Source organism: Lampetra planeri, chromosome 23 (assembly GCF_965212315.1).
Source record: "Lampetra planeri chromosome 23, kcLamPlan1.2.h2, whole genome shotgun sequence".
Taxonomy (NCBI): Eukaryota; Metazoa; Chordata; class Hyperoartia; order Petromyzontiformes; family Petromyzontidae; genus Lampetra; species Lampetra planeri.
The window spans coordinates 8,217,849-8,342,084 of NC_136129.1; the positions used below are offsets into that span (position 1 = coordinate 8,217,849).

The window sequence follows — 124,236 nt, forward strand, 5'->3', positions numbered from 1 at the left end:
CGCATTCACTTCTCTACCGGAACATAAAAAAAAATGTAAGGCATCCCCCATAAGGTTTTTTTTTGTGGGGGGGGGGGGGGGCGGTGGCATTTTAGATATTAGGGTTAGAGTAGTTTAATCAGGGTAGTTTACCTAACTTCATTTTTTCAGATTAATGTCAGAAACAAAAGGTAAAAACGTCTATATCCGGATCCAGCTGCACGTGCATCACAGCCCAGTGGACCACTGCTGGTGCGGGCACCACACTTTGAGAACCACTCACTGCTTTAGGCTCACGGGGGCGAATGAAACGAAACAAATTTGACAATGAACAGGATCAACGATTCTCGACTTGAACAGCAACGCCGAGTTGTGATTAGTTATTAAATTGTGTAGGAGTCGGGGCGAACCACTATATGCCTCGTGAAAAGTTAACTCGTATATACATTTTAAAATTTTAAAATCAATCATCTGTTGTTGCTACCTTAATTCCAATCGCCATATTTCTGGCTCAAACGTGTGTAAAAAGAACAATGTACACGCACACACAGCATCCCCCATGAGCACAAACCTTATGCTATGACAAGCTGTTGGTGAGCACCTATTTTAATCACGTGAGAACACAGCATCACCTACACGCAATTACGTGCGACTCAGTGACACGGCTTGACTTGTGCAGTGGAAAAACTGTGACACGGCTTGGCTTTTGCAGTGGGGAAAATTAACCTGTAGCCTCCCGAGCCGTGCCGGGATGACTTTATACAACAGTGAGTGCCAGTAACACACAGACCTGGCTGTCTTTGCCACTAACGTATACGTTAAGTTTTGGTCAAGTTAACCAAGCTCAGGTGCCCACTGTAACAGGGTGGTCACTGCAGCCGGAACCACAGTGCAGTGTGTTTGCTCAACCAACCAAAGCAATAAACTCCATTTGGGCGGACCAGATTATTGGGTCGAGTGCTGTTCGTCAACAACGATTAAGGCCCGGCACGGCTGTGTCTCCACATTGGTGATGTGTACAAACTGCACCAGGTATTCATTTATGGTTGAATAGAACTAGGTGCAGTGGCGTGGCATCACAGAAGCCTAGGATAGGTTCAAGGTCAAATAGCACTCGCCACTGATATTGAACATGGTTGGCAATGGAACCGGGGTTGCCAAACAAACTCCACCGCCACTCTCCCCATACATACATACACACACTCGTAGGTAAAAAAAAATGAAATTTAAATTAATAATCAAATGAGTTAGACAATCCGGCGGTGGATTATCTGTTTGCTTAAACACGTTAATATGGGGCCGTCCATAAATGACGTCACGCACCTGGTGGGGGGGGGGGGGGTCAGACATGTGCGACGACGGGGGGGAGGTGAAAAATGTGACGTCACATCAAAATGCGCAACTTTAAATAAATATAGACAACACGTTCTGCTTAATTAAATAGACATTTTTTAATACATGTTTTCTCCTACAACATCAGAGTGCAGCACCACATTAAATACACACTACAATGACAATAGTTTAAAGCGATTTGAAGCATGTTTCATTTTGGGGGGGGGGGCAGAGCTTTGTGACGTCATTTGAGGGGGGGGGGGTCTGACTTTTTGTGACGCCGTGTGACGGGGGGGGGAGTCAAAAATCGTCCAAAATCGCGTGACGTCATTTATGGACGGACCCTATTATTAATCCATGATCGTTTATGCGTGGATTAAATATCGGCCGTTCTATAGGATTCGGGGGGGGCGGGGTGCGTCAAGCGAACGTACGCAGGTGGGGGGGGGGGTTCCAGTTTTGACAGATTTTTTGCGTTCGTACTCAATGGATGGCCCCTTACATGAACCGGTGACTTCACAATCAATATCACACGTGGCTCTCACGCGCTCCTCGCTCTGCCAACGTCACGTCCTCTACCTCTTCTGGAAGACGGATTCTTCTAACCTGGTCGATTTGAAAAAAAAATCTAAAATCCCGGAATAATCTTCCGGAAGATAAAACAATGTTTTTTTTTATATTATTGGTTCTTTCGGTAAAGTCAGGTAGAAGGGAAATAATACAAATATTAAAAAAAATCACGACGTTTCGACTGCAACACAAGCAACCATCACCAGGTGTGAAATCCACAGCAAGAAAATGGTCTTGCTGTGAGAATTTTTATTGTTTGTATTTTTAATATTTTATTATTTCCCTTCTACGTGACTTTACCGAAAGAACCAAGAATATGAATCCCTGCAGTCACGAAAGCTTTACATCAAACATCTCTTTTTTATTTGACCAAGTAAGGCACACCGAGCTATATAACTAATTTGTCAGAAGCGATCTGGCCACACATTCTCGCTCAACGAAGTGGCTTATCACGTGGAAATTTAAAGCAGGCAAATAGTCTTAAACACATGTTCATTCTAAATGTGGTGAGGACCCGGAGAAAAATCCACGCGACCACGGGGAGAGAGAGAGAGACACGGATAGGGGTCGAACCCACGACCTCCTGTACACCAGGGGAGATAGTTAACATCTCCTAGCCACCGTGATGATGATGAGAGAGAGACACGCAAACTCCAAATATACAGCAGCAGGCGTCAGCGTTAGGGGTCGAACCCACGACCTCCTGTATACCAGCGAGGTAATTAACATCTCATCATCAACTTCCGAAATAAATAAAAACTTTCAATTAGACGGAAGCATCTTCCGGAAGATTATTCCGTCTTCTAGAAGATTTTCTGGAAGATTATTGTGGAACATGCCTCCGTGTTGTGGAAGATAAATTTGACTTCTGGAAGTTTCTTCGGTCTTTTGGGAGATAACTGTGAAAGATGTGTCCTTCCTCTGGAAGTTTCTTCGTCTTCTGGAAATAATTGCGTAAGTTTATTTCCCCCTTCCAGTGAAGATCCCCCATATCTCCCCTTCTGGAATAATCTTCCGACTTCCGGAAGATTATTTCGTTTCATGGAAGATCTAATCCGTCTTTTCTTGAAGATGTATCCCTCCACTGGAAGATTCTTGCGCAATATCCTTCCGTCTATCTTGGAAGATCCACCACATCTCCCCTTCTGGAATAATATTCGTTTTCCGGAAGATGATTGCGCAATCTTTCCAGTCTAACTTGGATATTCCCCTCATCTCCCCTTTCTGGAATAATCTTCGTCTTCCGGAAGATGATTGCGCAATCCTTCCAGTCTAACTTGGATATTCCCCTCATCTCCCCTTCTGGAATAATCTTCGTCTTCCGGAAGATGATTGCGCAATATCTTTCAGTCTATCTTGGATATTCCCCTCATCTCCCCTTCTGGAATAATCTTCGTCTTCCGGAAGATGATTGCGCAATCTTTCCAGTCTAACTTGGATATTCCCCTCATCTCCCCTTTCTGGAATAATCTTCGTCTTCCGGAAGATGATTGCGCAATCTTTCCAGTCTAATGTGGATATTCCCCTCATCTCTCCTTCTGGAATAATCTTCGTCTTCCGGAAGATGATTGCGCAATCTTTCCAGTCTAACTTGGATATTCCCCTCATCTCCCCTTCTGGAATAATCTTCGTCTTCCGGAAGATGATTGCGCAATATCCTTCCAGTCTAACTTGGATATTCCCCTCATCTCTCCTTCGGGAATATTATTCGTCTTCCGGAAGATGATTGCGCAATATCCTTCCAGTCTAACTTGGATATTCCCATATTCTTAGGTTTTTTCGGTAAAGTCACGTAAGTAAAAACATTAAAAAGTAAAATAAAATAAAAATAAAAATCACGACGTTTCGGAGGCAACACAAGCTTCCGTCTTCAGGTGGTACCGTCACAGCCACGACAGCTGCATCAAGTAAATGAGAGATTGCAGGAGTTACCTGGAATAATCTTCGTCTTCCTCCTCCGGAAGATGAATTCCGTCTTCCGGAAGACGCTTCCGTCTTCCGTGCGGATCGGAAGCTGGAGTATCAACATGGCGGCGGCGGCGGTGGACGACCCGCGGGTGGAGCACGGAGACGCCCTCGAGTTCTGGCTCAGTGAGTTCGCGTCCGCTCCCCTGGCTGCTTCCCACCGTGCCCCTCCAACCCCGACTCTGCCCTGGCTGCCCCCCGCCCCCATCCAACCCCGCCTGACGCCGCCGCTGATGAAGAGGCGCGCGGCGGCGGTGGGTGGAGGGCAGGCGCCATGGGGTGTTGCGTGAAATTGTGGCGTTCCGGGTCGAGTTGAGTGGTGGCGTGTCAGTGTGGTGATGTGGTTGTGTGTCAGTGTGTGTGTGTCAGTGTGTGTGTCAGTGTGTGTGTCAGTGTGCGTGTCAGTGTGGTGATGTGGTTGTGTCAGTGTGTGTGTCAGTGTGTGTGTCGGTGTGTTGATGTGGTTGTGTGTCAGTGTGTGTGTCAGCGTGTCAGTGTGGTGATGTGGTTGTGTGTCAGTGTGTTGATGTGGTTGTGTGTCAGTGTGTGTGTCAGTGTGTTGATGTGGTTGTGTGTCAGTGTGTGTGTCCGTGTGTTGATGTGGTTGTGTGTCATTGTGTGTGGTTGTGTGTCAGTGTGTGTGTCAGTGTGTTGATGTGGTTGTGTGTCAGTGTGTGTGTCAGTGTGGTGATGTGGTTGTGTGTCAGTGTGTGTGTCAGTGTGGTGATGTGGTTGTGTGTCAGTGTGTGTGTCAGTGTGGTGATGTGGTTGTGTGTCAGTGTGTGTGTCAGTGTGTTGATGTGGTTGTGTGTCAGTGTGTTGATGTGGTTGTTTGTCAGTGTGTTGATGTGGTTGTGTGTCAGTGTGTGTGTCAGTGTGGTGATGTGGTTGCGTGTCAGTGTGGTGATGTGGTTGTGTGTCAGTGTGTGTGTGTCAGTGTGGTGATGTGGTTGTGTGTCAGTGTGTGTGTCAGTGTGGTGATGTGGTTGTGTGTCAGTGTGGTGATGTGGTTGTGTGTCAGTGTGTTGATGTGGTTGTGTGTCAGTGTGTGTCAGTGTGGTGATGTGGTTATGTGTCAGTGTGGTGATGTGGTTGTGTGTGTCAGTGTGGTGACGTGGTTGTGTGTCAGTGTGTGTGTCAGTGTGTGTGTCAGTGTGTGTGTCAGTGTGTGTCAGTTTGGTGATGTGGTTGTGTCAGTGTGTGTGTCAGTGTGTTGATGTGGTTGCGTGTCAGTGTGTGTGTCAGTGTGGTGATGTGGTTGTGTGTCAGTGTGTGTGTCAGTGTGGTGATGTGGTTGCGTGTCAGTGTGTGTGTGTCAGTGTGGTGATGTGGTTGTGTGTCAGTGTGGTGATGTGGTTGCGTGTCAGTGTGTGTGTCAGTGTGGTGATGTGGTTGCGTGTCAGTGTGTGTGTGTCAGTGTGGTGATGTGGTTGTGTGTCAGTGTGTGTGTCAGTGTGGTGATGTGGTTGCGTGTCAGTGTGTTGATGTGGTTGTGTGTCAGTGTGTGGATGTGGTTGTGTGTCAGTGTGTGTGTCAGTTTGGTGATGTGGTTGTGCGTCATTGTGGTGATGTGGTTGTGTGTCAGTGTGTGTGTGTCAGTGTGGTGTTGTGGTTGTGTGTCAGTGTGTTGATGTGGTTGTGTGTCAGTGTATTTGCAAGTGTGTCAGTGTGTGTGTCAGTGTATTTGCGAGTGTTTTTGTGTGCGTCTGTGTGTTTGCGTGTCGGTGTATTTGCTAGTGTGTTCGTGTGTGTGGTCGTGTGTTGATGTGTGGTTAAGTTTTTAAGGATGGATGTGTTTCGGTGGTAGTTGTGTGGTAATGTGGTTGTATCTCAGTGTGGTTGTGTAGTTGTTTATTATTCCTCTGGGGTATTAATTTAGGTTTTTCACTGCGGGTGTGTTTCGTTATGTGTGGTTGTTGGTACAGCAGTTGTGGCGTTGTCTTTTGGGGCTTCACGTTGCCGTGTTTGCATATTTTTGATGCTCGTGGTGGTTGTTTTGGTGGTGGTTTTGGTGGTGGTGGTGTGTCCGCGTCATTTTGTATCTTGGTACTGTATTTAAAATTGTTTGCATAACGTTATAGTGATGGTGGTGTGGTTGTGTTTACGTGTGTGTGTGTATTTTAAGTTTGTATTTCATGCGTTAGGATCGTGGCATGCGATGGAGCTCAAGAGAGAGAGAGACACGGTCGGGCCCAGGGCTACAACGTTTCAGAGTGGTTGTGTGTAATCGTTGTGTTTGAGTGGTTATGTTCGAGCTGTTGTGTTTCACGGTGTGGTGATTCTGTTCATAGTGGTTGTGTTTTGTTATTTGTGTTGTGGTTTTTTTGTAGCAGTACTGTATGGGCGCAGTGGTGGGCGAGATGTTTACTACCTCGCCTGGTATACAGGAGGTCGTCGGTTCGATCCCTAACCCTGACGCCTGCTCTATATTTTGAGTTTACATGTCTGTCTCTCATCATCATCATCATCACGGTGGCTAAGAGACGTTAACTACCTCGCCTGGTATATAGGAGTGCGTGGGTTCGCAATCCTGACGCCTACTGTATATTTGGAGTTGCGTGCCTCTCTCCCCGTGTCCTCCGGCTTTTTCCTCCACATTTAGAAACATGCATTTAGAGTATTTAGTTGCTCTCCATTTCCACATGATAAGCCACATGATAAGCCACTTTGTTGAGCTTTCATTTGTGGCCAGATTACTTCTGAAAAAGTGCTATATAGCTCAGTGGGCCTTACCTGGTAAAATAAAAAAGTCTTTTTTTTAGTACGGTCTGAGTGGTTGTAGGTCATGTCGCCTTTGGGAGCGGGGTTGTGTTTGTGAGACTTGGGTTCCGGTCTTGTGTTGGCGTATGTTATGGGTGTTGTGTTCCAATGTGGTCGTGTACCATTGTTGTGTTCCAGGGATTGTGCTTCATGGGGTTATGCGGTTCAAGGTGTTTGCATTTCGTGTTGGCATGTAACGTTTTGAAATTTCAGAGTTGGTGGTAGTGTTTGTGAGTGATGTTGCCCGAACCGTTGAGTGGGTTTCAGAGAGTGATGGGCATTTCCACAAATTCGGCAACGTCTCGGTATCAACTTAAAAAAAATCATATGAGGTGTAATTGCGACAGTAATTATTGGGTTTTTTTTTCAAATCAAATATGGCTTATTTATGCAATGAAGCAATGCTTTGACACGTACACGAAATTAAACGCGCCATCGCCATCCCACCGTGGATGAAAAAGCCAGTTTGTCTGAGCGCGTCCGACACCCATGTATTTCATGAGCATATTGAACCTTTTTAGGTAAGGTGTACAAACGATGGCGATCTGAATCACAGTCCTCTTTGGTTGAAACGCTATACCCAACTAAAAAGTAACTTTGTAGTTGTGCGCACAACGATTTACCCACATCTTTAAGTGTCTAAAATGCATGTCCGAGATCGTGAAACTGCCGCGATGTCTGCAGCGAGTTTGTGATTGATATCTCAAGTTGTCAATATGGCCACGTTCCTTGATGCGGTTCTAGCTTTGGAGCGTGGAGTTTGTGAATGAGGAAGAGAGGCTGTCGAGACAAAAAGAGTACCTTGTAAAGGAGACCTGTTACTTCTTTCTGCTTTCCTCGACATGGACATCTATTTATAACCACCTGCCAAGCATCACTTGGCCACATCATCGCATGGCTGGAGCAGCAATTGGCGATGAGAGGGGTCTTCAAACCACCCCGTGGGCTCGGTTGCATTTGGTGAAATATTGGCAAGAACTTTTACACGGCAACAATACGTTGGCCAAGGACGCAGCAGACTTCACTTGGTAAAGCATGAGCTAGGCCGCATTGATTTTGAAAACCTGTAGACCCGAGTATTGAAGTGTACGATTCTTTTATTAATGTGTCGGTTTTGACGGTCCTGCTGTGTTTTCTGGTTGTACCGTGTGTCGTTCGGCATGATGTCCGCTATTTCTCTCCACGCGATTGAATAGCTACCAGCACGTGGAGGGAAATGTCAGACATCAATCCAAATAACACACGGTACAACCCGGCAACACGTCGCAGATCCACATAAATTGTATATCACTGTAGCAGGTGATCAATGTCAGGATGCCTAGCGGGATTGTTCCTCAAGAACCAGGCTCCTGACCTTGGGGAAAAGCCAATCGCCGGTTCTCAGGAGGCACTTTGTCACCCACAAATTAATCCGCTCTTCGTTCACCCTCGATGCCCAATGCCGTAGTCTTCTTTCGTATGGTTGATGTAGATGCAGAGCAACAACTACAACTTCACATTCAGGTGGTCAAGCCAGATAACCGCGTCTGGGGGCAGCGGCGTGTATCGCTGTGTGTCTCCTTCGTATTTATGGATCGGGCGTTGCGTCGTTATATTCCGGATTGTTCACACAGCTCGGCTCGCCCGTCATGTGGCCACCGTTAACGTGACGTTGTCGTGGCGAGAAGATGGTTGAACCTGCCTGGGGCTCCTGGTATATCGCCCACTCTTGCGAGAGACGCTCGCCGCGTACGAAAGAAGGCGTGAGCGCGCCGTACAGTACCCCTTCGGCAAGCATCGCCCCCGCTTCTGAACCGCTCTGTCCATTTTCCGTCTGAGCCCTGGGCAGGAAGAGTGGTTTGCAGGGGACTTTTTTTCTCTCTCTTTCTCTCTGAAAGGAATGCAGAAACACAGCTGTCCGTCAGTTTTGTTTGCACTCGGTGGAGTTGGAAACGCTGTGTAAAGCACAGCAAGAAAAGGAGGGTTTTTTTTACTTGAAACGACGTTTGAGTTATTTTTAATCAAGGAGCCACAGATTATCGGAAAAATCCTCACGAAACGGAAACTTAAAGCCACCTCCGGATCCATAGACCGCTCACAGATGTTTGCCGGTAACTTTTGTGAACATGAGCTGTCAAGTTCACATGATCTGTCATGAGCACGTCTAATCAATTATACAACCATGGCTGGAAAGGAACTCTCCAACACCCCTTAGCGCGACAACTTCCATGGCAACGGCACTGGACCCTCCGACGTGTGTTCGGGTTGTTACCGCGTGTTGTCCAGCAGGTTGAAGCGAAACGTCGGACATCACGCCAAACAACGCGGAACAACGTGAAGACACTTCGGAGAGCCCTGCAGCACAACTTTAAAAATTTACCAGTAATGGCACCATGCCCTCTTGGCTGGGCCCTGGCAATGAGGTTGCATTGATTTTTTTTGTTTACTCTCATCACTGGAGTGCGACATGTGGCCACACTGAGGGTCGCGTGTGCGTCAGCCTCTTGAAGCCCTTCGCTGTCTTCAGGAATGCGCTAATTAAAGGGTGGGAGAATAGATGGGTCATTCGGAACGTTCTGACAAACATGCACACGAGCTTGCCTGGCACCCACCAAGCAAATGAAACGCCACCATGTGAGATGAACTGTGCAGGGTGGGCGGGAAGCCCCCCAATAATACCCCTGTCTGGTTTCACTTTTCTAGACTCGAAAAGATTGAGGGTGTAGGGACTTCACGGCCACCCTGTGAATGTGAAGCATAGCATGTTCACGATGGCCATATTACGATTCGCTTTCCCTCGCCTCGCGATATAATACATTGTCATTATTTGTGTTGGGGGTCGGGCGTCATCATATCCCTCGCGAAGATGATCCAATACGGAGAAAACTTGAGTGTAAAGTTGTGCTGCTATTCAGAACTATTGGAAACTGGCCAAATCGATCAAAGCGTTTCCCAAAACCTGGAGCCAAAAACCAGCGTTAGAAGGACTTTACTCACAAAACCGGCCCTCCCAGGCAGGGCCGCAATCCGGGCCGCGTTGTTTTTTGTGGCCTAAGGTCATGAGGTACTTCCTGTGCGCATGGCGTGAGCGCTACCGTTACTGTCTCTAATTCATCGCTTCTGGGGGATAATCTTGTGTTGGAAAGTGTCACGTGATACATGGCGCACACATGTTTCGCCTTCCTTGTTTTGTAATTTGGTGTTCTTGTTTGCAGTGCCTCACTCATGTTTGTCTCATTTGCTCACTCCGTCCGTGAGCCGAAGCCGTAACCTTAGCATACCTGTAATAGCTTTAATTATAATCGCTGCGGCGAACACTTTTCTTGAACCTTCATAAAATATATTTTTAAATAGAGAGTATTAAAATGCAGATAAACACAATTGTAAACAGTTTTTAAGTTGATATCAATTACAGTTATTTATATGCTGTAAATGTAGTACCGTATAATTTGTATAGAATTTGTGTACATTGTAAATTAATTATTTCTTGCGCACAGGATTTTATGCGTGTGTTGCGAGTATAAGAACTAATTAATCGACAAGTTGTTACGTGCCTAGTTCAGTTGCTTCAGATGTTGCTATGAAGATGGACGATTGCACGAAACGTGGCCTGTTATATACTTTTCCATTTTAGGCAGTGTTATCAACAAATGTGTTGAGTGTTTTTTTAGTTGACGAAAACGTGTGCTCTGTCTCCCCTTCAGACAAGGCCACCAACCCCCTGAACAAGAAGGAGGAATGGGAGGACATCATGGGATTCTGCAACAAAGTCAACCTGGAGCTGGAAGGGTGAGCCCTCTCTGGTTTCTCGCGCTCTCCGTGCACAGCCAACTGTCCCGGCGATCAGCGAACCGCCCCGTAGTTGCGCCCGCACCAGTTCAACACCAAGACGCAGCCCGTTGACGACGAACAATGCTGGATATTTCCAGCGGGTTTCGTTATCCACTTTCGTACCTGGAATGGCTCCGAAAGCCGCTCTGGCAAAACATTTGTTGCTTTAAATATCAAAATAGTCACTAGATCACTAAGTTTGGCAACACTGCACTCCCCCGGCACCCACTCCGCCTACCCCCCCTCCCACCCCCCCGCGCTCCTTGCATGTTCCACAGGCCTCTGCACGCCACGCGTCTCCTCAGTCACAAGATCCAGTCCCCGCAGGAGTGGGAGGCCATGCAGAGTCTGACGGTGAGCGGCGCAGAGACGATGGGGAGAGACCTGTCCGACGATGAGCAAGCGAACGTACCCGGAGCGTTCACGACAGTCTCCCACTCGAGCTCCTAGGCCAGGGGTCGGCAACCTACGGCTCCGGAGCCGCATGCGGCTCTTTACGGGCTGCTTCTTGACGATATATACGTATGTACAGTATGTACATAGATGCATTGCGGCTCTTGAAATACAGAATTTTGTACCGAATTGGAAAGAAATGGCTCTTCTTGTTATTTTGGTTGCCGACCCCTGTCCTAGGCTCTCATTCAAGCCTTAGGCATAGCCATGAACCTTACAAAATCATAACCGTGAGCCCTACCCTTATCAAAGCTTTAACCTTATTAGTCATTACCAAAATACCAGCCTTATACCTAACCAGAGCCATTACCTCCAGTCAATCCTGAAACCTAACCATAGCCTTAACCCATACTTTGGCCTTAATCCTAATCGGGGTCAATCTTCTAATCTTAGCCTTAAACCAAATTCTAACCATAGGCTGTAACCTTAGTTGTTACCCTAACTCGAGCCCGAACTAGTAACCCAAAACCCAAAGCCTGTCTCTTAACCCTAACCCTTAACCTCTAACCCTCTGTGTATGAGGGCAGGTGCTGGAGGCCTGCATGCGCAACTGTGGCAAGCGTTTCCACGACGAGGTGGGCAAGTACCGCTTCCTTAACGAGCTCATCAAGGTGCTGTCGCCGAAGGTGTGTGCCCCCCCACACGGATAATATTGCGAGGTGCTGGCAGGGGAGGGGGGGGATTTCACAACCCTCTCACCAACGCGTAGTAACTCGGAGTGGACTAGCCGACCAGACTAAGAGAATGGCCGCATGAAATCCATAGACCTGGCGAGAATTCCACAGGTTTGCGGTTCACTCGACGAAAAGACGACGACTAAAATAAAATTTTTAAATGTTGACAACATTCACTGCACTGCGCTGAAGACTTTGCCCTCACCCAGGCGGACTAACGGCGTGATCCTCGATTTGCACTGCACGCAGTACCTGGGCTCTCGCTCGCCGGAGAAGGTGAAGAGCAAGATCGTGGAGCTGATGTACAGCTGGACCGTGGGCATCCCCGACGAGACCAAGATCCAGGACGCGTACCACATGCTCAAGGGCCAGGGTAGACATTGCGCCCCAACCCCCCCCCCCGGACCCCGCCCCCCTATCCCCCCCTCGCCTCCACATTGCCTCCACTCCCCGTGTCGTCTCTGCGTCCTGCTATGTATGCGTGTGTATGTATGTGTCTCGGGGAGCAGTAGTTTAGCGGTTAGCCGGCGACCCGTGTTCGATTCCCGCTCACGGCCAACACCAGAGACAATAATGGGAACCGGTCCTAGGCCTCCCTTCGGCCGATTCAGCCTCAAATGAGTACCTGGTGCGGTGTGTAAACATCGCTGGCCACCCACCCCCTCGTGTACCGTGCTGGCCTTCATAGGTGCTACTCGCTAACAGCACTTTCCCCGACAGTCTGTTAAGGCTACACGGGGGATCTTTGTCTCTGTTTTGTGTGTCTCGTGCAAATACGTCTTGTTGTTTGCGCGTTTGATGGTGAGAGTTTTTTGTCGGCGCTCGAGTCTCCCTCTGTTTCTTTATCTTTGTTGTAAATGTGCATACATGTGGTGGTGTGCCAGAAAAAAATGGTTTGTGCGGTTGGGTTGTCGCTGCATTGTTGAATGATTGGTCTGGTCGAATCGTTGTGGGAGAGCAGGGTGGGTGTGGGTGTCAGGAAAACGAGTGGCTATTATGGCTGGGTGTCAGGGTGAGTGGATATGTGTCCCTTTCAACGGGTATCAGTGAGAGTGACTTCTCGCTTGTGGTTCATTGTAAAATGTTAAAAAGCAAATTCGACGTGCGTATCTATGATGAACTTCTTTCGCACCGTACGTGGCCAACCGTGCTAATCGGAGGTGCGGATATTGATATTTTATAGTGAGTGACCGTGAGCGGTTGTTAGTCAGACACGAAGCCACTCCCTTTGACTTTGCGGGTTGCAGGCATCGTGAAGGCCGACCCCAAGCTGAGCGAGGACAACATCCGCTACATCGTGCCACCCCCTCCACCCCGCCATGACAACACCCTCTTCGAAGACGAGGAGAAATCCAAGGTACTGCTGCCCCCGTTCACCTGACACAGTGAGAACCTCTCCGTCCTCATCGCAACAGTGTCAGTTATTGCATCATATGTCTGTCGTTGCTTAACGCCACCTTAATCATCTTGATCGTACGACAACAGTTTAGCGTCTAAATGCAAGCGCATCTCAAGACACTTACAAACATCGGGGGAACATGGGGAGAGAGAGGAGAGCGAGAGAAAAACCGCAGAACAGACCGGGACGAAGAATCCGTGGCCCAGCACCAACACCGACAATAAGCCCCAGGGACAGCCGGGGCAGCCAGGGATGGGTGGGAGAGGTCAGCGTTGGAGGTAAAGCTAAGCGATGTGAGGGAAAACAGCAACGCATGAGGTGGGGAGAAAAATAAAAAAAGTGCAAATAAAAGAGATGGAGGCAGAGAGGGAGAGGACAGTGTTTGTCATCGTTTTTACCATTGCTGTTGCTTTCGCCGGGTTGCGTCTGTCCCGTCCATGCCGCCGCCGTCGCAGCTGCTTGCGCGGCTGCTGAAGAGCACGCACCCCGAGGACCTGGAGGCGGCCAACCGGCTCATCAAGACCGTCGTGAAGGAGGTGCGGCCAAGGCGGGGCCCCCGCACCGCAGTGCACGGGGCCCACTAAAATAGCCACAGCCACAGTTGGTGCCATACAGTCATGTGGCGTTAATCTTGCATCCATCCGTTGGCTCGCTTCTCAGACACTGTGATGCTTTTCCTAAGTTTGCAGCAGTTAATGCTTTTATTTTTGCTCCAGTAACGTACCTATGCACGGTGGCGTAACTGAAATTGTCTGTGGACGTTCACACAATCTGATCTTTTCACATGTGACATCAGCCTATATCAGCCCGCAGAAAATCAGATATGCATAATAAAGGTTTATTGCGTTGGCGATTTGTCAGCATTGTGAAAAAGTCTTCCGAAGAAAAACATGGTGCGTATAAATCGCCTGAAGCTGGTTGTTATCACCAGCGAAACGTACTCAAATTGTAAATGTTGTGGGTTTACTCTCCAACACACAACCGGCGTGCTGTAACGAATTGGCACGTTTTGTTCACGTGACAAACCCTTACGTGTCGGGTGGTGGTGGGTTAACGGCACGTTAATATTTACGCGATCTAACCCACAAAAAACCTTTATTATGGATAATATTGGTCCCGAAAGCCTACGCGTTAAAATCAGATACTGCGCGATGGCGTGCTGGGTTTAACGTCAACGGGGGTGGCGTGTGTAGGACCAAGCCAAGATGGAGCGTGTGGCCAAGCGTATCAACGCGCTGGAGGAAGTGGAGAAGAGTGTGCGGCAGCTGCGCGAGCTAGTGGCGGAACACCGGCGCGGCGGCGGCAACGCCACCACCTCCGCGGCGGACGGCGCCAGCATCTCGGCGAGTCGTGCTCCGTGACGCGGCTCCCAACGTCGCGGCTCTCCCGACCAGCGCCCACGCTTAAAAGTTCGATGGGGGCCTAAGGGTGTTGTAGTTTTGGCAGCCCGTATTCGTGTATATTCCATGACTTCTCTTTCCCCCACTGCGGTGGCTCCCAACCTCTCTGGACCCACCGTCCACTGTCAGACCTCCAAAATGTTCACGCACCACCATGCACCAATGTCACTTTCAAACACTTTATACTCCTTTTAATGAAGGTGTCTGCAACAATTCCTCGATGCCGCTCCCCGTGGCCTAGCAAGTATTCACATTTTTGAGGGCTCTTCAAAATCTAGAGACCCTGCGTGATTCCAGCCCTGGCTTGCGGTGGGGGCGTCGGCTCCTCGCTGCTCAGACCCCGGCTCCGTGGGTTGACGCAGCGATGGCGGCGTTGTTTCTCGGCGTGCAGGAGGCGTACAGGAGGTGTGAGCGGATGAGGCCCACGCTCTTCAAGCTGGCGAGCGACACGGAGGACAACGAGGATGCTCTCGGTGAGCGGCGCCGCCGCCTCTGACTCGTGTCACCCCGCAAGGGTTTACTCCGGGTCCTCCGGTTTTTCCCCTCCGCATTTAGAATCAACATGTGTTCAAGAGTATTCGGCTGATAATTGGTTTTTTACCCTTCTATCTGGCAACAAAACTGACACCTTTTTACAAGGAGCCATGTTTGCATAGACCGCAATACCTGCAGTCATAATACAAACAAAAGACATAACTCTGATAATGTGCACTGTCCTTGAAGTTGATTGGTCCACACCGAGACAGCTTTCCTTAGAGCCTAGTCTCAGATGGGTTGGACCAGATGACGCCAAAAGGCGCACTTTTGTTTGTATTATGACTGCAGGTATTGCGGTCTATGCAAACATGACTCCTTGTAAAAAGGTGTCAGTTTTGTTGCCAGATAGAAGGGTAAAAAAACAATTATCATATTTTTACTGGCAAATGAGGTTCCCATGGAGTATTTGGCTGCTTTAAATCTCCACGTGAGAAGCCACTTCGTTGAGCTATCATTTGTGGCCAAGTCGCTTCTGAAAAAGAGCTGTGTAGCTCAGTGGGCCTTTCCTGGTAAAATAAAAAAAATAGTTTAGTTTAGGTAGTCCTCGTGTGGCCATAGGCTGTACAGCAAGATGCGTACTTATTTGCTGTGTAGTTTTGCTGTGCGCTGCTTTGTCGTGTGCTGCGTGGTGTGTGCCGCCCACGCTACGTACTGCGTGCTACTCGACAGCGAGGGCAATATTGTAGTTGCTCAGGGGCGGTGGTGACGCAGTCGTGTTGACGTTTGCCGTGGCCCGAGACCTTCTAACTGTGCTGCACGCGTCTCTCCTTCCCGTCCCGGTCCCCCCTCGCCCTCTCCGCTCATCGCAAGCCGACATCCTGCGAGCGAACGACGAGCTCACGAGCGTGATGGAGACGTACAAGTCCGAGGTGGAGAGGCTCTCGACGGTCAATGGCATGTCCAGCCCCACGGCAGCCCCCACCAAGGGTGGGTGCACTCACGCACGCACGCGCATATGCGTGCTTAATACATTATTATTATTAATAATCATGCCCAGCCCTTTTGTAAGTCTGCTGCTGGATCAGGGCTTCATCATTCCGTGCAGGCAGTGAGCGTTGTTTGACATACTTCATCACACTGGTCATAAGTGCAGCTTTGTGAAGGTGGGGTGCATATAGAAGAATAAGAATAATGGGTGTCCTGCGCTGCCCTCTACTGCCCACAGTGCCTAACTTCAACTGTTGTATCCATGGAGGTCACAATTGTAAGCACTCTTGAGGCTCAAACCTGATGAGCATCGTATGCTTACCTCGTTTCCGGCCAGTTGGACAATCGAGACAGAACACAGAAAACACACGATTCGAACCCTTACTGTGACAATCCAGGGAGGTGATTCACTGCGTGCCTATGCACCGCAGAACCAGCGAAAGGGGTTTGACTCCTGCGTTTGCGATTGAGAGGCAGGCTGCAAGAGAGCCCGTACCGATTGCCGTCAACCCCAGCAGGTGCTCGCGAACACCACGTGCCTCTGCTGTACTGTCCAGGCCTGCAAGAGTACATGCATGCGTGTGTGTGTGTGTGTGTCGTGAGTTAGCCGTGAGTTTGTTTCCCAATCACAGCTTACGCCATTGGCGAGTGATATTTGAACCAGTCCCGAGTCTCCCCTCGAACAACCCGGCCTTTAAATGAGTACAGTAAAACCTCGTATATCAAAGCACTCGTATATCAGTTGTGATCACGTGACGCTCGGCAGACAAAGCGTATACACGTGCTACTCGCATTGCGAGACCTCGCTCGTTTATCAAATTAATATTTATTTTAAAAATTTGCTCGTCTTAAAAAACACTCGCAGACCAAGTTACTCGCAATCCAAGGTTTTACTGTACCTGGTTTGGTTTGTAAATACGAGCGCTGGGGAGGCATTGGTGGCCGAGCGTGGTGTTATTCACACCCCGCATTCAATAGCGAATAATTATTTGCTATTGTGTGGGGTGTGAATAATTATTCGCTATTGGCATTCAATAGGTGCCTGCTCACAGCACTTGTCTCAAGTCTGTAAGGTTACACAGGCTCCTCCCCTTCCCCCCCCCCCCTCCTCAGCTATATAATCCCTTGTCACAGCCACCTCTTTGGCATACTTCAGCGATTGTTTTAGCTGTGGTTGTCCACACCTGATGACGGACGCTTGTGTTGCGCCCGAAACGTCGTGATTTAATTTAGTTATTTTTATTATTTTCACCTACATGACTTTACCGAAAGAACCAAAGAGTATGGTTACACAGGGAGTCTGTCTCTGCATGTGTAGGTGGTACCTCATCCCTGATCGAGCTGGCGGGGCTAGAGGTGGCAGCGTCGCCAGCGGCTACTCTCCTGGATGACGAGCTCATGTCCCTGAGTACGCAGATGTGTACCAATGCCATCATCACTGTCATTGCCACCATCACCACCAGCACTGTCACCATAATCATCGCCACAACCGGCACTATCATCACCAGCACCACAAACATTAGTACCACGATCACCACTGTCTATGCCAGCACTAGCACCAGCAGCATCACCAGTACCAATAGCACCACTAGCCCCGCCACCACCAGCAGCACCACCAGCAGCACTCTCAGCGCCAGCACTAGCACCATCACCTCCAGTACCACCACCTCCAGCACCATAATCACAATCAACACCAGCACCACCATCAACACTACTATAAACACCATGACCACCACCACGATCGCCAAATCACGTTGACAGGGTGCGTTTTCGTGTGTGTTCCAGACCTCACAGACGCAACTCAGACCTCCGCCGCACCCACGCCGCTTAACTGGACTTCATTCCAGGTCAGTGTGAGACCCCCGAGAATATGGAGCGATTTAAATCGACGCACGCGCGAGATCAATTGTTGCATCACAAGACCGTGAGAGGGTGGCGGCAGCTTGGGAGGTCTGTATCCATCGGCGGATAGATCACGGCTGATGATGACAATGACGACGACGAGCGCTTTCACGGTGATGTCACTGGAGCGCTGCGACGGCGCTTCAAACGCCGGGCAGCTCGTGACACAGCACGCGCGCGCGCACAACCCCGAAACCATGCGCCGTTTGTTGGGTTGAGAATTCCTTTATTTGGCCGTGATCGATCCGCTTCTGTATACAGCGACCAGTGGTGCGTCCGAGGGACCCCGTGTGTGAAGAAGTGGTGCTGTGCCCCCCTTTGCGCGTGCGGTGGGTGTCGCGCGCGCGAGTGATCCTGCAGTCGCCGACCTCTTCTCCCCCGGTGTCTCACAGTTGGGCTCGGCGCTGATGGACGGCGCCACCCTCTCGGTCACGACGGGGACGCCGGCGGAGGCGGCGCCGGCGGCGCCAGCCCCTGTGGGCGGCCTCCAGGAGCTGGAGCAGATTGGCAAGTCTCTGCTGCAGCAGGCGTTGCCTCCCGGCACGCAGCAGGTCAAGTGGTAATGCCCCAACTATGCGCACCAAAGACAAATTTCCCCCGTATATCCTTTACAGACTGTTGGGGCAAGTGCTGTTAGCGAGTAGCACCTATGAAGGCCGGAACGGCACACGAGGGGGTGGGTGGCCAGCACCACACCCAGCCGCGTTGTGTCTCCCTAGTAGTGACATGTACACATCGCACCAGGTACTCATTAGAGGCTGAATCGACCTAGGGAAGGCCTAGGACCCGTTCAGATAGTCACCGTTGTTGGCCGTGAGCAGGAATCGAACTCGGGTTGTTGGGTTTGTAGCGCAGCGCGCTGTTACACTACCGCTCCCTACACTATGCGCAACACGCATACTCGTGTGTGAAATAGTACAAATATTTATTAGAGCTGGGCTATGCAATGAGTTAAATAATTGATTACTCTACCGATTACGAGTTAGATTTCTGAATCGGGATTACACAAAAATAGTTGGGGGAACAAAAAGTCACATGATCACACGTATGGCACTGGACGGGAGTTGACGGGTAGGGCATGGTGACGTCACCAACATTACAGTCACGTCACGCTGGCTGTGGCCTCCGGGAGGCAAAATGGTCGGAGCTGCTGCCATTTGAAAATGAGACCGTGAGTGATCGACTTAAAAAAAGCAGTCGATTACAATTTGTTTCATCAATTGATGGACCAATCACGTCGCAGCTCTGCAGCTTGTGTTTGTTTCTGCCCTTTCCCTCGCCTCCGCTGCAGGGCATCCACGGCCCCTAAGCAGACGCTACGAGAGCTCCAGCAGAGCAAAATGGAGACGGCGCCTAAAGGGGCGGCACCTGTGACCCCCGTGGGGTCGTCGTCCGTCCCGACTCCCGCCGCCGGCGGCTTGCTTGGTGGGGGTCTCCCCCTAGCGGCGTCCCCGAGTTCCTCCTTCGCTGCCGCCCCATCATCGTCCGTCTCCGCCTCGCTCCTCACCCCCGCGGTCGCCACGCTGCCCACCTCGCTCGCCTCTCACACGGCGTCCAGCCCGGCGAGGCCCGGCGGCCCGGCCGGACAGGCCGACATCTCCCTGACCAATGTGTTCGTGCCGCTCGACTCCATCAAGCCCAGTGAGTGGTGGCAGTGGTGGCGGTGGTGGCAGTGGTGGTGCCGGCTGTCACTCCTCAAGTTCAGCCACCAGTTCTTGTCGAAGTTTTGGTCTACGTCAACCAGTGGAATGTTAGTCAAGTCCTCGTCTGTGGATTTCATTCAGTCTAGCTAACAAATTTTTACTCGCCAGGATTAATGAGGCCAACCAATCGATGAACTCCTTCTTTTAATATTACAATTGATAGTTCATTACCATGTCTTCCTCGTCCTCGGCACACTGCTGCCTCTAATAACGTCACTCAATTATTCTAATCTACTTCATTCAGATTTTTTGTTTCGTCTTTGTGATACGTTCATGCTTCGGTCTTTGGTGGGTAGTCATCGTCGTCATCATCGTTGACTTAAATCAACTTGATCCACTCATTGTCCGAGCTCTGCTCCTGGCATATGACACGGGCCCCAAAGCGGTGGCTTGTGCAAGTGGCTGCGCGTGTTTTGTGTGCCCATCCGTTTGTGCCCGTTCACGTCCGTGTGCGCGTCCCTGTGCGCAGGCAACGCCGCCCCCATCACCGCGTACGACCGCCACGGCCTGCGCGTGCTGCTGCATTTCTCGCGGGGCTGCCCCCCTGGCCGGCCGGACGTGCTGGTCGTGGTACTGTCCGTGATCAGCACGGCGCCCCAGCCCATCTCCGGCCTGCTGTTCCAGGCGGCCGTCCCCAAGGTGTGCCCACGTCGGTACTCCGCTTTGCGCCCCCTTTCACGGCAGCGTCTCGATTTTTATTTTATTTCAGCCAAATCGCCCTGAATATGCTCCCCCGATCTCCTGAGATCTTGGAGGGCAAAGTGGAGTTCAGCCTTGGTTACTGCTTGGATGAGAGACAGCCTGGGAATATCAGGTGTGAACTACCTGTGAGGTGGACTAGATGGCAGTAGAGCAGAGGCTTGAGAATTACCACCCCCTTATACGTGCGGTAGGTTTACTCCAGGTACTGTGGTTTCCTTAAACAATCATTATTGTGACTCGGTTAAGCTTTCCTCAGTTAACGACATTATTACATCTCAGTGATGGGATTATTCTTCTCAGCAATTGTTCCCAGGCTGTGCACAGAACGAAGCATTTTATTTTTGAGACCTCGATACCGCTCATTTTGCTCTGCTGGAGCTCTCGATGAATGAACTCATCTGATTCTGAGGGCACCACGGTGGCAAGATGTTAACTACCTCGCCTGTGGGTTCGATTCCGACCCCAACGCCTGTCTATTTGTAGTTTGCATGTCCCCTTTGTGGTCGCGTGGATTTTCTCATTTAGAAACATGTATTTAGAACATTTGGCTGCTATACATTTCCACATAAGCCACTTTGATGAGCTATCATTTGTGGCGAGGCTGCTTCTGAAAAAAGAGATATGTAGCTCAGTGGGCCTTAGCTGGTAAAATAAATAAAATCAGTTCATAGTTAAGCTTCAGTCGCTTCTCTGAGCAGATCTGCTGAAACGTATGCATGCGTGCCTGCGTGCGTGTGCGTGCGTGCGTGTGTGCGTGCAGAATATGCGCGTGAAGCTGCAACCAGCATCCGGCACGGAGCTCCCAGGGTTCAACCCCCTGCAGCCACCGGCGGCCGTTACCCAGGTCATGCTGCTCGCAAACCCCAACAAGGTAGTAGCCGCCCTGCCACAGCCCGCGGGACACCCTTCCTTCACCCTCGTAGCTCCTCTCTCGCCCTTGCACCTCTAACTCCGGTGCCTCCGCTTTGATCCCGCATCCCAGGAGAAGGTGCGCCTGCGTTTCCGGTTGGCGTTCACGCTCGGCGAGGAGGTGTTCAGCGAAGTCGGAGAGGTGGTGGACTTCCCGCCGGCGGAGAGCTGGAGCAGCCTGTAGGGCCCCCCCCTCCCCGACTCGTTGCGTTCTACCACGCCATTCGTGGCGGCGGCGGCGGCGGCGGCTCAACCCGTCCGCCCAGAGGCGTCGCAGCGCCCCTTGTCAAGTCCGCCCGCTCGAGAGGGCCGTGCAGGATCCACCAAACGACTTTAAACAACAATGGGGCATCGCTGTTTCCTGCCTGGGAGACGCCGGTCTCTTGTAGCCCCACTGCACGGGGCGGTGGGGAAGGTAGTTCACACCGGTAGTTCACGCCTGCCGCTCGGCAGCAATTTCGCCGAACGGCGCAAGCCTCGGTGCTTGCCGTGCTGTTCCCTGTATGTGCGTGCTTTGCAGTGAGTGTTAGCGTTCCTTCTCTGCAGCGGAAGCTGCTGCTGTTCGTGGCATTGGCTGCCACGCGCGTCGGCGAAACGCGGCAAATAACGCGAGGTTTATTTTTTTTTGTTTCTTCGTAAACGGCAATATGTAAGGAGTGAGCAGCCAGCCCCGTTCCTTCCGATGGGGCCCCTCTGGCCGGGCTGCGAGGATGTTGGCGACACGCCGGGGTTCAGAGGCACCAGGGGGGCGAAACCGGGACTCTCCCAAAACTCTGAACACGTAGAAACCACAGGATTATTTACACAAGACTCGGTATCTCTTTACAAGTCGCTCGCCCAATGGGCACCATTGGCCATGATGGATCGTGACCCTGCCTTCGTTCCCTCTTCCCCACCCGGCTGCACGCCTCGCACCTCTGCCCCTATTGCACATTAAGAGGTGGAGAAGGCAATTGCTGTTGTGAGGAGGGAGATGTTGGGGAGATGTTGGGGAGCGTGGGTTCGGGGCTGGTGGAGGGTGATGTCTGTACAGAGTCGCTGCCCTCCGTGCTCGGTCGCTTCCACTCGTGCAGCCTCCTGGGAGTTTGTGCGGGGGGGGGGGGTGGTGGTGGGTTGGTGGGGGGGGGGGTTTCGTGGCGATTAAGTCAGACGGCTGAGGTAATCTGCACGCCGTTGGCTGCACTACCATTGGCTGCACTACCATTGGGCTGACATTGTTTCGAGTGTCCACCAGTAGACAGCAGCGGACGCCTGCAGGCCCGAGGATAGCCGTGCGCTGCACACGATCGCTCGACAAAATGTGTCCCTCCTTTTCTGTAATAAACAAGAGGAAATTTTGTGCGGACCGTTGGCTTGTAAATGTACCGTTGTTACCTTTGGCCCTTTGTGCATGCACAGATATGCGCACACATGGCAATGTATATACACGCGCGCGCACACACACTGGGGATGCCGGGAGGGTGCAGAGTGGGTTTTATTAGACCACGGTTCTTTGAAGGGCCTCCCGATGGAATCGCGCACGGGATCTTTCTTACACACTGTATATCTCTCTTATTTTCTCAAAATCTGTAAATTGCCTTTTGAATTCCAAATTAAATTCCACTGCTGAAATGGTGCACGGTCGTGTGGCTGATCGATTAATGTTTCTAACGTTCATTACGATAACCCCCCGCTTTTTCCACTGCAGAAACCGTGCTTTGATTGGAGATGGCTGAATGGCCTACCCGGCTGCACTTGCCACAGCCTAATTTTCCTGCTCGGTCACCTCGCCCGCGCTCGCTTAATCGCGATTGGTCCACGTGAGCTGGAGTATGCGTCTCTTGGCTGTCGGGTCGACCCAGTCCGAAATTCGCGCTCCGAAGTGGGCGATATCGCTGTTATGGCTGCGTCACAGCGAGTTCTTGCAGTGCTCGGGATTGGCGGCCATGATTCTGGCGTTGAAGGACGTGTAGATCCAGGCGAGGGAGGGTATGGCCACGAGCACCAGGCCGAGGCCAGCCCGCAGCGTCGCTCCGTGTGGCCTGCACGCTCACGCGGTCACCCGCCACGGGCTGTCAAGACACGTGCCATTGTTCCCGACCACCACAATCTTCTTTTCAACAGTGCAGACTGTCCCACACATTGCCTGCAGAAGGCAGCACATCAAGTCGGATGCTGACCTATCTGCGAGGAGTTGCTCTGTCCTTTTCCTGGCTACTCTGGCTCTTGTACCTCCTCCGTCACTCAAAAAGGGCACTTGGCCAAACGACCAAAGCAGCAGGAACCTCCGAAATGAGTCGCGAGACTCCGCAAAGCTTCTGTCAAGTGTACGCGGCTCGGCATGGCGTCGCTGACTTCTCAACCGATGCCCCTTTTCCTGTGACCCTGCATAAGTTCCTGCAAGGTCAAGGGGTCAGTGGAGGTCGTCCAGTCAACATGTTTGTTTTTCCATCCAAACATCAGGAGCTGATGAACCCTCGCGATAAGCGTGTTTTAACGAGAAATTTTCACGGTGGACATGCGGAGCGATGTCTCGGCTGTAACACCCCCCGCTTACCCCTCCTACGCTCATGCTATGTGATCCTTACTCATGGGAGTTGCGGCAGAGAATCATCCAGAAGACGACGAGGAGGAGCCCTCCGATCTCCCTAGGACAACAAAACCACGAAGGATCAGAGATCGTGGTGACGGGTCACGAGAAATCGTAGGGGTCATTGCGAGGGAGCATAGCAGTGCATGGCAGGAATCGTAAGAATTCATAGTTATACTGTAGTATTGAGGGATCGACAATTCTAGTCCAGGACTGGCGGGATCGTAGCGATAAAACATAGCGAGGGATCACGGGGATTGTGGTGTTAGATCGTGTCACGGGATTGAGGAATCATTGTAAACGTAACGAGAGTGTAAGGATGATGGCAGTGGATGGTCATGTGAGATTACGGGGATCATAGCAATATATAACATTGAATCATGTTGATGGACCACGGCAAGGAATCGTGAGGAATCAGTGAGGGGGCGGGGGTCATGGCGCAGGGAATTGGTGAGCGATAATTCGCGAGCAAACAATTCCATTTGAACGATCCGAGGATTCGGGCCGGCACCCACCTGCCCTCCTCCGCCTCCAGCACGTGCATGCGCTTGCCAGACCTGTGCGCCACGGCGGCGAGGAGGCACGCTCCGAAGAGGCACGCGGCCACGTGCATGTGCACGACGCTCTTCCACACGTGGTTGCCTTGGGTGAGAGGCGGCGGGGAGGGAGAGGGCCACGTGCTTTTAGGGTTGCCACGGTGGCGAGACGTTGACCGCCTCGCATTGTGTTTACGGGAAAGGAGGTTCGTGGGTTCAATCCCGACCCTGACGCCTGTTGTATATTTGGAGTTGTCGTTTCAAGGCAGATTAAGGGAAGCGATCACTGGGGGGGCTTAATTGCGAAGGCATTCCTCTTGTTTTAAATTGCACTGATCCACCGAGATTACCTGCAGCTGAAGGTGACACCGCCACCACAAGGCTGAGGGCAGCTGGGAATAGATACGCTACCTGCAAAGACATCCACGCATACACAGTTACTTGGCACATATCCCATTCACTATTATATATGTCGTTTAAAAATGCAAATCCTGTTGCTTGATAACTTCACTTGCAATTGCATTTTGACATATGTCCGTATTTGGACTGTAGTCACCCTGTGTGTTTAACGTTTCTGTAGCTCACTTTGTCATCTGTGCCCTGGTAAGTCTGGAGGCAAATCTGCCCGAGCCGATTTGCGCTGCAGAGAATTGATTATTTAACGTTGATTTCACGCAATAAAGTAATCAATTATTCGATTACTTTATTGCAGTGCTTGATTTTACATGCTTTTATTTTTTTAGTGACCGATGTCATTCACAAATGAGACCCATGCTGATTTATTTTTGAGTTTTCGCCTGGTTCAACAGAAATATATTGAAACTTGCTTGCTAACAGGACAAACACTACGGCATTTATAGTTTGGTGGAATGCATTTAGGGTGTGGCGCTGACTCGAGCAAAGAACGCAGCCGGTCGGGATCGAGGTACGAAGGGCCGGAGTCTGCGGATCTCAACCACCTTGAACGGGGTGGTATGGATGAATTAACTGGTGAACATACATACTCACGTAGGCAAAAAAATGAAATAAAAATTAATAAAAATAAAATAATAAAAATCACGACGTTTCGGAGGCAACACAAGTCTCCGTCATCAGGTGGGACCGTCACAGCCAGATTTGCTGTATCATTTTTTTACCTACGTGACTTTACCGAAAAAACTAAGAGTATGAATCCTTGCAGTCACGAAAGCTTCAAATCTAGAATTAACTGGTGAACACTTGGTGGTGCAAGCCCATGCAAGGCTTTAAAGAAAAAACAACGAGCAAGAAGGAGGCTCTTAAAACCGCCTGTACTCGTTTCAAGACCGGAAGCCAGTGTGTAGTGAATGATAAGAGAGCCGGAGAAATGTGGTCACGTAATGGGATTCGTGTGAGCACACTTGACTGACGCATTCTCAACTAATTTGAGGTCCACCAAAGACCTTATTCGATTGATTCCATCCAATCGGGGTCTATCGCCACCGTGAAACTAACCACACGTTGCAAGATTGAATCCATTTCCGTGCTAAATTATAATCATGAGACCCAAGTACTCGGCCGTGGAATGAACCACACGCGTGGCGGATTACAATGTCAGTTGTCATGTGGACGCGACTTTAAATAAGTAATATTTAAAACAACTTTTTTTTTTAACACACGCTTTTATGAAATTTACTAGTGATGGCAGAACTCCACGACTCCAGGAAGTGGCCCCGAAACTTGCCATTACGTAAAGGACCGTGGCCAATTACAGACCAAACCTCAGTTGACCGTGGACAATTAGAGTTTAAGTTTTGGGAACGGTTTTCATTTTAATAAGTTAACTTTGTTAAGTTTTGCTCTCCTCTTCATTGGAACCCAGTGGTTATTCGGCACAATCGATTAGCACGGTTGGCTACGTACGGTGCGAAAGAAATCCACCCCTACATGCAGTGACATTACAGCGGCATTCCTAATCTCTTGATCAAGATACTTTTCCTTTGAATCCGGTCATTGATGATGATTCAAGAGATCAAGAAAAAATAATAATTATCATATCATAGTCACGCGCAGCATTACAGCACACTGCATATGTGAATTGATTAGAAGGTGTGTGTTAAATTGTACGTTACCGTCCACAGGCTCGCATCTGGGTCGTTTTTCTTGCAAGCCACAGACACGCAACACCAGGGGGGGGGGGGGGGGGGGGACAAGAGAGCGTGTGAGACAACGAGTTCGACTCCCGGTCACGGCGAACTTCCACTGCTCCTGGACCAGCGCGGTGATGTCTGATTAAACCACCACCATCACAACTGAGAGTTTTGGATGCCTTCATCCAGCAGTGGATTGATCGTGGCTTGTTAATGATTATGATGATGGTGATGACAAGGGTTAAATGCAAAGCCGTAATTTTAATATATATTTGGGGGACACACATCCCCCCCAATATTCAAATATGCCCAAAATGTCCCCCCCCCAATATATTGCTATAAAATCGATTTCTGTTTATATGATTGTGGTTATGGTTGTACTTTATTATCCCTAATCTCTGGCATTACATACAATGAAACAAGAAAAGGTAAAAAAATAAAAAACAGAGCAATGTAATACAATACACTATTAGACATTATTGTAAGAAATAAATAAAAAGTCCATCCTATATGTTAGTGATTTTTTAAATATTTTAGGCAGGAAATTCGTTTTAAAATTTATATTTTTTCTGGGGGGGGACCCCCAGACCCCCTGGAAGATTTGGTCCCCCCCAATATTGCCCCGACCAATCGGCATAATTCATCTTTTTTTTTTACAAAAACTAAAGAAAACTACGACACTGGCTTCCGGGGATGCTGGAGCGCGCGCGTCGTTTTGTTGTTGTTATACAACAACAACAACAAAGATACGCAAACATCAGCAAAGCGACGTGTGGGTGGGTAGCATCAGCGGCAATGCTACGGCGATATTTCACACCTGCCCACCCCCCAGCTCACCTGCACGTACGCCGCGAGCCCGAAGAAGCTCGCCATGCCCAGGCAGCAGCCCCGCCACACGTGCTGCCTCCAGCCGCCGACGAGACCGCGACTCGAGCCGACATCGCCGCGAGGTCGGAGTTCTCCGGCTGCTGCCGGCTGCGACGTGGCCATGGGGTACTACGGTGGGGGGGGGTACGGTGGTGGGGGGGGGGGTACGGTGGTGGGGGGGGGGTACGGTGGGGGGGGGTCCCTGGCAGAGCTGGGAGCCTCTAGGGGCACAAGGAGAGGAGGGGGTCCGGGCAGAGCTGGGAGGTCAGGGAGTTGCAACTGGGACGACACGAGACTTGGGGCACCCCCCAGTGAGACCTGGAAGTCAACTGATGCTGCTTGGTCTTGCTGCTATTGCTGCTATTGCCCCCCTGTGCTTCGTCTTGCTGCTATTGCCCCCCTGTTCTTCGTATTGCTGCTGCTGCTATTGCTGCTATTGCCCCCCTGTTCTTCGTATTGCTGCTATTGCCCCCCTGTGCTTCGTCTTGCTGCTATTGCCCCCCTGTGCTTCGTCTTGCTGCTATTGCCCCCCTGTTCTTCGTATTGCTGCTGCTATTGCTGCTATTGCTGCTACTGCTGCTATTGCTGCTATTGCCCCCCTGTTCGTCTTGCTGGTCTTGTTGTTGCTGCTGCTATTGCTGCTATTGCCCCCCTGTTCTTCGTCTGGCTGGTCTTGTTGTTGCTGCTGCTGTTTTCGCCGCTGCTTTTTATTGCCGCCTGCGTTTGCTGAAGTTGTGGTTTTTTGATGTTTTCGTGTCGGGAGTGTTTTTTTTTATAGCGGCAATTATAGCTGATGTTCTTCCTGTTTCTTACCCTCGACTGTTCTGTTGCTGTATGTTTTCGCCGCTGCTGTTGATTCTGCCGCTGAGGCTGTTTCTGCTGCTTTTGTCGTATCAACTGCGGTTGTTTCTGCTACTGGTGTATCTGCTGCTGTGGTGGTGGTTTCTGCTGTTGCTGATGATATGTCTGCTGCTGATGTATCTGCTGCTGATGTATCCACTGCTGCTGCTGTATCCACTGTTGCTGCTGCTGCTGTATCCACTGTTGCCGATGATGACGATGATGCCACTGCTGCTGCTGCTGATGACGCCGCTGCTACCTGCCCGCGTCACGTGGGGCTTGATCAAAGTCACCGCCTCTTGGCACCGCGTGCGCCCAAGTGGACATCAGTGGCACCGTCCTGACTTGCACCGGCCTCCAAAGTCACCCACATCCTTGAGTAGTTGCCGAACATTTGTTTTATTTGATGTTTACACACAACAGCAAACCGACGCAAGATCCCAAGGGGCCGTTCATAAATGACGTCACGCGATTTTTGACGATTTTTGACCCCCCCCCCCCGTCGTCGTCACACGGCGTCACAAAAAGTCAGACTCCCCTCAAATGACGTCACAAAGCTCTGCCCCCCCCCCCCAAAACAAAACATGCTTCAAATCGCTTTAAAGTTTAAACTATGCTCATTGTAGTGCGTATTTAATGTGGCGCTGCACTCTGATGTTGTAGGAGAAAACATTAATTAAAAAGTATATTTAATTAAGTAGAACGTGTTGTCTATATTTATTCAAAGTTCCGCATTTTGATGTGACGTCACATTTCTCACCCCCCCCCCTCCTCGTCACATATCGTCACAAATGTCTGACCCCCCCCCTCCCCCCTCTAGGTGCGTGACGTCATTTATGGACGCCCCCTAGGCAATCAGAACCGATGCCGGGAACTGTCCACTCTCTTTTCAGCGTTGCAACATTCACGGGGCCTGTCCCGCGAAGGATGTCGTCTTTTGTTTTTCCCACCGTGGGGGAGATGGAGCGATGAAATAAGCTCGAAGTGCGCAAACTGCTCGCGCGATTGTTCCTTACATCGCGGGAGAGCGGTGGTGGTCGCCCTGGGGGGGGGGGGAGGCAATCTTTCATCCATCCAGCAGTGGATCTAACACGGCTGTTGTCGCCGCCGCCAACGACGGCGATGATGATGATGATGACGCATCGACAACGAAATCGTCGCTATGAAAATCCGCAGAGTCGCTCAAATTCGGTGACAAAAGCGCAGAGTTTTGAGATCCGGCATGTGCAATGAGGCCACGTGGCGGCGCTCCATGTCCATCAATCATCATCAGCGCCTTCGTAATCATCATCAGCAGCTTCATCGAGTAGCATTGCCATCCATCAGTAAAAGGCAGCATCGTCATTATAGGGTGGGTTGGATTCACAGTAGCAGGGCGCTAACCACTGCGCCACCGCTCCACGTTAGGGGCCGTCCATAAATGACGTCACGCACCTAAGGGGGGGGGGGTCAGACATTTGTGACGATGTGTGACGAGTGGGGGGGGGGTGAGAAATGTGACGTCACATCAAAATGCGCAACTTTAAATAAATATAGACAACACGTTCTACTTCATTAAACAGACTTCTTAATAAATGTTTTCTCCTACAACATCAGAGTGCAGCGCCACATTAAATACGCACTACAATGGCAATAGTTTGAAGCGATTTGAAGCATGTTTTATTTTGGGGGGGGGGGCAGAGCTCTGTGACGTCATATTTGAGGAGGGGGGGCGGTCTGACCACCCCCAAACGCCATGCCCACCGCGCCTGGTCAAGTGCGATGTACACGCGCGGTGATGGTGGTGATCACTTTCTTTAGAACTGCTGCTCGTTGTTGTTGTTGTTGTGTTTAGTTTGTTGTCCTTCCCCCCACGCACCCCCATTAGCACCGTTGGCTACGTACGGTGGTGCGAAATAAGTTCAACATAAAATAGATACAGCAATACAGCAACAAGCGATATTCCTAATCTCTGATCTCGATATTCCTTTTCAGACGGCTATTGGTGATGATTCACAAATAAAATAAACTGTTAATCCTAATATCACAAACAGTCACATACAGTACACAGTACACTGGATATGGCAAATTGTCAATTAATGTACACACGTGTGATGAAGATGTAGACACATGATGATGGTGATATTCATATTCTTAGATTTTTTCGGTAAAGTCACGTAGGTAAAAAATTAAAATTAATAAAAGTAAAATAAAAATAAAATAAAAATCACGACGTTTCGGATGATGGTGATGATGATGTGAACACATGATGCTATCTATGGGACCGTTTGATGATGATATACACATGATGATATACACATGATGATGTTGGTGATGACGATGGTGGTGATATTGATGTGAACACATGATAACATCTGAGACCCTTTGATGATGCTATACATACATGATGATGTTGTTGTTGATGTGAACACATGATGTCTATGGGACCCTTTTATCATGACCATCATGTACACACATGATGACGTTGGTGATGATGTGAACACACATTATAATATCAATGAGACCCTTTGATGATAAAATACATACATGATGATGTGAACACACATGATATCTATGGGACTCTTTGATGATGATGATGATGTTGGTGGTAATGATAATGTCTATGGGACCCATTCATGATGATGATGATATACACACATGATGATGATGTTGGTGGTAACGATAATGTCTAAGGAACCTTTTGACTTTAAACTTTCGTGACTGCAGGAATTCATATTCGTAGATAGAAAAATAAAAAAAATTAAGTGAATAAAAATAATTTTAAAAACCCACTGGTTTTTAATTACGTGACTTTACCGAAAGAACTAAAGAATGTATATGGTACCCTTGAATAATGATGATGATATACACACATGATGATGATGGTGGTAACGATGATGTTGTCTATGTGACTCTTTAACGATGATGTTGATGCAGTCAGGAAGAGATTGAATGGCACGACGCATCGATCCAGATTCGTTTCGCCGGCACTATGACGTCACCCCGCACGCGCGTCACGGTGCGCCGCGCAACCCGGAGTGGATCTCCCCCCACCTACCACCACTCTCGATTTCGGATCCGGATTTCGCGTAACTCGCGGCCGACGAGAAGACCTGGAAGCGCTCGCCGGACTCGCAGAACTCGGCCTGCGCGAGCTGTCGCTGAACTCGACGAACGTCGCTCGACACGAGTTGTCGACCGGTTCGAACGATACAGCAGCGACGTATTAAACAAAAAAGTTTAACTCCGCTCCGGCATCCAGCGGCATTTGGCTTTCGAGACTCCGCTGCGGGGTTTCTTCCCCCCCCTCCTCTCACCACCGCACCGCACCAGCTCCCTATCCAGACAGCGAAGTCATCATCGCTTCTGCATCAGCAGCAGTCGCGACAGCAGCAGCAACAGCAGCGGCCGCGGAGGGAAGGAGGAGATCTGAGTCGAGACCCAAGCTGACGGGCTCTTCCAGCAGCAGCGGCGGCGGCGGCGGCAGCGACAGCCCTTGACAGAGAAGCGGTAAGCGAGGGAGAGGCGGCGAGACTTGGAAGGGAACTTGGGCCGCGTTCTTCGCTGTCCGCCGGGGCCGCCTCCAACCAGAAGGGAACTCAACGCCATCTCGTCCCCTCGCCTCGTTCACTTCGTCGATCCGCAAAACTTCCAATCTCCTTCGCCGCGCCCTTCTAGCCCATCTTGTCCTCCCAACGTCACCGCCTTGAGTTTATCGTCTTCGCTATCTGCTCGTATAACCTCCCACCAGCAGCAGCAACAACAACAACAACTTCCCATTTCACCATCTCAATATCAACAATCTCGTCCACCTCATCCGTGGTCTCCATCCTCCATCTCTAACCACGCGTTTCACCTCCCAACGAAACCGCCCAACGTCGTTATCCATCCCACCGCTCTCCTCTCCGACTCTGCTCAAGCTTTTCCAAACACCCCCCGCCTCTTCCTCGACTTTGTAAATCGTCTCCAACCACATCAACACCACCCCCAACCTCCTTTTGCTTGCTCCCATCATCATCATCATCACCTGCAACCACCACTCATCACCTTCCTCCATCATCATCACCTGCAACCGCCATCTACGTTCATCATCATCACCTGAAACCACCACCCATCACCTTCCTCCATCATCATCACCTGCAACCACCATCATCATCACCTGAAACCACCACCCATCACCTTCCTCCTCCATCATCATCATCATTACCTGAAACCACCACCCATCACCTTCCTCCGCCATCATTTACAACCACCATCCACCATCATCATCACCTGAAACCACCACCCATCACCTTCCTCCATCATCATCACCTGCAACCACCATCATCATCACCTGAAACCACCACCCATCACCTTCCTCCTCCATCATCATCATCATCACCTGCAACCACCATCATCATCACCTTCCTCCACCATCATCATCTGCAACCACCACCCACCATCTCTTCCTTCCTCCACCTCCATCACCATCAACCTCCACCATCTCGCACCATCTCCAACCTCGTGGCCGCGTCTCGTCGATGGCCGTGTCTGACCCGGGCGTGGCCATGTCAGACCAAGGTCCCGCACGGCTCCTGCTGGGCCTCAAGACGTCTCCGCTCAGCCCGGCACGGGGCCTCGCCTGGGGCGTGGGAGACGCGCGGCCCGCGGGTCCACGCGGCCCCGCCGACAACAACAACCACGAGGAGAACAACAACAACTGCGGCGACAACAACAGCACGGACGACCACCACCACAACAACAACAACAAGGGCAACAGCCACGTGGAAGAGGAGGAGGAGGACGAGGAGGACGACGAAGACAAGGAGGTTGATATGGCCACCACTGCGGCCACCACCGCAACCACCACCACCACCACGAGCAGCAGCAGCAGCAGCGGCAGGAGGATCAGGATGCGGGTCGGCTCCGGCGACGATACGGGACCTCTGCTGGCTACCATCGAGGGCAAAGACGTGGAGTACGAAGTGAGACAAAAGCGGCTGTGGGTGGGGAGGACCTCGAGCAGCGGCGACGAGGGGGGTGCCCACGTCACGGTGGGTCGCTCCAGCTTCGTGTCGCGCAGGCACCTCGAGATGGCCTTCGTGCACCCCCACTTCTTCCTGCGCTGCCTGGGCAAGAACGGCGTCTTCGTCGACGGCGTCTTCCAGCGGCGTGGAGCGGCGCCCCTGCAGCTGCCCGCTTCGTGAGTGACCGACGCTGCCTCCTCCGTCTCGCTTGGCCGGTCCACCTTGACCCCTTGCCTGACAGCCCTCCCTGACAGCCCTCCCTGACCCCCTCCCTGACCCCTTCCCAGACCCCTCCCTGACCTCCCTGACCCCCTCCATGATCCCTCTCTGACCCCCCTCCCTGACCCCTCCCTGACCCCCTCCCTGACCCCTCCCGCACCTTGTCCCCCCCCCCTCTTAATTAACCCGCCTTGACCCGTCCCGGCCCTGCCATAAACTCTTGCTGGGTGGTTGCGATTGTTATTGTTGTTGTTGGTGGTGGTATGTGCAATTGAAGGAGCGACGCTCACTACCACGAGCAGAGCGCCCGGGCGGTTAAAACACAACAAAGTTGGTACATGGCAGTCGGTGAACCCATAACCACCTGGGTCTGTTCCGAGCCTCTCACACTTTCACGTGGCACACAGTGCACCTAGCCTGGCACGAGGGTACGTCGCCGGCACTTCGTCGCCCAATGTGCGTCTGTTGTCGGCGTGTTTGTGTGTGGTGCGTGGGTTATTTTTATTATCGTTTATTTTTATTATCGTTCATCATGATCAATTTCACCTCTTCCATCGCCGTGGTCTTGGGTGTGAGTGGCATGGACTGGTGTAAAGAGCACGATGTGATTTGGTATGAAGGACATTGAACTACACTACTGTATATCAAGGGCATGGACTTATTTTAACGGCAGGATCTGCGTGAGGGTCATGATTTTTCTCTTTAGGGGTATGGCTTGGTAAGAAGGGGGCATGTGGTCTGCTAAGAATTGTGCACGGTCTTTCTGTACGGGCATGACTTTGATGTCATAGGCATCGTTTGCCCATGAGGGGCATGGTGTTATTTTTGTGAGGGCATGGTTTGGTTGGCCATGATGATTGTCATCGTGGGATTTTTTTGGGTTCATGGTGGACACACAGGTGTCCTTGCTGTACCAATACCACTGAAGTGACAGTGCACCTGGCTATGGTCAGGCACCAACCAGGTGTGTGAGCGAGTGTTCCGGGGGGGTGTACCCGGGGCACCTTAGGCTGCGTGACATCGTCGTGTTGTCAAATCTCGTCTCATCAGAGCTGTTCAGCGCCCCGTGCCTTATCTCTCACCAAGAACCTGGGGCCACTTGGCACCCAAATCGCTCTTCGGGGTTTAAGATATACTCGCGCTGGCTTCTCGTTGTGCCAAATTGTTCCTCGAGTACAGGGATAACTTATCCGGGTTTGCATTGGAGACACAGCCAATGATTTTCTTTAAAAAAATTAAGACCATAATTTGATTTTTTGTGAAGCGCTTAATATTTATGTATGGTGTGTGGAAAATGTTTCACGTGTACATCGCTTTGTGACATTTCAATGAAAGGCCCGATATAAAAAAAACCTTTATTGTCATAAATGACAAATTAATTTAATCCCGTTTGAAATGTTATTACAGTTTTACAATTATCCGGCCTGATTACACTGGTCAACACACTTTTTCTGGCATAAGGTATTCCAACGGTTTTAAGGTAATTTTGGGTGATGATTCCAAATCTGGCATTAGTTTTTGTCTATCACATCAGGTTTTTGAGATATCAAATATTGCATTTTCAATAAAAACTGCAGAAGAAAAATATTAAATAAATGTGGATATCTACATAAAATGATATTATAAAGACACTATCCTAAAAACACAGCACCATATTTTAACACTAAAGCAGTCACTGACTCGCAACAACTTGCATTCATAAGTGACAGAGTTAATTTCGGGTAAAATCAATGAAAATGGGGTATGCCGATAGCATAAAAATGATATGTGATAGAGCAAATCTGAGATCAGATTTGGAATCAGCACCCTCAAATTAGTCTAAAACAGCTGCAAAAGTCCAGGCCAGAATTTTTTTTTGGTTGACCAGTGTTATCATCGGGGGGGGCGGGGGGGGGGAAGACATCATCGCCTTGAGTCACTAGAGTACATATATTGGCAGCAGACGTGGCCATCCAGTGACAGATCAGACCAGATCACGTTTGGGTTCGGGTCACATTTGGGTTTTGGGTTCAGGTCAGGTTGCATCAGCTCGGCTGGGTAGCTGTTTGGTGCATCAGTTTCTCCCGTCGAATTCCACCACCCTGCGAGGCCCCAACGACCTCTTTCGAGGTTCAGTTGCTGCATCGGTTGAGGGGTGGGTGGGAGGGGGGGTCGGTGGTTGGGGTCAGAGTTGTTGCGATAGGGAACTGCCTGACCATGACACGGCTCACACCGGGCCCAGTTGCAGGTACACGCAAAACTGAGGCCACTCCACGTGCCCCACTGTTTATCGGATGCCCGTCCCCCAGCCTGGCGCAGTTGGCAGATGTGCGCGGCGTGTTTTATTCATTGCTTTTGTTTATTTTATTAATTAAAGTATTGTTGTTGAAACGGGCGATGTGGCACACGTCTGTGATCTAGCGCTTTATAGGCAGGTGGTTGATGGATCCCACGGATTAGGTGAATTCACAAATACACTGGGCTGCAAGGTAGCGAATAGATGACAGAACAGCAAGTGGCTTCATGAACCCATCTGTGCTTGCCTTTCGAGTGCACTCTCCTGATACGCCTGGTGAGTTTTCTCCAGGTACTCCTAGTTTCGTCTCATAGGCTAAAAACACAAACATTTCAATGGAATTGGTCAAATATCCCAATGGAGTCTCTAGATTTTTCAGACTCAGTCTGGCTATGCCGAGTAACTAAGTAGAAAAAGTAGATACCGTGAGCGTAGCGCTCGATCTTGAGCAGCGAATCGACGCATCGCGACTGGCCTGTAGATTTTTGTTTTACTTTTTGGGCTCAAATATACCTTGTGGAGGCATTCATCCAAATGTGGATTGATTGATCTTGGCCAATGACAAGTGCAGGTATCTGAGGTCAGACCCAGACTCGGTTACAATTTCCTTTGTGTCATTCATAAAGAATTAGAATTAACGATTACCATATACTTGCAATTGTGATTCCTACTCACGATGTTGTTATTGTTCTATTTATAAATGTAGGTGCCCCGGTGGTGAGATGTTAACTACCTCACCTGGTATACAGCATGTCGTGGGATCGATCCTGACTCTGACGTCTGTATATTTGGAGTTTGCATGTTCTCCCCGTGGTCCTGTGGATTTTTCTCCGGGTCCTCCAGTTTTCCCTCCACATTTAGAAACATGCGCTTAGAGTATTTGGCGGCTATAAATTTGCGCATGATAAGCCACTTCATTGGGCCATCATTTGTGGCCAGGCCACTTCTGAAAAAGAGCTATACAGCCCAGTGGGGATTACCTGGTAAAATAAAAATTAGTTGAGTAATATTTGGCCCTACGTGTGCCTTGGGGTGTATGGTAATTTCCTGGACCAGACTTCACCCTTATGTATCCTTCATGAACAGCAGGGGTGGGGGGGGGGTCAATGTGACTTGTCGTTTTGACATCAAGCGCAGATAAATAATGTGGCTGCAGGTGAAAATGATCGTATCGGAAATAACGCGAGTGGATAATTAACATCGATAAATATTTCAGTGTCTGGCCGACATTCAGCAGGCAGAGTCTAATCCCTCTGTAATGCAATATAAGTGAGATGATTTAGGCGGTAATTCTGCGCAAACCGATTTACTTTTCAGATCTGGGATGCAATTATTTATAGGCAGGATTATTTGGCGAAGCGATAGCACACGGCAGCGTCGTTGCGAGGAGTTTAGTGTCCCTCACGCTGACATTGCCCTCTCGCCCGTGCGCACGTACCGAACATTGCTGCCTCTCCTGGTGGGTGGAATAAGTCTTTACTTGACGCCATAGGAATGTGGAATGTACACAACTGTCAGGTTAAACAGCACGATGGCCAGCGCATGGGAGCAACCCCTGATTTTCCTAGTTGCGCACATGCTTCTCCCGTGATGCTGTGCCGGGTTTGCAAATATGGGAGCCGTTGTTTCAACCTCCCGATGATACGATGGTCAAAACAATTAATCCGTTTCTTAAATCCCCCCCCCCCAACTGCCTCAGTCCATCCAGCAGAACAAAATAATTGAGTACTCCCATCTCTAACAAGACATCATCTGGCCGGCGTGAAAGAGTAGGCCAAAAAATACCTTCTAGAGCAGGTGTCGGCAACCAAAATAATGAGCCATTTTTTTGGAATTCAGTAAAAAAAAAACTCTCAGTATTTCAAGAGCATCAGTGCACCTGGTGAATACGGGACGACGGTTCCTTGATAAACAACGCCACGAAGCGGTCCTTGAAGAGCCGCGTGCGGCTCTAGAGCCTCGGGTTTGCTGTCCCCTGCTCCAGAGGGTGTCTGTAGAGCCGCCTCCAGTGGGGGGGGGAGGCCCTCTGGCAGTGGTGTGCGCAAGTAATTGCATGGCTGCTCCTTCACATCTTTTGACCTCTCTTGCAGGCGTCTTGCTTTGCTTTCGCAGAAAGGCCGCCGAGCGTCGTCTCGGCCCGACTGAAATGTGAGCCCTAGAATCGCTGAGCAGAACCAGAATATGTATTTATACTGGAGGAATCCGTCCGATGAGCTATAAAAGCTGTTTTTCTGTGAACAGCGGTCACTGTACACCTCTCACACCTCGGCTTGAGCATGGAAATGGTTCATGTTGTGTTATTTATTTATTTATTTATTTTTAGCAGCCACTGTGCCCCGCTTTCAAAACGGAGAAACTCGAAAGTCAAAGCCAATATTTGTTTAAGTGACCAAACTGGTGGTGCCCTCGAGGCTCGGGACATTTCTGCGTGCAGGGGGAAGAGCGGCACATGGGAGGTGGGCGTGGAATCTATTTCTTTCTTTGTTTTTTTTCTTTCTTCAGCCATTCCTCCCACCGGTCAGAGATGGTTTGGCCCGGGTCAAACCGCACCCGTTTTGGAACATCGCGGTGACGTGGCCGAGCGAGCGGTTAGCGCGTTCGCCATTTGTTGCCGAGGTTCCGCGGTTCCAAGCGCAGCGGCGGCCCTGGTTAATACCACGGGTGTATCGAAACATAAACTACGCACCGTCCGCTTTACAGCGGACGTTGAAAATCCCGAGACTTTGTTCGAAAATAGAGCCGGCCAATGTGTGCCAGCGTCACGGTCCGAGTTTGCCAATTTTGAAATTCACAAATTATTTCGTTAGGTAAAAACCACCACATAGTAGCAGCATCACGCCCAACTGGCAGGCCACGCCCAACTGGCAGGCCACACTCACCTGCGAAACCGAGTCCCCCGTTGTGATAGCCTCGCACTTTAAGAATATCGTGAATACCAAATTTACCACAAACATTTTTTACGAAAGAAAATAATCAGACCATTTGCCTTCTTCGATATCTGCCCCTCCACATACAAAAAAATAAGTATTTGTATTCACCCCATGGCCCACACATGCGTCTGGGAGTGATGTTTTTTCTTTCTCGGTAGCATTGGTTTAATACAAGAAAACAAATTCTCGACCAGTTTCGACATTCATTGTTTTCATCGGTAGAGTCAGGCTCTCTTGAAGCGTTGGTGGAGAACTGCCAGATATACTTATACTTTTGTTTCCACAACGTTGCTAATTATTGTATCGTGTTAGAAACTGTCATTCATTATTTTCACCTGGGACGTGCCACCATGAGCAGCAACCTGAGGGCATTTCGAGGAAGGTCTCATTCAAATGGCCTTCTAATTCCGCCCATCCTCGCCACCACCCTACGGCCACTGTCAACGCTTCTTGGTGCGGCTTGCTCCGAACGTCAAAACTCAAGTGAATCGCAACCCTTTCACGACTTGGCAGCGTGAAAACAACAGTTGGGGGCGGCAGCAAGCAAGCAGAGCCAGGGAATGTTGTAAATAAATAAATGGCCATGACAACTGCGTTCCAAATATAGCAGAGGTAACGTCTGCAGTGTTTACGTTACTTTAGCTGCAGGGCCACTCTGGCTTAAACATTCCGTGTCGGTTCGTTGAAGGCCCACCAGAGTAATTATTTACCGGGCAAATATTTAAGTTTTAAGGCAGTGGCTACAAAAACAATGTGTGTGTGTGGGGGGTTTTACATTTTGTACGCTTTTTCGTTTTGCGTCTCTCTGTCTCTCTTCCTCTCTTTGTCACAGTAACCGTTTGCAAATTCGGCCGTGTCATTGTTCTAGGTGTAGAGTTTATGCCACTTAGGACATCGAAAAAAATCCCAGCCTCGCCAGCTTACGGTTTAATATCGCATGTTCGTCGTGTTTTATTGGTTACGTGGAGATAACGCAACTTCAGATACCACGACTTGGGGTTTCATTGCATGTTTTTTTGTCGTTTCCTCCCAGAAATGTGCCCGGTTCCGTAATCGCGGCCAAAAATCTCGAAGAAAGGCAAAACAAAACTGTTCGGACTTCATTTCAGAAATGCCAAACAAAACCCCCGACACTGCTACACTCACTGCACGCGGGGGGGGGGGGTGAAATCACTCTGAGCGAGCGCGAGGCGCGGAATGCGGCTGCTACTACAGGCAAGAGCTTAGCTGCGTGTTTTTTGAGGACCTGACCCCCTTACCCCACCCCCCACACCCCCCCCCCCCCCGAAGCAAAAAGGACATCAACGCTCCCGCTGTCTCTCCCCGTCGGCCCCCGAAAAACGCGGCGGTGACGGCGGGCGGAGGTGGTGGTGGGTGGTGGTGGGTGGAGGTGGTGGTGGGTGGTGTGGGTGGTGGTGGGTGGAGGTGGTGGGTGGTGGTGGGTGGTGGTGGGTAGAGGTGGTGGTGGTGGGTGGAGGTGGTGGTGGGTAGTGGTGGTGGGTGGTGGTGGTGGGTGGAGGTGGTGGGTGGTGGGTGGAGGTGGTGGTGGTGGGTGGAGGTGGTGGGGGTGGTGGTGGTGGGTGGAGGTGGTGGTAGGGTGGTGGGTGGAGGTGGTGGTGGGTGGAGGTGGTGGTGGTAGGGTGGTGTGGGTGGAGGTGGTGGTGGTGGTGGTAGGGTGGTGGGTGGAGGTGGTGGTGGTAGGGTGGTGGTAGGGTGGTGGGTGGAGGTGGTGGGTGGAGGTGGTGGTCAGTGGAGGTGGTGGTGTTGGTGGGTGGAGGTGGTGGTGGGTGGAGGTGATGGTGTTGGTAGGTGGAGGTGGTGGTGGTGTTGGTGGGTGGAGGTGGTGGTGTTGGTGGGTGGAGGTGGGTGGTGGGTGGTGGGTGGTGGTGTTGGTGGGTGGTGGAGGTGGTGTTGGTGGGTGGTGGAGGTGGTGTTGGTGGGTGGTGGTGGTGGTGTTGGTGGGTGGTGGATGGTGTTGGTGGGTGGTGGTGGGTGGAGGTGGTGGGTAGAGGTGGTGGTGTTGGTGGGTGGAGGTGGTGGGGGGCGCTCCACGAACCGTCGTGAACCCCGTTCCTGTTCCTACCCAACAGCCGTACAGTGTCGTCGTCCCCCCACTCCCCCCCATACACACAAAAGTCACGCTATCGTGTACAGTGTTTATAATTGTGCAACGCTCTCTGCCCCTGTGTAAACAAACGCCCCGGCGGTCCGGGGTATACCGTCGGCAAGCCGTCAGCCCGCCGGCCCAAGCGGGGCAAGTGGGGCTTGCCAGCGTCGCAAACGGCTTTCTCAAAGAGTTTGAGGGCTTTAGGTGACGGATGGATACTGGAGAGAGAAGAGAGAGAGAGACACGTGGTCAGACCGCGTGCCGTCCCATCACAAACCGGAATATCAAATCTGTCATCGTCGGCATGTCCCCATAGGGAGACCCGTGCGCGCCCATCCATCCTATTAATGTCTAGAGAGTTCCATCACATATTGGGCAGTCAATCTATCGCCTTGAGACATTGCGAGAGGCATCCGATAAGTGCAAATTCTCACGTTTCTTTTGTTATTTTTAAAGACCACGTCAGAGACCGGTCTCTCGGTCTTATTTGCTGCAAAATAAATAAGCGGACAATATATCTACTTCCCATGCAACGCAACGCCCCTTTTGGGAGTGCATGACTTCAGCATTAGTTTGTGTGTTCAACACACAAACTAATGGAGCTGCAACTCACCTTCAGTAGCACACTGGACGGCGAAAGAGATAATAAAAAATAAGAACCATAACGCGAGACTAAATACCAAAACTACTCCTTTTTTTTACAGCGATTCTTGTCACGGTGAAGTTACAAATGAACGCCGCATTCGCGACGGCAGCACTGGTGTTGGTGCTGCTATTATCATTGCAGGGTGACCGCATAACGCATGTGGCGGTGTCGCGTTGCTGTTGCCTGGTGCTTGTGATGATTCGTGCAAAACAACACCTAGCCCTGACCCTCGGCAAAGCCTGCAAATAATGAAGAACAAGTAATAAATAAATAAACGCAGTCCTTTTTTTTATTCACCCAGCAAGGCTTCGCCCGATAAGACTAATAATACACGCCGAAGGTGCACGTGACAACACGAATAAGTTTCAAGAAGCGCTCGGCCTCCGTGCGTTCTGCAGACAAAATAAACCATCAGCCGCTCCTGCAGAAAAGTGTATCGTGTGGTCACTTTGTCCGAGGCCACCATCGGAATACATTTGACGGGCAGCAGTGATGCGGAGATTGACAGCCGCACACCGACTTCCTCCTTATTAGGACTCGTCGTACAAGTTGAGGCCATCGCACGAATGTTATTCCGGGTTGACCGACACAGATGACTGGCAGATGCACCACCTGTGCATCCCACTATTACCACAGTGTCATTACACGCGCGCGCGCACACAATTTTATTTACAACCGGCTGCAAAGGATACTTTATTGTACTATCTTGCCGTTTTATTATTTTTGTTCACCGTCATAAAACATTAACAACAAATTACTTCTTGGGCTTAGTGAGCACGTGTCTGCCGACTCGTGCGGTGGGAAGGTGCTGCGGGAGTGGCACGGATGTGAGCGCGCAGCGGTGTTCGTGTCGAGCGGGGGACCCTCCGAGTATTTGCAAGTAATCGATTGCCTTTTATCAGTTTGATTACGCGATTATTGGAATAACAGCAAAATGCTCGTTCACGAAAAAAAGCATCACCGCTTGTTACCACGTGGCGTGCTGAACGGGACGTAATGGGCGGGGCTTGGTGATGTCATAGTCGGCAGGCGTCGCACTGGGGCGTGGCTTGCAGGGGGTTTCCCACCTTCAGGTGGCAAGGGTTTGTGGCCCCCCGAGTCATCGGGGACAAAAAAAAAAGTTAATAGTTTACAATTTGATGGTGTTGATTAACCGACGTTCACCATAAACACATCGCCGCAGCTCGAGTGGCGTGTGTTAGGGGCTTGGTTATGCAGTCACAGGCGCTGTTTATGTTATCACTGCGAAACCGAGCGATAATATTAGGCCGCGTCTCACCGCCACATGGAGAGGAGTGGACGCTTGTGCTCGCGCACTGATAATTATAGCATCGCACGTCTGTGTGGGAGTCTTCCACACAGCCACCACGCACACAGACAGACACGCCCCCCCCCCTGTCTCGAACACACTCGGATACACACGTGGACACGCACACCAACAACCTTAAACACACTGACACATGCATAAAGCAACACGCTCACAGTCATACATATACACAAGACAAAGATCCCCTCTATAGCCTTAGCAGAATGTTGGGGCAAGTGCTGTCAATGAGGCACCCATGAAGGCTGATACGGCACATGAGGGGATGGGTGGCGAGCACCAACACACCCGGCCGCCTTTGTCTCCCCACTGCTGATGTTTACAAACCTCACTAGGTACTTATTTAAGACCGAGTCCGACCTAGAGGAGGCCTGGGATCGGTTCGGATATTTGTCACCGATCTTTGGCCGTGAGCAGGAATCAAACTCGGGTCACCGGGTTCGTACAGTAGTGCACTAACTACTGCCCTACCACTCGCCACAAATACAATGACACACGCAGGCGCATACTGAAAATCATCATCGTACAGAGACATAACAACAACAAAAACCCCCATTCGCCACTAAGTGGCGGTGACGTCACCACGACGCTTGTGCCAGGCTATGTGCACCTTGAGGCCACGTGAAGTGTCGAACGCCCGCTGGCAGGAGGTCACGGGGCAGACCCAGCAGGTGCCACGGGCCGACTGACTGAGACGACTGGCTGATGTGCCACCTGTGCCCCCTACTGTGCCAACTTGTTGTGCTTTAGCCACCCGGCGCTCTGCTGCCCAGTAGCGTCCTTCACGAGCCTCCTCCACAGGTCGATCTTGACACTGGTGGTACAAGTCATTGGCAAGTCCACGCAGCTCCACATCCTCCTGTACCACATCACTCCATCTCCTCTCTAGCCCATGCCGCGCCCATTTCACCCCCTCGATCCAGCCGAACAAAAACTGTTTCGGCATGCGGTGGCTGGGCATGCGGACAACATGGCCCAGCCAATGCAGTCTTGACTCCTGGAGGAGCTCACCGATGGGACTTTGTCCAGATCTTTCAAGGATTTGTGAACTCCTCACACAATCCAGCCTGGTTATACCCAGGATGGATCGTAGGCAGGCCAGCCTAAATGTTTCTAACCGGCAAAGATGTTCCATTAGGGGGGTCCACGTTTCCCAAGTGTAGAGAAGGGAGAGAATGACCGTGGCCAAGAAGATCTGAAGCTTCGTGCGGAGCGACAGACAGGTAGCTTCCACGCAGCGTTACGCTACCGATGGAAAGATAATGCCGCTCGACTGATTCTGAGTGAGACCTCTGCTGTTAAACCGGAGCCGGTCATGAGCACACTGCCCAGGTATGGGAAACTCTCCACTCTCTCCACAACTGCCCTATCACCAATTTGGGAGTTGTGGGGGTGGAGTGTCCGATGGTAGAAAATACCCAGGCAGGTGCTTCGTTTTGGTGGGGCTGATGGTAAGGCCCCACCTCTTAGTGGCAAGCTCCAGGTCTAGCAGCAGCGCCTCCAATTCCTCCTCTGAGTGAGCAGAAATTACCAGATCATCGGCATACATAACATGGTTGAGCAATAGGGAGCCATCCCTTGACCACATTGTATCTGTACCAGATGGAAATTCCTCCGGTACAGCTATTGAAGGCTTCACGAACTACGTGGTCGAAATAGATTATAAATAATGTGGGAGCCAGAGGACATCCCTGTCGCACCCCAAGGTGTACAGGGAATGGCTCGGACTCCCGGCCGCATAGTTTTACCCGGGCCCGCTCACCATTATGAAGGTCCTTAATGATCGTGAGCAGAGGGTTAGGGACTCCAAAAACACGAAGAACTACACAGAGCCCAGGCCTATTGATGGTATCATCTGCCTTGCCCAGGTCAATAAAGCAGTAATGTAGGTCTTGTTGGAATTCCCTACACCTCTGCTGTAGCAGACGGACAGAAAACATGGCATCTGTGCAGGACCGCCCTTTCCTGAAACCGCCTTGGGGCTCCGCAAGCCTCTCCTCAGCGTGCCTAGCAAGGCGATGTTGAATAATCCTTGCCGGGACAGAGACATAAACACACTGACACACACACCAGCAATCTTCGACACACAGACCCTCACGATAAAACCACGTACACAGCACGCGGGCAATCGCTCGTGTAGACATGCAGCGACGGGCTCGGACTTAACGCTGGCAATACTTACCCACACATGGCGATGCAAACACACGGACGGACAATATAGTGTGCAATGACACACTCGGATATTCGCACGAGCAAACATCCCCACTCGCGAGCGACTCGGCACACACTTCATATTTTTGTTCACGTCCATCATACAAGCTGACAAACGCGACCGTTAACCGACCTGACGGTTAGATTCGCACACGGTCACACACGCTGCCACACGAACACTTGCGCGCTCACGCACGAACATTCACACACCATTGCATCAAAAGACAAAGATCGCCCGCATAGCCTTCCAACAGACGGTTGGAGCTTGTGCTGTTGGCGATCAGCACTCGCATGGAACCCGAGGAGGAGGAGGTGGTGGTGGTGATGGGTGGCCAGAACCACGCCCCGGCCGTCTCTTTAATATTTGTGTAACTCGCACATTGACGCACACGAACAGACTCGCACCTTTCACACATTGACACAAAAGACAAGTACAAAGATTCCACCCCCCCACCACCACCTCGTATAGCCTTAACAGACCTTTGCGGCAAGAGCTGTCAGCAAGCACCTATGAAGGCTGGCACGGCACACGAGGAAACACGCCCGAACCACCTTTGCCCCACCCCCCCTAGCCGCGATGTTTACACGCCGTACCAGGCATTAATTTGCGGCTGAGTCGACCTAGGGGAGGCCCAGTTAAAATATTCGTCATTGGCCACGAGCGCGAATCGAACTCGGGTCGCGGGGGTTCGTAACGCAGAGCGCTATAACTGCTGCACTGCCGCTCCCCACGTGCTCACGCACACGCCGACTGCACGACCACGTGACGACCCGGCACACGTGCACACGCCGCACCACTCGATCGCACTCCGAGCGCGTCACGTTGCCACGCCACGCACTCTGCCCCCCCCCCCCCCCAAATATGGTGCCGGGCGAGCACCAGCGGGTGACTGCATCAGCATCCCCTGGTCCTTGTCGCATCGCAAAGACAAATGTCCCCCGTATGGCCTTTAACAGACTTTAGGGGGCAAGTGCTGTTAGCGAGCACCTATGAAGGCCGGCACGGCATACGAGGGGGTGGGTGGCCAGCACCAGGCCCGACCCTCTTTGTCTCTGCAGCGTTGATGTTTACACAACGCACCAGGTACTCATTTGAGGCGGAGTCGACCTAGGTGAGGCCCAGAACCGGTTCATATAATTGTCACCAGTGATGATGTAGCCTTAGACTGTTTGGGGCAAGTGCTGTTAGCGAGCACCACCACACTATCACACACAGGCAAAGATCCCCCGTGTAGCCTTAACAGACTGTTTGGGGCAAGCGCTGTTAGCGAGCACCACCACACTATCACACACAGACAAAGATCCCCCGTGTAGCCTTAACAGGCTGTTTGGGGCAAGTTCTGTTAGCGAGCACCACCACACTATCACACACAGACAAAGATCCCCCGTGTAGCCTTAACAGGCTGTTTGGGGCAAGTTCTGTTAGCGAGCACCAACACACTATCACACACAGACAAAGATCCCCCGTGTAGCCTTAACAGACTGTTTGGGGCAAGTGCTGTTAGCGAGCACCACCACACTATCACACACAGACAAAGATCCCCCGTGTAGCCTTAACAGACTGTTTGGGGCAAGCGCTGTTAGCAAGCACCACCACACTATCACACACAGACAAAGATCCCCCGTGTAGCCTTAACAGGCTGTTTGGGGCAAGTTCTGTTAGCGAGCACCACCACACTATCACACACAGACAAAGATCCCCCGTGTAGCCTTAACAGGCTGTTTGGGGCAAGTTCTGTTAGCGAGCACCACCACACTATCACACACAGACAAAGATCCCCCGTGTAGCCTTAACAGGCTGTTTGGGGCAAGTTCTGTTAGCGAGCACCACCACACTATCACACACAGACAAAGATCCCCCGTGTAGCCTTAACAGACTGTTTGGGGCAAGCGCTGTTAGCGAGCACCACCACACTATCACACACAGACAAAGATCCCCCGTGTAGCCTTAACAGGCTGTTTGGGGCAAGTGCTGTTAGCGAGCACCACCACACTATCACACACAGACAAAGATCCCCCGTGTAGCCTTAACAGACTGTTTGGGGCAAGCGCTGTTAGCGAGCACCACCACACTATCACAGTCAGGCAAAGATCTCCCGTGTAGCCTTAACAGACTGTTTGGGGCAAGTGCTGTTAGCGAGCACCACCACACTATCACACACAGACAAAGATCCCCCGTGTAGCCTTAACAGACGGTTTGGGGCAAGTGCTGTTAGCGAGCACCACCACACTATCACACACAGACAAAGATCCCCCGTGTAGCCTTAACAGACTGTTTGGGGCAAGTGCTGTTAGCGAGCACCACCACACTATCACACACAGACAAAGATCCCCCGTGTAGCCTTAACAGACTGTTTGGGGCAAGTGCTGTTAGCGAGCACCACCACACTATCACACACAGACAAAGATCCCCCGTGTAGCCTTAACAGACTGTTTGGGGCAAGTGCTGTTAGCGAGCACCACCACACTATCACACACAGACAAAGATCCCCCGTGTAGCCTTAACAGACTGTTTGGGGCAAGCACTGTTTGCGAGCACCACCACACTATCACACACAGACAAAGATCCCCCGTGTAGCCTTAACAGACTGATTTGGGGCAAGTGCTGTTAGCGAGCACTATCACACACAGATAAAGATCCCTCGTGTAGCCTTAACAGACTGTTTGGGGCAAGTGCTGTTAGCGAGAACGCTATCACACAAAGACACACAAGCCTTGCCTCCAGAGAAGTGTGCGGAGTGCAGAGTGTTCACCTCAAACCCCCCCCCCACTGACCGCTTTGCACTGTCAAGGTGAAGCGCCGTTGATGATTGTCACGAATTCATCAACAGGAGCTGTTGTCGGGCCTCGTAGCCAGGGTCAGCGAAACTCGAGGAAGCGTTTTGCTGTCGAGCATAGCAAAAGTATAACGTGGGGACCTTTCTTTTTTGGCCAGTATCAAAGTATGAAAAAAAAATGAGAATAGGTTTTACCCTTTCTGGCAATAAAACGGGAGTTGTGTTAAGATGTTCTAACGCCGAATAGAAACCCTTTGCAAGGAATCAAGTGGCTGCATTTAACCACACGCAGTGCTTTGCGGTGGACATGCAAGCAAAAACATGCACGATTCCTTGCGAAAGGTATCTGGTGTTTGAACATCTTCACACAACTCCTGTTTTATTGGCAGAAAGGATAAACACATTATGTTTTATTATTTCGTCGTGGGGGGGGGGGTTGTTTTGGTCCTTCGCAAAGCATTTCCTCGACCATTTTCTTTTTTTGCCAAAACGAAAGACGGGGGTGGTGGTGGTGGCAAGGTGGTGGTGGCAAGGTGGTGGTAGTGGTGGTGGTGGCAAGGTGGTGGTAGTGGTGGTGGCGGCAAGGTGGTGGTGGTGGCAAGGTGGTGGTAGTGGCGGTGGTGTCAAGGTGGTGGTGGTGTCAAGGTGGTGGTGGCGGCAAGGTGGTGGTGGCGGCAAGGTGGTGGTGGTGGCAAGGTGGTGGTGGTGGCAAGGTGGTGGTAGTGGTGGTGGTGGCAAGGTGGCGGTGGTGTCAAGGTGGTGGTGGCGTCAAGGTGGTGGTGGCGGCAAGGTGGTGGTGGCGGCAAGGTGGTGGTGGTGGCAAGGTGGTGGTGGCGGCAAGGTGGTGGTGGTGGCAAGGTGGTGGTAGTGGTGGTGGTGGCAAGGTGGCGGTGGCGTCAAGGTGGCGGTGGCGTCAAGGTGGTGGTGGCGTCAAGGTGGTGGTGGCGTCAAGGTGGTGGTGGCGTCAAGGTGGTGGTGGCGGCAAGGTGGTGGTGGCGGCAAGGTGGTGGTGGTGGCGGCAAGGTGGTGGCAAGGTGGGGGTGGTGGTGGCAAGGTGGTGGTGGTGGCAAGGTGGTGGTGGTGGTGGCAAGGTGGTGGTGGTGGTGGCAAGGTGGTGGTAGTGGTGGCAACGTGGTGGTGGTGGCAAGGTGGTGGTAGTGGTGGTGGCAAGGTGGTGGTGATGGCAAGGTGGTGGTGGCGGTGGTGGCTAAGTGGTGGTGGTGTATTTATTTTGTAAAAAAAAAATTCTACCCACGTGACTTTACCCAAAGAACCAAAGAGTATGGATCCCTGCAGCCACGCAAACTTCAAACCAAGGTGGTGGCAAGGTGGTGGTGGCGGCGGTGGCAAAGTGGTGGTGGTGTATTTATGTTGTTTTAAAACAAAATAAATGAATAAATTCTACCTACGTGACTTTACCCAAAGAACCAAAGAGTATGGATCCCTGCAGTCACGAAAACTTAAAACCAAGGTGGTGGTGGTGGAAATGGGTAGGTTGGGGGGGGGGTAGAACTTGCCAAATATTCCCCGTGACCGATTTGCAAGTCGGACACCAAGAAAGAAAACATCTCGACAGAGACGAATCGGGAGAGGCCTGCGAGCTGCTGCCGTGAGCAAAAGGGGCCTGCCACGAAATTCCCCCCCCCCCCATGCCCCCCCCTTGGCGATTGCATCTGCTGAATGGGCACAAAGGGGACAAACAGATTTAGACAACCCCACTGTGGTTGCTAAATCCGTTAGACACCCTCCCCCCAACATGCCCTTTAATTGTTTGTTTGCTTTTTTTGTGAAACCAACTCAATATCTAACACGATACCCTATCACTAGCCCCACTGCTAACACTGAGATTATCCTTGCACTACACTATCACTGTCGCTCCTGCTAAAACTGAGCTTATCCTAACCCTACCCAATCATTATCCCCACTGCTAACGCTGAGATTATCTTAACAAAGTTCTATTGCTAGCCCTGCTGCTAACACTCAGCTTATCCTAACCCTACCCAATCATTACCCCCACTGCTAACACTGAGATTATCCTAACCTTACCCTATCACTAGCCCCACTGCTAACACTGATATCATAACCCTACCCTATCACTCCCCCGACCTTTCACATGAATCCTGATTGCAAGCCCGGCTGTGAACATTAAACCCACCTCGACGCACGTATTTATTTCATGGACCCTTACACCGGCAGCACTAACACTGTTCTTAACCCCAACCCGGAGGTGGTGCGGGGTTAGGGGACATAACAGAGGACCCCATCCACACAGACCCCCCCACCCACCCACCTCCTTGGTGGCAGCAGACATCGATGCTGCCAAGGGGAGTGATTTTCAGAAACTATTTGTGGAGGAGGTGCCAGTCACGTGGCACCGCCATTTACCGTGCCCCCCTACACAAGACAACGATCCCCCGTTATAGCCTCGACAGACTTTTGGGGCAAGTGCTGTTAGCGAGCGCCTATGAAGGCCGGCACGGCACACGATGGGGTGGGTGGCCAGCACCACGCCCGGCCACCTTTGTGCGCGTGAAGAGAGCGAGTTGCGGGTTGCTGAAGTTGCTACTACCTAGCCAACAGCCATGTAGCCCTAAAACCGCCCCCCCCCCCATTCTCCCATGTCGCCGAAAACGTTGTGAAAGACCCAACGCAGAAGATCCCTGAGTTCAATTTTTCCTCGAAGCTGTAATTGTAAGTAGCGTATTCTCTGGATTATTAAGACAACAACACTTCGTTCCATTTGTTTCGGAGCAAAGGTTAGGGGAGGGGGATGGATCGTCTAATCTGCTACAGTCGTGGGGAATGGTAGTGGAGCTGTTAGCACGCTGCGCTACGAACCTGGTCACCCGGGTTCAATTCCCGCTCATGGGCAATGCCAGTGACGATTGTCTGAACTGGGCCTACCATAGGTCGACTCGGCCTCAAATGAGTACCTGGTGCGGTGTGTAAACATCGCCACTCGAGAGAGAAAGGCGGTCGGGCGTGATGCTGGCCACACCCACCACCTCGTATGCCGTGCCGGCCTTCATAGGTGCTCGCAAACAGCACTTGTTCCAACACTTTGTTCAGGCTATACGGGGGGGGGTCTTTGTGCCTCTCACACGGCAACCACCGACTCGCCCGCCTCCCGCCCCAAACACTGTAGCTTCCGCCCATCCTTACACGATCCGTCGACCCCAGCGTGTTGGCAAGCTACGCAGACTGCAATACAAGTCGCCTTGTGGTTCACGCTTTTTTGTTGTTAACACTTTGCAACTGAGGCTCAACGCGTGGATGCATCCGTCTTGTCTGCCCGTCTGTGCGTCGTCTGTAAGGGGCAGTCCATAAATGACGTCACGCACCTAGGGGGGGGAGGGGTGGTCAGACATTTGTGACGATGTGTGACGAGTGGGGGGGGGGTGAGAAATGTGACGTCACATCAAAATGCGCAACTTTAAATAAATATAGACAACACGTTCTACTTAATTAAATAGACTTTTTAAATAAATATTTTCTCCTACATCAGAGTGCAGCGCCACATTAAATACACTCTACAGTGACAATGGTTTAAAGCGATTTGAAGCATGTTTTATTTGAACATTTTAATATGGTTTTAGGGGGGGGGGGCAGAGCTTTGTGACGTCATATTTGAGGGGGGGTTGCTGACTTTTCGTGACGCCGTGTGACGAGGGGGGGGAGGGGGGGGGTCAAAAATCATCCAAAATCGCGTGACGTCGTTTATGGATGGCTCCTAAGGTGTGGGTGGGGGGGGGGTCATGGTAGCGATGATCCAACGTGAACCCAACTACAATCTAAAGTCGCGTTGCCGTCAAGGATAGAACCCAGTGAAAACTGACAAAATTAATCAAAGGATTTCCCATAAACATCGTGATTTAAAAACCAGGATTAAGGCTTAAAGGGGATAATCCCTGCCGAGCAAGGCAATGACGTCACAGACCATGCGCCTGCCTCTGTTGGATGACATCATGGCGCGTGACGTCATCTCGTCGTTGCGGGGGGGGGGGGTCACGGAACGTCACTTCACGATTGCCACTTTTAAAACGCTTCGGAGGACAAACGCGCACCAGGAACTAATTTGAGGCTGAGTCGACCTAGGGGAGGCCCAGGACCGGTTCAGATAATACAATCGTCCCTCGGTGTGTTGGTGGTGGGGCCCGTGAATGGGAATCGAACTCGGGTCGCCGAATTCGGAGCGTCGCTCGCTCGCCGTTGCGCCACCGCTCCCCACAACGCGCGTGCACACACACACATACATGCTCGTACACACACGCACTCGTACACACACACACGCTCGTACACACACACACGCTAGTACACACATACATGCTCGTACACACGCACACACACGCACTCGTACACACGCACATGCTCGTACACACACGCACACACACACATGCTCGTACACACACACATGCTCGTACGCACACACACACGCGTACACACACACGCACACACACACTCGTACACACGCATACACACACACATGCTCGTACGCACACACACACACGCGCACACACACATGCTCGCACACACACACACACATGCTCGCACACACACACACATGCTCGTACACACACGCACACACACACATGCTCGCACACACACACACATGCTCGTACACACACGCACACACACACATGCTCGCACACACACACACATGCTCGTACACACACGCGCACACACACATGCTCGCACACACACACACATGCTCGTACACACACGCGCACACACACATGCTCGCACACACACACACATGCTCGCACACACACACACATGCTCGTACACACACGCACACACACACATGCTCGCACACACACACACATGCTCCCACACGCACACACACATGCTCCCACACGCACGCACACACATGCTCGTACACACACACATGCTCGTACACGCTCGCACACTCGGCAGCATGAAAACACCCCCCCTTCTCCTCCTCCTCACACCCCGGGGTCTTACAAGTTCACGGCAGGCGGGGTTTCGCAGCTGCACCGGCCCGGTACAAACAAACAGAAACTCGTGACCTTCGTCATCATTAGAGGCTGCGCAAAACACAAAAAACACGCCGAGTGGCTCTTCGGCAGCCCTCGACGACCGGCGTGGTGAAGTATGGTCAAACGAACCGCCGACGCGGTATGGGGGGGGGGGGGGAGGCCTTTGTCAAGCAGTGGATTGAACCTGGCTGCTCGTAATGAACGAGATCAGAATCGGATATCTTTTTATTTGGACTGCAGGAGGAATCCGATGAGCTATGAAGCTCTTTGCATCCCCCCCCCCCCCCCCCACAGTTGTCTGGTCGAGGCAGCGGGGGAGGGTTAGCGAGTCACAACAACAAACAATGCAAAAACACGAATCGAGCGCAAAGCAGACAAAAAGGTGAGAGCCAGTCGCTAACAATGAATACATCACATTTACAAGTACAAGTTGGGGAAGTGCATACATTCCGGTCGATGTGTCAACGCTAAATGCAAACTTGGGCAAGGCAGCACAACAATAACAACAGTCCTAGACCACACCAAGACAACAACAACAGTCCCAGACCACACCAAGACAACAACAACAGTCCCAGACCACAGCAAGACAACAACAACAACAGTCCCAGACCACAGCAAGAGAACAACAACAACAGTCCCAGATCACACCAAGACAACAACAACAACAGTCCCAGACCACACCATGACAACAACAACAGTCCCAGACCACACTACGACAACAACAACAACAGTCCCAGACCACAGCAAGACAACAACATCAACAGTCCCTCAATACAAATTACGCATGGGCATTGAACTATCGATACGTGGCCAACGGTTTGGGCAAGCGCCCCCCCCCCCCTCTCATCAGAGTAAAGAATTGAGGGGTAGAGACATCAGGCTCGGCTTGTGGCTGGAGAAGAATCCATTCGGAAACTCCCGCAGGGCAGGAAGCTACCTAGTCCATGATGGAGAACGAAACCTGTGGACTGGATCTGTTACACAGAACTACAGCTGACAAACCCTTAAAGCGATCGTTTCGTTCATTTCGTCTCGTGACACATCACGTAAGACGGTCACTGCACCGCATGCGTTCAGTATGCGGTTCCACGGCCGTCTGGAACGCTCTTCTGATATTGGAAAGCCACTGCAGCTATGCACTTTTACATTTAAATAGAAAAAACTTTATTTCTTATTATTGTCATTAGTTTGTTGCACCTCCGATTATATCACGGTTGGCCTACTATCTATGCGAAAGAAGTTCAACATGCGTGCATGTATGGCGATCTATTTATTCACAAAATAATCTGATTTTCGTCGTGACGCATCAAGTAAGCCTGACTGCTGACGAGGCACTGAACGTCGACACCGCTGCAGAGCCAATGCTGCTGAGACGATGCACTCCCAGAAGGCCGTGTGGCTGATGGGATGTTTTTTTTTTAAAAGCACCATTCTGCGACTTTTTTTTTACGTGGAGGAACAGATATTGGAAATGTGTGTGGTGTCCGCTGATTCACATTGCTTTATCCACACACTCGCCTTTCGGGCGCTGGACTTTAACATGCAACCCTGCTTCGGAGAAAGCCCCCCCCCCCCCCCCCCGTGTGTTGCTTGTGTGTTGTTTGACTCAAGCCACCAGTTGCTTGTGAGCACAGGTGCGGCGTGCAGAAAAAGGTGCGTGTGTGTTCTCAATGGCTTCTCACCTGGTTCTACCTTGAAGGAGCCGGCTGCGTGGACTTTGACTGGCGTTATAAATTGGGACATTGTGTCATCCGGAGACAAAGTGTTACACTAAGTGAGGTTGTCCACAAGCCATCGGCAGCAGCAGCAGCACCCGTTCATCAACATAATCATCTGCATCAGCAGCATCCATATTACGCCTTCATAATCTTCAGCAGCAGCAGCAGCAATCGTCATCACTACATAGACTGGCAGCAATTAGCTTAATTCAATTGCAAACGAGGAAGGATTGGACTGGACGGGGCTTGTTTACTTTACACCGCTGACGCAAAGTGCCACACAGCGGGACTTTAACGGGGTACCACGTCGCCACTGTGATGTTGCCACTGTTGTTCGTGTTGTTTTCCTCTTGGGCGTTGTTATCACAGCTACCGAGTGATTAGCCCGCCGATGTTTACACGACAACGCAAAGCCAATGTTATGACTAATAAGCCCCCTCGATTGAAACTCTTCACCTCAACCCCTCTCGTTCCGTTATCCTTCACACTATTAATTTCTTGTAATCATTTACCGCCAACGCACACAAAAAAAAACACTGCCGTGCCTGTCAAACATTACCTGTGGTGGCCTCCCTCTCTCTCTGTCAGCCAACTTGACTTGACAACACCACCCCCCCTATTCTTCGCTTTCCGGCAGCCCCATCGCAACGCATCAAGCAGTAGCGAACGGACCAAACTGACCAATCGCACGCCACAGTCCCCGAAGCTCCCTCGGCGATTGGGTCGGTCGATGGAGGTCACTGGCTGACTCCAGAAGTGACTCACCGCGTGATGAATTTTAAATTGGACGCTCGGGTCTGCAAACGCGTAAACAGAAGGAAAACTTTTTCGGCGATGTCAAGGAAGAGGTTGTGGCGGCTAGCGTGGGACTCTGGCGCACGGAATCAGAATATTTATTTAACGTGGAGGAATCCGAGGAACTATAAAGCTCTTTTTCACAGATGTCCAGCAGGGCCTCCTCTTGCGAATGGAGTCACGGGACCTTTAGCGTCCACTCTGAAGGGAATGGCGCGGATTCATTAATGGTAGATTCACCCGCAGTATGAATTTGTCTGCCAACAAAATATGAATTTCAAAAGGATGACATGAGTCAAAGGCATACATCTCTTTTATTCTAATCAATAATAATACATTATTACATTATTATTGGGTGAATGCCTCCCACGCCGTGTCGGTCATGCCGGTTGTTCGTCCATACTTCACTCTGGTTTGCGTGAGTCGGTAAACGGGCACAGCGGGATGTCACTGGTTGCTGACATTAACCTTTGCCCGGAATCAAACTCGGGTAAATGAGTTGGTAGTGCAGAGCGCACTGCCCTGCTGCACCGCTGCCCTCCCCGTGTCTTTCAACATTTCGCGATATTCAGCACTCTGTGTAAACCACAATAACTCCCAAAGAAAGCCAGTCAGCTGAAATTTGGAGGACTTCCTCTCTTCTCTGCGACCGTAAACAAGAACGCCGCTGCAATTGATTTTTCATCAACGGCCCTGCTGCTGCTGCTGCTCACCGTACAAGTCCGGGCAGCAACAACTCTACTCACAGCTGACACGATCGCAGCCTCGAAGTTGACGGAAAACTCTGCGAAACAGGAGTTGCGTCGTTCGGTTATCGAGTGTTTTGGGAGCCAAGCATACGTTACCCTATTTGGCACCATTCAAAGTGTCCTGCTCTAAATATAGCCGCCGCCGCCGCTGCGACAAGTAGGGGAATTGACTTGGACGTTGCTCCCGGATGCTCAAGCGCTCGCACCGGGCACCCCGAATCGGTCTGGGTCGACGTTTGGAAATTCGGACGGGCGGAGGGACATGTGGCACCTCCAGATTATTAGCACGGTCGGCTACGTACGGTGCGAGAGAAGTTTAACATACTTACATCCGTGGCGTGGCCGTCCGGTGAGGGAGCCGAGGGATGGTGGTGGGGGGAGGGGAGGGATGTCCCGTACAATATGGTTCATCCACCCCGCGGTCTTGAGGTAGTGGCGCCCTTGGCGGACTTGACTGCTTACAGCGAGGATTGAAAGCGTTAATGCATCAGCTCTGTCCGTCAGTCTAAATATGATTCTTTATGAACGACATTTCGGTGTTGCCATTGGAGCCAAATTGACCCAATTGTTTCCGAGAACATGTGTAATTCGGAAAATCAGCGCGAAGAAAATAAGCCGTTTGGGGCACGACGATTATGTCACATGCCACGTGGCTGGCCTCCCTTTGCCATGACGTCATTACGTTTGGTGTCAGGTGACATCACGTGTTATGTGCCCTGTCTCTCATCTCGTTGTGCGACTTGAGAGCTCACGTTATTGCCGCATCAAATACTTTTGCCAATAGGAAAGCGCTTCAAAATCCAGATGTACACCTCAATTTTCTCCCTCCGCCAGACAATGCGATGCGATTATGCGGATTTACGGATTTATCGAGGATGCGTCGAGAGTGACGCCGTCTCTGAACGCCGTGAACGGTGGGGGGTCACGCGAGGAGTAGAGATGACGGTGAGGATTGAGGGAGAAGGACAGGTGGGGGGGGGGGCACGGGGCACAGTGTTAGCGGAGACGTATTTAGTGGGCGGTCATGATTCACCACACGGCCTCCTGCCCCCCCCCCCAACCTGCATAACTTGACAATTTGTCATGATTCGGCATCGCGATTCGTTTCGAGAGTCTTATTTAACTTTTTTTTCATCTCGTTTGTGTCATCGCTGACATTCGCTCAGTTTTTAATTCGTTCCGGGCACCGTCTCTGCAGCGGCACCCAGCTGCCCTTGACCATGTCCATGACCCCAGCCACCCTTGACCCCGACAGTGACTGCTGCTGCCACCCTTGACTTTGACAATGACCCCAGCTGCCCTTGACCAAGTCCATGACCCCAGCCACCCTTGACCCCAACGGTGACCCCTGCCACCCTCGCCCGCCACAAGAGGCGCTTCCAGGAGGAATTCTCGCATCAATCGTTTTTCCTTCCGCCGCAGTCGTTCACAGAAAGCACGCGCGCTCAGCGGCCGCTCGCTCCGCGTTCAAATCTGCTGTTGTTATTTAATCACGGGAAAGCACAATTTTTTGCTTAGCTACTCACGACGGTGGCAATAAATAAATAGATGTGCAGCCGCTGACGGAAAGCAATATGTCATTTTAACATCCACTTCTAAAACTGCACGAGTGCCAACTTTAGTATTGCTGTGCCTAAGGCGACGGGGCAGTTTAACCGCTGAAGACATGTGGCCATCTTCCAAACGCGTGTGGTGTCTGTGCACCTTTGTGCGTGCATGGGGGCGTGCGTGTTAGCGCTTGTTCGTCCTCCGTCACTCCGCCCTCGCGTGCTAGTGGACACCTTGCATCATCGCGATTTCTGGGGGGGGGGGGGCGGTAGTGGGGGCGGCTAAATTAATCGGCTGTTGCCGTAGAGTTGATAACACGGTTGTTGCTATAATTGGAGCAGCAGCCCCGCCGAGCTCTCCGCAGCCGTATTCAATGACCCGTCGTGTTTGTCAGCGGCCGGTTACGATTCGCTCGGTCCTCGTGCGCAGTCGGCGACCGTGAATCCCTCCCGGCTCTGTCGCCTGCCGACACGCGGCCCCGTTGCGTTGGCCTGCACAACATCGGTGGGTGCATCGCGCGCGATGACGCCGGCTTGAGCGTGGCGCATCACCTGGCAGGGATAATGGTCGATGAGATTCAACACGGGTTAGTACAGGTGTCGGCAACCGAATTAACGAGAAGAGCCATTTTTTTTTTCGATTTAAAGCTTTCGTGACTGCAGGGATTCATCTTCTTGGTTCTTTCGGTAAAGTCACGTAGAATGGAAATAATAAAATAATGAAAATAAAATATTTTATTATAATATATTATTTGATTATGTTTTATTTTTATTATTTTATTATTTCCATTCTACGTGACTTTACCGAAAGAACCAAGAAGATGAAGCCATTTTTTTTGTTCGAATCCGGTACAAAACTCCGTGCTTCAAGAGCCGCGATGCGTGTGAATGCACGCAGGCGTTACGGCACGAAGCCGCCCGTAAAGAGCTGCGTGCGGCTCTGAAGCCGAGCCGCAGGTTGCCCACGCCTGGGTCAGGAGGTGGCCGGTGGCTCAGAGGTCAGAGGTCGGAGCCGGCACTGCGACTTAAACCCGGTTCTCAAGTGTAGTAGTTGTTGAGATGCCGGTCGATGATTGCTCACCGAAGGGGAAAAAAATCATCCTCGCCACCACGTTGAATTTGGTTCTGTATTGAATGTGGCCAAATGGCAGCCCCCGAAAAAATGTAAATATCGCTTCGACTGCCGTGCGATGAACATTGCTGTCATGAGCAGAGCAGGTTGAATATTGTTGCCCCCTGCTGTCAGTGGACCAGAGATCACTTGAAGGGATCTCGGAGGTAGCCCTGTGATATCCAGTTCCTTTGAACCAGATTCTAAAGCCAAGGGTTGCACTTCTCTGAGAGAGCCGAAATGATTCATCGCTACGTGACGTGAGGCCAACAGCACAATACAATTTCCACTTTGGGATTTGTCATCCACATCGTCATCAGCCATGTTCTCAAGCCACTGCTGGATGAAGGCCTCCCCGCGCCTCCTCCATGTCCCATGATCCTGTCATGCAGTGATGCAACATTGATACGCTCCGTCTCCCCGGTTGACGTCCTCTCGGGCAGGTTCCATTCCTTGGCAGCCACTCCGTCTGTAACCTTGACCATCGGCCGTCTTCCCGAATAGTCACGTCGCATCCTGCCCCAACCCCCCCCCCCCACTTATTTATCTCAGTAGTTTGAATGATGAGTTAGGATTTGTATCGAGTCGAAAGGCAACTGCAGGAGGATGGTCAAGACTGCCGACGGAATGTGTTTCATTTCGATTTAAAGCTTTCGTGACTGCAGGGATTCATCTTCTTGGTTCTTTCGGTAAAGTCACGTAGAATGGATTTTTATTATTTTATTATTTCCATTCTACGTGACTTTACCGAAAGAACCAAGAAGAGGAATGTGTTTCCTTGCAAGGGGAGACTAAGAACTGGGTGAGAATGCAAGGAGACGTACCGCAAACGCTTTGGTTCAGGGGCATAGGGCTTACAGTCAGTCGGTACAGCGCAATATCCTGAACATCCACCCGGTCGTCGAGTGATAACACAGCAACAGGGAAGCCGTCATCAGACCGACACGTGCAAGTTGTTGTTCTTGCATTTATTCATTTTTTCCAAATCAAAGAATGTATACAGTTTCTCTGGAGACAGGCCTACTCTGTGTTCACACAACTGTTTGTTTTTCCACTCTTTATAAATGGGGGGGGTGGGCTGGGTGTAGGGGTGAGAGAGTTTGGTGGCTGGAGGGTGGCAGCACCAGAAAAAGCCTCCATAAAACGCAACAGCAACAGCAGAAGAGAGAGGGGGAAAAAACGTGCTTTACGAGACCGGCAAATATTTTGCCGCTTTCATGCTCGCTTCCTGTTTACGTGTTCAAGGGCGGCGTCCAGGCAGATGAAGGGCAAATGGGTGGCCCCTGAAAGGGCACGAAGGGCCCCACGGAGGCGCGTACGGCGAGCGGTGCGATTGAACGGGGATTTAATCCCGGACGGAGCTCTGGCACGGGGATTTAATCCCGGATGGAGCGCGATGGAACGGGGATTTAATCCCATTACGGAGCGCGATGGAACGGGGATTTAATCCCGGACGGAGCGCGAAGGCACGGGGATTTAATCCAGGATGGAGCGTGATGGACAGGGATTTAATCCCGTAACAGAGCGCGATGGAACGGGTATTTGATCCCGGACGGAGCGCGATGGAACGGGGATTTGATCCCGGACGGAGCGCGATGGAACGGGGATTTAATCCCATTACGGAGCGCGATGGAACGGGGATTTAATCCCGGACGGAGCGCGAAGGCACGGGGATTTAATCCAGGATGGAGCGTGATGGACAGGGATTTAATCCCGTAACAGAGCGCGATGGAACGGGTATTTGATCCCGGACGGAGCGCGATGGAACGGGGATTTAATTTAGACGGAGCGATTGTACAGCCCTCCGACGTTTCGCTGCACGTGCTGGGAGCTTCTTGAGGAACCGAATAGAATCGAGATAAAATACAGGTTGGGGATATTGTCCGAAGCTGCCATCCGTCTCACTCCTGGACGGGAACTCATCTTGTCGCTCCATCTGCACGGTGGTTGGCATCTCGGATGTGTTCCATGCATTGGCTGCCATTCAATCGCTAGTCTTGTCCATGCGCCATCAGCCTGCCCAAGCCCATTTCATTTTCTTGATTGTCAATTGGATGTCTCTGATTTTTTTTGCGTGTATGTTTTTAATTGGATACCAATACTAATTCCCACCATTCGCCACCAAGTGGCGGTGACATCACCACGGCGCCTGTGCCAGGCCAGGTGCACTTTGAGGACGCGTGAAGCGTCGAAGGCTCGCCCGACAGGAAGTTACGGGACAGACCCAGGCGCCATGGGTTGACTGACCGAGATGACTGGCAGATGCACCAGCTGTGCCGGCCCCTACTCCGACAACCTAATTGCATAATCCCCATTTTGACCTACCTCCACCCCTTTTCGGAAGTCCTGTAAGAGGATGGCGAGCGTGTGTGTGAGATGCACTGACGATCAAACATAATTCGAATAAGGTGAAGGTGCAGCCATGATAACGTTCTTATTCACGCCACACTGCGGGGAAAGAAGCGCTTCCTTGTGTAGAGAGCTCTCCCCCCCCCCCGCGCGCGCGGAGCTCCTGTCATGACATTTTTGGTCTCCTCTTACTCGCTAAGCAGCCGTCTCGGAAGAAGTGAGAGGACCCACACTTTACCCCACCGCACGCGACCTGCCGATCGACCATCTGCAGCGTTCCCATTCGTATTGCTGGGTGGACAGAGGTGGTGAGGAGGAGGGGGATTTAAGAAACTTGCCCACTTTTTCAACTGAGGGACGCGGTAACTGCAATGAACCACTTAAACGTCACGATTTTAAAAATATTTTTGAGCCAGTGCTGTTGATTTTCAAGCAATTTTTCTCATCAAGCCCTGAGCCGCAAATGCTGTTATTTAACTTGATCTGGGCTTGAGTTCACCTTGATCTCTACCAGTGTGTTGTGAGTCCTTGCATAGATGCGGGTCCTGTGTTGTGAGTCCACGGATAGATGCGGGTGCTGTGTTGTGAGTCGGTGCATAGATGTGGGATGCCGTGTTGTGAGTTTGATTCCCGACCACGGCTCGCATCGCTGGCGAGTGATTTCCGGGACCCCCCCGTCGTGTCTCGGACGCTAAGCAGGGGTTGAGCCTGGATGGTGCTCGGATGGGTTAGCGCAATGCACAAACAGGTTGTGGGGGGGGCCTGGGTGATGGGTGGCAGGTGCGACAATGCATAAATAAAATGTGTTGTTGTACAGCACTGTACATCTATGGCACCTCGTCTTCACCAACCCGTTCTGACCAGTGCTGCGTGCGGAGGCCTTCGACTATCGTTGGGTGAACGAAGCGCCAAGTCGTGAATTATTCTACGAGAATGATTGTTATCAAAGAACCCGCTGTTGGTCGTCTTTCTTTGCGTAAGCGGCATTGCGGCCCCACCGGTCTGTTCCGAATTGGCGTTGCCCCAAGTGCGTTTGTGTAATCAAGGTGGCGTTCCATGCAGGATGTGTGCTCACAATGTTTTTTTTTTCATTTTGTTGCATAACAGTTGGCATTATGAAGTGTGTGGCTTGTGGTGTACACACGGTACATGCTCCCGGGCACGCGCGCGTGCGCCCACACCCCAACACCCGCCATTCGCCACTAAGTGGCGGTGACGTCACCACGGCGCCTGTGCCAGGCCAGGTGCACTTTGAGGCCACGTGAAGTGTCGAAGGCTCGCAGACTGGAGGTCGCGGGACAGACCCAGGTGCCATGGGTTGACTGACTGAGATAATTGGCACCAGCGTTGCACCCTATTGTGCCAACTTTTACCGCATTTTAGCTCTGCTCGTTGTTCTGAGCGTTGCTCCTTTCCCCTCCATTGTTGTTCGAGGGCAACTGCCTCTAACTGACCAGTAGCTTTCTTCATGAGCCTCCTCCATAGAGGTCGATCTTGACACCGCTGATACCAGTCTTCGGCGCAAGTCCACTCAACTCCACATCTTCCCATAGGGGCCGTCCAGAAATGACGTCACGCACCTGGGGGGGGGGGGGGTCAGACATTTGTGACGATGTGTGACGATGGGGGGGGGGGGGTTGAGAAATGAGACGTCACATAAAAATGCGCAACTTTGAATAAATATAGACAACACGTTCTACTTAATTAAATAGACTTTTTAATAAATATTTTCTCCTACAACATCAGAGTGCAGCGCCACATTAAATACGCACTACAATGACAATAGTTAAAAGCGATTTGAAGCATGTTTTATTTTTTTTTGGGGGGGGGGGGCAGAACTTTGTGACGTCATATTTGAGGGGGGGGGTCAGACTTTTTGTGACGCCGTGTGACGAAGGGGGGGGGGGTCAAAAATCGTTCAAAATCGCGTGACGTCATTTATGGACGGCCCCATACCGCCCGTGTCATGCCCGTTTAGCTCCCCTCTATCTGGCCAAAAACAGACTTGCGCGCACAAACACACTCGCACGCACAGACTGACTCTCACGTCTTGCTTTTTCCAGTTAGCTTGGTGGTTGTTGTGTGTTATGTGCACACAATGCACCACAGTACAAGACAAACATCCCCGTGTAGCCTTAACAGACTTGTTTGGGGCGGCAATTGCTTTTAGTGAGCACCTAATGAAGTCCGGCACGACACACGAGGGTGTGGCAGAGGTCGCAACCGGGTACCCGATACCCGTACCCTACCCGATACCCGGCTACCCGTACCCGGCCGGGTACGGGTACCCGTTTGCGACCCTGGTGCGGCCGGGTACGGGTAAGGAATCAAAACCCGTTTGCGACCTCTGGGGTGTGGGTGGCCAGCACCACGCCCAGCCGCCTCGTGGTGATATTTACACATTGCGCCAGGAAATATTTGAGGCTGAGTCGACCTCGGTGAGGCCCAGGACCAGTTACAATATTCATCACTGGTGTTGGCCGTCAAGCAGGAATCGAACTCGGGTCGCCGCGGTTGTCGTGCAGCGTCATAACCGCTACACTACCACCCACACTGTCACACGCTCACTAACACACACACACTGGCAAAGATCCCCCGTATAACCTTAACAGACTGTTGGGGCAAGTGCTGTTAGCGAGCACCTATGAAGGCCGGCATGGCACACGAGGGGGTGGGTGGCCAACACCACGCCCGGCCGCCTTTGTCTCCCCAGTGGCGATGTTTTTACACACCGTACCAGCTACTCATTTGAGGCTGAGCCCACCTAGGGGAGGCCCAGGACCGGTTCAGATAATCGTCACTGGTGTCGGCCGTGAGCGGGAATCGAACTCGGGTCGCCGGGTTCGTAGCGCAGTGCACCAGCCGCTACACTACTGCCCACACTCTCGCACACACTTGACGCACGCACACTGACACACGTGTTTGCGCACACACACACACGTGTTTGCGCAAACACACACAGATGCACGGGGCAGTGGCGTGCCTTGCCATAACAGCGCGGCAGGCGCCCGCCGCTGTGTTTATACAGCGTTGCGCGTAACCCCGTTTTCCCGATGGGCCGCATCGATCCAGCATGTGCCGCGGAGTCCAATGTCGCTTTTAATTTGGCTCTCGGCGCATTTAATTGCCGCCGTTGCCAGGCGAGCACCCGAGCGGAGGAGGGGGGTGGTGACCCAGGCGCTGCCGTTGAGGGCCTTGCCTCCGTCGTAAAACATGCGGGACATTTAATTTGATTAAATAACAAACAAACAAAAAATTCAAACGAGACATCGCGTTAATGATTTATTCGATATTTTGATTTTTATCCCTCCTTGTTTATTGACATTAGAGCACGGCCTCATGTTATTGTTATGATGACACTTTAATAAAAAAAAATGCCGTGGTGTGTGCTCGGATGGATGTGAGCATGTCCCAGAAATAGCCTTGAGCAGCTGTCAGCTCGATTAAACGGGGCTCTTATCTTGTAGATGCACACCCAAGGCCACGTGTCGCCCCGGCTGTTTGACACTAGTCTACACCTTCACCAGCGAGAGACGGTCAATCTGACGTCGCTGCCGTAGCAAGCTCTCAAAGATGTTACTGCGGGTTGTGACCTTTCAAAGCGATCGCATTGTGACCCCCGCGGTTTAGAGCCGGGCTGTCCCGATTAGTTTACGTAATCCGTCACTCTACCGATCGTTCGTTGAATTTCCCGAATAATCGACGCAAATATCGTTCCGGAAAAATAAAAAGTGTCGCTTCTGTTTCCGCGCGTGCCGCTGGACTGGAGGTGATGGGCGGGGCTTGGTGACGTCATTGGCATCGTCAGCCGAAATCTCGCTGGCCGTGGCTTGTAAGGGGGCTTTTCCCTGCCTTCGGGAGGCGGCGGTCCAAGTAATTATCGACCACTAAACAAAGTAGTCGCTGAGAAGTTTCAGTCGATCGGTTGACTTAATGAATCTCATTCTTAGGTTTTTTTCGGTAAAGTCACGTAGGTAAAAAATTAAAATTAATAAAAGTAAAATAAAATAAAAATCACGACGTTTCGGAGGCAACACAAGCTTCCATCTTCAGGTGGGACCGTCACAGCACGATAGCTTGATTTTTTACCTACGTGACTTTACCGAAAAAACCTAAGAATATGAATCCTTGCAGTCATGAAAGCTTCAAATCTAGAATTAATGAATCTTCCCAGCTTTAGCCTCCACGTGGAAATTGTCCACGGGGCGTGACTCTGACTCGTCGAGCTGCAGGAGTAGTGGCATTCGAAACGTGCGGACGCCGAGCGACCCGTCGCTCGCTCCTGACGCCCGTTTTGTGTGCCCCCCCCCCTACCTGCCCCCCACCCCCTCGCCCGCCACCCCCCCCCCTCCGTCCACCCCCTACCCGCACCGTCTTCCCCCACCGCAGGTGCATCTTGCGTTTCCCGAGCACCAACATCCGGCTGACGTTCACGTCGTTGTGTGGCTCGCCCGAGCCCAGGCTGGAGGCGGGAGGGGGCCAGCAGCCGGACTCTACCGTGAACTCGGCGGACGCCTCGACCACACCGGCCGTGACGGTGGCAGCACCGGTGGGGTCGGCGCCGGCAGTGACGGCGGCAGCGGCGTCACTCGACAGCGGTAGGAGCCGATTAGGGGCGCCGCTGTGGCGAGATGTTAACTTCCTCGCCTGGTGTACAGGAGGTCGTGGGTTCGATCCCGACCCTGACGCCTGCTGCTGTATTTGGAGTTTGCGTGTCTCTCTCTCTCTCCACGTGGTCACGTGGATCTTTCTCTAAGTCCTCTGGTTTTTCTCTCCAAATTTAGAAACGTGTGTTTAGAGTAGTGGGCTACTTGAAATTTCCACGCGATAAGCCACTTGGTTGAGCTATCATTTGTGGCCAGGTCGCTTCTAAAAAAGAGCTGTTAAGCTTACCTGATGAAAAAAATATTTGTTTCGTTTATAGTTTAGTTTTTTTGTTTTTGGAGGCCCTGGGTTTATCCCTTCGTCAGGCAGTTTCCTTTTCACTAATCCTACGAACTAACCGACCAGCCAGCAGGCAGTACAACAGCACTGGCTTAGCCTCTGACACTAAGCACATTGGCCACCCAGACACTAGTCCAAACAAACCAGCCAACCAGACCACAGCCCACGCACTCTAACCCTAACACTTGCCCGAACCATAACTAAATCCACCACCTGTGGCGCTTTACCCCCTCCCTTCACTTTTAGTTCACCTTTGCTTGCTGACGGCTTGCCGGGCTTGAAAGACGCCGGCCAGTCGGCCGGTCAGCCGGGCTCGCGTTGTGGCGCTGAGCTGAGCTGTTGCGTGTCGCCCCCGCAGACCTGAGGGGGGCCCACTCCCCCCCACCCCAGCGGCAGTTCCTCCACCCGATGTCGGCGGCCGCCAGCATCTCCCCGCTCAAGCTGCACATCCCCGACCCGTCGCCGGACTGGGCGAGCCCCATGCCGTCCCCCACGGGCACCATCAGGTGTGTGCCGCCAACGCCACCGCCGCTCGCTCGCTCGCGACACCGACCGCCAACCCCTCGCCCTACCCCCTCCTCATCCCTACAACAAAAATTTAAAAGTATTTATTTAAAATCGCGATTACTGAGCACCGGCCCAGATGAACAAAACGTCAAGCGGACGGTGAGAAACGGCACTGCCGAAGGTGTAAGAGATAGGAGTGTTGTTCCCTTCGTTGCCTCTAAGCCAACTAAGCTGCCGAGTTGGCTGAGAGGCAGCCAGCCCTTGACGGTGGCCTTGACCTAAAAAGGGCTTCTGGCCTTGGCCTCGTCTTGGCTTTTTGTGGCCTTCGGCCTCCACGTCAAGCTTTGGGCCTCGTGAGTCCCGGCCTTCAATCCAAGACCGGTTAGGAGCACGTGTGTCCAACGTCCACGCGGGAATCGCGCTGGTGCACCGTGTAAAACAACAAGGTGTTTAAAAAAAACAAATTCAGTTGCCAATCTCGCCCAATTATTCTTTTTTTGGATAGATTTTTGCTGTGTACAAGAACGGAGGCCCGTAGCAGAACGTTGGGTGACGCAAAACAACCGTACGCGAATGTCCACCAGGCCTATGTCCCCGACGTGTTCTGATTGATGGTTGGCGGACAGTCAATTCGGGGAAGGGGGGGGGGAGAGAATCGCCCAATTATTTTTAAACAAATCTAGACAATGGTATTTATAAGCAGCGTGTGGTGAGATCTTCCTGATTGCGTTAGGCGTTTTGTAGTTTTTTTTTGTGGTTGGATGGGCATAATGTGTCCCATAAATAGCGACAAGCAGCTATGGGCTCCGTGCACATCCAGGCCGCGTGTCCCTGGCTGTGTGACCATGAGCCTAAACCTTCTCCAGCGAGAAACAAATAGTCTGAAGTCACCGTCAGCAGTGCCGCCAATAGCACGCTCCAATGGTGTCGCTGCAGTGTGACCTTTCAATACGGTCGCGCTGCGACACGCCGTTAGAGCTGGGCTGTCCGATCATGCAAGTAATCTATTAATCTACCAGTTATCGGTTTTATTACTCGACTAATTGCATTACACCAAATACGGGCTCCAAAATAAAAGCGTCGTTGGCTGTTCCCACGTGCGCGCAGCTGGGCGGGAGGTGACAGGTGGTGCTTGGTGACCTTGCCGGGGATCAGCCGGGTCAACGCCGGGCGTTGTTTCGTCGGTTTCCCCATTTTGAAATTGCAGTCCGATTCAATCTACCGCAGAGAAGAGGCGTCAATTGCAATCCTCGGTCGATTAATCAACACCAGTGGGGCCCAGGCACGGGGAGGCTATGGCGAGCGGCGGGGTGGGGCGGAATTGGACAGGGGGCTGCGGTTCATTGCTCACGCGAGGGGCCCTTGCCAACCACGCTTACACCGCTTGCGCGAGTGACCACCTGGACCGGATTGCCCACCCACTGGAATCGGAGTTGAACCCGAAGCAGCCGGCTGTTTACGCCCAGCGCGAGCGAGCAACCAACCGAGCGAGCGAGCGAGCAGGGTCCAATAGTCCAGGGGGGGGGGGGGGCTGGCTAACGAGGGAGTGAGCGTTCCAGATAGATGCCTATACAGATGACTCTCCGGCTAGGGCTGTTTTGTTATTAGGCGCTATGGTGGCGAGATGTTAACTCCATCGCCTGGCATACAGGAGGTCGCGGGTTCGATGCCGACCCTGACACCTGCTGTATTATTTGAGTTTGCATGTCTCTCTCTCCCCGTGGTCGCGTGGATTTTGCTCTGGGTCTTCCGGGTTTTCCCTCCACACTTAGAAAAACATGCGTTTGCAGTATTTGGCTGCTATAAATTTCGACGTGATGATAAGCCACTTCGTTGAGCTCTCATTTGCGGCCAGGTCGCTTCTACGTAGCTCAGTGGGCCTTACCTGATAAAATAAAAAAGAGTTTTTTGTATATGTATTTTTGGTATGAGTAGGGTTATCGGCATTCGGTGGAAAGCGCTGATTTACAATTCCCATAAGCTGTGTCGGTCATAGGTGTTGTTTGACCATATTTCACCACAATGGTCAGTGCGGTTTGGTGAAGTACGGAGGGCGAGGCCAGGACCTGTTGGGACATCGCTCGCCGCTCACCAATGACAGCCACATCCGGGAATCAAACTCAGGTCACTTGGTTCACAGCGCATTGCGCCAACCACTGTCCTGCTCTGCTCACTTCTCCATTTTCATTGACAGTCGGGGAAATTCTACTTGATGTGAATCATGCAACTGGCACCGGTTAAAATTGACGGTTGGTAACGTTGACAAAAAGACCCCGCGAACGGTAATAGGCCTAAGGATTCGCCAAACTTCCACTGCCAATTCGATGAAATGTCGCGATCCAGGGTTGAGATTTGCTTTTTTTCAAAGTGTCACTGAATATATCTGCCACTAGTGGCTGCAGGGGCCACGTAAACCAATTGCATCCAGCAACGAGCCTTTCTCACGCAATTTAAATTCGTGTGTCGTGAGCTTTACGGATCGATGATTAATCCGCGCGTCGCCAAGGTGTGAACACTTTTGTCGGATCGTTGGACGCGCGGTGACGGAGTGGCGCCTGCGATTTCGAGATTCGTTATCCCGGTGGTGAAAACGTGGGCAGCCATGGCAAAATATGAACACGGCGGCCAAAATGTCTACCCACCCCCCTCCCATCCCTCTCACCGGCTGTTACAGCAGGCTTTCGTTACCACAGGGGTGCCCGGGGGGGGGGTTGTGATCGCGAGGAAATTGTAAACACGGATTCGGTGACACTGGGAGGGACCGGTGGGGGGGGGGAGTACGCGCAGGCGAGCGAGGGCACGCGCGCGCACAGCCGACATGCGGTGGTCGAGATTTATCGCTGCGCCGTGATGGAGGCCACTGCGAGTCGAGGAGTCGAGCTTGGGAATTTGGCTTTTTTTGTTTTGTTTGGTTTCTTCCGTCGATCGGGGGGGGGGGCAAACCGTGAAACGTAAAAATGTGAAGTATGGCGTTTGGTCGGCCGGAGTCCAGTGCCTGTGTGCGCGCGCGCTCCCCTAACGTTGCCCCTCGGCCGTGTTTGCGAAAGTCGAGGCAGAATGCGGAATGCGCGGGACGGGAGCTCGGGTTGGGCAGTAAAATCTTCACGCACGCGATATTTACAAAACCCGTGGCGGCGGCGCTCCGAGCCCGCCGACCTCCCATGACCCCCCGCCACCCGCCACGAAACAGGCGCTCGTCGGCCAGTGGCGTGAACTCTGAAACAAAATGGTCGTGTGTTTTTCCGATCTTGGACTCCTGCAAAAAAAGGCTCTCGCCTCCATCTGCGAAGCATGCTCTTTCCACATCGTTTTTCTCTCTCTCGCTCGCTCGCTCGCTGGTTCCTCAGTTTGTTGATGTTGGATTCGTTCTCCAAGCACAGGTTTTGTTTTTTTTCCCCCTCCGGGACTGTCGAGTGACAGAAAGACTAAAACAATTTCGTGCAACTTAACAAAGAAAATCTCTGCCCCCCAAACCCCCCCCCCACCCCCCGGCCAGCGGGCTTTGCCACCTAAGAGCGCTCGCCGGAGTGGCGCGCCCCGTCGCCACGAAACACGCCCGTCGGATGTGCGCACCGTGAGCCCGCGCGCACAATGCGAGCCGCTTCCCCCCCCCCTCCTTGGCAGCCGATTATTTGGCAAAACAATTGCAGCTCCGCCGTGTCCACCGACCTCTCCCCGTGCAGCCACGCACGGCGGCGGCGGGGAGGGGGTGATGGAGGGTGGGTGGGGAGGCCTGAGAAGCCAGGCCGCTTTTCTCTCACCGGCCCCACCGGCCGGGACGTTTCCGGGAACCGCTGCGCCCATGGCGCCCGGGGTTGAGGAGGTGCTGCCCCGGGGAGCGTTGGGCACCGCCTCTGCTTTTCCTACCCAACGACGGGAAATTTTCACCGCGCTCCTTCACGCCGCACCAGCATGTAGTACGTTCCGTATTTCCCGCACCTCCGATTTAGCACGGTACGCCATCCTTACAGCGCAAGAAGGCCATCGTGAGGGAGGGCACTGTGCTTCCCAGACAGGGTATAGTCTGCAAGTAGGGGCTGATGTTGCGATGCGATTTAATTCAACCTGAGTAATTTGTAATTGAGTACTTCTTCAAACTGGGAAAATTGGACCATGACAGCTTGTTTGGCGTAGAAAATCATCGCAGGATCTTGTTCATACAACCGGCAGCATTAACCAGAAACCTCTACAATGAACGGCAAAGGCCCTTCCGTTCCGCTACGTAATTTGCGGCTCGCTGGGTTAATGGCCGTTGTGAAAATTCCTAAAACTGTCAGTTTAATTGTGACGTTTAATTTTTTCATTCTCTCTTCAGGATTCTGTTTTGTTGCCAAGCACGTCATCGTTTTGCCTGCAGGGTGTTTTGGCCAGAAAGGGATCGATTGTGGAAAGGGAAATTCCATTTGCACTGCTGTGAGATGCTCTTGTTGTTGACTGCCGAAGTGCACATGCAGTCAATCCACGGCTGGGTGAGGGCCTTGACACGTTGTGCGCATCGATGGGGGTTATTTGACCATACTTCACCACATTTGTCAGTGCAGGGTGTTGAAGTTCAGAGAGGGGGGAGTAGGACCGGTTTAGATATCACTTGCCGCTGTGATGACATCGCTCTTCGGTGTGCAATGGTAAAACGGTGAGCAGTACAACAATTGATTTGGGTGCAACTGCCCTCTGCTGAGAGTGTGGCCCTGCAGCAGTTTACACCGCCTGGTCTACGCGCAGGCGTTTTGGGCTGTGTAGAACAGACGTTGTAGGCACCCATCCTAACGGAGCTGTATATCTCAGCAGGGCCTTACCTGGTAAAATATTTATTTTTTTAGTTTTTAGGAATCGCCGTGGTGCGGTGTCGTGATAAAGCCGCCCTGTGCGTGCTCGGTAACGGACGTCGAAGTTTCGGTGAGCAAAAAAAAAACAACCGTGAAAAGTCAAAAATAAACGCTCGCACGGCCAAATCCGCTGACCAGAGTTAAAGCAGCGGCCGGGGCCATGAGCCGATAACGGTGATTTAATCAGCGGCAGCCAATTGCACAAAAAACGCATTTCAAGTGAAAACTTTTTTTTCCTTTAACTCGCTCGACTTTGAATGACAAGCTGCAGGGAAAGTTTTGCTTGAGGTGTTTATCTGAAAGGGCTTTTTTTTTACACAAACCAGTAGGCAGCAGTGCTCGTAATTTGAATCAAGAGTCATAAGCCGAGTGGACGCAAACCCGTGGAGTTTTTGGTCGAGTCTCAGTGTGTGGGCTTTGTGTAATTATTCTCTTGGTCTAATCCACCAAATCGGCCAAACACTTTGCCCACTGTCAGTTGTTGGGTGTTGATGTCAGCGCTGTACAATTCAATATTATCAGGTCAGCCACTGACTGGCTGGATTACTCTATGGTCGAGTGAGTCGCTTGCAGTCAGGTTGGCTGGGTGGCCTCATCATCCTTCTGGCGGTCGATAAAATGAGCAAAACACTTTGTTGCAAAGTCAACGGTGGTTTGTCCTACGGACGGATAGTCTTTCCCTCCGCCAAAGGACCCCGCCACGCCGGCTCACGCCTGTGAACGCGAGATTAGCACCGGTGCCTCGATGCCCCCTTCTTGAGCAGGAAAGCACCTCCACTATTGACCATGTTTGGTCTTCCTTCGGCGCACCGCCCCCTCTAATAACGTCACCAAATGATCTCGGCCTGCGCTTTCGCCCCAAGACTCAATGGCGTCGCTTCGGCACCGTCGGTAATGAACGCTCCGGCGCTCCGGTAGGCGGCGGCCGCATCCTTCATCACCGTTGCAACGAACGTTCGAAACGCCGTCGACGCGTGTCTCCTTCGCTAATATCGCCGGTACGCAGAGAGGGGCAGGCAAAGTCCTCTCCTCCGGAATAGGCCTTGCTTTACCCGTGGTCTAACGTGCGGGAGTGGGAGGGGGGTGCACACTTCCAACTCTACGCCGCTCCATTCGTTGAGTTTCCATTTTGGTGTTGTGCGTGAATGATTTGCGTGCTTCATAGGCCCTCTTTGCCACTCCACTGCTGGATGAGAAGGCCTCCCCCATGCCGTGTCGGTCGTAGGGCTTGTTTGACCGCACGTCATCAAGCCGGTCGGTGTGCTTCCCAGTGCTCAGCCTGCAGCCTGTTGCACGTCAAACGCACAAAGGTGCTTCTAGGTAACTAATATAAATCATTAAACCTAAGTAAATGTACAAAACCGAAGCGTAGACAAAGTCGCTTGGAGAGATGCATGCATGGAATTGCTTAGAACGAGGAGCACGCAGATTAGAGAACAACACATTGCACCTCCGACGAGCACGGTTCGGCTACGTACGGTGCGAAAGAAGTGTAACGTACATACGCACATCGACAGCAAACAAAAGTAGTAGCTGGGCCCGTAGGGGACACGTTGCTCGACGGGGGTAACGGGCGAGACCGATGACCGAACGGCAGCTAAAGGAGAGAACGCGTCCGAGTGAACGGCCACCGCCGAGAATGGCGCGCCCACGAGATGGGTTCTCAAAACTGTCGACTGAAAACGTATTTTTTTTTATTTTACCGGGTGACGCCCCGCAGAGCTACGTAGCTCTTTTTCAGAAGCGACCCGGCCACAAATGATAGCTCGGTGTAAGATGGCTTATCGCGTGGAAATTTTGAAGCAGCGTAATACCTAAATGCGGAGAGGAAAAACCAGAGGACCTGGAGAGAAATCCACGTGACCACCATGGGAAGAACATGCACACTCCAAATATACAGCAGCAGGCGTCAGGGTCGGGATCGAACCCATGAGTCTCCTGCATACCAGGCGAGGTAGTCAACATCTCGCCACCGCAGCGCCCCCCGCGGTGCTGGGAGGCTTTCATCCAGCAGTGGATAAACCATGGCTGCTGCTGCTGACGACGATGATGATGATGCTGAAACGTCCAACCCGCCAGCGTTGCGCCTCCTTGGCGCGCGGCAAACAACCACTCTCCACCGCCCGCCGCCCCACCGCGTGTGTTTTGGTTCATTTTTTGTTGTTCTCTCTTCCTGCTGCCCGACAATGGAGGTGGAGGGTGACTGCGAGTGAACTCTGCTACCGCCGTAAACACAGATGGTGGGGCGGCGGGGGTGGCGGCAGGGGCGGGCGCCTTTTTTTGATAATTTACAGCGAATGATTTGTAAATAAACACAGAGGCCAGAGCGCGCGATCGCGGGACGTGGAGATGTGGGGGTGGCGTGGGGGGGCAGTGGTGGTGGCGGCGGTTGTGACGCACCGTTTCTCCGTCGAGCAGTCCGGGTTTGGTACGCGTTGAACTGTCCCACCCAGAGCTTTCATTTGAACATTGGCTCCCAATGATTACATTGTATTCTTATTGTTATTATTACACTTTAACACGTAGGTTTTCCGCGACCAATGTTATCCATAATAGAGACTTTTTGGGTTCGATCGCGTAAATAAAAATGTTGTTAAACCCACCACCACCCAACACAGCCAATTAGTAAGGTTTGTCACTTAAACAAGTTGGTTTACTCTCCAACACACAACCGGTGTGCTGGAGTAGTAGCTAATACTGGTAGGAACCTCCTGGTTACACCAGCCCACAGGGGATTATTGTGTCCGTCCGTCCGTCGTGCATCCAAAAATGGGAGGGGTGGGGCTGGGTGGAAAGGGGAGGGTGGGGAGGGGCTGGGTGGAGAGGGGCTGGGTGGGAGGGGTGGGGCTGGGTGGGGAGGGGCTGGTCACCATGTGGTGCCCTTATAAAACTCAACGTTTAACCTACTCACGCCGGCTTGTGCCCGCCCTCACAGTCGGCCATATTTGCGGAATACACCACGCCGCCGTTGACACTGGCCATTGACCGAGCAACCCAACGTTCCTACCAGCTCCCTCCGCAGGAATGTGTTTGGCACGTGTTGTTTACGTGACAAACCTTACTAATTGGCTGTGTCAGGTGGTGGCGGGTTTAACGACACATTTATGTTTACGCGATCTAACCCGTAAAAACCTCTTGGATATTATTACACTTGTTTACCCAGGAAAAATCCTCGCTGAATCTCAAGGCCCTGCCAAAATTGTCAAAGTTAGCGGTGCGATGTTGCTGCTGCTGCTACGTGCGATTCCAATCGGGTAGATTCTCCGGTTTTGCGTACTTAGTGTGCTTGGGGGAAAAATAAATATTTATATAATAGCAAAATATTTACTTATATAATATAAAATATATATTTTTTTCTACGCTGAAGGTTGGTTTAATTATTAGCTTCTCACTCATGACTCGGGAACGCACGTGACCTTTAAATAATAAAAAACACAAGGCGCCAATGTATGTCTTCACCACCCATTCTGGACAGGTAAAATTCAAAATATTGTTTTATAGCCGAGCCTTTGTTTGTTTTGCATTATCTTGGTATTTTTTTTTGTTTTATCCGGGCCACCCCCACCACCTTCTTCTTGCTCTGGATAATTTGCCATCATCGCCTTCATGACTGGCAATGCCAACACCACAATTATTATCTGCCATCGTAATCATCCCATCACCGCCGCCGCCGTCACCGTCATCTGTTGCAAAGGCTCTGGATCTTGAAAGCCTACGGCACGCCTCAATGATGGGGGCCCCTGTTTTATAACAACTAAATAACGTAGTCGGGTTTCGTGGAAACAAAACAGAATTCCAGTTTGCTTCCTTCATGTGGGTTGCGCCGTTCCTGAACCATGCGGTCCGCTGTACAGTACAACTAAATATAAAATCACTGGCTCCGCAAAAATAGTGGGCGCCCGCGTACGCCAGATGTTTAACAGAGACGCACACGCCCCCACGTTTCCTTAAACAACCTCGGGTTTTTTTCTTTTGCACAGGAAGAGCGATCTGAGCGCTCGCCAAGCCCTGCAGATGCCGTCTCTCTCTCCTTTCTCTCCTCGCTCTCCCCTCGCTCTCCCCTCGCTCTCCCCTCGCTCTCCCCTCGCTCTCTCCTTTCTCTCCCCTCGCTCTCTCCTTGCTCTCCTCGCTCTCCCCTCGCTCTCACCCTCGCTCTCCCCTCGCTCTCTCCCCGCTCTCTCCTGGCTCTCTTTTTTTACGATCAGTGGAAACAAGAAGATGATCGGTGTAGTCGGCACTTTGCTTTGTTCATCATTTCGTATTTTTTTTTAATGCTTTGCTTTATATAACCCCCCCCCTCTCTACCCCCTCTCGCTCTCTCCTCCCTCTCCCCGCTCTCTCTCCTCGCTTTCTCCTCGTGCTCTGCTTACACGCTCCTTGCACAGGCTACTCTCTCTCATCCTCTGCACGCCGGCGTGAAGTCACCCACCTCCGTCGCCATACTAATCTTCCTCGTCTTTGGTAATTTCATCATCATTGCTGTCATCCTCTTCATCATTGTCATCATCATCATCATCGCCGTCGTGGTCTCGGCATGGCCGCCGTCATCTCCGTCACAGTTTTATCGTTCCACGTTGAAATGTTGCGCACAGTGGCAGCCGCGTGACTGAGTGAGTGAGCAAGTGATGAGTGACCGCCCATTTGCATGTGGAGAAAGCAGATTGGTAACTAATACTGCAACAGCAGTTTCCCTAATTCTCAAGATGTAAACATTTGATTTAAACTGGAAGCAGTACCCGATGTGATAGAGAAACTCTCTTGGCAACAATGGTGGAAGATTACAGAGGGAATAACGTGGCTAGACTAATCAAACAACGGAATGCTATTGAGAACGAAGAAATGACACCGGTGGTTATTAATTATTCCAAAGACCGGATGCATCACCCTTGCAGATTCACAGTTACAAAGGGCGGCCGAGTTGCTGCTCGTCTGCAGAACCTTGGCGTATGAGCGGTGAATGGAATGAAACCTCTTGAGGTCGGTATCTTGGAAGTGATCAGCAATTAGAGGTCTCGGTGACAAATCCCGGCTAAATTATATTTTTTGGAATAATTCCCAACACTTTGGTCAGGCCACTGCCGGTACGAAGAAGGCCCTCGCTGCCCCGGTGCCGTGTCGCCCGCCAACCGGCACTCGCGGTGTTCGGTGCGGGTTGGCGACGGAAGCGGTAGCCGGGAGGGTGCTCGCCGAACCAGGCCATAGGTCACCCGACACTGGCGTTAGCCGTGGCCGGGAATCGAACCCTCGTCACGAGAATCGTAGCACGCCGAGCAAAGCACTGCGCCCGGGGATGAATCTGTACTAAAAGATCACATTTAATCATCGCCGTGTATTTGCTGCTTCGGTGCCCGGTGCGCGTTTGCGTTGTGCCGTTGTTGTGCCGCGTGCTGCACACCGCACTGAGCCGAACGACGGCATAGTACGGTCCCGAAACAACAACAACAACAACAACGCGTCGGAGTGCTACAAAATCGCATTTCACGCTGTGCACATTCTAAGCAGCGGCCCGCCCAGCTCTGCGGCTGTGCCAGACGACAGAAGCGGTGGCCTGAAATTGCGGCCGGAGGTGAAATGGGGTGAGCCTGCAGTGTGTGGCACGGTGTGCGGGGGAGCGCCCTGGCTTTTGGCGTAATTGAGCCATGGGCGCCGAAATGGACGTTGAAGCCCGAGGAGTGAAGTGGACCCGCTGCGTGACCGCGACCATCGGCACCCCCCACGTCTTAATTGTGAAATTGCGCTCGTAAAGAAGATGATAATGGTGATGGTCGTGAATGTGTCTACGAGTTATGCGTCACGTTTCAGGGCCGTCTAATTGTTTTTTTTCTTTCGGAATGCCGATTAGCCACCCGCAAAAACAACATCCAGCTTTCGTGATATGCATCGGTGGTAATTTGTGGTCGTCGGCATCATCAGCCGTGATTGATCCGCTGCTGGATGAAGGCCTCTGTTATGTTTCCGATTTAACATGGTTGGCTACGTACGGTGCCAAAGAAGTTCTACATGCATACATACATACATAAATGCATCATACATGTTCAGTAGGGCTTGATGACCACGGTGGCAAGAGGCCCTTTGGTAGTCCTATATAGAGGTGTCGGTTCGATTTTTTGTAGTCGATTCTTACGCCCATGGTTCGTGCATCGGATCGTACTCCACATCGCAATCAATTACCGTATTTCTCCGGACTGTACGACGCAGCCCAAACATGTGCCCGGTATTGATAAAATCGTACAAATATGGTTACACACAGACACACACACCCCTACCCGATTTATTATTATCAGACGCATTCCCACCTTTTGCTTTAAAGTACTGGGGCGGCTAAAAGGGGTTTCTTATAATCTGGACAATACGGTAATTATTTTACGATTTATGCAAAGGGTACGCACGCTTGAGGCTGACGCTTCAGCGCTGTGACGTTACGGTACGGGATATTGTCTCTAAGCTGCTGGTCCAGGAGGTAAGGAGTCAAGGGGAGAGTGAGGGTGAGAGGGAAGGAGGCAGTGGGACGAGGCTTTCGGATGAGCTTCTGCGGCTGTCTGGAACACTCTCCCTTCCAATTTTAGGAAGCCTCTGGTGCTTTGCACTTTTATATCTAAATTAAAAAACTAATTTCTTTTGAACTGCTTTTTTGTGTTTAGTTTGTCCCTCCGCCCCCCGCACCTCCGTTTAGCTTGTCGGGCTACGTACGGTGCGAACGAAGTTCAACGTACATACACACATGAGAAGTTCAACATACGTACGTCCTTGGATGCGACTTAAGAAGTCGGCACAGAATAGAAACACGCGGCACTCGTGGCTGAGAAGACGAGAAGAGGAGGCACAGACGAGACAAAAGGGAGACGTTGAAACTCATCGTTTCTTGGGTCGAATCGCGAACTCAGGTTGTGACAGTCCGTCGGATGCGCTGCACCACGTCCGGGCGAGAGTGGGGGAGGGGTGAAATCGTCGCACGCAGCCGAGCGTTCGACCCGTGACCCCGTGACCTCCCCAGTCGCACTGGGGTTACTCGGGTGTCATCGTCTTTGCCTGTCGAGGGTTTCAGTGGTGGGCCCAGAGCCCTCGGGTCGTGACCATGTGGGCTCCCACGAATCAATAAAAAGAAACAGGGGTTTGTCATGGGAAGAAGACCGTCTTGCAGGGCCGGAAGAGCGGGGGGGGGAAAACGTACAGATTCCCCAGTGTGTTCGGCCACCTCGACGGGAGTACGATCCCGGGAAAAAAACCAGGACAAGGTGGCGACGCTCGCAGGGAGAGAGTCGAGTTTGGGTGCCGGCGGCGGTGACCACTGGGAGGTGGCCGAGCGAGGCTGTGGCGAGTTCATTGCCGCCGCGTTGTGAGAAAACGCCGCGGGGCTGGGAGCCGGCACGTGAAGTGGCTCGGCTCGTTTGGTCAGTCGGAAGCCACAAAAGGCAAGGGGGGGAACACGATGTCCAGGGAGAGGAATGAGATCGCATCGGGCACCGCTCGGTCATATACAGTACTGTGTACACATGCGTGCTTTCCGTGTTCCGTGCGTGTCTGCGTGTGTTGAGCGCGCGTGTGGGGAGCGGCGGTGTAGCGGTTAGCGCGCTGCGCTACGAACCCGGTGACCCGGGTTCGATTCCCGCTCGCGGCCAACACCCAGTGACGATTATCTAAACCGGTCCTGGGCCTCCCCTAGGTCGACTCGGCCTCAAATGAGTATCTGGTGTGGTGTGTAAACATCGCCACTGGGGAGACAAAGGCAGCCAGGTGTGGTGCTGGCCACCCACCTCCTCGTGTGCCGTGCCGGCCTTCATAGTTGCTGCTACTCGCCGGCAGCACTTGCCCCAACGGTCCGTTTAAAGGCTATAGAGGGGCACTGGTTAGCACGAACCCAGCTCACGACGAATATATATTCAGTGACGAATATCTGAACCAGTCCGAGGCCTCCCTGAGGCCTCAAATGACTACATAGTGCAGTATGTACACAGCAGCACTGGGGAGACAAAGGCGTCCGGGCGTGATGTTGGCTATCCACCCCCGCGTTGTACCGTATAGGCCTTCATAGGTTCTTGATGGACATTTTACACCACATCTCAAATGTGACGTACCAATGTAACACACGAATGTGGCTAAATGTGTGTATGTGTGCGTTGAACTTCTTTCGCACAGTACGCAGCCAACCGTGCTAATCGGCGGTGCGGTGGCAGGACAAAAATATAAACACAAAAAGCAGTCCTAAAGAAATTAGTTTTCAATCTAGATTATTTAAAAGTGCATAACTCCAGTGGCTTCTTAACATCGGAAGGAAGAGCGTTCCAGACGGCCGATGATTTTCTGGTGATGTACGGCGATTGCCAGTGAGATGCATGTTGATACTGAATTGAATTGATGATGATGGTGGACTGCGATGAATATGAACAATGTATGCCGTAAACACAGAACAACCTGGAACAGGATGTGGGGTTTTCATGTTTTCTGAGAATGCCACATAAGCTGGATTTTCGCGGGCTCTGTGTTGTTTCACTGAAGCTAATCGCACCGTTGGCGAGCAGCCTTCCCGCAAATCGCGATCCGTTATTTGTTCGTGAAAGCGGCCGCGAGCGCGTCACGGCGGCGTTAATAATTCCGTTGATGAAGCGAGAGCGGCGATCGACCGACAGGTCGCGGCGACGAGCCGCCGGCCCGCCCCGGCCGAACGCCGAAGCGTGGCCGGGACGGTTGACGAGGGTGGAGGAACGGGCTCGCCTCGAAATGAGGACGCAGACTCGGGGATCGGTCGGGAACGTTATTCGGGGCGGCCGCGGCGCGACTGGGGGAGAAGGGCAGATGAACGGAGATTTTAATTTACGATTTACATGCGTCCGAAAGGATTTACCCGGCTCGCCCGATGGGCTGCGATGGTAATTATTGATGGCCGAGCGCACTGATGTTTGACCACTTTCATCGAGATGAATGTTATTCCCAGACAGCGTCAACGGAACGGCGAGTCGCGCTCCACCACCGTCGGTTTTATTACGATGGCCGTGATCGTTTTACGGTCACTTGTCACTCGACCGACGGATGAAGCCCCCGTCCCCACGCCGTGTCAAGCCATTGGGGTTGTTTGACCGTACTTCACCACGCTGGTCAGCGCAGGTTCGATGAAGGAGGGGGGGGGTGGGGAAGGGAGCGGTTCGGGCATCGCTCGCCTAGTCGCGGTCCGGTCCAGCTGTGCCACAGGGCAGTGGACCCAGTAAACGCGGGATCGGGTCGGTGTGTCCACGACCGTGGCGTAAAAAAACTAAACTACACGAGTCGGGTGAGACTAAAGATCTGCAGCGGGGATCTGGCAGAGGGAAGGAAGCGATGGTGGCGCCGAACGCGATGGATGAGCTTTTCTTTTTTTTTTGCTTAGAGCTTCAACCTCGCACGAGCCTCCCCGGCCACACCGACGAGGTGCGTCCTAAATGGGCGGGGGGGGGGCGGGGGGGGGGGCGGGGGGGGGGCGGGGGGGGGGGCGGGGGGGGGCGGGGGGGGGGGCGGGGGGGGGGGCCCACACGGTGATGGGTTGTCAGGGGCGGCAGGGGGGGGGGCACAATCGCTTCCGCAGGGACCCAGACCCCTGCCCCTCGCTCCACGGCTTTGCTTCGTTGGTCGTACGCGTCTGTGTTCGCGTCTGGGTCGGTGTCGGTGTTTGCGTTTTACGTTGCGCGTGAGTGTTTACGTTCTGCCGAGTCTGTTTACGCGTCCGTGTTTACGTTTGTGTTTTACACTGGTGTCACTGTTTACGCTTGTGTTATTTTTACGCCAATGTTTACGCTTTGTGTCTGTGTTTACGCTTGTGTTTTTGTTTACATTAATGCTTACATTTGTGTTATCGTTTACATGTTATTGTTTATGTTTTGGCATTTGCGTCCAGTCGTTTTTAGCGGTTGTGTTTATAGTCGCGCTCGCGTTCGCGCCGCCGCTTAAGCGTGCGCGGCTCTTTGTGCTTACTTTCTCGCGTTGTGTCCCCCCTCCCCGCGTGCGCCAGCGCCGCAAACTCGTGCCCGTCGAGCCCCCGCGGCGCCGGCTCCTCGGGCTACCGGCTGGTGCGCGGCTTCGCGCCCGACCTGCAGCTCGTGGCCGAGTACGCGGCGCGCGCCGTCTCGGAGCGCGAGCAGGAGCGCGGCGAGCGCGACGGCGCCCAGGCCGACAGCCCCAAGGTGCGCGCCCGGCACCCGCATCCAGCGCCACTGAGAGCCACCTTGCACGGCCACGTAGCAATACCCGGCACCAACACCCAGCGCCACCTAGAGCCCCCCTGCAGCACCACGTAGCACACACAGCACCACCGAGAGCCACCTTGCACGGCCACGTGGCACACACAGCACCAACACCCAGCGCCACCTAGAGTCACTTTGTGCCACCGTCTGTCTGCATCGTGCCGCCCTGCAGCAAACCTCCACGGCCACGTGTCGCATCCAGTGCCGCCCTGCACACCGATACACCACCTAGTGTCGCCATTCACAACTACAGCCAGTGCCGTCTGGAGTCAACAAGCACGTGCCACCCAGCGCCAACCACTGCCACGCTGCACAGCCATCAAAAACATTTCTCATCGGAGACCTAACCGGACAGCGAGCGACAAGTCACGTGACTCGAAAGAATCCGATCAGAAGTGGCAAAGACTGCCGCAACTCTCTCGCCTCCTCCTTGCTCACTCCGTCGTGTGTAGAAAGATTATAAAAAGAATAAATACATCTGCATTAAAACAATTTAAATAATAAATACATCTGGGGAGCTGTGCGCTAGCGCGTGAGCCTGTCGCTGTGTTTCCGTTAGTGTGCCGCATGTGCGCGCGTTTGCGTGTGGGCGTTCACGCGCTTGCGTGCGTGTGTCCGTGCGTGTGTCCGTGCGTGCCTTTTTGACGTGCGCTTTGACGCACGCTCGCCGGCTGTGTCCGCCGACGCAGGACGGCTCGAAGCCCCCGTACTCGTACGCGCAGCTCATCATCCAGGCCATCACGTCGGCGAGCGACAAGCAGCTCACGCTCAGCGGCATCTACGCGCACATCACCCACAACTACCCCTTCTACCGCATGTCCGACAAGGGCTGGCAGGTGAGGCCGCGACTGCAGCGGAGCGGACCGTTGATTGTTCATGCTCTCTGTCCGTCTGTCTCGTCTCTCGCCATCTGTCTGTCTCTCTCTTTGTCCATCTATCTGTCTATACGTCCGCTCTGTCCACGTGAACACCTGTCCATCTGTCTCTATCTCTCTCTCTCTGTCCGTCCGCACGTCGAACGTTTGTCTTTTGTTTGTTTGTCCCGTCTTTCCGTCCATCCGTTTTGTTCATATATCCATCAATCTGTTAGTCCGTTCCTCCATTTGTCTGTTTGTCCTTCTCTTCGTCCACCCATTGCCCCCAATTGCGTGTACTGGTACGTGTCTGTCCATCCGCTCGCAAGGAGTGCGTGGCTGCTGGATGCTCGCAAGCCCGAGAGAGAGAGAGAGAGCGCCGCAACGTAACGGTGCCTCAGCACACATGTGTGCATGTGCGTGGGTGTGTGTGGGGAGCGGCGGTGTAGCGGTTAGCGCAATGCGCTGCAAACCTGGAGACCCGAGTTCGATTCCCGCTCACGGTCAACACCAGTGACGATTATCTGAACCGGTCCTGGGCCTCACCTGGGTCGACTCGGCCTTAAATGAGTACCTGGTGCGGTGTGTAAACATCGCCACTGGGGAGACAAAGGCGGCCGGGCACGGTGCTGGCCACCCCACCCCCTGTGCCGTTACGGCCTTCATAGGTGCTCGCTAACAGCACTTGCCCCAAGGTTGAACGGGGGATCTTTGTTTTTGTTGTCGCGCGCAGAACTCGATCCGGCACAACCTGTCGCTCAACCGCTACTTCGTGAAGGTGCCGCGCTCGCAGGAGGAGCCAGGCAAGGGCTCGTTCTGGCGCATCGACCCCACGTGCCAGGCGAAGCTCACCGAGCAGGCCTTCAAGAAACGGCGGCAGCGCGGGGCCTCCTGCTTCCGCACGCCCTTTGGCCTCCTCTCCTCACGGTGACCGCCCCCCCCCCACAGCCCCCCCCCCCCCTGCAGCCCCCCCCCCCCACCCCTTCTCTCCCCCCCTACCTTCTCGTCCTCCGTCACCGTGCCTGTCCCTCCAACCATCTATCTTTGCCCCCTACCCACCCATCTTACCCCTCCCCGCATTGTTTTCCCGACCAGCCCCCAAACGCGCATGCGCTGTAATGGTCGTAGCTCTGCGCGAGCGCGCGCGCGCGTGCGTGCGAGCGCGCGCGCGCGCGTGCGTGCGTGCGCACGCGCTATCCGTTGATAGCTCTAGTAGCCGTCGCACGTGTGCTGTAATGTTTGCAGCTGTGTGCTTTGTGTGCGCTATGGGTTGATAACTTGAGCACCTCGCATGCACTGTAATGTTCGCGGGCTGCGTGTCCGCTTTCGGTTGATAACTCTCGCGCCGCAAGCCTGCTGTAATATTTGTAGCTGTGTGCCTGCTCTAGGTTCATAATTCTAGCAACTGCGTATGCGCCGTAATGTTTGTCGCTGTGCGCGCGCTACCGTTTGATAAATCTAGCGCCGCACACGTGTGCTCTAATGGTTGTAGCCGCGTGCGAGCACGCACGCCGTTCTTTTCTGACGCCGTGCGTGTGCCGTGCGCCCCCCGCCCGTTGGCAGGAGCGCGCCCGCGTCGCCCAGCCACTCGGGCCTGCTGTCCCAGCCGCCCAGCGGCCTGCAGACCCCCGAGAGCCTCTCCCGCGAGGGCTCCCCGGCCCCACTCGAGGGGCCGGAGCCCCCCCTCGCTCCGGGGAACCCCAAGCCGCTGCCGGCGCCACGGAACGACGTGCGCTACACGCAGAGCGCGCCAGGTCAGAGTCGGAATCTCGATCGATTATTATTTTTTTCGTCCTGGAGGAATCCGACGAGCCACGAAGCTCCATTTTTCGCGGGTGTCCAGTAGAGGGGGGCGGTGCACGCGGCGAGTGCCGCTTCTTGCACGGACGTCCTTGCGCTCTGGAACGCTCGCCCGATGTGCGTTTGCAATCGTCGCGTTGCGTTCCAATCCGAACGGGGAAAGATGACGGCGCGTGGCGCCTGGCGCGCGTGGTAACATCATCGGGGGGGGGGGGGGGGGTAAAGGCTTGCGCTTGTCAGGATTTGTTGGAATGTTTTGGGCAAGCCTCTGGTTTATTTGGTCAGGTTTGTGTAGGATAAGTCCCTAACAGCAGCACAACTTTATACCAAAGTTTTGTTAATATTGGATTAACTTTACGAGAGATATTGTGAAGGCATTCAAGCTGCATTGGAAAGCCTTCATAGTAATTTAAAATCCCCAGTCAGGCTTGATCTCGAGTGATGGCTGCGGTGACGTTACAACGCAAGTCACACCGCAAGTGATGTGACCCTGACTTCCCCCCCCCCCTCCTCCCCCTCCTCCCCCTCCTCCTCCTCCCTGTGCTCTCCGCTCGTCGCCAGGTTCTCCCGTGTCGAGCCACCCCGTGATTTTCACAGCCCAGCACCCGCTGCCGGGCACCTTCATTCGACCAATCGCGTACAGCATTGCGCAGCCGCTCTCCCACTCCCAGCATGCACTGGGGCTGCCCGCCCACCTGAACCAGGGCAGCGGCCACTCCCAGCACGCGGTGCTGTCGGGCTACTTCGCGGCCGGGCCTGACGGACCATCGCCGTACGGCGGCGGGTACTCCGTGCTGCGGCAAACGCTGGAGGAGAGGAAGGAGGAAGAGGAAGAGGGTGAGTCGAGCGATAGCTGGCGACCGTGTCCATCGAGCTGCATGGCCGTCCGGTTGCCGAAACGAACACGTCATTAGGTCGCACTCATTACACGCGAAAGCGCTCGCCACAAACGAAACCACAATACCTTGCCGATCTCGTCAAGGAGCATAAACCATCATCGCGCAAATTCTGGTCATCCTCGCTCACACGTGTGTCTCTGTGCACGTGTCTGTGCGCGTGTGTGTGTGTGTGCGCGCGCGCGTGTCCTTGCGCGCTCGCCTTCGACATCGCTGCCGCAGAGCTCAGGCCGCTGCGCCCACCCGTGCTGAGCGCCGTGACGTCCGTGATCCAGACGGCGGGGCCCAATCCCCCGTGCGCTCCTCCGCACGGCTCCGTGTGGCTCGGTGCCCCCGGCGCCTCCTCCTCCTACCACCACCAGCAGCAGCAGCAGCACCAGCAGCAGCAGCAGCACCACGCGGAGAACGGCTTTCACAGCGCCACGGCGCTGCAGCCCCAGCGTGAGTCGGCGCGGGGCGCTCGGACGGGGGCCGGTGGGGCGCAGCGAGCCAGGGAGGAGGGCAAGCGGCCTGCCCGGGCCTTACGGCCGGGCCGCGTCGATGGACATATGGGGGAGACCTGGGGGCAGGTTTGGGGAGAGACGCTCTTTGGGATCGTATACCGTGTGTTGAGGAGATACCTCCAGCGAGGGAGAGCCAGCTGACGAGGGGAGGGGGGGCGGGAGGGAGGAAGCATTTAAAGAGGCAATCGGAAGCAAAAGCAAGTGCAGCTTATCTATAGCCATAAGCCCTCATCGCCCTTCAGAATCTGAATATTTATAACTGGAGGAATCTGCTATAAAGTTATTTTTCACGGATGTCCAGTGGGGACGGGTCAGAACGTTACAACAGCAAGTTATACAAAAACAGGATAGGAGTGCAAAGCATGGGAAAGGTAAGCAAATCACTAAAACATGTTTTAATATTGTACTAGGTGAAGCCCACTGAGAGCTATTAGCTTTTCAGGAGCGACCTGGCCATGAATGAAAGCCAACCATATCCCTACCCCTAATCCCAACCATATAATAATTACTTGTGCACACAGGAAAGTCACATGGGGATGCTTGGCCTACGTAAATTGCGTCTTATATCTGTAGCTATGGGAGTAAACTGGAGAACCCAGAGGAAACCCATTCAGAACAAATTCCACACACAAAGTCGCGCCAGAGTCAGGATTCGAACTCAAATGCTTCTTTCAGTAAAGGCACAAGTTCTGCGACTGCACCGCCCTACCTATCCCCAACCCTATCCCAAACGCTAACACGGTCCGTCTCCTGGTTCCCGTACTGCTGATGCAGCCCCACTAGTCCCCCAACGCCGGTTGTTCACCACGGCGCCGCCGCCGCCTCCTCCTCCTCCCCCGTGCGCTTCCCCTCCCAGGAGCCGCCAATCCGCTGCAGCTGCTGGCGACGCAGGCCGGCAAGAGGCTGGTGCACGACGGAGACGGCGGGCAGGATGCCGGCGAGCCCGACGCCAAGCGCCACTACCCTGACGCTCAACAGCATCAGCATCAGCAGCAGCAGCAGCACCAGCAGCAGCAGCAGTACGGGGAAGCTGGCGTGGCGCCGGCCAGCCCGCCACTCAGCCCGGCCGCATCTCAGTCACCCGTCGAGGAGGAGTGAAGCGACGCACACGTGCCTTGTCGGAGAGCGCTAGCGGCGTGCCGCGAGCGCCGTCCGCACGATAAGTTTCCGCCGCGTTGTCTCCCGTGCGTGTGGTTTATTTTGCGTTGCCAGATATTTTACTCTTTCCCAGTCGCCCGTCGAATTAGGCTGTTTTAAATTAGCATCCCCAGGAGTATTTGATTTTCAGTATTTATTGCTTTATTTGTCTCTCTTCTGCGGGGGAGAGTTTTTATCGTGTGTGTCGAGAGGCGAACGGAACGGCAGCAAAATAAATTGGTTCAGTGTCGCGTGCCAGGGCCGTGCGCGCCCGCGCGACGTTACAGTGCAGATCGGAGGCCAACGCGCTGAGGTCAGAAGGTCGACGAAAGGGGGGTGTTTAGGTGGCCCCCCGGAAAATGAATTAAGGGATAAAAAGAACCATTTACAATAATAATAAAAACGATAATAATCCAACGAGGCTCACAGTTGAAACGAAAACCTCGTCACGTTTTTTCTTTCCTGTTCTGGGGGGACCAAGCAGCCGACCCACCGACGCTTTCCATCACCGCATGCGTCAGCACGGGCAGAAGGCACCGTTTCGTAACGAAGTGGGGGCGGGGGAAGAGGGGAGAAGCGGTGGCTGCGGTGCACAGCGCTAACAAACTTTGTTTCCCCGAGCGAAGCGGCCGGGAGTTACTCTTCACGTCTTCTTTTGGCTCCGCAACTCCCTAAGCGGCATCTAACTCCACGTCCATCCTGCTGCGGCTGTTGCTGCGACGGACCTCCAGGCCTCGCGATGACCCACCAACGGTCCCTCTCGCCGAGCGGGGTCACCCCCACCGGCCGTGACCCCCCCTGCCCCCCCCCCCCTCACCGTAAGGCATTGAGGAGAAAAAATGTGTAGCCACAACTGTGACCCTTCAGAATCAGAATCTGTATTTATACTGCAGGAGGAATCCGATGAGCTACAAAAAGCTCTTTTTCACGGATGTCCAGCAAGGGACGGGTCAGGACGCACCCCGTAGCAATGTGTGCGTGCGGTGGCGACGGCGGCACGGTAAGGAGGAGAGTGAAGCGTAACACGCGACGTCGCTGGGAAAGAGTCGGATCCGCTATGCTCGCACAATCCCCGTTCGCTCAGCGGGCGGCGAGGTGCGGGGTGGGGTGGTGGTGCCTGGCAAACGTGCGACGGAACACGAGGGAAGTGCCACGGCCGGCGGGATATTGCTGACGTCCTGATTGTCGTTGCGCCTCGTTTAAGTGAATGTATTTAACGGAATGCACAAGGCCGACTGTCGCCATCGTTGTTGTTGTTGTCGTTTGGCGGCGGTTTAGTTTTTTAATTGACACGCGACGTGACCGGCTGGGCAGCCGCCACGTGTTAGAATCACGTACGGCGATGGCTTTTATTTTTTATTTTATTTTTTATTGTGAAATTGCTGCGGAAACTAAGTACACTCAAAGATCCAGGAGGGCTGCTTGAACTCCCTTAAGACGGCTGAGCGGGCGCGTGCGGGGACGCGCAGCTGCGAGCGAGCGCGCGCGTGCCGTTAAAGCGATATGCGCGCGAGTCTGCTTCACATGGCAACTCGGACGACACTACACGGTGGTGGGGGGGGTGTAGAGAGGGATGGAGGAGGGCGGCTCTCGTTGGAGCGACGAATGGGCCCCGCCGCTCGTGCGCCAATGGCTCGCCGAGCTGACCGCCGCTCCGCTCCCGTGGCGCCCAGAGACATTCTATTTTTAGAGAAAATTTTCTACGCGTGTGAACGAAAAAAAACAGGGAAAAAAAACGTTTTTTTTTGTTTCGCGGAGAGAGGGAGGGAGGCAAAGGCGAGCGAGCGTTGCCGCGCGTTCACGGTGGGCGCCGAGCACCAAAGACCCCCCCCTCACATCACACCCCTCCTCCTCACTTCCCCGAACCGCACCCACCCCAGAGGTCACAGGTGCCTCGGTGCTGGATCGCGTTTTAGCTTTAAGAAAACGCTGCTTAACTTCGAGAGCGACCCACACACGGACACACGCGCAGACGGACATCGTAGAGCATTGAAGGACGGATGCACGGACGGGACACTGAGATGGGCAGACGCACGGACAGATACAAGGATGCACTAACGGAGTGACACATGGAGAGAGAGAGAGACGGACGTCAGCGAGACTAATGGCATGCGAAGGGTCCTCATGAAACCCACGACGCCTTAAACGAAAAAGCACGCGCAACATCTGTAGACACTCGTGTGTCGTGTGTGTGTGTGCGTGTTCGCTCGAATGTTGCTTTCTTTGACACGTGGACTTGCATTGCAATATCGAGTTTTTGCTTTGTGATGTGGCTTTGAAGGAAGAAAAAAAACACAAATAGTCACTTAGGAGAGAAGCGTTTCTTGTATTGCGCGTCGCCGCGATCCAGCGACTGTGTGCGTGGTGCTTTTGCAGTACTCGTCGGAGAAGAATCGTTTTTGTCGAATTGATCACCCACTGACAGATCCACTCGGGCGGCCGCGCGAGCGCTTCTTCAGCCTTTCGGAATGCACAAACGGCGCGTCTGTAAACAGACAACCCCCCCCCCCTGTCCAGAAAAACTGACCTGAACTATGATTGTAACAAACTAAACAGCATACTTATTTTCTCTTAAGTCGCTTCCCTTTAATATATATCAAAAAATGCACTTTTTATATATATTTTAGCGATGTGAGACTCGGTACCTCTGTGCAAACTTACGTAAGGGAGAGTGCATTGGCACGCGTGCCCACCAGCTTCCTTCCTCCCTGGTGGCCCCCCCCCCCCCGCTAGCGCCATCATGCACGCCGCCGTGGCACGCGCACCGACCGCAGCGCCACCGTCACCTCCCGGTCGTCGCACGCCCCCCCCCCCCCGTCGTCGCTCACGAGTGGCTCTCCGCAGTGCCCTCTAGCGGAGGCCTTCCGACAGCAGCGGGTGGCGTGAGCGAGCAATTGCTGCGGAGTTTTGCGCCTTTTGTTGACCTCTGGTCCCAAAAGAATGATCGCAGACCGGCACGATTCGGAGGAGCTGACGGACCGCGTGAGTTTATTTTGGTCTCGATTTAAAGCTTTCGTGACTGCAGGGATTCATCTTCTTGGTTCTTTCGGTGAAGTCACGTAGAAAGAAAATAATAAAATAATACAAATAAACATAATAAAATAATTCTCACGACGTTTCGGCCACAACGCAACAACGCAAGCAGTCGTCCTCATTCTTCACCTGAGGACGGCTGCTTGCGTTGTGGCCGAAACGTTGTGAGAATTGTATATTATAATGTTTTATTATTTTTATTTTATTATTTTCCTTCTACGTGACTTTACCGAAAGAACCGAGAAGATTTATTTTGGTTGGCGCGTTCTCGGGTCCAGTGCGACTCGCTCGAGGGCTCCGCTCATTACCGGTTTGATCCCGTAGCCACGTGTCGGTGGGAACCCACAAAGGGGGGGTAGCTGCAACACTCGTCCAACACTTCCGCTGGCTCCGCACCTCCCTTTGACTTGCCACGAGCGCGTCGGAGAGCTGCGGTGAGAGCAGTGGAAAGTCGACCGGAGGGGCCCCGAGAGGTTGTTGGAAAGTTGACCTCCGAACCCCCCCCCCTCCTCCTCCTCCTCCCCGGGGTGAGGCAGTTTCTCTCGCTGTGCTTTATTTACCACTGGAATGTGGCTGTTAAGTTCCTCTCGGAGAACAATGTCACGAACTGAATTTCTAACTTTGTGAGATTTCTCAAGTAGGTTACCGGTGTTATGATAAAAAAATAAATATAAGTTTCTTGAAAAAAAATTAACAGACGTCGGTCTGTTCAATCGCGTAAAGCATTTTTATTCATTGTAATCCAACAACTTATTGGCCTACCAGGCAAACCGAACTGGTTTTGACTATCCTGAGACTCATCAGCAGCGTGTGGTCTGTTCATTAACGTTTCTCCATTGTTAACCGTAACCCTGCTGGTTGTACACCAAAAAAAACCCCCACAAAAATGACAAAAAACGATAAAGTATATATCTCTAATAATAATATGTAGGCGTGTTGATGTGAGGTGTTTGTGTGGATATGTTTGTGTGCATGGGGCAGGTTGACCCGCCAGGACCCATCCGTGCGGACTTTGAGGGGGTGGTTGGGTCACCGATTTCTAGCCGTGGCTGAGATCACAATCACCGATTATTATTTTTTTCTATATAAGGCATCGTTGATCGTCGCCATTTGCTCCATCAGTGCTCTCGTAATTCCGTTCTCTGTTCGCTCTCATTTAGACGTAGGCGTTTTTTTTCTCTCTCTCTCTCGATCATTTCATCATGCAGTCTTCGCAAAAAAAAAGAAGTGTTTGGTCCGTGTTTAGTTTAAACGTTCTCATCGCATTTATCCGAATACTGTAACGCTCCTTTTGGATGTGCTCGAGTTCTATACCTCGCGGTGCCCGGCCTCGGTCAGTCATCTCTTCTCTCGCTTTTGTTTTGCATTCGTTTTTCCATTTCCCAACCTTTCAGTGTTTTTTTTACTTTTCGAACCATTTGCGTAAAGAGTAATTCATAAATGGCGAAAAGAGAGAAAAATCGCGTGGATTTGTTTTTAAATGCTGACGTGTTCGCTCACCCATCACGCCAATGGTTTTAAGTGGAAAAACAATTATGCCTAAAACCAGAAAGAGGTCACAGCTGTAATGAAAGTTATAACAGGACCGTAATACTACAGAAGAAGAATGTCTGCTGGCTTGTCCGACACTTTATTGTCAGGCAGCCGTATGGCCCTGTGGTCTGAAGTGGCAGTGTAGCCGCCCGACGCTTTGTCTCCCCCACCGTAGCGATCTGTGTTTGCAACTTGGTTGCATGCAACTGAATTGCTCACGTGTGGACATCTCTGTTGCCCGTCGCGAGCGGTTGCGCACGACAGGTTGCTCAAAGTCGAGGTGGACTCCGCTTTCAATTGTCAGACTGCTCTGCGATTTGTCGTATTCCAACACGCGACACATTTGTGAACTGTGATTGGTTGTTAGGATCCTGATTTTGTAGGTGGTGAGGGGGGTGGAGCTTAACCATACAAGGCGTGAGGCTATGCTGTAAGGGGCGTGGCCAGTTACTTTAGCCACGCCTTTGCTGCTCAACCATCTGCTGAGATGTGGACAAAGCAGTTGCGAGTTATTAAGTTGCGCAAATTCAACAGTGATTCGGTTGCACAACTGGTCGCTCGGTTGTGGAGCCCGACTTGAGAGAGGCACCGTGGCCATGCCTCGCTGTGGTGGCACAGGGAGAGTGAGGGTGGGATACGGGCACAGAGGACACGTGGAGAGGGGTTGACCCCGAGGTGGCTTCTGGCCGATGTCCCCCGGGTCAGTGCGTGACCTCTGCTGGGGCTGCCCCATAGAGAAATAGAGGAATGCTGTTTGTGTGTCGCGTAAAAATGCCTTACATTTTTGCGTTTCCAACCCCCCCCCCCTCAACATGCTGGAGCGATACGGGTACCGCAGTTATTTTTTAAACGTTGTAATGGGGTCAGCGCAACAACAACAAATAAACACACACACACCCCTCCCATATATATTTTTGTTAATCGAGAGGGCAAACTTTTCCATCATGCGTAAAACGCCGCCAGTCCATTTTAAAGTCACCGCGATGTATTTTTTTAGGGTTCGGTGCCCGAGCCCAAAGTCGCGAGCGGGGATCCCAGATTTAGTGAAACGGGGTAAACCAGAGGGGACTCCCACTGGGCGGCAGAGCGGGGGTCGCCGTTGAATCCCCGCCGAATCCCCGCCGTCCCCATCTGTGCCTGTGAGGCAGGGCCATCCGTATTTATAACCTGACTTTGAGTCACTAATGAAGCGCACGCACACACACACGCGCGCGCGAACACGCACAAAGACAAACATCTCCCGTATTGCCTTAAGACTTTTGGGGCAAGTACTGTTAGCGAGCACCAATGAAGGCCGACATGCACACGCGCGGACACATACCTTTGTGTACCCCAGCACAGACTATGCACACTTGTATACAAGGACAATGACCCCCCCCCCCCCCCCCGTATAGCCTTAAGTGCTGTTTGCGAGCACCAATGAAGGTTAGCATGGCACACGAGGTAGTGGGTGGCCAGCACCATGCCAGACCGCTTTGTCTCCCCAGTGGCGATGTTTTTACACGCCGCACCAGGTTACTAATTTTAAGCTGAGTCGACTTAGTGGGGGGGACCCAGGACCGGTTCAGATCAACGTCACTGGTGTTGGCCGTGAGCCGGGTATCCAACTCGGCTCGTTGGGTTTGTAAACGCAGCACGCGAACCGCTGCCCACGCAAAAACGCGCGCCCGTAAACACAACCGCAGACGTGTGCGCGCGCACATACACACAAGCGCATGCACAGTCGTCGCACGCAAACCCTCGGGGAAGGTTAATTTATTGCTGTCAGACTCTAAGGATGTATGTGCGCCACGTTCACCGGTATGGGTGTGGGTGCCTTATTAGGGATCGGTACGCGCGACACTTTCAAGAGGGTGGGGGGGGGGTCACCGTAACAAGACGAGGGGTTGGCGGGATGCGGCTTGGTCGATACGGGTCCCATTGACCCTCAACAGAATTCCACCTGGAATCCAAAAATTAGTTCCGGGAGAGAGGGACCCCCCCTCCTCTCCCCCCCAGACAGAGACGACGAGAGAACAACTCGGACTACAACCCCACGGCGGGGCGCGTTAGAATCTCGCCCTGCTGCACTGACAAAGCGGGTCAGGGGGCCGTGACCTAACGAGCTACGGTCACGGCCCTAGCCAGGCTCTCCCTCTCTCTCTCGGACGCGTTGCGTGTGGCTATCCCCAAATCCAGATTGAGCCGTGCGGCCCAGTTTCTAGCCCGACCCAACCTCGACTCTACCCTCAGTGCGGAGGATGAGCAGCGCTCCTCACCTCGTCGACAGTGAGCGAGAGGCACGGGGGGGTGGTGGCCACCGCCGCGGCCGCCGCTGCCACCCCCTGCCCTTGCTGAATGTAGTCACTAGCAGCACTCGCGAGGGCGCTCAGGAGGGCTGTGCGTGCGCGTGCGGTGTGCGCGCGCGCGTGCGGTGTGCGCGCGCGCGGCGAATTGAGTGCGAGCGCGCTTGCGTACTTGGCGAGCGCACGCGAATAACATTTTGCGCCTGGTCTCTCTCGGTGTGGGATGCTCTTAAGAAGGAACACGCAAGAGGAGAGCCTTTGGTGTCGATTTCGCAACAACTGTGAGGCTCTGGCGATGGCGAGAAGCGTGGTGTAATCAGCGGGTTTGGCAGCGATGGCCGCCGTGGCCCGTGCTTGCCGGTGCAGTTTCAGACTAACAAGTTTCACGTTTCGCGGCCCAAAAGAACGCGCGCCAACGATTCGCACGTTGCTGGCGTGAGCGGCACGGGCTTTGTGAAGAGCCTGCCCACCACGTGCGGCGGAGCGCGTTTGGTGGTCGCTCAGCGGATCGAACTTACTTGCCTTTGGCGTGTAACATTGTCGTGCTTAATCTAACGCAGACGAAGTGGAGAGGAGACGTGTAGAATTAATTAAGATGATGATGATGACGAGAATCTGCTTGAATAGGTTTTTTTCCCCTTTTCTCTGGCAACAAAAAAACTACTTTTACAAGGAACCATGTCTGCATTAACCACAATACTTGTGGTCAGAATGCAAACAAAAAACACACTCTGATAACATATGCATTGTCCTTGAAACTGATTGGTCCACACCAGAGACAGCTTTCTTTTGAGCCTCGTCTCAAACGGTGTTAGACCAGAGGACGCCAAAAGGCGACAATCTGCTTGTCCGCTGTTATATTTATGAATGTGACCCGCGTGTTGTGAGACATGGTTTTGAGAATGATGGCACTTAACGCAATGGCGGGAGATGTCTGGGCGTCTTGTCCTAGCACGGTTGGCTACGTACGGTGCGAAAGAAGTTCAACATACATACGTATTTAAACGAAACAAGAGTTATCATTTGGACATAGTCCTGACCACCGTTTGGTTCTTCCCGAGTAGCGACTCGCCCAGGAAGTTCATCCCAGGCTGCCCGATTCGAGTTTGAAGTGTCGGTCATTGTCAGTCGTGATCTGTCCACTGCTGGGTGAAGGCACTCCCACAACCCCTCGTCATCCGATTAGCACGGCTGGCTACGTTGCAAAAGAGGTTCAACACACACACACGCACACACGTACACACACACACACGCACACACGTACACACACGCACACACGTACATCCCTCATGGCCGCGCGATGCAGCAATCCGTCCAGCCGCTGCACACGAGCTGATCCCCAACGCTCCGTGTCCGCTTTGCGCGTCCTCTAGGACGCATTTCCCCTCCTTTGGCTGCCACGCCATCGTTCGTCTCGGCCGTCGCGCCTTCCAGCGACATGTGTCCTGCCCCCCAAGCCGATGCGATGTGGCTAACTCTGCGTGCGTCCCTTACTCCATCGTGTCCCTCATTCCGTGTCTCGGCGCGATTGGGGCCGTGTACCTGCATACGCGTTTCTTAGCGCCATGGCCTTCGGTATTTTTTTTTTTGGCTCGGCTTCCCACGCTTTTGCAAAAACCTTTTGATTTTTCGACGTGAACGTCCCACGTTTCCGATCCACGCACATCACGCCAGGCGTAACACCCGTTCAATAACACAGGCCGGTGACTGCGGCCCAGCGGTAGCGCGGAGGTTCACTGGTTCGAATCGAGCAGGCCATCCTGGTTATTACCGTCGGTGGGTGCTAACCGCGGTGATTCGACGCGCCGTCTGTATCGCAGTGGACGTTAAAGACCCCCCCCCCCCCCCCCGCAAGAGTGGGACGTCGTGTGCCGGCGAGTCCACATTTTAACCCAGTGTCGCTTCGTTGCGACACTGGCCTTTAGCGCGGCCCCTGGAACATGCGGCATCCGACCAATACACAACATGTGAAAACACCCCCCATCATCATCATCATTATCGTGCTGTCAGTTGTGTGGTGGCCCTCGCACCGATGTTTCTGATCGGCGAAAGTGCCCACTCTGAACATTAGCTAAGAACACTTTTAACGTATTAAAAAATAACATCGCAGACCACTCGATTTGGATTAAACACGTCAAAATCGTCACCCTCTCGGCACGAGTTCACTCTCACAAACGAGACTCTAAATTTCGATTTAAAGCTTTCTTGACTGCAGGGATTCCATCTTCTTGGTTCTTTCGGTAAAGTCACGTAGAAGGGAAATAATAAAATAATAAAAATAGAACATAATAAAATAATTCTCACGACGTTTCGGCCACAAGACAGCGCTGTCTTCCCGACAGACCTGTTCTGTTCTTCACCTGAGGACGGCTGCTTGCGTTGTGTTTTATTTTTATTATTGTATTATTTCCCTTCTACGTGACTTTACCGAAAGAACCAAGAAGATAAACGAGACTCTCTCTTGAGTACTCCACTTTTTTTATTATTACTATTATTTCAAATTGTATTTCAAAACTACTCCCCGAGCACAAACCGCGTGGAAAGCTTTCCGCGGGATCCAACGCGCGCGACTTCCTCCGACCCTCGTTCTCGTTTCAAGGGAAGCGTCTGGGCGGTGTGGCAGTGGAGGGAGCAGCGCATCGCTTCTGTTGTTGCTGTTCTCGCGTCTTAGACTCCCTCTCCCTTCGCGAGTTGCATCGAATGATTTCGAGAACCTGCGGGGTGGTTAAGTCGGCGTGGCCGCGACGTCCCTCTCGTCATTCGATTATTTAAACGGCACTGTTTTAGACGAAAGTAAAATGCGATATTTTCCGGTGTGTGAATGTGTTCGGCAACGCGAGGTGGTGTGCACTTCCTGCTCGCTTTTTAACAAAATGATGATAACGATGATGACCCTCTTTCACGCACGGTGTTATTGTGTACAAGGGGGTGAGCCCAGAACCCGTTCAGCCTTCATCTGTGTTCGACATCGCGAACGAGGCCGCTTCGGATAGATGCCCAAATTGTTCGGAAGTAAATCGTCAAACGAAACGTCAGGACGATGCGTGCTTTACAGTGCACGCGCTCCGAGTGTTCTAACAACGACAAACTTCAAACGAATAAAAGCAAACGTAGAGGATCGTGGTAAATGGCCATATTTTTGGAGCACCAGTTGTATTTTTAATATGAATTTAAAAAAACTAAAACTGTCTAGCGATGGGTGAATGTAACAGAACTGCAATAAAACAGCATTACGACAACAGCTTTTTGCGTCTCCCGGCTTTGCTTTGTTGTTGTTGTTGTTGTTCTTGCCGCTGATCCTGCTCCTCCTCGTAACGCCAACGTTCCCCAACCTCATCAGAACATCATCTATTTATACCGAGAGGAATCCGATGAGCCACGAAGCTCTTCCCCCCCCCCTCCCCCCCACTACAGACGTCTGGTAAATAATCCACGCGCCTTTCCGTTTTCATTACAAGCACGCGCGCCGATCAGATCGATCTGATGATCTGATGATCGATCGAGCTGCCGGGCATCGATGGAACGGCGCAGCCACGGGCTCCGAGCGATGGGGATGATGGGCGGACGATCCCAACAGCCGTGTCGGATTGGCAGCAGCCGAGCTGTCGCGGTTGTAGGAACGCGTGCGTGCGGATGAGAAGACGTTTGGGGCCGTCCATAAATGACGTCACGCGATTTTGGATTTTTGACCCCCCCCCTCCGCACGCGGCGTCACAAAGTCAGACCCCCCCCTCAAATATGACGTCACAAAGCTCTGCCCCCTCCCACCCCCCAAAACCATATTTCCATTTTTAAAATAAAACATGCTTCAAATGGCTTTAAACTATTGTCATTGTAGTGCGTATTTAATGTGGCGCTGCACTCTGATGTTGTAGGAGAAAACATTTATTAAAAAAGTATTTAATTAAGTAGAACGTGTTGTCTATATTTATTTAAAGTTGCGCATTTTGATGTGACGTCACATTTCTCAAACACCCCCCCCTCGTCACACATCGTCACAAGTCTGACCCCCCCCCCCCCTCTAGGTGCGTGACGTCATTTATGGACGGCCCCTTACGGAAAAATGAAATGCCCCCGCATCCATCCCGTCTGGTGTTGTTGCCAGGTTGTCGATAATAACGTTTGAGAAAAAATTATACATATAAAAGAATGGGTGTTTAACCTTTCTGGCAATAAAACATGTTAAGATGTTAGAACACCAAATAAGAACGCTTTTGCGAGGAAAGGTCCCTTGTTGATAATAAAGTTTACACAAATCTGGTCTCACGCTCTGACGACAACAACAGACAGTGAGTTAATAGAAAGCGTGTAAAAAGATTGTTTAAAAATATATATTGTATGATAGAATATAGTATTGTCATCAGTATGACATGTGTATACCACGTTTGAAGTCGATACCACATTGGGAAGTGGGTTAAAATTTACTTCCAAGAATTGAGGATACGACAACAACAGACAGAGTGAGTTAAATGAAAACGTGTAATAATAATAAAAAAATAACGTCACGTGATCGCAGCGGTCCTTAATAAAATAACCACCGCAGGTCGCTGACCCCACCCTGCGTTGGGATGTCTCTGGATGAAGATAAAGGATTTCCCCTCCCTACCATTGGACACGCCGCAGTAGGACTTTCACGACCAATATTATCCATAACGGAGGGTGTTTTTTGTTGGGTTAGATCGCGTTAAACATTAAACGCGTCTTCTTGGTTCTTTCGGTAAAGTCACGTAGAAGGGAAATAATAAAATAATAACAAGTATAACCCGTAAAAACAAAATTTTTCATTATAAATCCTTTATATGCGTGGCGGCTAGAGTCCTCTCGTCATCTGGCTTGAGATGGCTGCCACCTATGGGTCAGATGATTGCCTGCCACCATTAAGCAATTGGTAATTAAATATAATATTTTTGTTCTAAAAAGTGTAAAATTTTGGAAAAAAATTTCCACGAACATGCATTGTCACGCACAACGAGTGTGTGTGCAAAATGGCAGCTCGATTGGATCACGGGGAGTGGGTTAAAAAACGACCGAAAGATTTGCACGGTCCTAAGCAAGCAAGCAAGTGAACTTAATATAAAGGATTTAAAAATAAAACATAATAAAATAATTCTCACGACGTTTCGGCCACAACGCAAGCAGCCGACAGCTGTCTCCCCGACAGACCTGGTATTCCACCTGAGGACGGCTGCTTGCGTTGTGGCCGAAACGTCGTGAGAATTATTTGATTATGTTTAATTTTTATTATTTTATTATTTCCCTTCTACGTGACTTTACCGAAAGAACCAAGAAGATGAATCCCTGCAGTCACGAAAGCTTTAAATCGAAATTAAACGCGTCGTTAAACCCGCCACTGCCCGGCACAGAATCATTAGTAAGGGGTTCGCCACGTCAACAGAACGTGCCAATTCGTTACTGGTTCAGCACACCGCTGTGTCGGAGAGTAAATCCCACAACGTTTACAATTGGAGTACGACGTTTCGCCGGTACAACCACCATCATCAGGCGGACTGCCAATTCTGGCCATGCAATGTTGTGGGTTTACTCTCCAACACGCGAACGGCGTTGTGCTGACGTGTAAACTAATACATCGGCACATTCTGTTTACGTGACAACCCCTTATGGGCCATCCATAAATGACGTCACGCACCTAGGTGGGGGGGGGGGTCAGACATTTGTGACGAAGGGTGTGGGGGGGTAGAGAAATGTGACGTCACATCAAAATGCGCAACTGTAAATAAATATAGAATTGTTATAACAACACTAATTGTTATAACAACACTCCTACAACATCAGAGTGCAGCGCCACATTAAGTACGCACTACAATGACAATAGTTTAAAGCGATTTGAAGCATGTTTTATTTTTCAAAATGGAAATATGGTTTGGGGGGGGCAGAGCTTTGTGACGTCATATTCGAGGGGGGTCTGACTTTTTGTGACGCCGTGTGACGAGGGGGGGGGTCAAAAATCGTCAAAAATCGCGTGACGTCATTTATGGACGGCCCCTTACTAATGTGGCCGTGTCGGGTGGTGGCGGGTTTAACGACACACATTTACCCGATCTGACCCAAACAGAAGAAAAAAAACACGTTTATTGTGGATAATATTTGGTCGCGAAAGCATGCGTGTTGATCGCATGCATCAGGGGAGCACACACGTGGCACCAGTACCGTATTATCCCAGTAGCACAAGTAGCTACTACATATGTAGCTACGGGCCCCGCACTTTCAAGGGCCCCGCGCTAAATGTTTTCAAGCTATCAATTCCGGTTCAGTGGTTCTGCACTTGCTCTATTACTGTAGTCCTATACCGCCTTCAACTTTTAAGAACGACTGGGTGATTAAGGTTAGCGATTTGTCGTATTATCTGGCTGTATAGCAAAAATACAATTACTTTACTATGCGAGTTTTAAAAAATTGTGTTTTAATATTTATGTGTTTTTTTTTAATTTAGGGCCACTTTATAACATTTGCTACAGGCCCCGCACTAGCTTAATCCGGCACCGTGTTACCCGAGTACACAGTGCCCTCTAGCGGTTATAGGAGAAACGTGAACTTGGATTGAACCACTGAACCCCCCCTCCCACTCTCTCCACCCCCCCTTGTCAATCACCGGCCACGCGAGATGGACTCTTCCACTTTGCGACACCACCGCCGTAAACGCGGTTTCCCATCGCCACGTGCGGCCTCGCGAATCCGTTCACGCGAAGTTTAGCGATGAGCTCGAGTTCGGTTGTTTTAAAACCGAGGAAGAGACAGGGGGGGGGGGGTGGAGGTGGTGATGGAGGGAGGGGGGGAGGAGGGGTGGAGGAAATCCCGGATTCAGTGGTTGGAGCACGGAGCGTTCCGTCCAAAAGTGGTGAGTCTTGTGGCTTCGACCAATTGAGCCGGCTCCGTTATTTGAAAATCTCGAGCAGAAGCGCGCTGGACGTCGCCGCGAGACGGTGGAACGCGAGCGGTGTTTAGGACGCTGATTTAGAGAGAGAGAGAGAGCGAGAGAACACGTGTGTGTGGTGTGTTGTGTTGTGTGCTTAGCACCTTCCAAAGTTCGTGTCGTTAACCCTCCACCACCCGACGACATTGTCACGCTTACCAACCGAGATGTCGTTTCCACGTGGCCGATGTAACGTGTTCGAATTGAGAACAAGTAAAGCTCCAGCTAGCCCCGTGGTTTCATACTTTCCATGCCTGAATGTACACACACACCACCCATACACTTAATTTACACACACGCCACCCATAGATTTAATTTACACACACACCACCCATAGACTTAATTTACACACACACCACCCATAGACTTAATTTACACACACACCACCCATACACTTAATTTACACACACACCACCCATAGATTTAATTTACACACACGCCACCCATAGATTTAATTTACACACACACCACCCATAGACTTAATTTACACACACACCACCCATAGACTTAATTTACACACACACCACCCATAGACTTAATTTACACACACGCCACCCATAGACTTAATTTACACACACGCCACCCATAGATTTAATTTACACACACACCACCCATAGACTTAATTTACACACACACCACCCATAGACTTAATTTACACACACACCACCCATAGACTTAATTTACACACACACCACCCATAGACTTAATTTACACACACGCCACCCATAGACTTAATTTACACACACGCCACCCATATACTTAATTTACACACACGCCACCCATACACTTAATTTACACACATGCCACCCATAGACTTAATTTACACACCGACCAACGTATGACGACTTTTTTTGCCCAAACTGCTTTGAGCTTCGTCGGGTAGCGTACTCGGAATTATATTTTCAAAAACTTAACTCGAAAATCGAGTCCCATGATCCGGTACGGCATTTTATACACCTGAGCCCACGTGACCTCGACTTGTCGTGCGGTCACGTGGCGTGTCCTGTGGGTGTCGCTGTGACGCCACAATTGGCGGCGTCTTCCACGTGGCATCTCGCGTGCGAATGAATTCTTCTGCCGCAGAGGAAAATGTCCAATTCTAATCCAGCAACACTGCAGCCTTAATAGAAAAAAAACTCATTTAGATAATACGTGACGTTTCAGGCAATAACCCTTCTTCATAAGCACATATCGTTAAATGTGCTGTGTGCACCAATGGCACACAGCACATTCATGTGTTGAGTACGATACATTGCTAGTCCACGCAACGTGTTTGTTTTGACTGTGCTACTGACAGTGGTGCACAAGCATGAACAGCAGCACCTTCGTCGATAACACCGCTATCTAATCTAATTCTAATGTGATGTGGATCTATAGAGCGCATTCACGCACGACGCTTACTAAATGGTGACACGTGATGCAGTTGGCATGCTTCGGTAAGGTGTTAAGAAGTGAGGGACAGAGGGGCACTTGGGCGATCACGAAAGGGTCGGGGAGGGGCGAGAAGGAGTGGAGGGGCGATGAGATGGAAGAGGAGGAGAATGGGCGATCGAGAGGGCGACGTTTCGACCAATGGCCCTCATTCACGGCAGAGGTGGATCTCTGCCGGTGAGTTATGCTTGTTGGGGCCGGTGGTGCATCGGTCCAATGGGTCAAACCAGCACTCGGTACCAACAGAGGTGGCAAATGTTTAGTGATACCGGTCCCTCCTGTATATGGCTAAATAAATGTCGATCAAGTGATAAACACACACACACTCATTGAGCGAGGCTATTGCATAACTCAACCCTTTTCGGCGGCTGGTTGCAACTCGAGTGTTGACACCTCAGGTGGTAACCAACGAGTAAAATGTGGCTCATGGACCGTTCCTAATCTTCTAAAGCATCCACCTCTTCAACCCCTGCGTTACCATTGCTCAGCCATTAAAAAAAAACATTTTTTTTACGGTGATTACCGCCGCGTTGGCAGGTTTGGTGCTATTCGCACAGATAACGACAACAACAACACAAAACTCAACCCGTTCGTCAATAACCTTCACATTAAAAGAGGGGGTGGTGGTGGTGGGGGGGGGGGGGAATGGACGTAGGCGACGTTTCGGGCAACGACGCTTCTCGTGCACGGCCACGTCCTGTGCAAGTGGCGGGGTGGTCGTCCTTCAGCACGGGTTGACTTTGGGGACACGGTGACGGATAAACCGCGGTGGGGACTCGTGCCAGGACTCACTCAGTCGAGCACGCGGTCCCGTAGTAGTAGTAGCACCAGGGGGGGGGGCTGTGGGTGGGGATTGACCCCCCCCCGCTTATTAAAGGCTCAGCCCCCCCTGCTAAATTCGTATCGTCACGCCAAGACGTGTTGATACAAAAACCGAGTACGGTACTGGTATACGACTGGCGCTTGTGATGATGATGATGATCCGGTAAACGCTGCCTCACTGCAGATGCGAATGAGGTTCATCGTACGTACGGTTAAGCGATGAGTGTCACACAATCAGCCTTTGCCCGTGGGGGGTGGGGGGATGAGAGCCAGAGGCGCACGCGTGACAGACCCAAGCACATCGTATCGTTTGTTTACAGCTTGTTTGACATTGACCATCGTACCCTCCCAAGAGTTGTTGTTTGCGCTCCCACCCCCCCCCCCAATATTTAAGCTTGTGCTGCTACAAGGCTGTGATCGAGGTGCAATTCCCCGTTTCCTCTCGGGCTCCCACCGTATCGTCTCGCTGGGCTAGAAAACTTAACAACAACGAAAACAAAATTTTTGGGAAGAAACAAAAATCCTTGGGAATTTGTACGGAGAGCGAAAGGCGGAGTCCGAAATCTTTACGTATTTTGGAGGAATCCGATGAGCCTTGAAGCTCTTTTTTTACACGCTTTCATTTAACTCACTCTGTCTGTTGTTGTTGTCGTTGTTGTTGTATCCTCAAATCTTGTAACTCAATTTTAACCCACTTCCCAATGTGGTATCGACTGCAAACTTGGTATACTTATGTCATACCGATGAGAATACTATATTCTATCTTTTTTACATGTTATGTTTCGGCTTGGGTCTAATTGTCCACGGTCAACTGACGTTGGCTGTAATTGGCCACGGCCCTTACGTTATGGCAAGCTTTGGGGTCACTTCCTGGAGTCGTGGAGTTCTGCCATTACTAGTACCTTTCATTAAAGCGTGTTTAATTTTTGTTTAATATTACTTATTTCCACGTATTTCCAGTTGGGTGCGGGTCAGATAATTACAACGGCAAACAACGGGGGGGGGGGGGAGAGAAAATAAGCTCAAAATAAATAGGCGTCAAATAAATAGTGTCTCGAGTGGTCCCTGTTGGGCGAGGCGGGTGCAGTTTTGTGGGTTTTGTCGAGAAATTATTTTGCTTTTTCAGGAGGGCCTTGCTTTTCCATGAGGGCCCTGCAAAGTTTGTCACGTAAAATGGGGTGGGAGGTGGGGGTGGGAGTGCGAGGTGTGACAACAACAGCAGCAGCAATAATAATTCACATGTGTAAGGCGCATTATATCCGTAGATGCCGATGCTGCGTAAGTTTCACCAATTAAGTAAAATTGTGCGGTGCCATTTGACGGCGGCAGCAGCAACGAAACGTGTTTGTGACCGTGGCCAAATTTGGCCCCACGACTCCCGACGCGCAAAAACGGGCCCCTGCCTCGTATCCGAGCGGCGTCACGGATGTCCCATTTAAGGTCAACTCTGAGCCAGAATTGTTGTGCGGTTACCTACGAAAGAAGCGGTAAGGATGGGCGAGAGAGAGAGGGAGAAAGAGAGGTTACAGGACTCCAAGAAGGCAGGGAAGGGGCTACGCTTCTCCCTTGCGACAACGAAGCAACAGCAACACGCGCAAAGGCGCTCCACAGCAGCGCACACGGCGTGGTTCTGCGTCCCGTATCTGCCCCTTCGTGCGTTGAACTTGAGCCCATCATCACGACTGTTGTTGTTGTTGTCGTGAGCTCTTGATGAGAACCAGAAGGGTTGAGGCCAGTCCACCCAGAGCGCGCTTTTTGCCATGGGTGGCACAGTCGGGTTTTTTACAATCGGGTTTAATTATCTTTTTATATTAAACCCGATCATCTGAGATTGAGAGAAATCCGGTTTAATTGGTTCTAATTGCAGAAGCGCACTTCTCAACGATGGGCTTCATCCATTCCAAGCTCAGGAACTCACTGGCGCCCACGATTGTGGAGGAGAAGCTCGTGTTCATCACGACCAACCTGCCCGCCGCATTCTACGACTACCCCGTGCCCGACGGCCCCCCGAGTACGATAGTAGCACCGACGAGGAAGCAGCCTAAGCCTTGGATCAGAGTTTCGTATTCATTAAACCAGGTTTTAATTCCCCGAAATCGGGTTTAATTGTATTAAAGAAAAAACCCGATGCCTGCCGCTGGAAAAATCGGGGTTTTTTCACCCCATGCTTTTTGCTGGAAGAAAATTCCGCTTGAAAGTTCTCATTTTAGTTTTTGTCGTCTTCGTATCTGCAAAGCTGCAGCGACTTAAGAAGGTATCAATGTTTAACTGTTGCTTGTGGAGACGTAGAACAGAGGGGAGGGATCCGCTTGCATTTGTTCGTACAAGTGCAGCACACGCCACAAACTTTTGCTGACCTGTCTCCTACCCCCCCCCGCCACCCCGTCGAGTTTACCAATCAGCAGGCATGGTTAGCGCGCCTTCACCGCGCTCCGCAATGGAAAGCGAGAGGAAGCCCTGGGCAGAACACGTGGCGGCTGCGCTGAGTTATGAGAAGGGGCCCCGCTTGTTGAGGTGACGGAGCGAGGTGGAGGGGCAATGCCGGGTTATGTAACGCAGAGTCGTCGCGGCGGGGAGACGGGGGTCTGCCCGACTCTTTTCTCCTCCGACGCGCTCCTTGATGAATCATGGAAATGAAGCGAGAGTTGAACCCTCCCACCCACAATCTGCCAGCACCCCCCCCCCTCTAAAACTCCCCACAGCACCAAACAATACTCACAACACCAAACAATAATCACAACACCAACAACACTCACAACACCAACAATACTCACAACCCCAACAATACCCACAACACCAACAATATTCACAACATCAACAATACTCACAACATCAACAATAATCACAACACCAACAACACTCACAACACCAAACAATACTCACAACACCAACAATACTCACAACATCAACAATAATCACAACACCAACAACACTCACAACACCAACAATAATCACAACACCAACAATACTCACAACACCAACAATACTCACAACACCAACAATACTCACAACACCAACAACACTCACAACACCAACAATACTCACAACACCAACAACACTCACAACACCAACAATAATCACAACACCAACAACACTCACAACACCAACAATACTCACAACACCAACAATACTCACAACACCAACAATAATCACAACACCAACAACACTCACAACACCAACAATACTCACAACACCAACAACACTCACAACACCAACAATAATCACAACACCAACAACACTCACAACACCAACAATACTCACAACACCAACAACACTCACAACACCAACAATACTCACAACACCAACAATAATCACAACACCAACAACACTCACAACACCAACAATACTCACAACACCAACAACACTCACAACACCAACAATAATCACAACACCAACAACACTCACAACACCAACAATACTCACAACACCAACAATACTCACAACACCAACAACACTCACAACACCAACAATAATCACAACACCAACAATACTCACAACACCAACAATACTCACAACACCAACAATACTCACAACACCAACAATACTCACAACACCAACAACACTCACAACACCAACAATACTCACAACACCAACGACATTCACAACACCAACAACACTCACAACACCAACAATACTCACAACACCAACAATACTCACAACACCAACAACACTCACAACACCAACAACACTCACAACACCAACAATACTCACAACAGCCAAAGCTACCCCTTCCCCACCACCCTACAGCATCCTAGAATACTCAGTGTTCACGATCATATCCACAACACCCACAACCCCCTGCAATACCCACAACCCCCCCCCCCTGCAATACCCACAACTCTCTATTACCCCTCACACCACCACCATCACCTCCCAGAATTGATGAGTGGCGTCATGTGTTTGTGTATGCAAACACAACAACAACAACGACTGTGACTTTCTCCATAACGTCTCGACACAAGCGAGTCTCAAGACGCCCTGCGTCTTCCCGTAAACAGTGGCTCCTCTTGAATTTAAATACGCCAAGCGGTTTATATTTTTTATATAAACTGTACATGTACGTATATCACGGTTGCTGAGCAAAAACTAAAGGCCCACTGAGTTATTTAGCTCTTTTTCAGAAGCAACCTGGCCACAAATGATAGCCCAACGAAGTGGCTAATGTGGCTATTTATAGCAGCCAAATACTCTTAACGCACGATTCTAAATGTGGCGTCAAAAACCGGACGACCTGGAGAAAAATCCACGCGACTACGGGGACAGATAGATAGAAGGGAGACACGCACACTCCAAATACACAGCAGGCATCATCAGTCAGCTTTGCCATCGAGCCCAGGACCTCCTGCGTACCAGGCGAGGTAGTTAACATCTCGCCATCGCTGGGAACGCCAACCAGCCGGTAACAAACATCGCTATTAAACACGTTCATAGATAAGAGTTAACACCGGGGGGTTGAGGGGATGGTTATTTTTATTTTATTAATTTTTTACCTACGTGACTTTACCGAAAAAACCCAAGAATACGGAGTTCCAAGTTGGGGGGCACGGCAGGTGAGGGACTGACGCAGCAGTTTCAGCTTCAGCTTTTTCAGTTTCATTTATTAGGTACTAGCTTTACTACCCGGCTTCACCCGGGACATGGATTCACCACGCCCGGCCGCCTTTGTCTCCCCAGTGGCGATGTTCACACACCACACCAGTTACTCGTTTGAGGCTGAGTCGACCTAGGGGAGGCCCAGGACCGGTTCAAATATTCGTCACCGGTGGTGGCCGTGAGCGGGAATCGAACTCGGGTCGCCGGGTTCGTAGCGCAGCGCGCGAATCGCTACACCACCGCTCCCCCCCCACACACACAGACAGACACACACAGACAGACACACACAGACAGACACACACAGACACACACACACAGACACACACACAAACACAGACAGCGCGATAACCACTACACTACCGCTCCCCCCCCACACACACAGACAGACACACACAGACACACACACACAGACACACACACAAACACAGACAGCGCGCTAACCACTACACTACCGCTCCCCACACACACACAGACAGACACACACAGACAGACACACACAGACACACACAGACAGACACACACACAAACACAGACAGCGCGCTAACCACTACACTACCGCTCCCCACACACACAAACACGCGCGCGCGTCCATAGGTACACATACACGCACTTGCTGCAGACACACAACTTTCAGGGTGCGTACGGCAGTAAACGATTGAAATAATAAGAAGAACGCCTTAGACCTGCAACTCATTTGTATGGCACTGTACCCGCGGAGGGTTGGGGGGGGTGCGTGACATCAGCAGGCACACTGCGTGACGCTTCCGCATGCGGGTGATATGACAGATGTGACGTCACACGACAGTTGTGACGTCACAGCTCACTTGCCGTGCAAAATGTATGCATTATTGTACCCCCCCCCCCCAAAAAAAAAAATGTCAAAGTGTATTTTTATATTTTTTGCATGGTGTACAGTCTGGAAAGTACCCACATGGCAAATTTCAAGTTTGTTGCATGTCGGGAAGTACGCTAAACATTTTGAAAAGACACACATATTCACAAATGTCCCCCTTTTATATCTATGGAGATAACCCTGTGAGCCATGCGGCTCTCGACTCGGGTGCAACCGCAACGAACAAAAACACGAACACAGAAAACATCTTACTGGTAGGAACGAAGTGAACCAGCCTACAATAGATTATATCGTCCGTCCGTCCGATGTCCGATTAGGTGTAGCAACTTCGCCCCCTACTGCAAACACTTGGCAGGACCCTACAAAAAACCCTTAGACTCAGTGAGGCTTTCCTGGCTAAACAAGTGTAACATTCCCTTATAATTTCCTGAGATAGTTTTTAGTTAAAACATTTAAATTAAAAATTAACTCACAGCGGCCTAAAGCCTACAGCTAGGCCTAAAGCCTAGAACTAGGCCTCAAACTCTCCCTTCGTATCGTATTTGTTCGTTCCTACCAGCCCACCCCGCAGGGACCTGTTAAAGTGACTACGCGCAACAGAAAAATCCAGGAAAAAAACAGCAAAGTCTTCCAAAAAACAAACATCGCATTTCAACGCTGTGTGCAAAACTCCCAGTGGGATGAGGTAGGTGGAGAGAGCGCGAGAGAGAAACGGTGGTGATGTGGGGTGAGCTCGGTGGAGGTGGTTGTCCACCCCCGTGTGTGTGTGTGTGGGTAGTGGACGAGATGAGATGGACACAAGTCTTCTTGGTTCTTTCGGTAAAGTCACGTCGAAGGGAAATAATATAATAATACAAATTTAACATAATACAATCATTCTCACGACGCTGTTTCCTCGACAGACCTGGTCTTCATCTGAGGACTGCTGCTTGCGTTGTGGCCGAAACGTCGTGAGAATTATTTTATTATGTTTTTATTTTTTATTACTTCCCTTCTACATGACTTTACCGAAAGAACCAAGAAGATATTTTATTATGTTTTATTTTTATTATTTTATTATTTCCCTTCCACGTGACTTTACCGAAAGAACCAAGAAGATGAATCCCTGCAGTCACGAAAGCTTTAAACGGACACAAGTGCCTATTCAAATGCTCTCTCTGTCTCTCAGCGAACGCAGACAACGCTTCTCCAAACCTATCGGTCCCACACACAAGCCTCAGGGTCTCAATATTTTCCATTGGCAATCACGCGACTAGGCGGGGGAGAGAGAGGGAGGGGGGGGTGTTGGATGGGGGACTTCAGAGACGCATGCGCTGTGTCGTGTTCTGAGCGCTCATCAGCGAACCATATTTGGGCACACAGTTGTCAAAGTATGTGATGCGGGGGGGGGGGTTAAAGGCGAGAGGTTTGGCGTGATCGTGGCTGTGTGTGTGCGTGTCTTTGTCTTGTGTCTATGTGTGTGCGTGTGTCTTTGTGTGTCTGTGTGTGTGTGTCTGTGTGTGTGTGTGGGGGAGCGGTAGTGCAGCGGTCAGCTCACTGCTCTATGAACCCGGCGAACCGAGTTCGATTCCCGCTCGCGGCCTAAACCAGCGAAAAATATCTGAATCGGTCCTGGGCCTCCCCTAGGTCGACTTAGCCTCAAGTGAGTACCCGGTGCAGTGTGTAAACATCGCCACTGGGGAGACAAAGGCGGTCGGGCGTGGTGCTGGCCACCCACCCCCCTCGTGCGCCGTGCCGGCCTTCATAGGCGCTCGCTAACAGCACTTGCCCCAACAGTCTGTTCAGGCTATACGGGGGATCTTTTTCTCTTTTACATAGATGTGCGTGCGTGTGCGCTTTGAGCTTCCAGTTTGCAGCTGTTTTTGTACAGAAGCTGTTCCGTGTGACCCCGCGGTGCCCAGCAGCAACAGCTGTGCAAGTCCCCTGCACGGTTTTGCCACGCGCGTGCGTGCGCGCGCGTGCACCTGGCGCAGTCACGCAGTGTCCCACCAACCCCCCACCGTCAACAACAGCCGGTGCCACGCACCAATCGGCTACCACTCATCACCGCCACCCACTGCTGCCGCCACTACCACCACCACCACCACTGTCAACAACCACAAACACCCACCGCCCACAAACCGACACTGACACCACTACAACCACGAACCACTCGCCCACAACCACTACGCACACCACCACCACCGCCGACTGCTACCACCAGATCCCTCTGTCAACCACGCTCACTCTCGCCACGCAGCGCACATCCCTACCTCTGCCACCGTCATCCCCCGCTGCTACCCCTCCACTGCCAACTCCACCGACAGACACCACGTCACCCACAACGCCCGCTCGCCAACGCCACCACCACCGCATCGCCCAGAGCACCAGCTGCCATCACCGCCACAACCATTGTGGATAACACCCACCACCAACCACAACCTCCCTCTGCTGTCAACTCGACAGCCTTCTTCCCAGTGGCGGCGCTCTTAGTGAGCAAACTGAGCAAAGTCTCAGGGCCCCAAAACAGCTCAAGGGACTCGTGAAAGAATAAGGATGCGCCGCCGAATGTTATCTCCCGGCTCGTGAACCTGAAGAGCCACTTAACTTTCAAGAGATAAAATCTCGACTCGAAGCTTTCGTGACTGCAGGAATTCATATTCTTTGGGGCTTTCGGTAAAGTCACTACGACGTTTCGATCGCAACACGAGCGGTCGTCTTCGCTTGAGTTGCGATCGAAACGTCGTCGTTTTTTAAAATATTTTCTTTGAACCTGTCTGCGTGACTTTACCGAAAGACCCAAAGAATATTTCTAGAGTCAATACAATTCATTTCTTTCATCTCTGCCTCAGCAGCGCTTATCCTATCGCGTCTCACGGCACATCTGTCTCTCGCGTCTACACCCCTGTCACTTCACTGCATCCGTCCCGGCTACGTCTCCCGTCTCTCGCGACGCCCACATTTCGCTCACCCCACCGCAACTCGATCTCTCTCGTCGAACCATACATCCCTTCTGTCATCTCACTCGGAGTTTATACATTGAAAGGAGGGTGTATGTGGGGGGGGTGGGTGGAGGGGTGGCGGGGGTGAGTGGAGGGGTGGGTGGGTTGGTTATGGGGGGTACGGATGGCCCGAAATACTTTCTGCTTATCAGGCCCCCATTGAGGCCAGCACCATCGCTGCTTCCTCCGCATCACGTGCGTCACCCCCACCCCCACCACCCGTCCCCCCACTCCCCCCCCCCAGGACTTGTCATTGCAGGTTGAGGTCAGGCCCCTCTTAGTCTCATTGCGCCTAAAGTTGGGCAACGCCGTCGATCGCGCTGAGCCGCGGCGCGGATTACGGCGGCGGCCGTGGCCTTCCCAGCGCAGGCTTAGCGTGGGGTTGCCACTGCGGCCCTCTCACTTGGCCTCAGGTCGTTAGTCACCGCCCGCCGGTGCGATGCGGGGCGCTGCCGACGATGCCGCTGACACCGCCGCTGCCGCGTTAGCAGTGGTGGCACGAATAGCGTAGACAGACCAACACGTCGGTCAGTTACGCTGCCCCGAGGAGGAACGCATTTGCGTGTGTTTGTGTGTGTTGGGGCACTTGCCCCAACGGTCTGTGAAGGCTGTACAAGGGGGTCTTTGTCTTTGATGTACAATCGGTGGCGTTGGAGGCATTCGCTCGGCGGTTGAAGAATCGACGTCGCCCAGGACGGTGCCCGTGTTAAATGTTTTAAGGGCAGGGTTATCGTGGAATCATTTTATTTTTACAATTAATCAGACGGATGAGACTGAACGCGGCGAGGCGACTGTGCGTTTTAAGTGTACGTCGTGACGAGAACGGCATTGCCGCATTCAGTGTGTGGTGCGTAATCGGCGACGTTTAAGAAGAAATAATAAACCAGACCAATCTCACTGCATCGTCCAATACAGAACCCACGTGCCTTGCGATCCGATATCGGACCCTCTTGTCATAGGATCTGCCACAGAGCCCGTGTCTCGCATCATCCGATACCAGAACCCGCGTGCCATTTGGACGCCGAACCCTCGTTCCGTAAGCCCGTTCCGGTTCAACCCTCCGAACGTCACCCGATTTGCACCGGCCGCGCGCCGACAACGCGTCTCGACAGACTGCGAGCGAATGCCCCGTCCGGTCCCAGGCTGACGCCGCCGGCCCAATCGTCGTCGCCGTTGAATACCCAGGCGGCGGAGATTCGTTATCAGCTACGGCCGCCTGGAGGCCCCGGGAATGTGCACCGCTTGCAGGCGTGCTCGCGCACGCGTTTTGTTTTTTGCACCGATTGCCCCCCCTCGCCCCATTCCTCCCTCCCTCGCCCCCCAACACCCTCAACCCCACCACCCCCACCCGCACCACCCCCGCGCCGGATTGGCGTGGACGCCGCGTGGACTCTCACGGCCTGCTGGGACCGCGTCAAGAATTCCCTCCGACAAAGAAATTCCCATTCCGCTGTAACCCCCAGCGCCGATGGAACGATAAGGGAGCATTGGTTTAAGCCAGGAAAGCCAGGCGGAGTCTCAGGGTTCTTTTTCAAGAGGGTCCTGCTTTGTCGTCAATTTCACTTTGAAAAAAAGTCTTTCCAACCAAGGTTGATCTGTGTGGCCGTCCGTACGTCTGCAGAGGGGGGGATCATGATTCTAATCACGATCCAACGTGATTAGAATTTGAGTGCAGAGTTGCGTCGCTTCTTCTTTCGTACGCCTGCCGATGTAGCTGCAGAGCAACAACAACTTACAATTTCGCATGCAGGTGGTCAAGCCCAGATAACCGCGTCAGGAGTAGCAGCGGAGTGTATCGCTGTGATGTCTCCTTCGTATTTGTGGATCGGGCGTCGTCCTCTGTCATTGCAAAGAGAGGCCACGTTTGATCAAAGTGTTGCCCGAATAACGGGGCGATAAAAAAAGTGCTAAAAAGATTAGCCTTGGTGGCCAAGGCTAATGCGCGTGACGTCTTCTCGCCGCGTCACGTCGTGCGTCGCGTGACGTCGTCATCGCCAGTTCCCAACGCATCCTGGGACACGCGCGCGATGAATAACCGCGTGCGTTACAGAGATCCATGCGTGTGCATGATTTTTATTGCTCGGTTTTTTTTTACGTGTTTTTTTTTACACGAGCTTTTTTGTGGGAGATTACCGGAGCACCCCGGAGAAAAGTCACGATCTCAAAAACTTCGCTGTAGGGATGGGTTCAGATGCCCTACTTGCTGTACTGACATCTCTTGGCCATCTCTCAGGCCAGCGGCAGCACTTGTCCTGTGCGTGTGCGTTCACACATCCATGTGGAGGAGGCCCTCGAGTGACGGCACTGAGCACTGGAAGGCCATCGCCCTCCAGCAACAGGGCGGGGTGGAGGAGCGATGCTCACAACAACGAGCAGCAAGAGCGCCGGGGCGGATAAAACGCAGCGAGTTGGCACGGTGGTGCATCCGCCTGCCAGTTATCTCGGATAGTTAACCTATAACGCCTGACTCTTGTCCGTGAGCTGACTTATTTAATCTCATCCACACTGTGTTCAACCACCACACTGCAGTTTACAATAACAATCACTCACACACTAACTCGTACACCGACTCACTCATTCACCCACTCATACACTCATCCACTCATTCAACAACAACAACAACCGCCATTCACCACTAAGTGGCGGTGACGTCACCACGACGCTTGTGCCAGGCCATGTGCACCTTGAGGCCACGTGAAGTGTCGGAACGCCCGCTGGCAGGAGGTCACGGGGCAGACCCAGGTGCCACAGGTCGACTGACTGAGACGTGTGGCTGATGCACCACCTGTGCCCCCTACTCTGCCAACTTGCTGTGCTTTAGCCACCCGACACTTTGCTCATTGTTGTGAGCGTCGCTCCTCTGCCCTCCGTTGTTGTTGGAGGGTGACTGCCTCCAACTGCCCAGTAGCCTCCTTCACGAGCCTCCTCTACAGAGGCCGATCTTGACACTGCTGGTACCATTCACTCCTTAGTGTGCCTGGCAAGGCGATGTTGAATGATCCTTTCCAGGACCTTTCCCGGCACACTAAGGAGTGAGATGCCCCTGTAGTTGTTACAGTCTGTGTGGTCCCCTTTCTTAAAGAGGGGGACCACCAAGACATCCTTCCAATCCTGCGGAACCCGTCCAGTGGTCCAGACTGTTGTTATGATGTCACGTAGGGCAGTCTATGCACAAACACCACCCTCCCTCAGCATTTCGCTTGGGAGATCATCTCTGCCCGGTGCCTTTCCTGTTCTCAGACTCTTGATCGCCTTCAATACTTCCTCAACAGATGGCACCTCAGCCAGCCATTCACGGGGGGTGACTTCTTCCAATATTTGAGACACCACAGCCTCAGCAGGTCAACCCCACTTTGTCCCACGATGTTTTCCAGGCTGAGGGATTTCCCCTCCTCCAGAACCTCACAGAAATGCTCAGCAAATCTGCAAACCTGTTCCTGAGGGTCGGAGATTGGATCACCGTTTTTTCCCCTAATGATGGTAATAGGTGTGGCGCTGAAGGTTCCTTTTTTGATGGAGTTAAATAGCGATTTGTGATCGCGGGCCCTTGAGACAGACTCCATCTCCTCAGCAACCCGCGACCACCACCCATCCTTGCAGCGCCTCATGCCTCTCCGAACCTCCGAGCGAAGGCTGCGGTAAGCCTCCTCATTCTCTGACGTGGGATGCTGTAGACGATGAGAGTGGGCCTATCACTTTTTCACAGCCAGCCTTAACACCTCCTCTGTCAGCCAGGGTCTCTGGCGAGGTCTGGACCGTGTACCCAAATCAGTCATTGCAGCTGCATGAGCCACAGTCCTAAACCTCGCCCATTTCCCCTCGACATCAGGAGGAGTAGGGGACGATGCCAACCCCAGCCGCAAGCGATGATGAAATTCTCGCTTGCAGCTTTCATCAGCTAGCTGAGACGATGCCACTCTAGGTTTGAATGAGGTTCTGGGTGTACACCCACCACCGGAGTAGAAGAATGGCAGGCGCATCTTACAGATGACAAGTCGATGGTCAGTGGGCAGATCAGCTCCAAGGTAGGTCCTGGTGTCAAGGACATGGGCCCGCATCCGCTGTTCCGTCACTATATAGTCCAGCAGATGTTCTTGCTTGGACTCGGCATGCATCCATGATGTTGTGTGGATGCCCCGATGCCGGAACAACGTGTTGGTAATTACAAGCCCATGGGCTGTACAAAAATCTATTTGCCTCCTACCGTTGTTATTGAGCTGATCTGGCCCATGCCTTCCAATCACTCCAGACCAGGTGCCAGCATCAGGACCAACTCGGGCATTGAAGTCGCCCAACAAGATGACTCCATCCTGAGGGGCCACTTTTAGCGAGCACCTGTGACAGGAGGTCATAGAAGGCATCTGACTCATCGGACTTGCCTGCATCCCTCCACGGATATTCGTCTTCGTTGGGGGCAAAAGTAACCACGACCACCACTCCTCGCCTCCGGTTGATGGGAAGGCGAGCCCAAAGTAGCCTGGGGCTTACAGCTTCCCACACCTCACTGCCACGCTCCCACGCCTCCTTCATTTTTTTGTTCAGAAGAAAAGCCACTCCCTGTTGTTTGGCAGTCTGCTGCCCCGAGTAGAGAACTGTCCACCCCTCATGGTAGCAGGAGCCAGAGCCGGTCTACCGGACTTCCCAAATACCACAGAGATCCAGGCGGTACCGGTCCAGCACCCGACAGAGGAGTGGCAGCCTCTCCTCCGCAGTGAGCGTTCGAACATTCCATGTGGCCACCCGCAGTGGTTTTTTGTTGTTTCTGGAGGAACCCTGAGGGTGAAGATTCAGTCTCCTGGCTCCGCCAAATGGGGTTTGGCCAGGAGACGTCATAGACGCCTGCCCCCCCGGGGCCTCCGGCACAAGCTTAATTAGATATTTTTGACGTGGTTTTGTGGTAATTAATCGAAAGTGGAGGGGTTACCAGCTCATTGCACCCATCCAGAGCCCCCATTTGGCTGCTGTGGTGGTTACAAACCCCATGAGGGGAATGGCCAATCTAAATTGGCCCTCCCCCCCCACGGCACTGCTCACCACAGCGTTGCCGTCCGGCACCAACAAGGAGGTAGGGGGTTGTTTTTTCTGCATCCACTCATTCACTCACTCACTCATTCACCCACTCATTCACCCACTCATATGCTCACACACTCGCTCATACACTCACCTACTCATATAATCACACACTGGCTCATACACTCACCCACTCATACACTCACACACTGGCTCATACACTCACCCACTCATACACTCACCCACTCATACACTCATACACCGACTCATACACTCATAAACTGGCTTATACACGCATCTACTCATACACTCACTCATACTCACCCACTCATACACTCACTCACTCATACACTCATTCATACACTCACCCACTCATACACTCACCCACTCATACACTCACCCACTCATACACTCACCCACTCATACTCTCACTCATACTCTCGCTCACCCACCCACCCACCCCACTCACCACACTGGGCGTCACAACACATCCCTGTCTCTCTTTCTGCCTCTTCTCTTGCACAGCTGCACCTGGCAATTCCCTCCTCCCGTCGTTTCTTTTTTTCCCCGAGCTCATGAAATAATAACCTTGCCCAATTCAAGACGCGTGTTTATGCTTCTGTCTATTACAACTCTGGCAGTGCCGTTTGTAGCTGGCCCCTTGGCGTTTTGAGCTTTTGGGGGGGGGGGGCGTGCTGGGAAGTTGTTAATCGCCAACGAGCCTTCGACGCTTCACGCAGTAGCCCCAGAGGTGCACCTAGCCTGGCGCAGGGCGCCGTGGTGACACATCGCCGTCGCTTTGTGGCGAACGGCGGCTGTTGTTGTACGTACACGGGCGTACGCACACCTTTTATGGAGCTTTCATTGGGCTCGGGAGCGCTGGGGTGGAGATGGTGGTGGTGGTGGTGGCGGGGACGGGCGCGCTGGTGCTGGGTGGACGCTATTTTAAGCTGGGGGCTGCGATGTTCCAAGGGACCGTCAAAGTCAAAGAGTCAGAGCGGCCTCCGCGGGCAGCGGCTCATCTCACGCTCTTAGAAATTCCTCGTTCCCGCGGCAGGGCCACGTGCTGCCTGTACTCAGAAGTCAGCGATTTTGTGCGCTGTCGGCGGTGGTCACCTCCCCGTTCACAGCCCTGAGCCATCGGTGGAAATTGCACATTCCTACGACGGGGTCTGGGCGGGGGGGGGGGGGGCGAGCTTACCGTAAAAAACAGTCACAAAGTGGTATACATTTTATCGACCCTGGAAGGATGATGGGGGTGAGTCAACTCCCCAACAGCCGGGATGTGAAGTCGGATTGCGAGGATCCGCTCGTACCATTGCTGCGAGCCACCCGGCCATCCGTGGAGTGCACGGCCCTCCAACGCTCCGCCAGGTCGCGCCGCGTGCCGCTCAGCACGACGTCCGACGTTTCCCTCCACGAGCTTCTGCAGCAACTGAATTGAGCCGCCGCTCAGTTCCTCGATGCTTTAGCGTTGCCGGCCGCCGCCCGCCGCTGATGTTGACGGTGTCTGGGCGTCACGGTGGTGAGATGTTAACTCCATCGCCTGGTATACAGGGGTCTCGAGTTTGTGGCCGCTGTAAATGTCCACGCGATAAGCCACTCGGTTGAGCTGTCATTTGTGATAGCCAGGTCGCTGCTGGAAAAGAGCTGTCACAGCTCAGTGTGGCCTTACCTGGCAAAATAAATAAAACGTTTTGTATTCGTTTCTTGACGCCAAATTGGCTCGGCTCCCCCCCCCCCCCCCCAACTGACGCAGGCCAGAGGTCGCAAACGGGTTTTGATTCCTTACCCGTATCCGTACCCGGCCGCACCAGGGTCGCAAACGGGTACCCGTACCTGGCCGGGTACGAATAGCCGGGTATCGGGGAGGGTACGGGTATCGGGTACCCGATTGCGACCTCTGGGATGAAGCCATGTTGCAGACGCGGGTGGGCTGATTCTAGGAACTTGAATTGTGAGAAGAGACAAGACGTTGGGAAATGAGTGACAAACGGTGACTCACCAGTGACTCACGGCCTATCCGTACCCGTACCCGGCCGCGCCAGGGTCGCAAACGGGTACCCGGCCGGGTACGGGTAGGGTACGGGTATCGGGTACCTGATTGCGACCTCTGGGATGAAGCCATGTTGCAGACGCAGGTGGGCTGATTCTAGGAACTAGAATTGTGAGAAGAGACAAGACGTTGGGAAATGAGTGACAAACGGTTACTCACCAGTGACTCACGGCTTACCCGTACCCGGCCGCACCAGGGTCGCAAACGGCTACCCGTACCCGGCCGGGGGCAGGCGGTGGCGCGACCCGGAGGGCGCCCGGCTCGCCCCGATCTCACGGCGTGGCAGCTGCAACGACTGCCGGCCGCGAGCTCTTAATTTCCGTCCACCACAACTCCTGCGACATCTCCGCCTCTGCCCAACCCGGCAGTGTCAGTGGGTAACGGCCGCAGCCAGTCGAGCGGCAGGCCGCGTAAGGTGGGTGAAGCGTGGTCAGTGTGGAAGAGTAGGCCAGCGTACCCCCCAGGGGGAGCTCTCTAGAGCTCCAGCAGCAGTAGTGGAGGTGAGCACGCCGCTGCAGGGATGCACGTTCGGAATCGGACTCTTTTATTGAGACTGGAGGAATCCGATGAGCCATGAAGCTCTTTTTTCACAGACATGTCACAGATGTGTTCGCCCATTCAGACGGAAATCACCACCAGCTTCACTTTGGGGGATAAAGCCTCCAAGTGCAGCGTTCACGTTCACGATGGCGGCGGTGATGGCGGCGGCGGTGATGGCGGTGATGTTGGTGATGGTGGCGATGGTGGTTATGGCGGTGTTGGTGGTGATGGTGGCGATGACGATGATGGCAGTGATGGTGGCAATGGCGGTGATTGTGGTGATGGTGGCGATGGCGGTGATGGTGGTGATGTTGGTGATGGCGGTGATGGTGGCGATGGTGGTGATGGTGGCGATGGCGGTGATGGTGGTGATGGCGGTGGTGGTGGCGATGGCGGTGATGGTGGTGATGGTGGTGATGTTGGTGATGGCGGTGATGGTGGCGATGGCGGTGATGGTGGTGATGGGGGCAATGGCGGTGATGGTGGTGATGGTGGCGATGGCGGTGATGGTGGTGATGGCGGTGATGGTGGTGATGGTGGCAATGGCGGTGATGGTGGTGATGGCGGTGATGGTGGCGATGGCGGTGATGGTGGTGATGGGGGCAATGGCGGTGATGGTGGTAATGCCGGTGACGTCGGTGATGGTGGTGATGGCGCCAATGGCAAGTGCCAAATGGCCAAGTTGACCCTGGCCGGTGTTTGAACTCGTGTTCTTTGCGGTCAGGGGTCCTGTCGCTGAGCCAATGCCACCAACTCACAATGTGCTACCCTTGCGCATGACTGACCGTGGTGATGCATTTTAATTTTTAGCGCCGGCTGTTGTCGCGAAGCCAAGGGCTACGGGGGGGGGGGGGGGGACATCGGTACCCCCCCCCCACCTCTCCTCTCCCTGCTCTCCCTTGTAATAGCAGCAGCGCATCTCAATGGGCAGACGATATAAATAGGAGCCGTCAAGGACTTTTAATAGAGACCGTAAACAAAGGTCTGAGAACAACAGGAGGGGCAAGGACCCGCGGCGTGCTCCGCTAGCCTGCCGCCGTCGTTGTCATCGTCGACCGTGGTCAATCCACTGCTGGATGAAGGCCTCCCCATTCCCGAGCCGCCACCATCTCGCGCGATCCTGCGAGGCAGAATGAGTCCGCCGAGCGCCCGCATGCACGAGGCCGATTTCATCGCTCCTTCTCCCCGGGTGGAAGTGCCTTCGGACGCGTCTCCCTGCCTCGGCTACCACGCACCGCCACTCTTCTTGATCATCACGGCCATCGCCCCTTCCTGGCCGTGACGCGTCCCCGCCCGAGCTTAAAAACAGTTTGAACGATGCCATTGACCTGCGGTGGAGGAGATGTTAACCACCTCGCCTGGTATACAGGCGGTCGTGGGTTCGATCCCGACCCTGTCGCCTGCTGTATATTTGGAGTTTGCGTGTCTCTCTCTCACCGTGGTCGCGTGGAATTTTCTCCGGATCCTCCGGTTTCTCCCTCCACATTTAGAATCAACAAACGTGCATTTAGAGTATTTTGTTGCTCTAAATTTACACCTGATGAGCCACTTCGTTGAGCTATCATTTGTGGCCAGGTTGCTTCTGAAAAAGAGCTATGTGCTTACCTGGTAAGATGAAAAAAATATTTTAGAGTTCAATCCACGTTTTCCTCATTTTGTCTCCGGATATAATTGTTGCTTCCGGATTTTTCTTTCTCATGCCGAGTTTGAGAGTCTCATTCGCTCGAGTGACCCGGGACATTTTGTCCGCCTGTAGGGGGCGATGATAACTGCTGCTGCTGCGTGTGTTTCTAATCCAGATGAAGTAATTGTGCAATGCACAATTTTAGAATTTAGCAAACTTGGATCCTAAGGTCCGCTCGCGAAGCAGGCGGCGGCGTTGTGTTATTACGGTCATCGCCCCCGCGGTATTAATCAGGGCGGTCGCTGGATTCGAACCGCAAACCTCTACAACAATAAAGTGGTGAGCGCGCGGGCAACGGCTGGGCCGCGTCCGCACTGCCCAATGTGAGAGTGTGTGCGTGCGTGCGTGTGCGCGCGTGTGCGAATGTGTGTGTGTATGTCCCGCGTGTACATGCGTGTGCGTCTGCACGCGTGTGCGAATGCATTTGAATGCACGCACATGTGTGCGCGTGCATGTGTGCGCGTGCATTCAGTGTGTGTGTATATTAACTGTGGGGAGCGGTAGTGTGTGGTTAGTGCACTGCGCTTTGAAACCGGCCACCCGAGTTCGATTCCTGCTCACGGCCAACACCAGTGACGATTATCTGAACGGATCCTAGGTCGATTCAGCCTTAAAATTATTGAACATCGCCACTGGGGAGACAAAGGCAGCCGGGCGTGGTGCTGGCCACCCACAACCCCCGTGTTTTGCGGTGTCGGCCTACATTTGTGCTTGCTAACAGCACTTGCCCCAACGGTCTGTTAAGGCTCAACGGGGGATCTTTGTCTTGTGTACGTGCGTGTGTGTACGCACTGTGAGCGAACTCGGAGCCAGCTGACACACGGATACAGTTTCCAAGAAACTGACACCCGTGCATCGGTCACTAACTCACCACACACACACACACACCGCCCCCCCCCCAACTCCAACCCCTAGAGTGTGTGTAACATGGCACACGGTGAGTGACGTGTGGTCATGGTGTGTGTTGATGGGGCGGTGTGTGTTCGTGTGGTGTGTTCACGTGGTGGTGTGTGTTCGTGGTGTGTTGTTGGTGTGGTGGGGGGGGGGTGTACCTTGTGTGGTTTGTGCACTTAGGTTGGTACGGATGGACCACGTGTGGTGTGTACGTCGTCATCGGTAGTTTCTGGGGGCTACGAGGATGACGTCCGCCAGGTTTAGCGGAGCCTCTTGAGGTGGCTGAGGAGTCCGATTCTGGATCCGCAGATCTTTGGCCGTTGAGGGCACGACCACGTGGTCCCAGATGGAAGTGGAATCTGTGGTGCCGGGTCGGCTTCCTTTTTTAAATCCTTTATATTAAGTTCACTTGCTTGCTTGCTTGCGCGCTTACAACCGTGCAAATCTTTCGGTCGTTTTTTAACCCACTTCCCGTGATCCAATCGAGCTGACATTTTGCACACAGACTCGTTGTGCGTGACAATTTATTTTCGTGAAAAAAAGTTTCCAAAATTTTCCACTTTTTATGAAAAAAAAAATGTAATATTTCATTTAAAATACCAATGTGATAAAAATGAAACTCTTACTCAAGAAAAACAGAAATTAATAATAAAATAAAACCGATACCACGCATATAAAGGATTTATAGTGAAAAACTTTGTTTTTACGGGTTAATTTTTTCCTTTCTTTTTTGGCGTCGATCCGCTTCGGCATCGAGACCTTGATGCTCCTGCTGTTGTGGAGTGACTCGTGCAGCCAGCTATGGCTGCATGAGTTTGGTAGTACATGTTGTTGACGTCGTTTATTGTGAAAATTCGGTCACAGTTCCTATGATCACTGTTACATTGCTTTCATGGCTTTATTTTGGTGATTTTCGAAAAGTTTTTTGGTTTGGCCATGTTTGTTTGTTGTAGTACATAGTTCGACTGATGGCCTTAATCTAAGTTGTCTTGTGGTTGTTGTTGTTTGACTTGCATCCCACTGGGATTTTTGCACACAGCGTTGGTGTACGGTGCTTTTTCTGCAATATTTTGCTGTCTTTTCTTGGATTTTCTGTTTGCACATAGTCACTTTAAGATGTTTTCTTGTTCATGATTTTTTTGTTTGTTGCGGTTGCACCCGATTCAAGCGCCGAATGGCTCACAGGGCTCTACCTAATAAATGAACTTTGAACTTTGTTGGGTCCCGTAGTGGGCCCGTGGCCTGGGGGATGCAGCGGCACCACCCGAGGCCGGCGGCGGCGGCCTGCTGCTCCTCTAAGTCTCGAAGGCTGATTTCTTTCCCGCACTTCAGGGAGGACTCGAGGGTAACCTTGAGCCGCTTCCTTTGTCCTTCCCTCGTCCGCTGACCGTTGGAGAGCTGGGAGGAAAGGCGGTTCTCAGGCACGCGGATGCAGTGCCCGGTTTCATCGGAGTTGTTCCTTTTTTAAATCCTTTATATTAAGTTCACTTGTTTGCGCGCTTACGACCGTGCAAATCTTTCGGTCGTTTTTTAACCCACTTCCCGTGATCCAATCGAGCTGACATTTTGCACACAGACTCGTTGTGCGTGACAACTTATTTTCGTGATTTTTTTTTTCCATAACTTTACACTTTTAAGGAAAAAAAAATTATATTTAATTACCAATTGCTTAATGGTGGCAGGCAATCATCTGACCCATAGGTGGCAGCCATCTCAAGCCAGAGGACGAGAGGACTCTAGCCGCCACGCATATAAAGGATTTATAGTGAAAAACTTTGTTTTTACGGGTTAATTTTTTAGAAGTATCGCATCAATGCTGGCGGTGTCAGCTTGGAGGAGGACACTCTTGGATGTGGTGGGGGCAGCGCCGGTAGGTTGTCGACGTTTCGCTGCAGTAGAGGAGCGTTGTGATGACAACGGCCTGGTAAACCAGGAGTTTCGTTGTCCCGCGGAGACCTTTGATATTGAAGACGGCGATCGCGATGTACATGATGTACACGGGGTGTATGCTGTGTACATGATGTACACGGGGTGTCTGTACATGATGTGTACACGGGGTGTGTGTACATGATGTACACAGTGTGTATGCTGTGTACATGATGTGCATGGAGTGTGTGTACATGATGTACACTGTGTATGCTGTGTACATGATGTACACGGGGTGTGTGTACATGATGTACACAGTGTGTATGCTGTGTACATGATGTACACTGTGTATGCTGTGTACATGATGTACACTGTGTATGCTGTGTACATGATGTACACTGTGTATGCTGTGTACATGATGTACACGGGGTGTATGCTGTGTACATGGTGTACACAGTGTGTATGCTGTGTACATGATGTACACGGGGTGTATGCTGTGTACATGGTGTACACAGTGTGTATGCTGTGTACATGATGTACACTGTGTATGCTGTGTACATGATGTACATGATGTACAGTGTATGCTGTGTACATGATGTACACGGGGGGGGGGGGGGGCAGCACTCAGCAGGCCACAGGGGGTGGTCAGGTGGTCAGGTGGTCACGTGTCGGTAATTCTCAGCACCGGCCCTGATTGCGCCGCGGGGCTGAACGCGACTTGGGATTAGGACTCATCCTCCTCATTACACCTCGTTAGGTGCCACAACCCCCACAGCCTCACAGAGCCCCATCGCCTCACCCGACATAGCATCATGCCCCCAGACCTTCGTTCCCTCATGCCCTCATTCCATCATTACCCTCATTCCCCATGCCCCCATTCTCTCATGCCCTCATTCCCTCATGCCCTCATTCCCCCATGCCCTCATTTCCCCATGCCTTCATTCCCTCATTCCCTCAGCCCCCATTCCTTCATTCCCCCATTCCCTCATGCCCTCATTCCCTCATGTCCTCATTCCCCCATGCCCTCATTCCCCCATGCCTTCATTCCCTCAGTCCCCATTCCTTCATTCCCTCATTCCCCCATTCCCTCATGCCCTCATTCCCTCATGCCCTCATTCCCCCATGCCCTCATTCCTTCATTCCCTCAGCCCCCATTCCTTCATTCCCTCATTCCCCCATTCCCTCATGCCCTCATTCCCTCATTCCCCCATGCCCTTATTCCTTCATTCCCTCATTTCCTCAGCCCCCATTCCTTCATTCCCTCATACCCCCATTTCCTTATGCCCTCATTCCCTCATGCCCTCATTCCCCCATGCCCTTATTCCTTCATTCCCTCATTCCCCCATTCCCTCATGCCCTCATTC

General features: G+C 52.1%; 3 protein-coding genes and 1 long non-coding RNA gene across 5 annotated transcripts; 3 read left to right on the plus strand and 1 right to left on the minus strand.

Moving 5' to 3' along the window:
* The first annotated feature begins 3,848 nt into the window (after positions 1 to 3,848).
* On the plus strand, positions 3,849 to 22,638 carry LOC144726409 (ADP-ribosylation factor-binding protein GGA1-like). 2 transcript variants are annotated; one of them, XM_078605095.1, is made up of 17 exons: positions 3,870 to 3,972; positions 10,290 to 10,374; positions 10,695 to 10,770; positions 11,397 to 11,495; positions 11,793 to 11,916; positions 12,791 to 12,900; positions 13,398 to 13,478; positions 14,136 to 14,285; positions 14,734 to 14,815; positions 15,690 to 15,806; positions 17,125 to 17,214; positions 17,592 to 17,653; positions 18,101 to 18,267; positions 19,000 to 19,349; positions 19,881 to 20,050; positions 20,874 to 20,984; positions 21,096 to 22,638. In XM_078605095.1, exons 1-17 carry the CDS (start codon positions 3,909 to 3,911, stop codon positions 21,204 to 21,206), a joined length of 2,049 nt encoding a protein of 682 aa, XP_078461221.1. In that variant the 5' UTR covers positions 3,870 to 3,908; the 3' UTR covers positions 21,207 to 22,638. The 2 variants fall into 2 exon arrangements, with proteins under 2 accessions (XP_078461222.1, XP_078461221.1); XM_078605096.1 differs by lacking the exon at positions 10,695 to 10,770 and having other exon boundaries at positions 3,849 to 3,972.
* TMEM220 (transmembrane protein 220) lies at positions 22,479 to 27,256 on the minus strand. Its single transcript, XM_078605097.1, has 6 exons — positions 27,073 to 27,256; positions 26,218 to 26,247; positions 24,478 to 24,538; positions 24,107 to 24,233; positions 23,590 to 23,649; positions 22,479 to 23,043 (listed from the first exon to the last, which is right to left on the minus strand). Exons 1-6 carry the CDS (start codon positions 27,223 to 27,225, stop codon positions 22,911 to 22,913), a joined length of 564 nt encoding a protein of 187 aa, XP_078461223.1. The 5' UTR covers positions 27,226 to 27,256; the 3' UTR covers positions 22,479 to 22,910.
* Positions 26,869 to 30,305, plus strand: LOC144726411 (uncharacterized). Its single transcript, XR_013587271.1, has 2 exons — positions 26,869 to 27,228; positions 28,763 to 30,305. It is a non-coding gene; the product is annotated as an uncharacterized LOC144726411 (long non-coding RNA).
* A 691-nt stretch (positions 30,306 to 30,996) lies between these two features.
* Positions 30,997 to 96,452, plus strand: LOC144726408 (uncharacterized). The gene is made up of 10 exons (XM_078605094.1): positions 30,997 to 33,103; positions 65,072 to 65,280; positions 65,985 to 66,132; positions 80,939 to 81,110; positions 81,860 to 82,006; positions 82,758 to 82,951; positions 83,588 to 83,778; positions 84,386 to 84,661; positions 84,943 to 85,161; positions 86,080 to 96,452. The coding sequence occupies exons 1-10, from the start codon at positions 32,442 to 32,444 to the stop codon at positions 86,319 to 86,321; spliced, it is 2,460 nt and encodes an 819-aa protein (XP_078461220.1). The 5' UTR covers positions 30,997 to 32,441; the 3' UTR covers positions 86,322 to 96,452.
* The last annotated feature ends 27,784 nt before the right edge of the window (positions 96,453 to 124,236 follow it).

What these genes read in the sequence shown, in the direction of transcription:
- LOC144726409 (XM_078605095.1), top strand. Translation starts at nt 3,909, where the DNA reads ATGGCGGCGGCGGCGGTGGACGACCCGCGGGTGGAGCACGGAGACGCC. An exon ending in GGACAACGAGGATGCTCTCG is followed by an intron (nt 14,816 to 15,689) that starts GTGAGCGGCGCC and finishes GCTCATCGCAAG; the next exon opens with CCGACATCCTGCGAGCGAAC. An exon ending in TGCTCGCAAACCCCAACAAG is followed by an intron (nt 20,985 to 21,095) that starts GTAGTAGCCGCC and finishes CCCGCATCCCAG; the next exon opens with GAGAAGGTGCGCCTGCGTTT.
- TMEM220 (XM_078605097.1), bottom strand. Translation starts at nt 27,225, where the DNA reads ATGGCCACGTCGCAGCCGGCAGCAGCCGGAGAACTCCGACCTCGCGGC. An exon ending in GGTGTCACCTTCAGCTGCAG is followed by an intron (nt 24,234 to 24,477) that starts GTAATCTCGGTG and finishes CTCTCACCCAAG; the next exon opens with GCAACCACGTGTGGAAGAGC. An exon ending in CTGGAGGCGGAGGAGGGCAG is followed by an intron (nt 23,650 to 24,106) that starts GTGGGTGCCGGC and finishes TTGTTGTCCTAG; the next exon opens with GGAGATCGGAGGGCTCCTCC.
- LOC144726408 (XM_078605094.1), top strand. Translation starts at nt 32,442, where the DNA reads ATGGCCGTGTCTGACCCGGGCGTGGCCATGTCAGACCAAGGTCCCGCA. An exon ending in CTACACGCAGAGCGCGCCAG is followed by an intron (nt 83,779 to 84,385) that starts GTCAGAGTCGGA and finishes GCTCGTCGCCAG; the next exon opens with GTTCTCCCGTGTCGAGCCAC. An exon ending in CACGGCGCTGCAGCCCCAGC is followed by an intron (nt 85,162 to 86,079) that starts GTGAGTCGGCGC and finishes TTCCCCTCCCAG; the next exon opens with GAGCCGCCAATCCGCTGCAG.